This window comes from Monodon monoceros, unplaced genomic scaffold (assembly GCF_005190385.1).
Source record: "Monodon monoceros isolate NGI ecotype Baffin Bay Population unplaced genomic scaffold, NGI_Narwhal_1 Super_Scaffold_3, whole genome shotgun sequence".
NCBI lineage: Eukaryota > Metazoa > Chordata > Mammalia > Artiodactyla > Monodontidae > Monodon > Monodon monoceros.
In genome coordinates, this window is record NW_021703780.1 from 31,991,611 (window position 1) to 32,113,763 (window position 122,153).

A 122,153-nucleotide genomic window follows, 5' to 3' on the forward strand; every position below is an offset into this window, starting at 1 on the left:
AGGTTACTGTGCTTGTTTTTCTTCTTAAGTTTTTGAACTGAAAATTTAGATGAATAATTTTTAACTTTTCTTTTGTAATATAAGTATTTAGGACTACACATTTATCTTTATGAATCACTTTATCTGCATCCAATGAAGGTTTTTTTTGGGGGGGGGATTGTTTCTACACTTATTTTTTTATTGAAGTATAGTTGATGTACAATATTATATAAGTACAATATAGTGATTCACAATCTGATGAGGTTTTTATTTAATTCTGAAAATGTTCACAAAGTTGAAAGAATTGTAGTGATGCCCAAATGCCCAGCACCTAATTTCTACAGTTAAGATTTTACTATACTATATTTGCCTTATCATGGAACTTTCCATTTATCCATCCCTTCTTCTATCAATTTCAAGGATCTTATTTTTGATTCATTTCGAAGGAAGTTACAGACATTAGTACATTTGCTCTTAAACACTTCAGCACACATATCACTACCTGGAGTTCAATTTTTTTTAAATTTATTTTATTTATTTATTTTTGGCTGCATTTGGTCTTTGTTGCTGCGCACAGGTTTTCTCTAGTTGTGGCGAGCGGGGGCTGCTATTTGTTGTGGTGTGTGGGCTTCTCATTGTGGTGGTTTCTCTTGCTGCGGAGCACAGGCTCTAGGCACGTGGGCTTCAGTAGTTGTGGCTCAAGAGCTCTAGAGTGCAGGCTCAGTAGCTGTGGCTCATGGGATTAGTCGCTTGGCGGCATGTGGGATCTTCCGGGACCAGGGCTCGAACCCGTGTCCCCTGCATTGGCAGGCGGATTCTTAACCACTGTACCACCAGGGAAGCCCCTGGAGTTCAATATTTTTATTGATTGATTGATTGATTGAAATTTTAAGGTCAGTTTATTAAGTTTAATGATGAAAGCTGTCAGAAAATTGTTCTCCTGAAAATTATTTTTTCTTAAGACTAAAGAAAAGAAAATCAACACACACTCTCAGCATAGACACAGATGCTGTGGCAGTCAAGCCTCTCTAAGATGAGGATAGTTCACTAGCTGGTCAAGTCACTCTGTGGTCAGCAGGATTGTAGTCTGGATCATCCACCTCATCCTGTAGGTCCAAATCATTCATTTCCTGGACCAACGACTCATCTACCTGTACGCTGTATCCAGCATCCTCCAAGAACTGGATATTACATGTGTCGAGATTATGATCTGTTTCAAACAGCTGTTTCCCGCTTAATTTAGTTTTTCCTGCTTGTTCTTTTTAATTCATTTCTTTTTAACTTCCAAGAGTTCTGCATCAAACTTGGCCTTCCAACTTAAGAAATTCTTAATTGTAACAGGAGTGTCTTCAAATAATTCCTTTTCTGCTTCTGCTTCTTTTGTTTCTTTTCTCCTACTCTTCCAGTTTTTAGTTGATCTACCATTTCACTTAAATTTTCTTGCACAGCTGTAACTAAAGTAAAGATCGTCACCATACCAAGGTTTTCTCTGTTTGTAATACTAATAATTTTTAAATGTCTGAGACATCATTATCTTCTAGGTTTTCCTGGGAGAGAATTTCCTAGAAGGGAGCTTCATCTGGGTGCTTTTCCCTATATGTAAACTTGAGGATAGTCTGGAAAGTTTCATCATTTTCTCCAGCCTCAGATGTCACAGTAATGGTGAAGTTGGTTGGGTTTTCTGATAATACTTAGGTAAAACACTACTGAAGGAGAAAGTGGTATCAGGAGAGTTCATTTCTATTTTGGAAGACCAGTTGTTAGGAGGGTTGGATCAATGTATAATCAAGCTCGGAAGGAGTCAGGATAGATGGACTCCAGAGCCTCCAGTTGCTCTGTTCCTCTTGATAATCTGTCACTGTGGCCCTCACTGCTGCCCATGGATTGTGCAGACACCCAGGTTGCCAGGCAGGGACAGGTGCAAAGTCCCCTAGCTGGGAGGCCTGGGGCCCAAAGCCAGGCCAGGCCTGCTGAGCAATGTATGGTTGTTTTTTAAGGTAAAATTTATATACAATGAAATAAACAAATCTTAAATGTACGATTTGATGAATTTTGACAAATGTCATCCCATGAGTTTCAATATATAGTATACTCTCTGTCATTCAGTTCTTGTGCTTTCTAATTTTCACTATGATTTCTTCTTTGATCTATCAGTTTTTATTTTGTTAATGACTGATTTCTTTATACGGCCAATACAATAGTAGGCTTATACTGATGAAAAAACAGACGCAATCACTACGTGGGTCTTTGCATCTGAGTTTAGTTATTTGAAGGATACAGGAGGATGTCAGCACAAGCAGGAAGCATAGCATATAGATCAGTTCTAACAATTTCCTGGACAGAAGGAAGAGTGGGTTTCCAGACCCCCAAATCCTAATAGATAGGGTTGCCAGATTTAGTAAATAAAAATACAGTATTTTATCTGATAATCCTACAAACAAGAAACAACAATTCTAGATAATAACTCTTAAATGAGTGAACATCATATCATTCTTTCTGGATGGCTAACTGCCCCTCTCCTGGCCCAGCGTAATGTGTGCAAGGCTGGAGTCATTGCACACTGGAGCTAGTCTGGATATGCGCCAGCAATTCCGTCATCTATGCCAGTTGCCCTCGTTAATATCAGACTTAAAAAATATACAACAGGATTAAGCAGTTGAGTCAAGTATAGTATGTACACAGGCATGAACACAGATTAATATTAAAAATATAGTGGATATAATCAACCTCCACCTACATCTTCAGCTCCCTTTCTCACTTTTCTTCTTTTTCTCTGCCCTCCAGTCACACTGGCCTGCTGTGTGGTCCTTGAAATCACTATGGTTTCTCCTGCCACAGAACCTTTGCATATGGCAGAGCTTCCCAAACCTTATGTCAGGAATGGGTTACAGGTGTGTCAAGAAATGATTCCTCTCAGCCCTGGAGCGAGGATGGGTAGAGACTGAGTAGGTGGTTGGAGTGGACAGAGCCAAAGACAATGAAAAAGGTAAATGTAGGGAAACACTGGATGGGGGTTCCCTCTGCCTAGAAGGCTTTACTCTCCACTTCTACCTCCTACTTACCTTCAGATCTCAGTCAAACATCACTTCTCGGGGAAGCCCCCCTAACCCCTCTGACCATGTCAGATCTCCTTACTATATGTTCTCAGGCCATCCTGTGCCCTTTCTTCATTGTACTTATCACAGTTGTAATTTCATATGTATTTATGTCTTCTCAGCTTGACCTTAAGTTTTATGAGAGCAGGGACTGTGTTTTCATATAGTTGTTGCATCTAGCGATAGTCTGTTCTTTTTCATTGTTATAAGGTATTCCACTGTATGAATCTACTATAATGTATTCATCCTACAGCTGAAATTTTTACTTTTATAAATAATTCCATGAGAACATTTTTGTATATCTTTTTTATCGTGCTAAAACATAATAATATTTACCCTTTTAACCATTTTTAAGTGTACAATTCAGTGGCATTAAGTACATTCACAATGTTGTACAACTATCACCACTATCCATTTCCAGAACTTTTTCTGTACATATCTTTTTGATGCACATATGGGCATATTTCTGATGAGCATACATTTAGGAAATGCTGGATCATAGTGTATATATTCAACTTTAAAAAATATTGCCAAACAGTTTTCCAAAGTGGTAGTAATAATTTACATGAGCCCTGTATGACAGTTCCCATGGCTCTATGCCCTTGCTTACACCTGGTACTAGCGATCATTTAAATTTTAATTATTCTAGTAAACATGCAGCGTATATTTTTCCATTTCTCTGATAACTAAGACAGTTTAGCACCTTATCATATACTTAATGATCATTTAGACAATAAAAAGGGCTAAAGAAACAGAAAGAAGACAAACTAAAGAAGACAAAACTATAACTTATGAAATTTGAAGCTCAAGTAGTAGTATTTGTGTGCTAGCAAGCAATTTACATTTCTAAACATATGTCTCTCATTGATCAAATTCCACCCCACAGGGCAATATCTCTCTCACGCTTCCACATTGCACATATGAATTTATGTCTTAAAAAACAAACAAAACCCTTTACTGTCACTTTAGTGGGGTTTAGGGACTTAATAGTGACAAATGTATGGATTGAATCCACCATGTTTAACATAATATCATATTTTCTAATTGGTTATTACTGGTGTATAGGGTATCACACTATTGCCATTCCACTCACCGAGCAGGGAGTGCCTAGGCTCAATTCTCATCTAAAGACTGTCAACATTTTTGTCCCACCCTCTTGGCACACAGCTTTCCATAAGGCTATAACCCCAAGCAGAAGGTTGGCAATAGTTTTGTTCGAATGTATGTAGGAGCAGGGGTGTCCTTGGCTTCAAGCTGAAAACCTGGCCCTTGTCCCCCACCTCCTAGGAGGCACTTTTATCTCCATCTACAGGAGCCATATCTCTGACTGCTACCCTTGCTTCCAGACTTCTTTCAAAGCCCGGGGGCGGTCTGTGGCTTCAGCAAATTCACAGGGGTGTTCATGTTTTAAAGCTTAGATATCTTTACCCTTTTCAAGTTTTATCTGTCATTGCTCTATGTCTGCTACATGGTGTGTGTGTGTGTGTGTCTGTGAAAGCCTTAAGCCATTTCACCATTTTCATCAGTCTAGTAAGAGTTTCTTGAATTGATGACAGACAAGAGTTGTGACAGGATGTTTAATTAGATTCTCCCTGTTTTCTGAGGAGTTTCTGCAAAGGCCTCAAAAGCAGAAAGCAAACAATAGATGCCAGGTGACCTCTTCCCCCATCCACCTCAAAGGGAGATGGGAAGAGATTGTGAACCAGTCTGCCAGCATTACTAATTACCCACACTGAGTCAATACAAGAGAATGAGAAGTGTGTTGCAGAGTTACCTGTGAGCTCTATATTTCCTCTCTCGCCATTCTAGGGAGGGACAGGGGTCTTTCCCTTTGCCTAAAGCCAAGTGAGATAGAGGCCTCCACTAGCACCTCTCAGAATGTTTGGCTTATATCTCCTGGGGTTTGGAAGTCCATAGGGACTAATGTTCTAACTCCCACCTGAGGTAGTCCAGATGCAAGGTGCTGGCTGACCAGGTTCCCTGGGATGGTAAGGTGGGTGGCATGAAGAGCGAGCTGCACTGCCCTTGCCAGCAAGTCAAAGACGCATGAGTTGTTCTGTGGGCCAAGTGTACCTAGAAGGAAACCAACTTGGAGTCATTTAAATAGGGTCCTTCCCATGAGCGATACCCAGAGAGGAAAGGGACCTCAGGAGAATATGTTTTACATGGGATGAACCTCCAGAAGGCCAAGAAGTTGGGGGGAGAGGAGTCATAGGCAGTCAACCAGAGGAGCGGCATTGCCTAGGCCCCAGCAAGAGGGTCATAAAAAAGCCCACAAAGGTGACACACACAAGAGAGAAAGAGCCAACATTTGTGAGTCCTCCACGTCCATAGGGAACCAACTTCCAAAGATAATAGTATCCTGCACCAATTGGAAAAAACTGTGCCCCTTTCCCCTAATCCCTTCTTCTCCTCACCAAACCCTGGGGGACAGGGGTTCATAAGTAGCAGCTGGCCAGCAGGAGAGGAGGAGTAAACTCTGAGCAGTAAAGGCAGGGATATGGAGAAGCTCGGCACACCTTCCTTTATCACAGCAAGCGTCACACCTGAAGCAGGCAAGAGATGGGCGAAGGGAGATCCTTTAGCTTGAATGAAGTTTAGAGTTGTGTTATGTTTAGGGCAGGTGTGAAGGGGAAGCAAGACAGTTTTCCAATTATATACCATGGAGTCCAGCTCCTTTGATAAAAATAGTTATTGAATATTAGAGAAGGATTGAGGAGGAAAAGTTGATACAGAGTATAACTAACCCTGATTTAGAATGTATGTACTCCAAGTATCTACACATACCTATTCACATTTTCTTCATATTTACTTAGATCCCACCAAAAGCATGGGTAACCAAAACTCATATACAGGTTAATAAAGACAGGGTATACACCTCTGGCAGAGTTTTAATTGGTACTCTGCTCTACACAGTCACTCAGGACCCAGGCTGACAGGCTGCACCATCTGGAACACGTAGCTTCCTCTGTTGCCACAGCAAGAGAAGAGCATCTTATAACTCGTCTTTCCTGATTGCCTGGAAGTGATACAAGGTGCTTCCATTCACAGCTTGTAGTGATTAGAAATAGTCATAAGACTCCCCTTTCTGAAATGGGGAAGGAAGCGCTGTCCTTGTGCCCAGCATGAGAGGAGCCCCAGATATCGGTGAGCCCTGGTAATGTCTCCTAGATCTCCTAATCCCACCAACCCAGAGATGACTAAAATCAACTTCCATGACATTTTACATGGCAGCTTCACTTACAGAGGTTGTCACCTTTCTCTGACAGACCTTTTATGCTGCTGAGCTGGTGTATCCGAATCTCTGATTGCAGGTCCCTGCTGCACAGGACACATTATGAAATACATTTTTAGACTGTTTGGAAACCTTGTACATAACTCATATTTTCTGGCTAAGAGCTATCACTTTCTCAGATTGTTTACTTACTTTTACCATCAATCCTGGTAGTTTTCTTTTCACAAAGAAATCACATTAAAAATTTTTTTCTTTACTGTCAAATTACACAGTCAAAAGAAAACAATGGAATTGGATTGAGATGTGGATAATGGGCATTTAGCAGTGTTCATTCATTAGCTGATAACTCATTTCCTCACGATGACTTCCCAGTATACAGATAATCCCAATTCATGTTTCAAATAAAATTGGCTATCCATCTGTAAAAAATAATCTCAGATCTTAATTTAATGTATTATGTGAGGATTCATACAAAAAACTCCTTGTAAACTGAATATGGGTTAACAAAATATATGGAAGAATACATTAAGAAACTTGACACGATGGCCTTCTTAAGCAACAAAATCCAAAAGTCAGGAATTTGTAATTCAAATGCCTGGAGGGAGCAAGCAAGTAATGTTGAGTGAAGAAAGCTCAGTGTGAGACCAATCAAATTGTCAAAAAATTATTTTTACTGAGCTATGACATAAGCAAAAGCCATTATACAAACATGTGACGTTGGATACTTTTTAAATTTAATATGAAGAAATGTAAATTAGGAAATGGAAATCTTGGGGAATTCCCTGGAGGTCCAGTGGTTAGGACTCCGTGCTTTCACTGACAGGCCGGGGTTCAATCCCTGGTCTGGGAACTAAGATTCTGCAAGCTCAGGAGAGGCCAAAAAAAAAAAAAAAAGAAAAAGAAAATGGAAACTTTTTATAATTAATTTTTTCTTTGTCCTGCCTTTGCTTTGCAATCCCAAACCTGATTTTCATACCAATTTTGGGTTTTGTGTTTCTAGTTGATACATGAAAACTGTCAAGCCATTACTTTATTTTGAAGAGTTTCACTTGGTCAGGGTCGGCATTTTTTTTTCAGGTTTTGACCCCACTGCTTTTCTTCTTTTACGTGTTTTTTTGTTTTTGTTTTTTTTTTGACTTTTGTACTTAGCATGCAGGACCCTGAGACTGGGGACTACCACTACAGCCAGGCGTCCAGGAAAATTCTAGTCACAGACTGGGGGCTCCAAATCGCTCACAAAAACTATCCAGGCCTCCTATCTGTCACGATGTGGACCCCTAGCGGTGAGTGACCTTCCCCGTAAGTATTCTGGGTTAGACAGCGACAATTGTACTCGGATGCCTGCTTTGAGTTTGATTCTCTTTCCCGAATCCGCCCCCATTCCGCACTTCCCCATCCTCAATTTCAGCCTCTAAGAAAACAGGCAAACTGCAAAGTAAACTAACTGTTGGCCGTCGGTGCGGCTTCTATGGGATCCGGGACTTCTTTGGTCGCTCTTGCCGAGGTGCGTAACTTCCAACATAACCTAACGCTTTGCGGGTTATTTATATTCCCATCATTTATAACCATTTATTGTCCCCACGTACATTAATACCGTTGCGGGTAGGGAAAAGGCAAAGATGCTTCCGCCCCCTCGAAGCCCACAGCGTCCCAAGGCCTGGAGCATCCCCGGAAGACCCGGCTCCACTCCCGCTAATCCCTTCCCTTCCGCCAGGGCCAACCGGCGCGGAGCTCTCGGGGTCACGTGGTCGCCGGGGGAGGGGAAGTGGGCGGCTCGGCGGCCGCCATCTTGCCGGCTTGGAGGCGGAGCGTGAGGAGAGCAGGTCGCGCGCTTTCCCGCGCCTTCCCTCGCCCAGCCCCGCGCCGCCCTCCGTGCTCCTCCCCACTTCTGGCTCCTGTGGCCGCTCCCTGAGTGGAGGAGCGGGGAGCCCCGGAGGGCGGGGGGGGGTGTGTCGGGCGCGTGCTCGCGCCCTCCAACCGCCAGCCGCGGCCGCGGAGGCGCGCTTGGCCGGGCCCCAGGGGCGGCGCGGGGCGGAGGGGAGGGGGCTGCTCTGGGTGCGGGGGCGGTGCGCGGCGGCCGTGGCGGCCCGGGCTGCAGCTGCGGCGGCGCGCTGGGGGCCCGCGTCCAGGGCGCCCCCGGTCGGAGCTGCCGCCGTGGCCGCGGCTGCCGGAGCCATGTACCGCAGCGGCGCCCGCTCCTCCGTCTCTTCGCACCGGCCTAAAGAGAGCGGCGGGGGCGGCCCGCGCACCGGCCGCAGCTCCGGCTCCTCTTCAGGCCCGTCTCGCCGCACTTCGCCGCCGTCCTCCGGCTCCTCCTCGTCGCGGACGCCGGCTCGCCGACCCCGCTCGCCCTCAGGGCACCGCGGCCGCCGGGCCTCGCCGTCCCCTCCGCGGGGTCGCCGCGGCTCCCCGTCTCCGCCCCGCGGCCGCCGGGCCTCGCCGTCCCCGCCGCGGGGTCGTCGCCTCTCCCCGTCCCCGCCGCGGGCCCGTCGCGGCTCCCCGTCTCCGCCGCCGCCGCGGGGCCGACGACTCTTCCCGCCAGGCTCGGCCGGTTTCCGAGGGAGCAGCCGGGGGGAGTCTCGCGCCGATTTCGCCCGGGACGGCCGCGGAGACCATCCAGGCGACAGCGGCAGCCGGGTAATCCCACCCCCTCGACCCGGACTCCCTTCCTACTGCAGTCCTCTCGCCCGGGGTTCCCGCTTCCAGAAACGCCCTCAGCCCGGGCGACCCGAGGCCTCCAGGCCGGGGTCCCCACATCGAAGGCCATCCATCCCCTCCGGCCTCCTCTGCGACGCCCAAACCAGGAGGTTCCCGGTCAGCCCCTGGAGCTTCATTTGCACAATAACGGACTCGGGACGCGCCCGGGCGCCGGGTCGGGAGGCAGTGCTGCATTTCCTGGCAATAGGTTGATTCTCTCACTCTGGGTGAGGTGTGGAAAAGTTTGCCGGGGCAAGGGGAATCTCCTCCAAGCCGTGTGCCTGATACTTTTTCAATAGTTGGTGTCCTCAGAGTTCCGTGGTTTTGTATCCCCCTAGACCTGAGCTGCGCCCTGGATCTTGGAATGGCTGAAATGTCTTTGTGGCGAGTTAGGGTGGCTTACACAGTTCCAGGGTAGACACCGAGAGTGTAAACTGTTAGCTCTCTAAGTTAGAGCTGTGTCTCCGAAATCGAAGTGTGGGTACCCACAGTTATTGTAGTAGCTGCTGCCACTTACCTAGTTATGTGGCAGGAATGATGCTTAGCCCTTCACTTTACACGTTCTCTTTGAACATTAACGACCGTTTGAGGTGAGGGTTCCTCATCTAACAACTGAGGAACTCAGAGAGGTTTAAGTAACTTGATCAAGGCCACGCAGCTAAGAAGTGGTGGAGTGTGATTCAGTTCATCTCTGCCTGGTTCCCAACACCCTGATTTTAACTGTTATGTTTCCCTGCTAAAGGGACAGAGCATGAGATTAAGAAGTTTAGTTTAGACGTAATATTGACTTCTCACCATAACCACCTTGCTAGTAGAGCCTCCTGGCAGAATCTGGTGTTTTGGAATTTGTTTTTATTATCAGTTCACCAATCTTTAAAAAACAAACCAAAAAACCCACCCCGTGACAAAGTTTCTGTCTTACTGAGTGGCTTTCTAACAGTATCTGGGTACTCTGGTCATAGATGAGTTGACTTGTCACTGTGTTAAGATTTTCATAGCTGAGCATGTATAGTCTGAATGTTAGTCACTACAGAGAAAGTAAGGAAGACAGAAAACTACTAGTTTGTATAACCTCCCCTTTCTTCTCCAACACAAAACCTATTTGCTCCAGTCTTTTCTGTCTCAGTAAATGACATCACCCATTGCTCAGCCAGAAACAGTGATCATCTCCCTTCTCCCAATCTGTAAGAATAACTCCATCTATCTAACCTGTCAGCTGTACCTCCAAAATACATCCTCCAAACTGTCCTGCTGCCATCACTCTAGTCTAAACCCTATTACCTGTTGCCCAGGTTATTACATTAGGCTCCTTTACACTCTTGTTACCATCCAGTTTTTTCTGTACCCAGCAATCAGAATGATTTTTAAAGACCTTCATTTTATACATTTGAGAAGTATTTATTGAACATTTACCATGCTGTTCTGGGCACTGGGGATACAATACTGAACAAACCTGTCAAAAACCCGTGCCCTCATAGAACTTATATTGTAACAGCAGGAGTCAGATAATAAATGAGATAGAGAAGTAAAAAGTCTTGGCATGTTAAATGTGATTAAGTGCTAAGAGAGAAAGAAAACAAGGGAGTTATAATTTTTGATAGAGTAGCCAGAGAAGGCCTTCTGGGAAGGTGACTTTTTAATAAAGACCTGAAGAAGATGAGGGTTATGAACAATGTGAGCATCTGGAGGAAGTAATGTAGTTAGATCATATCACTCCCCTGCTTGAAACCCTTCTGTAGGCTGTTAAACTAGGAATAAAAATCCAAGTTCCCTAACTGTGACTTCTATCTTCTCCTATCACTTTGCTGCAGTCACACTGGCCACCTTTCTGTTGCCCAAAACATGCTAAGCTCATTACAGAGCATGTTCTTTTTGCCTGAAACATCTTCCATCTGTTCTTTGCAAGGCTGACATCTCATCATTCAGGCTTCAAATTAAGTAGTATCACCTGAGAAAGCCTCTTCTAACCAGCTTATCTGAAATAGCTCCTTTTCCCCAATCTCTTTCATGTTATTGTGTTTTAATGACTTTATAGTGCTATCAGAAGTACTTTATTATTTTTTTAAACCTGTTTTTGGCTTGCCTCCTTTACTGGAAATGTATAGGTTCTGGCAGCAGGCTTAATTCACTCCTCTAGCCCCATGCCTGGTACCAGGAAATTAAAGAATAAGAGGTCACTGATTAGGAGGGTTGGAAGCATGGACTTTCATCTAAGAAAAATGATAATTTTTTTAAAGTCCTTTATTTTTGGAGTAGAATCTTACCGTAGCCATTTCACACCTTGTAGGACCACAACTTTGTGACTAGGGAGGAGAACATTTTTGAATGTAGAGATATCTTGACCTTATTGACTATTTATTGTGTTATTTTTTACTTTTGTAGAGACGCTCTCCTGGTCTGCGTTCTGACTCTTCTTTGGAACAGAGCTTAAGGATCACTGTTGGCAATGACCACTTCTGTGTTGGCATACCAGAACGGCGGCGGCTTAGTGATCGACTGGGGTCACCAGCGGATAATCTGGAGGATGTGGACAGGTAGGCTTCATCGGAGACAGGGCACACCATAGTAGTGCTTGAAGTTAGAAATGTTGCTGTTTTCTGAATGATGTATTTGAAAGGGTGGCGACAGCACTGAAGTTATACTCTGCATCCAGTACAAAGTATAACATTAGAAAAGGCTTTCTCAATGGGGTAGACTCTGAAATAATTATGTAGGACTTCCCTGGTGGTGCAGTGGTTAAGAATCCGCCTACCAATGCAGGGGACACGGGTTCGAGCCCTGGTCCAGGAAGATTCCACATGCTGCATAGCAACTAAGCCCGTGCGCCACAATGACTGAGCCTGTGCTCTAGAGCCCGCAAGCCACAACTACTGAGCCCACGTGCTGCAACTGCTGAAGTCTGTGCGCCTAGAGCACAGACTCCGCAACAAGAGAAGCCACTGCAATGAGAAGCCTGCACACCGCAACAAAGAGTAGCCCCCGCTCGACGCAACCGGAGAAAACCCGCACGTAGCAACAAAGACCCAATGCAGCCAAAAATTAATTAATTAATGAAAAAGAAAAGGTTTAGCTAAATTCATGATATATATATGAAACATATACACATTAATAGAAAGTGAGAGATCTTTTAAAATGTGTGTTTTCTTTTTTATATTTTCTTGGCTGCGTCGTGTGGTATGTGGGATCTTAGTTTCCCTGACCAAGGATCAAACCCGTGCCCCTTGCATTGGAAACGCGGAGTCTTAACCACTGGACCTCCAGGGAAGTCCCTAAAATGTTTAATTTTAGTTATTACTTTACAACCACTGAGGGCTGAGAAAGGGCATTTAATACTCCATAGTATTAAATATAGATCTCAGGTACTAGGAACTTAGGTATATCTGGGAAGTAAATAATCACATTAGGTGTTTTTCACCTCATAAAAGAGTAAGGATGGGAGTACAGGGAAGGCACTCTTTCTGAGAGCTGAGAACCATGTCTGTTAATGGTCTCTGCCCAGTACACTAGGAGTTTTCACAAATGTTTAGCAGTAGCAATAAATCAATATAATGTTCTTTCAAACTGAGATTGTCCATGCAGTAGTGCACAGAGTATAGGCAGGCAGGTTGGGGACAGCTGGGCAGGAAATCTGAGGACCACTGCTGCCCTTTGGTAATATTTACTTCAAAGCTTCAGTGGCTATTCAATGTAGTGAAGCAAAGCGGGACAGCCACATAATGGTGAAACTTCTGAGTTTCAAGGTGTGTAACTATTAATTGAGGCAACAGCTCTTGCATTTCTGGCTGCTTCTATTTTGGGAGATGATTGAGTAGGTGGTGCATGGTGTGATTCTCTTCCTTCCTTGCTGAGGTTTTGAGGTAACTTTAGCATTTCCTCTTGTTAGTTCTGGAGTATCACCTCACTTTTCCATAAACTTTGTTATGCATGTGTGCTTCAGATAGCCAATTGTCTGTTTAAGTTATAAAAATTAAAAATTTCCTCTTAGGATGTTTGAGGTTGTAATCTTCTTTCACGAATACTGTTTGAGAGAGACAAATTTATTTTAGAGAAAGTGAGATTAAGACTCTAAAAGGAGGTCCCAGGCCATTCTTTAGACTTTTTGCCCCCAGCACTCTTGCTCAGTATAGTTTGTGTGGATAATAACTGTCGGCTAAAACCAGGCCATAGGAATGTTGGCACTCTCAAGATGTCTTCTTGACTGTGAGTCCACTGTTCAGTTAACGAAATGAGCCATTTCCATCCTTTGTATGTAGGTGTGTGTTTATTTTTTTCCTGAGACCCTCTATTCTTTATCTTCCCATATTGAATTTGTTAAATTTTAATACCTGGTTTGGGTTATAGCCAAATCAAGGGTTGTCAGTCTCCTCACCATGGCAGCTCTGTGTGTACGATTGTAACTTACTCTGAAAAGGGAACGTGAACATGTTGTATGAAGATTCTTAGCTTCTAAAAATTTGTGGATGTGAGGTTGATTTCCCTTGTTTATCAAAGTACTACGCACATTATACGTTCCATTCATGGAATTCTCATCTCCTAACTCCTCCTTGCCCTGACGTAGGTTGAGGGAGTAGAATTTTTTTCCCTCTGATTTGCCTTAGGGAACAGACAGAAGCAAACAACTTTCTTCAGGCATTTTGGGGATTCAGCAGAGGAAAATAATGGGAAGTTTGGGTTCTGGAGGACCTTTTTTTTTCCTTATATACATTTTAAGCAGCTTTATTTAGCCATAATTCACGTACCATACAATTCACTCATTTAGAGTGTACAGTTCAGTGACTTTTAGTATATTCATAGAGTTGTACATCTACCACTGTGATCAGTTTTATTTTTATTACCTTATCCTTAGCTATTAGTCTCACCGCCCGCCCCAAGCCTATTACTAATCCACTTTGTATCTGTATAGATTTACCTATTCTGGCCATTTCATAGAAATAGAATCATGCAACGTGTGGTCCTTTGGTGGCTGGCTTTTTTCGCTTAACATATGTTTTCAAGATTCATTCACGTTTTTTCATATAACAGCGCGTCATTCCTTTTTTATTGCTGATAATAATTTCATTGTGTGTGTTTTGTTTATTCATCAGTGATGGATGGATAACATTTTAGTTGTTTCTGCTTTTTAGCTATTATGAATAATGCTTCTATGAACATTGGTGTACAAACTTATGTGGATGTATATTATATGTTTTCTTAATTTCTTTAATGGAATTTGTAAACACAGAAAAAGTAGAATAGTACACTGAGCCTCCATGTACCCATCCCTACATTGAACAATCAATTTTTTAAGTAGATTTTATTTTAGAAAAGAGTTGGACTTAACCAAAGCTTTCAGAGAGAGTTTGTCAGTGGACTATTCTGAGCTGCAGGGGATCGGGGCCCTTTTTAGGACTTACTTTTATTGCAGCCAATTCTCTCTCTTATCCTTTGGGAGAACTGGGGAAGGAGGACGTGAGCTTCTAATCAACCTGATTTCTGCCTGTATTTACATGATAGCTCATTCTTTTCACTGTTTCTATTCCTTCTTTCATTGTTTTTTGCCTCCTTTTGCTGGAGATTGCAAGTTTAAAGTGAGTCTTTCTGAGAGCCATTTCATTATTTCTAGCTTCTTGATATTTAATGTTGGATTAGATCTTGGGCTAGTATGTTGCTTGGTGGAGACATGTAATAGTTCTGGTGAGGAGCAGAATGTGGGAGCATGGATGAACTTTCCACTACCCATGGAGCCTGTGATTTTCCTCTACACTAATGTGATCAGAGACTATGTATGGTAGATGGTGTTTTGGCAGTGCAGTGACTCAACTCATGGATGTTCCTCCCTGGAAATAGATGTCTTCGTGGCTGACAGACCTACAGAGTAAAATGTTTTACTCTAGTTACGTTCGATTTCGGAGATCATCCTTGGTCATTCTCATTCTTTCCTATTATTTCATAGTACATTGGGACCTCAGAATTCCCCAAATTCTTAGGGAGGAGGTGAATAACAGGAACCTCAATTCCCATATGTGGCATGCTTATAGAGGAGGTGATAAAGTTTATCCTTTATAGTCTTTCATAAAGTTATTTATAGCTGTTACCCAGGTCTAAAACTGAACAAAGGCTGGGCTGGCGAATGAGAAAAAGCAACTCTTTGATGTTCTACTTAGTCCCAGAAATAGGAAAACAGCTATAAAAAAAAGAAAAGTCATTTCTCAAAACTCACAAAAAAACAAGTAGCTACTAGCATGTAGAAGACAGCAATAATTACCATCCTCTGAACAGTAATTCACTCTGAAGTGTGAGTGACATGTAAGTTTTTCAAAGTGGTATGCTTAAAGTGCTAGGGGATCTTTATTTCTGTGATTTAAGTCAGAAGCTTTTCGGGGGCAATAGAAACTCTGACCATAGTGCCCAAAAAGATTAGGATATTGTGTGTGATATAGAGATCTGCACTAAAAGGACAGAAGTCCAATCCTGTATTTTTACCTTCATGCCATGAAAGTCTAAGACCTTTTTATTTCTATAAAATAAAAATATATAGTGAGATAAACCATCACATACTCTTTCTGGGCCAAAGATTAGCAGAGTGCTTGTGGATATCCAGGCAAGGCAGGAAAGAGGGTAACAAACAGGCTGTGAGGGAGTTTTTTGGTTTTTAATATATGAGCCAGCAAAACAAAGCATTGGAGAACCTTCTAAAACATGAGAAAATCGTGCCAATTGGATAGATCAATGGTTAAAAAAAATTTTTTCCCCACAGTGAAACTTTTTTCCCAAAGGAAATATTATATAGAACTTTATTATATAAACAGATAAAGTTGGGACCAGTATGATTTCAGTGAGGTGGAAGGCCCAGAGCCATGCAGGCTCTTAACCTCCTTCCTTTAGGCAGCTCCTGAGCACTCTTCAGAATCTCTGTGGAACACAGCTTGAAAATCACTGATCTGAACTGGTGTTTCTCAAATTTTAAAGTGCATACAGATCACCTGGAGGGCTTGTTAAAATGCAGATTCTGATTCAGTAGGCCTGAGTGGAACCTGAGAACCTGCATTTCTAAAAACTTCCTGGGTAATACTGATGTTGCTGATTCAGACCACAGTTTTAGTAGCAAAGAGCTAGAATTTAGCTAGTGTGAAGTTGGGTAACCCATGTCTCTTTGTAGTCTGGTAGTGGTGTTTTTGCATCTCCCAGACCCTAGCATGATACTATGCATCCCCAAAGTCTAATCAGAGAGATTAGCCTAAGAATTCTGTCTAGATACATTAGTAGTGTCTTTGGTTAGAGGCTCCAGCTGCTTGTGCCCTGGGGAAAGGGAGAAGAAGTATTCCATGTATATACATAGATTTGTTCTTGGACTTCATGATTATTGTCTTTTGTTCTAAGCATTCTACAGCCCCCTTGCCAGATGTCAGTCTCTTAGCCTTGTCTGGTCTTGCTCTTTCCAAGTCCATTATATTCAGTGATGCTTGTCTCTTTTCTCAGGGATGACCTGACTGATGATTCTGTCTTCACTCGAAGTTCCCAGTGCTCTCGAGGTCTTGAACGATATATTTCCCGGGAGGAGGCACCTCTCAGTCCCTTCTTGGGACAACTTGACGAGGACTACCGAGCAAGAGAAACTTTCCTGCATCGGTCTGATTATAGTCCCCATGTCAGTTGTCATGATGAGCTGTTGCGGGGAACAGAACGGAATAGAGACAAACTCAAAGGCTCCTACTCTATACGACCTGAGGAAAGGAGCCGGGAGGCCAAACGGCCCCGTTATGATGACACAGAGAAGATACACAGCATGGGAGGTGATCACACAAGTTTTACATCGGGGGCCCGCAACTATCGACAGCGTAGACGGAGCCCGAGTCCTAGGTTTTTAGACCCTGAGTTTCGAGAGCTGGACCTTGCCAGGCGAAAACGAGAGGAAGAGGAGGAACGAAGTAGGAGCTTGAGTCAGGAACTGGTGGGAGTTGATGGTGGTGGCACTGGCTGTCCCATCCCTGGATTGTCAGGTGTCCTAACAGCATCGGAGCCAGGATATTCTTTACATCGGCCAGAGGAAGTATCTGTGATGCCCAAGAAGTCAATTCTGAAAAAGCGGATTGAGGTGGACATGGAGCCTTCCATGCAGGTCTATGCTGCATTTCTTCTAGGGTCTCTTGCTAGTCCCTGTAATATTTTAAAGCCTAGTTACTTTCCTGGGGGCTGTGTCCCTAAGGTATCTTTGGAATATGTGTTGGACCAACATTGTTAAGCCTATGAGCCGTACCTTCCAGGACTCTCCAAAGGAAACTGTAGGCTTCATAATGCAACAATAGAGGGCTTCTACTGTCATGTATTAGGCTTTCTAAACAGACATTTTGGAGAGTATCTATTAAAGTTTTTTTTTTTCTGCCTCTAAATTGGATAGTCCTTTAGGATCTTTGAATATGGGTTTCTTGGAAATGAAGCTTGAAGAGCAAAGGGAGGAGCTGATCTGAATTTTCCTCATCTCTCTTTAAAGAGAAGAAAAAATGTATGAGTGGTAGGACAGTAGACCAGAAATCAGATGATTCTGATTCTGGACCCGTCTCTACCACCAACTTGCTGTGTGATTTTTAAATAAGTCACCTAACCATTCTGGACGTTGGTATTTTTTTCTCACTTATGAAAAGATGGTCAGGCATGAGCACTTGTTTTTACCTGTCCTTTTAGGAGCTAAATGTTTCTGAAGAAGTGCCTGAGGGCACTTAGGGAAGTAAGGGAAGGCGATCAGTTAGGATTAACAGAGTTTCCTGACCCTACTTCAACCAAAGTAGCTCTGCTTTTATGTTTTTTTCTTTCAGGGATCCATAAAAAAGAAAGCAAGTAAGCTAGGGCATCTCTAAAGTCCTTTTGAATTCAAATTCCTTGATAAAGACTACAACAAATGGGCAAAAATGAAGACTCAATCTGCCTTCTTTTCTGTTTCCCCCTGCTACAGCAGAACCATCTGGAGAAACGGGAACCCAAATCTTGAACCTGGCTAAGGACCTCCCTTTCATCCACATTTATCTTTTCCCTATTAATTCAAGAAGAGCAAAGTATTTATGTATTTATCTCAATTACTAGTTTTCTGAGATTCTACATAGAGGCTAATTCAGTTATGTTTGTCTTTGCAGCTTGAGAGTTTTTCCAGCAGTACCAGCTCCAGCCAGGATCACTCCCTTTACTCTGGACACTCATCTCTTCCACTAAGTGGTGCTATTGCTTCTTTTGCCTCAGAGGTTGAAAACAGCAAGGGAACTGTGGTAGAGACTACCCTGAAGGAATCTCAGGGCAACCTCTACCAATGGGGCCCCCTCTCTGGGATACCCAAAGACAGCAGTCCCCTCAGAGAGCAGTTTGGAAGTTTTCTGTGCCACAAGGAAAAATTGGATATGAAGGCTGAGGGACCAGAGCGACACACAGACTTCTTGCTTCCTCATGAGAGAGCTAGCCAGGATGGCAGTGGTTTCTCCTGCATTCTGAGCATGTTAGCAGATTCTACCAGTACACAGGAAAAGAGGCGACGTAGCTTCCCTGACATTGAGGATGAGGAGAAATTTCTCTATGGGGATGAAGAAGAGGATTTAAAGGCAGAATCTCCACCAAAGCCCCTTGGCTCTGAAAGTGAAGTTATGAGGCAGAAGGGAAGCTCCCTACCCTCTTCAGCTCCAGCTGTAAAGCTAGAATCAATAGAAGAGACCAGTCCAGAATATGCAAAGATTCATGACTTGCTCAAGACCATAGGGCTGGATATTGGAGTAGCAGAGATTAGCAAACTGGCTGCACGCACCCAGGAACGACTTCATGGCAAGAAGCCATCACGTTCCTCTGCTGACCGCCGTTCCTCTGTTGACCGGCACTTTTCAGCAGACCGCTGTTCCTCAGTTGACCGCCATTTCTCAGCTGATCGGCGCTCTGCAGATCCTCACAGACTGGAGAGTGGAGAGGCACACCATAGCAATACCCACTCCCCAGAGGTATCCCATCCACACCCAGTCTCCCCTGTGGATCCTTACCTGCTCACAAAAAACAGCCCCCCGTTCCTAAAGTCTGACCATCCAATGGGCCATATTGCAGGACCTGAGGTGGTTGGCAGTGGGTTTCAGTCATCTGTTGCAGTCAGGTGCATGTTGCCATCAGCCCCATCTGCTCCAATTAGACTTCCACACCCTGCTTCTTTATCTCAGTTTCATATGCCAAGGGCCTCTCAGTTTGCTGCAGCTCGGATACCTCCAAACTACCAGGGACCTGCCATTCCCCCTGCTTCCTTTGATGCCTATAGGCACTACATGGCATATGCAGCCTCAAGGTGGCCCATGTACTCTGCCTCCCAACCTTCAAACCACCCTCTACCTGAACCACACAGGATAATGCCAGTTACCAAACAAGCTACCCGTAGCCGTCCCAATCTCCGTGTGATCCCCACTGTGACTCCTGATGAGCCCAAGCAGGAGGAGTCAGTGCTGGGCTCAATTCCTCCTGCCCAAGTGCCTGTCCATGTGTCCATCCCATCACTCATAAGATATAATCCGGAGAAGATCTCTGATGAGAAGAACCGGGCTTCCCAGAAACAGAAGGTGAATATTAGCTTTGGGCATCCTGTGCCTGAATCTTCTATTTTAACATAAATTTTTATCTTTTAGAGGGAGCTGAAAATTTGCAAGGCCCAAGGCAGTCTTTAGAGACTGCTGTCTTACCATAGTTTTTTCTTTTATGTTTTCTCATTTGGACTAAAGTCTGGCCGTAGGTCCCACTGTGATTGCTAGACTTCTTTTTTAAGTTTATTTCTCTATCTGAATTATCAGCTTTAGGACCCTATGGGTAGGAGCTGGGAACCTTGAAGTCTTTAATACGACCTCATCAGGGAGAGAGGAACCAAAATTGGGCTGGGTGAAAGAGAAATCAGGAAATCTATGTTTCATCCCAGTGAGTTTTGGATCTTTTTCCTGTAGTGATTATGGGGTTTAAAAACTAATAACTAGTTGCTTGGTAATTAAACCAAGGAGTAAGCTTTGCTTATTCTGGTTTAACTTAAGAGTCCAGGAATAATAATATTTTTTGATACTTTTTTTTAAAGTAGTTTTTATAGTGTCAAAAGTAGTTTTTATACTTTTTTTTAAAAAAGTAGTTTTTATACTGTTCATCGGGTTCCCAGGCTATAGAAAGGGAGCAGTGGCTGGGGTAAAGATATAATAATTCTAGATGCTTTAGAGCAGTAGGTAAAAATTATGTAGGGATGAGGAATACAGAATAGAAGAATTTTGAATAGAAAAATTAATATGTACTGTTAATTTTACAGGTCCTTAATAACTGAAAACTCATTTTGTTAAACAAGGTGACCTAAGGATGATAAAATTGTAATATGTGTAAATTTGGTTTGCTAATAAAATAATTAAGACCTGAGGAGAAAAGTAGAAAAGGCAAAATTGTAGGCCTAATCTCATTTTTTTTTCCAGTTGAACAGAAATTTAGCTAATCCTTGAGAAGACAAAAAACACCTCTTAATTTTCCATGGTACTTGGGTGCCCTGAACTTCAGTCTTTTGGTTTTTTTTTTTAAGTCTTTTGGTAAATAGGAAGATACGTTCCATACAACAAAACCTAAGACTGCAGAGACACTGTCTGGAGACTAGTGCTTTCCCTTTACGTTTAAAAACCTAGTACTTAAGTCAGGGCTGACAATACACAGATTTTTCACATGAGCTCCTTATATAGACAAGCCATATTTGTTTTTCCATTAGGTGATAGTAATACAGTTGAAAGATAAGGGCTTTAGGGCATGCGTATCTGGATTTTAAATCGTCTTACTATATGATCTTTTGGTATGTTCCTTAGTCTTTTGCAACCTCAATTTTCTTACCGTGAAACAGATAATATCATGACTAAATAAGAAGATATATGTAATGCAGCTAACACAGTGCTTCATCCGGTAACACATATTAGTTCCCTTCTTGATGGCTCCTTTTGGGCTCAGAACTACTATCTAATAGTGTAGTGCTTCCTGTATGAAAAAAGTACTTTCCGGTCAGTACAGTTCTGGAAAGGATAATTCTATTCTGGCACTTGGATTGGAACGAAATATCACCTTCACTCTAAAGTCAGAGCCTCTGTGTGCAGGCATTTGGATTCTTGCATTCAGATATTATCTAGTGTGAAGGTTTATGGAAAAGAACAATAGAAAAGGGATGTTGGAGGCTAAAGGATCTCTTACCATTTTGTACTTTGCAGGTTATTGAAGAGAGGGAAAAGCTGAAGAGTGACCGGGAAGCTCGCCAGAAGAAGATGTACTATCTCAGGACCGAGTTGGAGCGGCTTCATAAACAACAAGGTATCAGACACTTCTTTGCATGACTGCCTTTTGTAACTTTTGTAGGAGACCCAAATGGAGAGCTTTGGGGATTCTCAGACAGGTTCATTGACACTGAAGCTTCACTTTCAAACAATTTTTGATATAATTAGACTTATAGAAAAGTTGCATTAATAGTGTAAAGAATTCTCAGTTTCCATGATTATTAGCATTTTACTGTATTTGCCCTATTTTTCTCTCTCAATTGTGTTTGTGCATATGTGTATATAATTTTTCCTGAACTGTTTAAGAGTAAGTTGTAGATATGTATTCCTTTACTCCTAAACACTTAAGTGTGTGTCTTCTAACAACAAAGAATTCCCTTGGATAACCACAGTATGCTTATCAAAATTAGAAAATTAACAGTAATATACTAGTCTACTGATCTTACTCATATTTCATCAGTTGTCCCAATGATGTCCTGAAGCAAAAGAAAATGAAAGACTACACATTGCATTCAGTTGTCATGTTCTTTTAGTCTCCTTTAATCTGTAGTAGTTCCCGAATCTCCAGAAGAGGTCACGTATTTTGTAGAATGTCCTTTAATTTTGGTTTGTCTGATGTGTCCTTATGATTAAATTCAGGTTATGCATTTTTGGCAGGAACATCACAGAAGTGATGCTAAGTTCATATCAGGTGTTGATTTGTCCCATACTGGTGGTGTCAACTTTGATCATTTGGTTAAGGTGGCGTCTGCCAAGTTTCTCCACTGTAAGGTTACTATTTTACCCTTTTCAGTTAATAAGTATCTTACAGGGAAGATACTTTGAGACTATGTAAATATTCAGTTACTCCTCAAATTTTGGCCCACTAGTTTTAGCATTCATTGATGATCCTTGCCCAAATCAGTTATTATTATTGATGGTTGTTAAATAGTAATTTTCTAATTTCATCATTCCATCTTCGTTAATTAGTTGGCTTTCTACTATGAGGAGGAGCTTTCCACCCACACCTCCTCCCCCATTTATCTGTCCATTTATAACAGTATGAACTCATGGATTCTTAATAGGTAATAATATTTTACTATTATTATTTATCTTCATGCTCAAATTGCCCCAGATTTGGTCAGTAAGACCCCCTTTAAGTTGACTCCTGTGTCCATCATTTTTTGAGTACTTCCTTTTTGGCACAAGAAGATGCTCCATGATGCATCTATTGATTCCACCTCTTCATCTATGCTTTTAGGAATTCACATACACACTAAGAACATAGCAAGGCTTCTATATTACAGCTTGGTGATAGCATGGAAGAGTAGAGAGTGGGAGAATATATAATTTCTTCTGTTTGGGTTTGGGCTGTTTAGGGATGAGAAACTTAGTTATTAATCCTTTGAGGATTAATTCATGAGGACCTGCAATTTGGAATAGGAGATAACATTAGGTGAGCTTGAGGCAAAACCTAAAACTCAATGGAGGTATTGGTGAAGGGTCCTTAAATCAGATAAAGTCAAATATGTGACTGAATGTTTTTTGCCCTCTGAGTAATTCTTTAGTTCTCTGAAGAGGACAGCCACAGGATTCATAGTCACACATGCACACAAACTTGTATATACCCTTTTAGGGATTCATGCAGTGCCTCCCTGAAACCTATCCATAGATCCTTAGTTAATAACCCTTACATAAGAAATAATGTAATCACTCAATCACTTTACCTCCATAGGAGCTTCAACTAAACCAGCCCATGTGGAAGGCAAGTCTCACCTGCTTTTAGAATGTTTTATGGAGAAAGATTTTGTGACCATAAAGTCTTGAGAATTAGTACTTATGACTGAAATATGACTTGTTAACTTTCCTTGTGCTTCTTTCTGTTGACATTTGACTACTCAGGGGAAATGCTGCGTAAGAAACGAAGGGAGAAGGATGGTCACAAAGACCCACTCCTGGTAGAGGTGAGTCGGCTTCAGGATAACATTATGAAGGACATTGCAGAACTTCGACAAGAAGCAGAAGAGGCAGAAAAAAAGCAGTCTGAACTGGACAAAGTGGCTCAGATCTTGGGAATTAACATTTTGGATAAATCTCAGAAGTCTTCAAATGACAGTAGGGAGTCTACAGAGAAGACTGGGAAAGCAGAAAAATCCAGGAGTCCAGAAAAAGTGTCATCATCCTCACACTCCTTTTCCAACAGCAAGGTAACAACGCAACTTTTCCATTTTATTGTATCTTTTATTTCCATGGACTCCTAAAGAAGCCTTCTAACTAACCATTTTCTTAGCATCCTTTTCCAGTCTGTTCTTAGTCTTGCTAGAGTTATCTTTGTAAAGCATAGTTCAGATCATGGTGTTCTCCTTCAGAATTTTCGCAGTTCCCCATTGCCCACAAAGTAGAATCCTGGGCCCTCCATGTTCTAGTTCTAGCATTTGCTCCTTAACTCACTCCAGTTTGGCTTCTAGTTTTCTCATAACTTGTAATGCCATTTTGTAGGTTCATGTTTAGCAACAAGGTCACCACTATGTTGTACAGCCTCAAATTCAGTTCTCAAATCAGTATTTGATATAGGGAACCACTGTCCCCTAAAAAAATGTTTCCTTCCCTTGGCTCCTATCACATTTCTTTTCCTCCTATATGCTGGTTGCTCCTGTTTAATCTCCTGATCTTTAAATACTTTCGTTCTTCAGGGCTCAGTTCTAGCCTAATTCTCTAGAATTCTGCTTTCTCCCTAGGTCATTTCATTCAGTCCTATGCTGAAATACCATACTGACAACTTTCAGTTTTATACTCTAGCTCAGGTGATTCTTCTAAGGTTCAAATCTGAGTGTCCAACAGACTACTCACTATTTCCGCTTCATTGTCTCATAAACACCTCAAAATCAATATATCCTAAAGTAAACTAAGATTGTGCTCAACCTCCCTCTAACCTTTTCTTCCTCTGTTGTTACCCATCTCAGTGAATGATACTACTATCCAACAGTTTTCATGCCAACAACCTGAAGAGCATGCTTAGTGCTTCCCCCCAAAAACTGCTCCACACACCAAGTCAATTACAGATTCTGCCAATTTTCCCTCCAAAGTAAATCTCAATTCCATTCATCTCATCATCTCTATTGCCATCCAAGTTCAAGCCACCTTCAGTTCTTGCTTGTGCTGCTACACTCTTAATTCTTTCTCCATATTCAGCTGGTGATTGAGATACTTCCTTGCCTACCTCTTCAGCCTCATTTCACGCCTCTTTTTTCCTTTGCTCTCTGTAATTTCGTTACTGGCATTTTCATTCCTTAAATGTTTCATCATTAATGTCTTTGTGTCTTCTCCTCCTTCTGGTTACCATGTGAAACCCACTCTTCTTATCCTGTCTTCTAACTAACTCATATTCATCTTCAGATCGCAGATTAAATTATTTCCCTGACTCCCTTCCTTCATTTTCCAGGTTGTTAAATTTGCCTGATATACACTATCATAATACCTGACATTTTCCTTCTTAGCATTTATGGCAGTTGTAATTATATAATTACATGTGTCCCCCAATTAGATTTTAAGGTTCAAGGGATCAAGGACCATATCTGTCTCATTCTCCTATATAGTCCCCAGTACATAGCTCAGTGCCTGGCACGTAGCAAATGGGTAGTGCTCAAGAAATATGACACTACACTTTATACTCCTGCCACCTTAGAATGCTTGTACTTTTCCAGATGTGCATTATGCTATTGTGCCTCTCTAATTTTGCATTAATAATCCTCTTAGCCTGTCTCCCAACCCTAGTCATCCACTAAGGTCCAACTTGAATACTACCACCTCCATGAAGAATTCCTGAATTCCATAGATTGAGTCAGCCCTTTTTTAGCACTCCCGTAGTATGTTACTTTGTTTCTTTATAAGATTTATTTCATTCTGTCTTATTGAAAACATGATTAAGATCATGCCTGGGGGCTTCCCTGGTGGCGCAGTGGTTGAGCGTCCGCCTGCAGATGCAGGGGACACGGGTTCGTGCCCCGGTCCGGGAAGATCCCACATGCCGCGGAGCGGCTGGGCCCATGAGCCATGGCCGCTGAGCCTGCACGTCCGGAGCCTGTGCTCCGCAACAGGAGAGGCCACAACAGTGAGAGGCCCGCGTAGCGCAAAAAAAAAAAAAAAAAGATCATGCCAGTTCTCTTGTCTGTGTCTTCCACTAAATGAGAGCTTCTTGAGAATAACAGAATATAACTTATTTATTTTTGTGTGTCCCATGGCATCTGGTATATCTAGTACATAGTAGATGGTCAGTTAATGTTGGGGGTTAGAGAAGAAGATATTCTGTGTTCTCTGTCAGCCAAGCTCTAATTTTTTCATGTCTTCCTGGGAGAGTTCTCTTTCTCAACCAGGTAAGACTGTATTCTTATATCAGAATCACTGAGTTCAGGGCCTTTGATGGGAGAAGAGCTTGAAAGTTCCGACCCTATGTAGCTGACTTACACGTTGTTTGGGGTTCCATTTATGCACCAACCCCATGATAATCTATCATCTTGACTTGAGTGAGCCTTCATGCTCTCTGAAGCTAACAAGGATATGTTGCAATTGGATTTTCATTTCAGCAGTAAGGAATATTCTCTCTACAAGCTCTGTTTCCTACCTGTCCTTGGTATTTCTTCTTTCTTTGCCTCTTTTTATTTTATTATTATTATTATTATTTTTTTTTTTTTTTTTGCGATACGCGGGCGTCTCACTGCTGTGGCCTCTCCCGCTGGGGAGCACAGGCTCCGGACGCGCAGGCTCAGCGGCCATGGCTCACGGGCCCAGCCACTCCGTGGCATGTGGGATCTTCCTGGACCGGGGCACGAACCTGTGTCCCCTGCATCGGCAGGCGGACTCCCAACCACTGGGCCACCAGGGAAGCCCTGCCTCTTTTTAAAATGCATAGTTGGTTTGAGATTTTCTTTCTCTTGAATAGGTCATTTCATAAAAATAAACACATACAGTTCCCACACCACAGTTCCGTTCACCTAGACACAATTGTTACTAATACCTTGGTGTTTATTATTCCAAATTCCCTTCTTCCGTTCGTTCATTTAACAAATATTTCTTGATCTCCAAAAAAGTGCCAGACACTGTCCTAGATATGGGAAGTATAGCAGGGAACTATATAGACAAGGTCCTTATTCTAATGAAATGGGAGAAGATAGTCAATAAGTAAACAAGTGCAGGTTAGGTAATGACAAGTGCCTAAAAAAAAGAAAACAGGATAAGGGATATAGAGTAGTTAGGGAAAGTCTTTTGGATAAGGTGACATTTGACATTCTGTGCCTATTTACATATCTGTATTGATTATTCAGATGTATTTTGTTACTTACTTTCCTAGTCTATCATGAACATCTTTCCATGTCAATAAATAGACTTTTATAATATCATTTTTAGCGACCCTATTTTTGTTCTTGTATGGATACCAAAATTTATTTAACCAACCAAATCACCTGTAGTTTGACATAATTTCCTAAGGATAAATGTCAAGGAGTAGAATTACTGGGTCAAGGGTATAAAGAATTTTGAGGTATGTAATATGTATTCCTAGGTTATCTTCTGGAAAGATGGTGCCCGTTAGTACTCACCAGCAGTGTATGCATGTGCCCATCCCTTACCTGCTGGGTGCGATCTCTTTAGTGACTCTTGAATAGGACTCTAATAGGGGAAGATTATCTTTGAAGTCTTAATTGTTTCCCTTTCTCCATATTGTCTTCCTCTCCCCACCCGCCAGTATTCAGGGTTCCCAGTTCCCTGATCTTGTCTACTGTGGAACCTCGTTCATACTTACCTTTTCTGTGTTCCAAAATTTACCTTTTGTCTGTGCCTCACTCCCCAGTGTTATTGGGGAAATTCTCATTTCCTGAATTATCTTATTCTCAGCTTGCTGACAAATGATTTCATATTAAAGTAGTTTTTAAATTTATTTATTTATTTTTTGGCTGCATTGGGTCTTTGTTGCTATGCGTGGGCCTTCTCTAGTTGAGGTGTGCGGGCTTCTCATTGCGGTGTCTTCTCTTGTTGCCGAGCACGGGCCCTAGACGTGTGGGCTTCAGTAGTTGCGGCACACAAGGCCCAGTAGTTGTGGCTCACAGGCTCTAGAGCGCAGGCTCAGCAGCTATGGCGCACGGGCCTAGCTGCTCCGCGGCATGTGGGATCCTCCCGGACCAGGGCTCGAACCCGTGTCCCCTGTACTGGCAGTCAGACTCTTAACCACTGTGCCACCAGGGAAGCCTTAAAGTATTTATTATTGATAACTTAATGTTGGGGAGTTGATATGTTTTAAAAGAGGATTCATGTTAACTCAAAGGTGTTAAATTCTAATGGTGATACTTTAGGCAGTTAGAAATATTTTACCCAGATCCTTTTAAGTCATCCCACATAGATGACTATCCCCTTTGTCTATGCCAGCCTTGCTCTCTAGTTATCTATATCAGGATGTGTCTGTGATAAGAGAGTTCACTATCATCTATTTTTTGCACTTGCTTAATCTGTCAGTTACCTTTTCCATTTTGGTTTTTCTTCCCTCCCTAGTTGTCATTACAGTTGATAAATTTAACGTATTTAATTGCATGGGTAGCACATTTAGCATCTACCAAAGGGTATACGGTAAAAGACTCCTATCCATTCCTGTTCTGTATTACCCCTTCCCAGAGGCAACCAGTGTTTCCATAATCTTGAGTATTCTTCTAGATATTTTAGGATATATAAGTAAATATATTGCCATTATGATTTATTCTCCACGATGACATGGCACTATGGAATCTAATTAGTTCTGTTTGAGCCTTGCAGGAAGATTTCTCATGGGGTTTTTCCTAGTTTGTGCAGCTTTAGGCACTGGAAATATGGTCATATGGTCCTATTTCTGTTATTGTGGTAGGCTATTTGCTTTTTCTGAAAGAAGACAGATGTAGACTACTTTGAATTCCTTCTTAGTGCAGGTTTTTCCCCCTCTAGGAATCAAAGGTAAACAATGAGAATTCCCACACTAAGAGCCCCAAGCCTGCCGAGAGCCCCCAGCCAGCTGCTAAGCAGTCTGATCAGCCCATTGCTACCTATGAGTATTATGATGCTGGCAATCACTGGTGCAAAGACTGCAACACCATCTGTGGGACCATGTTTGACTTCTTCACTCATATGCACAATAAGAAGCACACACAGGTAGGTATCCTGCCCTCTGTTATTTGCATTCTTGCCCTCCTTCCCCTCAAACTCCTATACCCCCATCTGCATTACAAAGCTGGAAAATGAAACATTCTCATATGGGCAGGAGCCCCAATCTGAAGAGCCAAGAGATACCAACAAAGGAGACACCATCCCCAGGGCTCAGTCCAGGGGACCTGCCTGTAACTAAACACCATGACAAGTGTAAGTGAGGCTTCTGCCTCTTTTGATTCCTTGAGTACCTGATTATTTGTTTCATTTTATCCATTGCTAGTACTTGCTCTAACATATGTTTACCTTTTCCACAGGTGATTTCCGTTTAAACAGTTGGCAGAGTGGGTGGGGGTGGGTAGCTGGGGGCTTCTTGTCCCCCTGGTGTGGGGGAGAAAAAGAGAGAGAAGTGGGTCATTGAGTTTTTAGTGCTGTGTGTGAGCACCTCTGCCTCTTGCAAATAGACACTGGATCCCTACAACAGACCTTGGGCTTCAAAGACCCAGAGTGAAGCCAAGCAAGATGCTGTAAAGCGCACTGACAAGATAACTGTTCCTGCAAAAGGTGTGTTTCCTCCCTGCCTTTTCTGTGGTTTCCTTACATTCAGTCAGGGAAGAGGTATCCCTGAACTAAGGTACAAGGAAGCAGCATAGAGTGAGACATAACCATTACTTCTAACAAAGCTGTAAGATTGCCTTCTATATGCAAAACTAGTTCCTAAAGAAATAAAGAGAGCTATAAGACAAGAATGATCTCTACCCATATGGCTAAAAATCTAACAGATGTTAAACATACACATTCCACTGAAAAACATAACTTTCTTTGTGCTTGCTTTGGCAGCATATAGACTAAAGTACGGCTTTCTTCGTCACTGGCTTATGCACCAAAATCTTATTTATTTGAAATCTAGGTAAAAAAGAACAGTCAGAGGTGCAATATGACTGCCTTTTCAACTAAGAACTATAAAATATTTTTGAATAGTTGTTATTAGGGGCTAAGTTGAGAAATAGAAAGTTTCTTTGTCTTTAAACTTCTTAATTTCTTACCTTTATAAGTAGTCAGTGCTGCTACATCCTTTACATCTGTAGAAGATAGATTCTTAAGTAATTAATACCAACATGAGAGATCCTCATACCAATAGTACTGGGCTATTTGGGAGTATAATTTTTAAATCTCCTAAGATGCTTAGTGCTAGTTGGAGTTTGAGGAGAATCAGCAACAGAATTGAGTCTGGCACAGAAAACTCCTGAATTAACCAGTTAGTGTTCCCAAAACGTAGAAGGGGTAGAGGTCCTGAGTTCAAGCTTTAAGTTGGGAAGACATACTACTGGGATTCATCTAAATGCTCCTTCTGACTTGAAAGTGAGTAAGGTCCTCTATACCATTAACCATTTTACTACAAAAGGGAAGTGGGATTTCCTTTGGTTGCTGTCATCTTAGGTAGAAATGACTTATTTTCTTGACTTTCTTCCACTTCTTCCAGGCTCTGAGTTTCTGATTCCCATCACTGGATATTACTGCCAGCTCTGTGAGGAATTTTTGGGGGATCCAATTTCTGGAGAGCAACATGTGAAGGGTTATCAACACAATGAGAAATATAAGGTTGGTCTTTGTAGTAGCCTATGGAGTTTCCTACTTTCTGCAGTAATCCTTTTGATGTTGTCAAACAAACTCAGAGCCAGAAAAAGTCATTAATATTTCAAATTCCATATAATCACTGGGACGTTCTCCTCAATCCTAGTAAGCAGTGCTGACCTGAGAGAACCATTTATCCTTGAGGAAGGTGACTGAGGATTTCCACTAAATGAATTCTAACAGTGGTAGGGCCAACTTTTCTCTCTTATAGTATTTTGACCAGTTATTGAGCCTTTATCTTTTCTCTTCCTAGAAATATGTGGTTGAAAACCCATTGTATGAGGAGCGGCGGAATCTGGACCGCCAAGCTGGCTTGGCTGTGGTCCTAGAGACAGAACGGCGACGGCAGAGTGAGCTAAAGCGCAAACTCAGTGAGAAACCAAAGGAAGAGAAGAAAGAAAAAAAGGCAAAGGTCATGAAGGAAGTAAAGGAGGATGACAGGGTGTCTGAGGAATTAGAGGACCAAGTTTCTGAAGGTGGGAACTCCCCTGAAAAGGCTGAAAATAAAAGGAAGGCTAGCATCAAACTCCAATTAAAAGAAGAAGTAAAGAAAGAACCACCAACATCTTCCTCTTTTGGGAAATTCAGCTGGAAGAAGCCAGAAAAAGAGGAGGAAAAAAGTTCAGTGGCCCCAAGTATTCCCAAAGAAGAGACTGTGGAAAATAGTAAGGACAAAGAGGATGGCAGAGCTGAAGCTGGGAAGGCAAAGCCCATCAAAATCAAACTCTCTGGGAAAACTGTTGTTGCACATACTAGCCCTTGGATGCCTGTAGTGACAACTTCAACCCAGACTAAGATCCGACCCAACCTGCCTATCCCATCCACAGTCCTCCGCAAGTCAAGTTCAGCCACAGTAAGCAAGCCAGCTCCTCTTAACACCTTTCTATCCATCAAGTCCTCTGGAACCACTGCTAAGCCTCTGCCAGTGGTTAAAGAGTCTTCAGCTGATCTCCTCTTGCCTCCCGACATCATTTCTAAAGCATTTGGAGGGGAAGAGGTGATTCTAAAAGGGTCTCCAGAGGAAAAAATGGTGCTGGCTGAAAAGAATGAGCCATCACATGTACCTGAACAAATGCTACCACCTCCACCACCGCCACCTCCACCGCCACCTCCACCACCCCCAGTTATACCTCATCCAGCTGCCCCATCTCCTGCTCAAGCAAATGCTATTTTGGCTCCAGTAAAATCAAACCCAACTATATCTCACACTGTCAGCCCTGGCTTCCTGGGTCCTAACATTTTGAACCCAGTATTACCGGTAGCCATCATGGCCTCAGCACAGCCAGCTGCCATTCCTTCTGATGAGACGGCTCCTGGGGTGAGTGAGAGTGACCGGGACCAGACCCTATTCTCTGTGTTAGTGCGTCCTCCACCTCCCCTCTCAAGTGTGTTCAGTGAACAAGCCAAAAAATTGGAAAAGCGAAATTCATGCTTAGCCACAGCCAATGCTAAGGATCTGTATGACATATTCTACAGTAGTGGTGGAAAAGGGGCCCCTGAGACTAAGCTGAGTGGTGGTCCATTGGCTAATGGGGAGAATAGAGCTGAAAGTTCAGACACCTCTTCCACTTCTACTTTGAACAGCAGTGCATCCCAAGAGGAGTTGCCTCCAGATAGAAATTTGGTCTCTGCTCCTTTAGTCAGCAGCCCTGAAAAGCCCATTTCAAAACCTCTGATGTCCCTAGGGAAATGGTCGGTTGTAGAAAATGTAGACTCAAAAAGCAGAGGCAGCAGCTATGGCTTCTTACAGCCTCTGACAAGGTTGTGCCAAAACAGGCCTTATGAAACTGTTACCCCAAAGACAGAGACTTTGGCCATGTGGACTTCTAGTTCCTTCCAGAGTGATGCTAATAGGGATGTATCTCCAGAGGGGAAAATTGAACTTGACCTGGGAGACCCTGGGCCACCAGGTGTCAAGCCAGCCCCTGAGCTGTCACATGTACACTGTCATACCATGGAATCTCAGAAGCTGTTAGAAACCCACCTTGTGGAATCTAGTAACCAGGATGAGGAAAGCCAAGAGCTCCACCAATCTAAGGATTGTGGAAAAAGTGAAGTAGAGACAAGCGCTGAACCAAAAGAAGGGGAAGTGAAGCTCTCTGAGAGGACAGTGGGAGAGGGAACAGATACCAATGTTGGGCCCAATAGTGTAGAGGATTCTAATTTGAACCATGGGAACAGATACATGTGGGAAGGAGAAGTAGAACAGCCCAACATGCAAATGACTGACAAAAAGGCTAAACAGTCCAAGAAATTGATAACAGGAAGTAAAACTCAAAGTAAAGTAGTGACTGAATTGAACGCACAGGCGCTCTCTTCCACAAAGGCAAAAATAGACTCATTTCCGTCAGAAGCTAGGTCTTTACTCCAGAACCCACAAGATACACCTGTGAAAATTTCTGCCCCAGAATTGCTCCTTCAGTCCCCAGCCAGATCAGATACGTGTTTGAAAGATAGTGAACAGGAGCAAGGAGTTTCAACTGCTAGTGAGGAGTGGCTAGAAAATTCAGCTCCAGGATCAGCTTCTAGAGCCTCTAGGTACAGAAGCCTTAAACTGAAGAGAGAACGATCAAAAGAGTTTCAGGGTAAAATGATCTATGAACTGACTGTTTGGGATGAGAACAAGAAGCCAGAGGCCTGGGAGAGCCCAGAGAAACCCAAAGCAGAAGCCCTGGATCTTCGAGATGTCCATCCAGAACTAACACTGACAATAGAAAGCAAGGCCTTAGAAAACTTTGAAGTTACAAACTTAAAAGTAGAAGAGCTTGCTGCTCTGGGGAACCTGGGGGATATAGGTGTTGATTTCTGCAATACTCGGGTAGACCCAGCACATAGATCCGCAACTGCCCTGTCTCAGAAAGTACGTGAAGAAAATTCTATGTCACCTATAGGAAGTAATCCCTCCACTCTCGCTGACTTTGAACCAATACCATCCTTTTCTGAGTTTCCATTAGATGCTCCCAAAACCCTGGTGCTTAACTTCGGAGCAGAGGGTGAACAAAACTCATCTAATCCCGGAACTGGGAGGATCACTCCTAACATTTTGAAAACTGGACTTTCTATAGGAAATGTTGGCCTTGGCTTGGGGAGCCTAGAGGGAACACACCAGGCCCTTGACCTGTTAGCAGGAGGAATGATGCCTGAGGAAATAGAAGAAACTTCTCAGTTAGAGAAACAAGATTCACTCAGATTGGAATCAGAAACAATTAATCCTTTAGGCCTTGGGCCATCTCCTTGCCTTCCGGACCTTGTTGACTTTGTCACACGGACATCTGGAGTTCAAAAAGAGAAGATATGTTCTGCTCTCTCTGAGCCAAGTGACCCTCCTGAGTGTAGTTCCCTGGAGATGGGACCACTACAGTTAGAAATACCGAATGCATCCGTCACGGAGGTAGCAATTCCTCAAGTAGATGAGTACAATGACAGCCCTTTGAATATGGTAAAATCTATGGCTTCAGGGTCCCATACAAGGGAGCAGGTAGTTGGAGGCAATACAGTCCCTCAGGAAATAGCTGCACAAGAAGCTGCAGTTGATGACACCCAGGACCACACAGAATCCAGTGTTCACAACTGAGAAGACAAATTCAGAGCTACTTGTGGATGAATCAAATTGGCTTCTAGAAATCAGGTGCCCAGATGATCCAGGACTAGTTGGCTATCTCATCTGGAACCTACATCAAGAGATGCAGTCAGCATCTTAGAGTAAATGTTCGTGGAAGCTAAAAAATTTACCTCCTTTCCTTTTTTCCGTTTTCCTTAAGATACCAGACAAATCAATCATAATTTCTATACATATCTGTAAAAAAGTATTTTCTGTTAATTATTATTATTATTATTTTTGCCAATTTATTTTCTTCTACTTTGTCATTAAAATCAAATGTCTATCTGGCTCACCATATAGTGTGCTTTGATTGTATTTTGGCTTTGACTCTGCCATTTCTGGAATGTGGGGGAGGAGGGAGACAGAGCTGACTTCTCCAATTGCTGTGTTGTATTCCCACCCAATTTCTTGGGCAGCTGATGGATCTCTGGGAGAAACACAAGAAAACCTGCTGAAATGGAAAACTACTGCTGAAGGAAGGATTGTTCATCTCTTAGGCTTCCATTTGGATGGGCCTGCCTTAACATTGTTTGAAATGCAGCGTGAGTAGCTCTTTTGTTTACTGTTTACTTCCTTGTGGCATGTCAACCCCCCACACTTCCCTCATTCTGTTGCCTTTGCTTGAGATGGTCCTGCTAATCCACAAACCTGTTTGGAAATGGCCTCAGTAAACGTGGAAGAAAATCTAGCAGGCTCACTTTTGGAAGACGACAAATCGGTAAGGCTTATTCATGCCTCAGTGCCAGGAGCAGATATGCTTTTTGGGTCAGTTTTATTTTCGAAATGGCCTTTGTTCACTGTATTGTGATCCACTGACACTTTGTGTGAAATTGTTTAGCAGCCATTTCTGTTCTAAAGAGGTAGAAGATCTGAAACTTGCTTTGGGATTGGACTCATTCTCTCTTCCCACACTCATATGTATTCCTTCCTCTGCCTCTCCCTTTCCCAAGTTATTTCCACCATAGTGTGATGTTTTGGGTTGTACATTTTGTTCAAAAGATTAAAGATTTATGAGTGGCTTGGACAAGTTTAACTTTATTTTTAATGTATTAATTACTTGGAATAAATGCATTAATCTCATGTTTCTTTCTGGATTTTTGTTTTGAAACCACACACATTTGAACTCCACAGGAAAACTAGAACAATGCTGCTGCCCTATTGCCTATCTCCCCTTCCCACCCTTCTTTCCCCAGTTGTTAGGGCTACTTTTGTTAGCTTATATAGCCTGTGCCCCAGTGCTTCCTGGTTGGGTAGTGAGTAGGCACCAGTGGTCTGGTTTTGGCATCTTTCTATCGTGAAGTTTTGTATATACCCTTATGTTGGCTCTCCCGATGCTCCTCTGGGAACTGAGCTCCCCAAGAATACTCATGTTCTTGCTGAGGGTGCTCTTGGGATCAGGGAGCTTGGTCCTTATATTTCTAATCTCTGCCCCAGTTTCCTCTTGATACCCCTGTTGTCAGCAATTCATAACCTGGCTCAACAGAGGCTTCAGAGTCTTATTCTCCCACTCCTCAAAAATAATGCAAAGTTGCTGATCTTTTTTCCTAAGAACTCTCGTTTTCCTGTTTCCTTGTGTGCAGAGCTGCAGAATCCCTAGGTTGAGTGCGAGGAGGCTATTTTTCTTGACTAATTTAGAAGTTTAGAAGTTGCACAGGCCTCCCTTCTTCATCTTGTGGAAAGGGCACAGATTTGGAATAGTTAGGTCCTTGGATGTTCCTCGGCCATTTGCCTTGCTGTGATTTTAGACAAGTTACTTTGCCTCACTGTGCCATGGGGTATTTTTTTTCTTTAATATGGAGGATCATTATCTCCATCTCACACCAAATGTGTACAGGGTCAGGCCATCCTGAGCAGTCTTCTTAGGTCTACTTTTTAGGCTGAAGCCTAAGTTCAATGCATCTTTCTGACCTGGAAACCATAGACAGACTCAGAAGATGCCCTTTAGCAGAACGTAAACCCAGGTGAGCTTCAGAGATATATTTGTTTCTCCAGAGAGCTACTCTCTCTCCATTCTAGGAGCCTATCTACAGGAATTTGGAGAACATAAAAGTTTTAAAATGCCAGTTATTACTCATTTTCAGGCCTGTTCACTTAGTAAGTTCTACCTCCCTTTGGGGAGAGACGGGTGGGTTTAGGGTAAGCATGGAGAGGGGTTAATCCTATCCAGATCTCAGTCCTAAACTCACTCTGTCTCAGAAGGAGTCAGAATCTTACTCTCTAGGTTAGGAGAGGGCCACTTGAGAAGGGTGGAGAAGGGAAAAGAGGCAAAATCTAGGAAGGGCAGAACTAATTCAAGTAACTCGGGCTGGAGTACTTAGAGCCGTTCCTCTTGTACTCTCTTGATAACTCAAAGGCACCTACCCATCTTAGGCTTTTTCTAGAATAATGCCCAGTTCTAAGAGTTGAAGCAACAGTGTTCTTCATATTTGCCTTGAACCAGCAGAGGGAGAGCTTTTAGGATTCTGTAGTTTGGGCGGGAAGTGTTGCTAGCTTCCTCTTTGATCAGTGGGATCAGGTTTTGGAGCCTATCTAGAGAAGCCATGTGAAAGGAAGGGCAGAACTCTAATCCAGTTGCCAGCGCCTAGAGGTAGGGCCTGTTTCTTTTTATTCAGTACTATCACAGTGCTGAATAAATTTTCGTCTTAGGAGACAAAGGCACATGCAAAGGGTGGGCCCTAATCTTCACATGTGGCCTTTGGTGTCATATAACTATGGTTTAAATTTCTGCAAACATCAGAAGCAGTTTTTATTTGACTCCCTCAATTGTGAGAACAGGTGATCAGCAGTTAGTTTTAAATTTGGGCAAACACCAAGTTTTACCTAAGTTATGTAGGTAACCCCCTAAAACTTCCCCTTGGCTTTGTGAATGGAGGCCTCTTGCTTTATAAACCTCTTTCTTCACAGCTAGCTTCAGGACACGTAATACTCTTAGTGACCTTTCTGCTAAGTATACCCATTTTACACTATGCCACTCCATCTCTCTAAAACAAGTCAAAAAGTTAGCTAATGTTTTGGTAGTAAAGCATGCCAGAGCATATGTCCATTTATCAGACTGCCAGGTTAAGGGACTGAAAAAGAATGGGGAAGTGGGAATGCGGGGTTTGGATGTATAGGATACAGGAATCCAGTAGGGACATTAAGTGTGTTATAAAAAAAAAAAAAGCTGGAGGTGGGATCATGGAGACAGCCTATAAATTATGGAACTAAGTGAGGTGGGGTTTTTAGAAAATACATATTCCAAAGCCCTGGTTCTCACTTTCACAGCGCTTACCTACCAAGCCCGGGGAGAACCTAAGCAAGCTCTTCATTCATTGACAATTCTGTGAGAATATGGACAAATGAAAATAGTTTGGGGTTGTGAGCACATTTCTTCTTTTAGAGTTTAATTTTACAATAATGTCTGTAATTTTTAACGAAAAAGCCCTTATACACTTTCAAAGGACCATGTGCATTTTCATTGTAGCACTTAATGTGGTTGTACTTTTACATTTATGTGTTTCTTTGATTAATATGTGCGTCCTTCCCACCCATCCCCCCCCCAACTAGATTATAAACTCTCGAAAGCAGGAAGCCTGTCTTTGCTTACTGTTTTTTCATCATTGTATTCACAGTGCACTGTTGCCTGGCACATTAAGAGTGCTCAATAAAAATTCATTAAAAGAATCAGTGTGGTAATAGTAGCTATTTTTTTAATTAACTGTGAATACTTAGCAATTTAGAAGTGAGTAAAAGCTGTAAATTGCTGGGTGCTTAATACTGCAGAAGCCAACTGTCCTCTTGCTTCTGTCCTAGATCTTTGTATACAAGGCACTGTCTATAGCAGTGAGTGCATATCAAGGCTGCCTGTGGCCCCTTCATTTCAACAGCATTTGGAATAGTGGTGCCAGGCCAGGAGGGGGACACATTGCCCCTGAAGCTCCTAGAAGAAAAACAGGATAGGAAGGGTAGGGGTACACTGACTTTAGAGTTAGCAGTAAAAGGCTTTGGGGACTCTGATTTTCAGATGGCTCCCTTTCTCCTTCCAGCCAGATTTCATAGGCATGTTGAAGTAAATTAAACCCCAAATCCCTCTGATGTAGCTGAAGGAGTAATTCAACTTTTCATGGCCCAGCATCCTCATCATGTCATCAAAACTAAATCAAGCCATCAGTTTTATTTCTGGAAGGAAACCAAAAAATTAACCAAAAAAAGTTGCCTTTGGAAGAGGAAGGAGTGATGCTTTCACTCTTTATTTTTTATCTTTTTTGTTTGAATATTCAGACCATGAAAATGCATTTTATATAAAATACAAATATTTTATACCCATAAAATATGTACACACACATATAGGAAATTTTTATGTCAGTAGGGGTTATCTGGTGATGTGGAATTACAGACCGGTTTTTTTTCTCTTCTGTATACTTTTATGTATTAAAAAATAGTGTTTTTTTTTAAAGTTGTATCTCTTTCCACTCAGTGCATCTCTGTCTCCACTCCTCACATCAGTTTTCCATTATTACAAATAGGTCTTGCTGCTTTTCCCTCAAGATTTCCTAAATTCCTCTACTCCCATCAAGGCTAGGTTACATACATTCAAGAATACCACTCATCTTCCTCTCCTCCTCTTCCCTTTCTCTAGCTCCTACCTCTGTGGAGCTGGTTATGCATTTCCATTCATGCTGTACAAGCACTTGGACATTATATAAATCAAGATACCTGTCTTCACAAAGCTTACTTTAATGCAAGTACACAAAAGATACCACAAAGTCTTTGTTGCATGCAGAAAGACAGAAGATAACTCGTATCTAGATGTATTGATTGAAAGCTTTACAGGCTTTTATTCCGTCCACTCATGGAGCATCAGGCAAGAAAAGTGTTTTGTAGAAAACAAGGGAAATGAGCATGTTTAAGAGAAGTGAAAGAGCAGAGTAAAAAAAGAGACAGAGGGACTTCCCTGGCGGTCCAGGGGTTAGGACTCCGCGCTTCCACTGCAGGGGGCAGGGGTTCTATCCCTGGTTGGGGAACTAGGATCCCGCATGCCGCACAGCGCGGCCAAAAAAATAGAGACAGAGTTACGTTACAGTAGAGGAAGATAGCAAAAAAATTAAATCAAGCATATTCTGGTACTGTTTTCTTTCATCTCTCCGATACTTTGCCCCTCCTAAAGTTCAATCCAGCCCTCCCATAGCCGGTATACCTACATAAGGATGATTATGATGACGTTTACCGACTCTAAACCACCTATCTTCCTTTCTTTTCAGGGGCAATTGCAGAAGTCTTCATATTTCTAGAAGGAAGGACTGCAGAAGACATTTTTACCCCAGGGAGACAGGGATAGAAGCCACAGAAATGATGAGTACCCTTGGGGCCAAAGGGCAGTCACCTCTAGGGTCTGACTTCCAGAAGGTGGGTATGGTTGCTGGGGCAGGAATGGGTTATGGAGAAGGCTCTGTTATTTTAGCTGCCAGGAAATGGTGAGTTGGGTGAGCGAATATGTTATTTATGTATGTCTATATCTTTGTACCGGTAGAGGAGGAACAAGATGAGGATATGCATAGAAGGTGTATATTTTAAACTTTCCACTCCTCATCTCAAATTGTCTCCTAACTTCCATCTCTCATTCTGTGCCACGATACTCACGTTAAAGCTGTGGAATTCAGATCTTCTCATCCCTCCTGGGCCCTGAGCCCAATGCTCCCAGCTAGTAAAACATCTCCTGTCTTGGCTTTAGCCTTCCTACCTGGTCCATACAAGAATCAGGGTAAAAATTGGGTATGTCCTTAGAGGAGTGGGGTATAAATAGACAAAGGAGTCTCAGGGAAGGGGGGACAATCACAAAGGATGTGTTTGAAAAATCCTGGGATTTCAGACTTCAAGACAGCTGTCTTGCAGCTTCCATTCAGTCTTACTACCTCTTCTACACACAGAACTTTTGGTACACAGAAACAGGCAAGCATTTCAAAATACCAAGGAAACACCTTACTCTCTGTTCATCTAAAAAGCCAGTAGGTGTTTCTTTTACGCCCTTTTGTGCTTTGGAACTGGGCTCAGGAACACAGTGAGGATGAGAACCTGACCTTTAAGTCCTTTAAACTCTGAGATTTATTTAAATCTGAGCTGCCCCAACTCCAAATTTACCCTTAAAACTGTTAACCTAGTTTTATTTCTGATTTGTAAATGCTGGCACTTTTAGAGTCCTGGAGGTCTGCTTTACTGCCCAAATAAATCTGTGGTTTGGGTAACTTTTGGGACTACTCATAACACTATAAATATAAAGAACTGCATAATATACAATCAAAGCCATCGATAGAATAAGAAGGAAGAAGTAAGGGGTAAAAAGTATCTCAGGGCCTCTTTTTGCTGAGCTTATATCAGTTAATGACTACTCATTCCTCAGGCATGACCCTGTGGATGAAGCAATGGAAAGCAGCCTGGTGCCAGGGCTGCCAACACTTTGTCACCACTACTTTCTCTCCCTTGCTCCAGTCCAAGATCTGTTTCTCATCATCTACCACATTCCTCTGCTCAGGGACAATCAAGGGTGTTGGTCACAGCTTTTATTCCTAAATGTGACTCACCTGCCTACCAGCCCCTGGTTTGCTGCTTACACCTCCCTTCTTCAGTAATGTCTGGAGTCCACCTTTGAGATGTGCTGATTTAGGGCATGGGCCGGGGGAAAGGAAACATTTTTTAGAATAATATTTTTCCCTTTGGACTTTTAAAATTTGATATGCTAGAGTTCACATACATTATGAATGATTAAATATTTAAAATCTTTTTTATTGAAATATAATTCATATAACATTAAATTTCACATAAGATTAATCATTTTAAAGTGTGTAAGAAGAGCGTGTTGAAGATTGTGCAACAATCACTGTTATCTAACTCCAGAATATTTCCATCACCCCACTTAAAAAACGCAATTAGCAGACATTCCCAATTACCCCAAAGCCACCAGCAATCATCAGTCTGCTTTATGTCTCTATGAACTTACCTATTCTGGACAATTCTGGGGTCATATAATATGTGGTCTTTCGTGTTTGGCTTCTTTCACTTAACATTTTCAAGATTCATCCATGTTGTACCATGTATCAGTACTTCATTGTTTATAGTTGAATAATATTCCACTGTATAAACACATTTTGTTTATCCATTGGTTGGTAAACATTTTGGATTATTTCCACTTTTTTGCTGTTGTGCTGCTGTGAACATTTGTGTACAAGTATTTGTGTGGACATACTTTTCAATTCTCTTGGGTATGTACTGGGTCATGACAACTCTAACTTTTTAAAAAATATAATTTTGTATTAAAGTATAAGGTACATATTACAAAACAAAAGCACACACAAGTGTTAAGCTCAATACTTTTCACACAGTGAACAGTTTGTGTAACACTTCGGGTAACCAACACCCAAATCAAAACATGGAATGTGACCAACAGCCCTGAAGCCCCTCTCCTGTTCTCTTGCAGTCACTACTTTCCTGAAATATAACTGCTATCTCAGGTGCTTTTTGTTTTTGTTTTATGGAGCTGAAATTCACATAACATAAAGTTAGCCACTTTAAAGTGAACAGTTCAGTGGCATTTAGTACATTCACAGTGTTGTGCCACCGAAACCTTTGTCTGGTTCTAAAACATTTTCACCACCACAAAATAAAACCCTGTGTCCCTTATGCAGTTAGTTCCCATTTCTACCTTCCCACAGACCCTGGCAATCACCAGTCTTCCTTCTGTCTCTGTGGATTTACATATTCTGGATATTTCATATAAATGGAGTCATACAATCAGTGACCTTTTCTATCTGCTTTCACTTAGAAGAATGTTTCTGAGGTTCATCCATGCTATAGCAAGTATAGGTATTCCATTACTTTTTATGGCTAAATAATATTCCATTGTCTGTGTATACCACAATTTATTTATCCATTAATTCATTGATAGACATTTGGGTTGTTTCCACCTTTTGGCTATTGTGCCTAATATGCTATGAACATTCATGCATAAGTATTTGTTTGAGTACTTGTTTTCAGTTCTTTTCAGTATATAGCTAGAAGTGGAATTTCTGGGTCATATGGTTATTCTATGTTTAACATTTTGAGGAACCACCAAACTGTTTTCCACAGCACCAGAATCATTTTACATCCCTTCCAGTAAAATGTATGATGGTTCCAGTTTCTCCATATTCATAATACTTAATTTCCTTTTTCATATATTATAACCATCCCAATATTTCATTGTGGTTTTGATTTACTAATGTGGTTCTGATGACTAATGATATTGAGCATCTCTTCATGTGCTTTTTGGCCATTTTATATCTTTTTTGGAAAAATGTCTAGTGAAGTCCTTTTCCATTTTTCAATTGGGTTGTTTGCCTTTTTGTTGTAGAATTATAAGAATTCTTTTTTTTTTTTTTTTTTTTTTTGGGTACGCGGGCCTCTCACCGTTGTGGCCTCTCCCGTTGCGGAGCACAGGCTCCGGACGCGCAGGCTCAGCAGCCATGGCTCATGGGCCCAGCCGCACCACGGCACGTGAGATCTTCCCGGACCGGGGCACGAACCCGTGTCCCCTGCGTCGGCAGGTGGACTCTCAACCACTGCGCCACCAGGGAAGCCCCAAGAATTCTTTACATATTCTAGATACTAGATCTTTACCAGATATTTTCAAATATTTTCTCCCATTCTGTAGGTTGTCTTTTCACTTGCTTTTGTTAGCTCCGTGTTTTTCTAGTTCCTCAAGGTGTAAAAGTTAGGTTGTTGATTTGAGATCTTCTTTTTAAAAATGTTTACAGCTATAGTTTCCCTCTGAGCACTGTTTTCACTGTACCCCATACATTTTGATATATTGTGTTTTTATTTTCACACATCTCAAAGTATTTTATAATTTCTCTCTTGAATCTTTCTTTGACCCATTGGTTCTTTAAGAGTGTGTTGTTTAATTTCCACATTTTGTGAATTTTCCAGTTTTCCTCCTGTTATTGATTTTTAGCTTTATTTCATTGTGGTTGGAGACGATCCTTTGTGTGATTTTAATCTTTTTAAATGTACAAGACTTGCTTTGTGGCCTAACATATGATCTATCCTGGAGAATGTTTTATGTGAGCTTAAGAAGATTGGGTATTCTGCTGTTTGGGGATAAAGTATTCTGTATGTCTGTTAGACCTAGTTAATTTAGTATTGTTCAAGTCGTCTGTTTCCTTAGTGAACTTCTGTCTAGATGTTCTATTCATTATTGGAGTATTGGAATCTCCAACTGTTATCGTAGAACTGTCTATTTCCCCTTCAATTATGTCAATATTTGATTTAAAATATTTGTCTAATAAGTCCAGTGTCTGGGCTTCCTTGGTGATGGTTTCTATAAACTTCTTTTTTCCTGTGAATGAACAATACTTTATTCTTTTTATACCTTGCGATTTTTTGTTTAAAACTGGACATTTTGAATATTATGATGTGTCAATCTGGGAGTCAGATCCCCCTCCCAAGTTTTGCTGTTGTTGATTATTGAAGTCTGTAGTCATCATTTGTTTACTGACTTTTCCAAACTATTTTTGCTAAGACTGTATGCTTGTGTTTGGTCCTTAAATCTCTGTTCCAGTATCTCAGCAGTCAGTCACCTGACAGAGATTTCCTTAAATGCCTGGAGTGAAAAAATGAACAAAAACAAACAGACAAAAAACCCACTTCTCTTGGTCTTTGCAGACACTGACCTGGGGCACCACTTCAATGCTAAGCCAGTCTCCCTAAAACTCTGCCTTGGCCTTCACCTCCTGGCTGCCTGGAACCCAAAGTTCAGCCAAAGGTGCAAGCCTAGGGTCCTCTCAGGTCTTTTCTGAACTCTCATCTGTCTCTGGGCATATACTTTACATGCTGGATTTCCCCATACACATGGTAGCCCTTCAGAGTTCTTATTTCCCCATGTATCTTCCTCCTCAGACTCCTCCTTTCCAGACTTTTAGATCCGTCTGATGCTTGTTCCATTCGCTGTTTCTTTCTCTGTGCAGCCACTGGTAGTATATGTCTTTAAATGCTTTCAATGGATGCTTTGAAAGCTGCTCCAGCTTGAGGGGGGCAAAACAAGGTCAGCCTCAGCACAGATTCCTCGGGAAACCGCTAGACAGGGCAAGATTCACAGCTACAATCTTTTGAGAACAAAGTGCATATTATCTTCCCCTGGCACCCGCAAGCCACACCAGGAATATGGGCTGCTGTCCCAATGGCCACCTCCAAGCTGCGGAATGGGGGATGTTAGATGGGTAAGCAAAAATGCTACAATGCTTTGTTACTGAAATTTTGCAGCTGCTTTTTTCATTAAGCACACCACTGGTTGGACTCCACTGTAAGTTTTTTATTAGATTCCAGAGTTCTGAAAAAGTTGATTCTGTCAGTTTTTGCCAGCTTAATGATAGCTTCAGTGGAGGAACTGATTCTTGGAGATCTCTGCGGTGCCATTTCTGTGACATTACAATATGTTACTTTTTGAGGAACTGTCAAACAAACTGTTTTCCACAGCAGCTGTACCACTTTATATTCCTACCAGGAATGTGAGGGTTTCATTTTTTCCACATCTTTCCAACACTTGTTATTTTCTGTTTTTCTTTTTTAATTATAGCCATCCTAGTGGGTATGAAGTGGTATCTCCTTATGGTTTTGATTTGCATTTCTTTAATGACTAATGATGTCAAGCATCTCTTCATGTGCTTATTGGCCATTTGTATATCTTCTTTGGAGAACTGTCCAAATCCTTTGCCCATTTTTAATTGGATTACTTGTCTAAGATCCATTTCTTACATATTATTTTCCAGTCTTTTCCTTACAACGTTATCCTGAAAATCATGCATTAAGAAACTGTGTGTATATTGGGCTTCCCTGGTGGCGCAGTGGTTGAGAGTCCGCCTGCCGATGCAGGGGACACGGGTTCGTGCCCCGGTCCGGGAAGATCCCACATGCCGCAGAGCGGCTGGGCCCGTGAGCCATGGCCGCTGAGCCTGCACGTCCGGAGCCTGTGCTCCGCAACGGGAGAGGCCACAACAGTGAGAGGCCTGCGTACCGAAAAAAAAAAAAGAAAATGTGTGTATAAAACTACCTACGGTTTCAGAACTTTACACAACATGATGTAATTCTTAAACACAAGAAGAAGCACTTCTGTCTGTATAAAGGTACATATTGTATTAATTAGGATTCTTTTGGTTGTAACAGAAACTAAACTCACACAAGCTTAAGAAAAAAAGTGAATAGGTGGTAATTTGTGGTTTGGTAATTGGGAAACCGAGTCAGAATTAGATCCAGGAGGTCAGAGATGTCATCAGGACTCTTTGTTCCCCATTTCCTCAGCTCTGCTTAACTTCTTATTTTCTCTCCACTCAGATGCAAGTTAGCACCTGCAGGCTCAAGCTGCCATGGTTCTTATAGGCCTCTGTCTAGAAAATGAGGTGTATCTTTCCTTATAGCACCAAAAAAATCTCAGGGAGGATGTTGATTAGTGTGACTTGGGCCACATTTCTCTCTCTGAACAATTACTGTGACCAGGTGGATGAAGTATCCAGACCAGGCCCTGGTCATAAGCTCACCCTGGGAAGACAGGGTCTACCCTAATGAGGAATCTAGACTAAGTTGAATTAATGTGCAGTGGGGGAAGATGAAGTTCTCCAAAGGAAATGCTTTCTAAGTAGAAAATAAAATGTCCCCTATAGAGCTGCGAAGATTCAGTGCCTTCTTTGTTTGTAGCCTTCCCTCTTTGTGGCTTTTTATCAAAAGACGGTGCTCAGGTTCTTATCCCCACTAAGATACTAGTAATTGCTGCCCTTTTCTTGGTGGTGAGGGTATGGGGTAGTAAGAGATTAGAAATAAAGATCTTACAGTTCTGCCTGTTCCAAAAGCTCAGGAGAAGAAGAGAGAAAGCCCAATCGTTTTGGAGTTGGGAAGAGGCTAGAACATGGCTTCTGATTCTGTGACCTTGAGCTTCATAGAGGAACTGAAAGACTCCTCTATAAAAAGGTAAGCATTTGCATTTGTCTGAATTCATAAGATTAAACTGTTTTAGTCTTATTACATAGTCTCGTGACATGGAAGGACTATTCTTGTATATTGTAAAAAAAAATTACCCCCCAGACTTTAGTAAGAAGATGAGGAAGTTGCTGGTAGTTTCCACCAAGGAGCACTGTCACCATCTATCAGATTTATAAGTAAGCTGACCACCAAGTTTCACTCTTATTCTTCTCTCAGTTTCCAGAATATGGATACATTTTTCATGCTGCAAATTATTTGGAGGTCATTTTCTAAAATATACTTTCAGATGAAATACACATTCCCAAGTGATACTTGAGAGGCCAAATCCATCTTTGCATGGAAAACCATCATTTAAAGCTGTTGTTGATATCGTCACAAGCATAGGTTGAAGGCACACATGGTGAAGGGGCAAAAAGTCCTTTCCAGCAGTCTTGATTCTGAATTAGTCCAGCTGATACCACTGAATCACAAAATGTAGCTCACTCAATAGCCCTAAGCAGCTAACCACAAGTAGCTAATACAGAGTGCTCTCAACAGGTTCATATGATGGCAAGTTGATGCTGGGAAACAAGGGAAATATCGGACAGACTCTTGCAAGAGCCATAAATAATGTGTGATTATACAGCAGCAATTATCTACAGGTGGGAGGATTAGTGTATTTTAAGAAAGCATTTCAGTCTGGTTTTGTTTTGTGTGTATGTTTCTATTTTTATTTTTTGTTCATAAACTATAGAAAGTAAAACTTACTAGTTGTAGGGGATATTCAAAACATGGAGTGAGAAAGCACAAGGGTTATGGGTAATAAAGGTTGAGAAACACAACAATAAAGAGGTAAGACTGATTTTTCATTAACATACAGAACTGAGTGAAACCTTTTAAGAGTCATCCATAGATACAAATTTTGATAATGCCTTAAAGTAACAAGCATATGGCCATGTACTTGAACAAATCTACAAAGGTATAAAATGAGTGGAATTTATAGTTATAATCAAAACTCACTGCAGTGCCAACCTGACACATGACAGCAGCCATATTTGTAAGGTGCTTTACAGTTTACACAACACTTTTCCCTCATTCTCTCTTTTGCCATATATTTAATGATAGGCATAATTGTGCTACATGCTAATTAGGCTTAATTAGTAAGTTCTTGTGAATGACTGTAAAGTGGGACTGATTTGCTGCCAAAGCAAATTTTCAGTTCTTTTTACTGTATTAGTCTCCTAGTATTTATAATCAGGATCAGTTTAAATCGTATTCCATTTTGCATCATACATGCTGATCCTCATGTATATTAAGAAACAAACTCCTGAGTCTACTCCTAGACAACTGAGCTCCCCTTGCTCCAGGGCTTTTGTTATAACAAAACTCTCAACCCCTACCAGTCCACTCGTAATCGCACATCTCTCCCACTGGTCCTCATCTACTCACACTTGAGGGAGACTTGTGTGCAAAATTTAACATTCATTCACCAACAAATTTTTATTGAGCACCATGTGCTAGAGATTGAGCAAGGCATTGGAAGCATATGCACTGGTTGGCAGAACAGTCCTGGTCCCTGCCCTCATAGGGCTCACAGAGTAATGAGGTACACAGAGCCTAGAATGTGGCGGGGGAGGTGGGTGGGAAGTTGGCAGACCTATTTTACCCTCCCACTAAGCTACAAACTCAGCTTTTATCATGGGGTCTCCATTTTGACTTTTTCCCTCATTTGGTTCAGCACTCAGGCAGGGAAAACACAGCTGTCATAGATTTTACCCCCTTTACCCCCAGCACAAGATGCTATAGGAGGGAGTGCCTGGGGCCAGTAGCCTGGTATTGAATAGGTGAGGGGAGGGAGCAGAATTAGTTAGGTGAAGATATTGGAGAAGCAAGCTCCCAGAAAAAAAGATAGCTTTTGCAAAGGCCCCGAGGCAGGAAAGAACTTGGCAGATTTAAGAAGCTCATTTACTGTAATTACAGAGGTTGAGGCAACAGGAGAAATGGCTTAGAAGACTGGAAAGGTGGAGGGTCCTAGAGCCAAGTTAAAAACTTTATCTTGAGGGTACCGAGAAGCCATGGAAAAGTTTTAATGACATTTCCCTGCCTCTTGTATCTCAACCCATTATTTACGTGGATAGGCCTTCTTATCAATTAGTACAGAGATGCTGTACAGACAAGAGTAGTATCCTTTCAGACTGAAACACATGGGTAGCTTAGCAGAAACCATGCTTAGGAGCATCAAGTAGAAAAAGTATGAGTTCAAGAGTCACAACGCATGAGGGTCTGTATGGTGTTGAACCATTTCTTAACCTCTCCAAGCCACTTTCCTTTTCTGTACAGTTGGTAATGTAATGTTTAAATCCTTCATCAGGTTTTGTAGGATCAGAAGTAGTAAGTATAACGCCTACGACTGGCATTCCATAGGTGGTAGCTGTCACTATTTTAGCAATGCTCTCTTGCTAACACAGATTTCAAACTCTCTTGGGGAATGGAATCACAAAATAATACATCGTCAAATTGTGAAGAAACCTTAAAGATCTGTCTGTATATGATGCTTGCATTCCTTCTGCAACAATGACAATTAGTTTGTTTGTTCTCCGGCATTACTTATAACATCCAGAGACAGGAAGCTCACTGCTTTCTGAAGCAGTCACTGCATATTTGGCTCTATTAGAAGGTTCTTTTTGTGGACTGAATCCAAATCTGCTTCCCTGTGACTTCTATCCAGGGGTCTTGGTGGTACCCCTAATGCCTCTTCCATGTGACAGTCCTCCAGGTATTTAAGGCCATTATCTCCCACTACCACTCACCTAGAGTTGAAAAGCTTGTTTCTTCAGCCTAAGAACAACAATAAAAGGGTCAATTCATCAAGAAAATACAACAATCTAAAACATATATGTACCTGACAATAAAAACATGAAGAGTGTTAGTGGAAGATTTTAATAATAGTAGTAGTAGTAGTAACTGTCATTTACTGAGCACCCCCACTATACTTGATACTACAGATACACAGATAAGTAAGTCTCAATCAATCCTGTTAACTGAAGAAAGAAAAGTAAATAAGTGTAACACAACATTACAGATACTGTGACAGAGGTCTGTGCAGGAAAAAAGTGGGGTGGGGCACCAAGGGAATAGCTATCTTTATGGAAGAGGGGTCTGCCTCTTTTAAGAGATAATATAAACTACACCCTCTCAACTGAGTAGGCAATACTTACACTCAACTGGACTTATCCATTTGTGGTATTTGTTAAAACATCATTTTAGAGGTTTTAGTCACACAAAGTATTCAAAACAGCCACTGTTAGTGACTGCAAACACATTCCTACAGAGATGTTAATTCTCCCTGTTAACATTCTTTACAAAGACTCTTGGGTTAGGGGCTTCCCGGGTGGCGCAGTGGTTGAGAGTCCGCCTGCCGATGCAGGGGACACGGGTTCGTGCCCCGGTCCGGGAAGATTCCACATGCCGCGGAGTGGCTGGGCCCGTGAGCCATGGCCGCTGAGCCTGCGCGTCCGGAGCCTGTGCTCCGCAACGGGAGAGAGGCCACAACAGTGAGAGGCCCGCGTACCGCAAAAAAAAAAAAAAAAGACTCTTGGGTTAGTCAGAATAATGGAAGCCAGGCAAGGAAGAAGAGTGGAATACTGTGATTTGTTGTACCTGTAAATGGATGGCAAATATTTGAAAAGGAGGAGCCTCAACTAGTCTTTCATAAGCACTGAAATAGAAAAGATGAGGCATACTGTGTTTGTTGTGGCCATGCAATATTGGAAGGCCACAGAAGATGGAGAGGAGTAAAGCACTTCAGTCTTTGTTTCTTTATATGGGGCCCTGTGCTGGATGCCAGGGTAAAGATGACCCAACTAAGAGGCTGAGGCATGGGCACAAGGCGATCGAATGCAGATAGAGGTGGGGAACCTTAGAAAAGGATTATTTGATGTGGCCTGGAAATTCTGAGGATAGATCCTTGGACAGATGAAGTTAGCCTTTCTAAAGGAGGCAGCATGTCCAAGAATAGATACAACAGTGAAGTCCTCCCAGCCTCCTAATGTGGACCTTCTTCGTGTGAGCCTTAGAAAGCAAAAGGCAGTGGAACTTGAGCTGCCGTCTTGAAGAAGAAACACATGAGAGGCAGAAACACGAGAGTAAAATATCAGTGGAGGCTAAAACTAGTACTTTTCAAGTTCATTAAAGAAGAATCCCTTCCAGAAACAGTTATAACACTAAGGATCTTGAAATGTTCCCCCAAACAAACAAATAATGAGAAGTGTAGAAAAGTTCATTTCACAATGTGCAAGCCTTCCACCTTCAGAAGTCATCAAGGAGGATAAAGCAAGTGTTGTTAGAAGCAAAAAGTACTCATGGAGACAAGTGAGGAAACAGGAGTGTTAAGCAGAAGTTCAGAGACCCAGTCCCATCCCCATTGCCCATCTGAGGGGATTGAAGTCCAGAGAGGGTCTCCAACTCCTAAGACACAAATAGGACTCCTTTCATCTAGCAGGGCACAGCGCTGCAACCTAGTGATGGGTTTAGTACACGCCTCATTCAGCCATTTCTGAACTGACTTGACAAAACACAGGAACTTATTCCCGGAAAACTCTTCATTTCACCATGATACTTCATCGAGGAATTGTCTCCTCTGCTGGGGCCCTGGCACAAAGTAATCAAGGCCTCTCTTCTGCCCCTCATTTGCTGAGCTACCTTTTTCTGTTGTCGTTTTTTTATTTTGGGGGGCGGGGGGGCACACCTCACAGCATGAGGAACTTCCCTGACCAGGGATCAAACTGATGGTGCCTGCATTGGAAGTGTGGAGTCTTAACCACTGGACCACCAGGGAAGTCCACTGAGCTACCTTTTTTTAAAAAAAGTAGTTCCCCTCAGGCATAATTATTAAGACATTATCCACATACCATAAATTTCACCCTTTTAAAGTGTACAAAGCTATGATTTTTAGTATATTCACAAGGTTGTGCAAATATCACCACTAATGCCAGATCATTTTCATTTCTCCTGTAAGGAGACTTGGTCCTCATTAGTAGATACTCCCAATTGTCCCTCCCCTAAACCCCTAGCAACCACTAATCTACTTTCTGTCATTATGGATTTCCCTTTTTTGGACATTTCATATAAATGGAATCATACAATATGTGGTGTTCTGTGTCTGGCTTCTTTAACTTAATGTAATGTTTTTATGGTCCATTCATGTTGTAGCATGCATCAGCACTTCATTCCTTTTTATGGCCAAATAATACGTTATCATAGATAGACCGCATTTTATTTATCCATTCATCAGTTGATGGGCTTTGGGTTTTTCCATCTTTTGGCTGTTGTGAATAGCAATACTATGAACATTCATTTCAAGTTTTTGTGTGGACATATGCTTTTTGTGTGTGTGTGTGGACAGTTGCACCTAGGAGTGCAACTGCTTGGTCATATGGTAACTAAGTTTTAACTTTTTGAGGAATTGCCAGACTATTTTTCGAAGGGCTACACATTTTACATTCCCATCAGCATTGTATGAGGGATCCAATTTTGCCACATCCTCACTAACACTCATCTTTTTTTATTATAGCCATTCTAGTAGGTGTATAATATTACCTCATTGTGTTACTGATTTTCATTTCCCTAATGACAAATGATGCCGAGCATCTTTTCATGTGTTTGTTGACCTTTGTATATCTTCTTTGGAAAAATCTCTATTCAAATTCTTTTCCCATTTTTTAATTGGGTTGTCTTTTTATTGTTGAATTGTAAAAATCCTTTCTATATTCTGATTACTAGACCCTTATCAGATATATGTTTGCAAATATTTTCTTTCATTCTGTGGGTTTATGTTTCTTGAAGTGTCCTTTGAAGCATTGCTGAGCTACTTTTAACAAATATTAAAACATCTTAAACCAAATTAGGAATATGTAATTGGTGTCTGAATTATACTTTTAACTTTAATAAATAAGCATTATAATTTTATGAGCAAACCATAGTATGCAGACCCCGTTTGGGGGCTTCCAGACTGAGTCTTGGGTTCACTGTGGGATCCATCATAATGATAGTTACTGCTTTTATAGCATTTAGGTGCCACGTGCTGTTTGGGCACTTTGCAAGTATTAACTTATCTAATTCTCACCACAGTCCTATGAGGGAGAAACTTATTACTTTACTCATTGTACAGATAAGAAAACGGAGGCAGAGGGAGGTTAAGTAATTTGCCTGAAGCCAAAGAATGAGTAAGTAACAGAGATGGGCTCCAGATTCCGTAGCTCTTAACCATCTGCCACGGAGAAGGCGGAATAAAACCATTTCAAAGAATGCCTAACTCCTCGATTTGGGGAAATAATGGTGTTTTCATGGCGTCTACACTCTGAACAGTTTTCCTCTCTGTACCAAGCCAGGAACTAGTGCCACCCTTCCAGGCGTCTTCATTACTCCCTCCCCTCCCAGTCTAGCTTCAGGATCTTCTCTCCTGTCCACCGGTCTGATACTTCAGTGTTTGGAAGTAACAGCAAATTTGCCTGCGTTCCCCAGGTGGAGTGGTTCTAAATTTCTGGCAGCCAGTGGGAACAGAGGAGCAGCGGATTCAGCCCAAAGAGGCTCAAGGCTGAGCCATGGGAGGGGCCAGCGAAGGGGGCGGGAACTGAACCCCGGAGGACTTGACCACAGTGTGCAGTGTGCGGCGCCGGCTGCTCAGAGCGGAGCCATGAGCTGGACCTGCCCACGTTGCCAGCAACCCGTTTTCTTTGGTGAGGCCTGGGCGGAGGAAGGGGAGAAGACGGGGCGAGTGAGAGCCTCTGGGCTCCATGAGGACGCAAGGAGCTGGCCACGGTGTGGTCCCAGCCCCCTTTTCCACCTATGGGGTGCACAGCACTCGGGCGGGATGGAACTGGCCTCCCGTCCTAGAGACGACACTCCCCATCGTCTCTAGGAATAACGGTGGGGGGGAACAGGGGGGAAAGGAGGGCGCCTTGTGCTTGGCCTGGCTCTGCCCGGTTGCACCTTGTCCCCCACAGCAGAGAAGGTGAGCTCCCTGGGCAAGAACTGGCACCCATTCTGTCTGAAATGTGAGCACTGCCACAGCGTCCTGTCCCCAGGAGGGCATGCAGAGGTGAGGCCGGGCTAGGGTGCACAGCCTTGTGTCTGTCACTGTCGCCGAGTCACCAGCCCCCGGTTTCAGCCCCATTGGCCCACCAAAGGCAACCTCAGCAGCCAACTCCCAAGATCACCTACCCAATAGGCACCACACCAGCCAGCATGTGGGGAGCCTGAATTGTGCTGGTGGATCCCATGCGTTTCATCAGGTGGGGGAGGGAAGCAGCACTGCTTCCTGACCTGCTCTTTCCCTGTCTCCCTGACCACAATGGCAGTTCTGGCATGCCAGCCCACCCCTCACTGCTCCCAGCCCCCGCAGCCCAGGCCAGTAGACAGACACACCTGGCAGCCTGTCCTGGGGAAAAGCCTGTGGGGCACAGGAGAGCCCCCTTGGGCCCTAAGCAGTCCTCTTCCCTCTGCTTGTGCCTAGCACAACGGAAGGCCGTATTGCCACAAGCCATGCTATGGGGCTCTCTTTGGACCCAGGGGTAAGTACCAGCCTGGAACGGGCCAGGGGACAGCAGAACCCTCCATGTGGCTGGGAGCTGGAGGCTCAAGCCTGACCTCCCCTCTTCTCTCTGCAGGGGTGAACATTGGTGGTGTGGGCTCCTACCTCTACAATTCCCCCACCCCCACCCCTGCCAGTGCTACTCCTCTTAGCCCCAGCAGCTTCAGCCCCCCCAGGCCCAGGACTGGCCTCCCACAGGGCAAGAAAAGTAAGTGAGATCAAGCCCCAGCTACTCCTCCTCCTGACCCTTCCCCAGGATGGAACAGGGGATGGGGACCAGGTGGCAGTATCCCACCTAGTCCTTTGCTTCACATTCCTACAACTTTGTTCATGGCAAAGACTTCTCTTCTCCGTGGCCCCTTTTTTGATGTTTCCTCCTGTCAGCTGCTGAGTAAGAGGTAAATCGGGCAGGTGGCATTATCACCCCCATTTTACGGGTGAGAAAACTGAGGTCTGTAGAGGGCAAACGACCTTGTGCAGTCACACAGCTAGTCAGAGGCAAAGCTGGCCTGGAACTCAGGCCCCTCCCAGGCCAGGGCCATGGAAGGAATGACCTAGAGTAAGGGGTCATTGAGATGGGCCAGCCCCTCACATTTCTTCCACTTCTCCCCTCTCCCTGTTCCTTCCTCCATCCCCTGGAGTGGGCAGTGACATTGTGCTCCCCAACACCTGACACCCCTGCCCTGGCCAGCTCCTATATCAGCTCAGGTTTCCTGAGGATTGAGTTGCTGACGGGGTTGGGCTGGTGGGCACCTGAGCCCCTGGGAGGATGAGAAGGAAGCAGGTGGTCCCTCCTGCAGGGAGGGATGGGGCAGGAAGTGGAGTCAGAGGGGACTCAGCTCTGCCTGAGGAAGGCAGGCTCATGTCCATGCGGGTGGGAGGCTCTGGGATGAGCATGGCTTTGGGAAGAGGACAGTGCCATATGCAGGGCAGGGCTGATGGGCCCTGTCTAGGCCTGGCCTCCACCTCAGCCCTAGCGGGGGCCTCTTCCCCTTAAAGGCCCTCCCCACACGAAGACGTTCACTGGGGAGACCTCGCTGTGCCCTGGCTGTAAGGAACCCGTCTATTTCGGTAAGTGACAACAGAAAGCTAGGAGAGAGGGGTGCAGGATGGGCATCAAAGGGCAGGGAGGTGGTACAAGGCAAGTGGGTCTCCCTGCCCTGCCCCTTGAACTACCATCTCTCCCCCACCAGCTGAGAAGGTGATGTCTTTGGGCAGAAATTGGCACCGACCCTGTCTGAGGTGCCAGCGGTGCCGGAAGACCCTGACTGCTGGGAGTCACGCTGAGGTGAGCAGGGCAGGGGTGGGTGATTATGCTGGGAGGAGGGAGGCTGGAGATGGGAAAAGAGCCAAGCTGAGATGTCTCTCTTTCTCTCTGTGTCCCAGCATGACGGCGTCCCCTACTGCCACATCCCCTGCTATGGCTACCTGTTTGGCCCCAAAGGTGGGCAGCCCCACCCCAGACAATGGGCCTAAAGTATGGCATGTGGGTCTGTGGGGATGTGTGGACAACTTCCCCTGTGGTCAAACACACCCCAGACCCCTCCCAATTCCCTCCAGCCTTCAGCCCAGCACCCTCCCCAGCCCCAAGGCCCTTGGTGATGGGGCTCTCTCCCTCAGGTGTGAACATTGGTGATGTGGGCTGCTACATCTATGACCCCGTGGAGATCAAATGAGATGCTCATAGCAGAGGTCACCCTAACTCAGGCCTCCCATCATCCTCTCCATGGTCCAATGGAAGCTACAGAATTCTCTAGTCCCATGAGGGTGGGAGAAGGTGTGATTCTGGCGGCCTGGGCCTAGGCTCCATGGTAGACCAGAGTCTACACTTTCTCTGCCAACTTCTTCCTTTCCCATTCCTATCTGGTCAGGGGACATAGGCCACCCCATTTGAAGGTTAGTGTCTTGGTCTTCCCAATCCCTTGACCCAGCAAATTCTGTAACTTCAAGGTACTCATAAAACTTGTGTTTATTTTGGCTTCTCCAATAAAATGTTGGCTCCCATGCCTTCAACTCTTCTTTGGGCATGAGGCCTAGACAGTGGGTTGGAGGGTGGGGAGTGTAGGGGTGTGGGGATGCATTACCCTGCAAAGTGACTGGGAGGTAGCAAAGCCAGCCATGGGAACAAAGAGTCTGTTCTCCTGGTCCCCTGGCTCTGGCACAGGGCAGCTCCCAGCACCACGCAGTGGACAGCATGCCCACCAGCCCTGTTGGTACCAGAAGTCGTCATAGGACAGTTCTTTCTTTAGCACCATCTCTAGAGGAAGCACCTTATTCAGCATCTCATTTGAGCATGAGAGCAGATAGATCCTGCACCGAGGTCTGCTAAGAAGCTTCATTATCCATTTGAGAGATGACCAGACAGACCCAGAGAGGGAAAGCCACATGCCCAAGGTCACCCAGAAATCAGTGACAAAGCTGGGACCAGAACCCAGGGCCAGACTCAGTGGCTTCCCATCCAGGGCTCATCCCACAGCTCCTCACTGTTGCCCTAACCCAAGGGGCACCTTTATTTACAGAATCCCCCCAGCCATGAGAGGGGTGCCAGAATTCTCAGCAGCCCACTGCATTCTGGGAAGTTGCTCTGTTGCTGGAGGCCAAATAGTCAAGGCCGGATGAGCACAGAGAGGGGGCAACTCCAGCCCTGGACAGGGGGCTCACTGCCCCCAGCCCTGGTCAGAGGGCCTGCCCTTCTATTTTCCCAGCCCCTGCTGCAGAACTTCCATGGAGGGCCTGCCCCTGATTGCATTCAGTCCTGGACCTGCTTCATGGGCATCTCTTCCTCCTGAGGGTTGGATGGGGCACTGAGGAGGAAGGAGTCATGAGCAATGGTGGGGTTTATCCTCCCAGCCTACCACCCCAGCCTGCCCCATAGGGCTGGCCTAGGCCTCCCCCCAGCTCTTGATATACAAACACATGTACTCCCACAAGTGACTCCCACACATGCTTGACACATCCCTGACATGTAGGCATACCTGAGTGTGTGTACACATCCTCTTCTTCCTGGACACACACACAGGTATGGACTCATGTATACTTCTATACACGCAGTTTACATACCTCAGGTCACATACCCATGCACACTTGCATACATGCACCAGACACACATGTGCAGACATGTCTTCCTCTCTGAATCTTACCTAAGGGGTCAGGTACCTGAGCACCCATACCCACATGCATGTGCTCACACAGACACAGTCCTGTGCACACACCTCTTCCTCTCCACGTCTTGGATGGTCTCTGGTAGTTGTGCCTGCTTTGTCTCTGGTAGCAGGAGGGCAGTGCAGGCAGCCAGCAGGGCGATCCCCCCATAAGCGAGCTTGGGCAGTGACAGCCATACTCCGTCCAGCAAGGCTGCCAGTGGGGCCAAAGAGCCCCCCAGTCGGCCCACCAGTGCAGTCAGCCCCATCCCTGTCTGTCTGCTCAGAGAGAGAGGATGGAGGAGGGGGTTGGTGCTCACACCTACTTGCGGTCATGCCTCACGGGGCTCCCTTTCTGGGCTGGCAGGGCCTGGTGCCCCCTTCTTCCCAGACAACTAAGAAAGCTGAGTCTTCTTTCAGGTGGTCTTCCCACCCACCCCTAGGCCAGGGGCCCCCAAGCCAGCACCCACCAGAGGATGGGCCCCCATTCTGATAGTACCAATTAGGTATTGCTGAAGGAAAAAAAAAAAGTCATCAGAAAGAGGATGGGGAAAGGGTAGCGTGAAAGGAAGGGGTCAGCAGCTGGAACAGACCCTGCCATGTTACAGGAGACACAAGGCTTTCTAAACATGCCCAGCTGCCTACCCATCTCCTCCCCACCTGTCAATAGCTACCTGAAAGGGCCAGGGCCTTATGTCCAGAGACAACCCCCAAGGGCAGTTCTGCTTAGGCTGTGTTGAGTAGGATGGGATGGACAGATGGGGCCTTTTTTTTTTCTTTTTTTTTTTTTTTTTGTGCGGTATGCGGGCCTCTCACTGTTGTGGCCTCTCCCGTTGTGGAGCACAGGCTCCAGACGCGCAGGCTCAGCGGCCATGGCTCACGGGCCCAGCCACTCCGCGGCATGTGGGATCTTCCCGGACCGGGGCATGAACCCATGTCCCCTGCATCGGCAGGCGGACTCTCAACCACTGCACCACCAGGGAAGCCCCAGATGGGGCCTTTTGAGACTGTTTTCTTTTAAAGGACGCCCAGAAAAGTTGTCTGACCTTGCTCAAGGTCACTTAGTAAAGAAGATTAAATGCCCCACCTCCTCCCAGACTTAGGCAAACACAAACAGCTCTGATTAGCTCTGTAAGGAATGGGCGACAGGGACTGGGGTGCAGTGTGTGTATGTAGGCGTGTTGATAAGAGTTGTGACTAACAAGCCCTCCCTCCAGGTGGCTTGCCTGGGACCCCTCACCTGAGCACGGTAGGGTACAACTCCGACGTGAAAAGGTAGGCAGTGGTGAAGGCAGCTTCAGAAAAACCTTTCCCCATCACCGCCAGGGCGGTGCTCCAGGACTTCACCTCTGGAGGAAAAGGGGTTCAGGCAGTGAGGAGGCCTTGCAGAACAGAGGTTCTCCCGGGATAGGAGGTGGAGCCTCCGGAGAGGGCCAGACTTAACTGGCCTTGAGTCGGGGCTTCCGGGAAAGAGCCGGGTGGCGCTGGGGGGCGGGGTTTTCTCGGCCAGAAGGCGGGGCCTACGGGAATGGGCGGGGGCTTGGGGCGGGGCTCACCGGAGGACACCAACAGCCTGAAGCCCAAGGCGAGGGCGGCGCCGAGCAGCGTTCCTGCCAGCGTGAGGCGGCGTCCGGCGTGGCGCACCGACAGGTAGACCAGAAGCTTGGAGGGCAGCTCCACGGCCCCGAAGAGCAGCTGCGTCTGGTACACGTTCAGCCCCAGTCCCGACACATCCAGGCTCACGCCGTAATAGGAAAAGTTCACTCCAAACCTGAGGGGGGTCGCGATGCCACTCAGGGGTCCTCCTTCGCGCCCCCTTGTCCTCTCTTCTCAGGAGCCTTGGCCTTTTAGAGGGACCGTCTCCCCCACCTTCGGAGCCCGCTGCCCACGGTCTTCCGTGTCCCCATAATCCCTTCTGAGTGTGCAGCACATGCCAGTAGCCCAAGCACCTTGACCTAATCTTCACAGCAACCCTGTGAGATAGGAACTAATAGCGTCCGGTTGTACAGAAGAGGCACTGAGGCTCAGAGTGTTTAAGTGACCTGTCAAAGGGCTCACAGTAAGGAGGTGGCAGAGCCTGAATTTAACCCCACGTGTCTCTGATGCCTGCTCCATCCTGACCTCCCGGAGCCCCCTTCCCCCCTAGAGGCGGATCCTCCTGCCATCCGCAGTTACAGTTTCACTTGTCCCTTGTCCTCTCACACTCAGCACCAGTGGAGTGTGCCCCTCCCCCACCCCACCAGGCCCCCTCCTCACCACACCACCATGCAGCACAACGAGATGTGTCGCAGCCTTGGAGTCCGGAACAGGTCCAGGTATGAGGGTGTTCGGACCACCCGCTCCGCAGCAGCCACTTTGCTCAGAGCCTGGTGGGGAAGGAGGAGAGTTTGTGACATCGGAGTTGGCTATGTGGCCTGAACAAGGCACCTTGTTCTCCCTGGGTCTCCATCCTTCTCGTCTGCAGTAGTGGGGGAGGGGATGCACGTGGGAGCTGAGTAGGGTGGGTCCTGAGTCAAGGGTGTGGCCCACCAGGGCCGGTAGGACATCCTGAAGAGTTTGGAACACTCCACTGGGGGCCAGGAGCTTTTCTTGCACACAGAGTGGATCCCAGGAAGGGGACCCTTGACACAGGGCACACACACACACACACACACACACACACACACACACACACACACGTACTTGCATGCACTCACACATACATTCACTCTCACCTCCTGGCTCAGGCCGTCCTCACCCAGAGGCCGCCCATTGAGCCTGGCACAGCGGAGCAGGTACCTGTGGGCCTCTTCCACACGGCCCTGGGTCAGAAGCCAGCGTGCAGACTCAGGCACCCACCTGGCGGGCAGGAGGAGGCCCTTCAGTCAGAGCGCCCTAAGCCCTAAGGTCTTCCTCCTGGGCACACCACAGGCTGTCAGCTTCCAGGCTCTTCCACACACAGTCCCCTCAGCCTGGAATGTGTTCTCTTCCCAAGCCCTCCTCACCTGATGAACTATTATTCATCCCTTAAGGCCCAATTTCAAAGCCACCTCTTCCCACTCTTCCTTGCCCAGGCCTAGGTCCTCCACAGCCTGGGAGTCCCTTCTCTACTCAACTGAATTGGTCTTGCTCCCAAAACCTCAGCCCCCAGGACCAGCTACCCACTTCACCCACAGGTGACAAGAGGGCATAGGATGAACGAGAGACAGACATACAGACATACCCACAGGGATCATCCAAAACCAGTTCATTTTGGGGAGGCAATGAAATGCCCACCTCACCCAGCCCCCCACCTCCTGCTTGGACTCCCTACCCCTGTGCTGGCTTGGCTGCCACCCCCACCCCTCCAGGGCACCAGCCTGTCTGTGCTTGGCTCTGTCTCTTCTGTCACTCATGTGTTCAGCTCTGTCTGTGCCTCTGAGTCTGCCTTTCGGTCCTGGTCTCTCACTGTCTCTCAGTGGTTCTGTCTCTGTCATTCCATCTCTATCTCTCTATATTTTGTTCCCTGTTTCTCTGCTTCACATGCCTGGTGCCATCTTCTTTGTATTGATCTCTGTCTCTCTTTCTCTGTTGGTCACTGACAGTTTCTCTTCATCTCTCAGTCTGTCTTCGAATCTCAGCCTCTGATTAATTGTCTCTGGCCCCCTGTATCTCCCACTCCCCAGCTACCCCCAGGTCTCACCAGATGCTGAGGATGCCTGGGGCACAAGGCAGGGTGACAGCCAGCAGAAGCCATCGCCAGTCCCGTATCAGGTAGCCGACCAGTGCCAACAGCATCACACCCCCTGTCCAGAAGGTGCTGCTCAGGACACCTGCCACAGTACGGTGTCCCACGTCCAGCCACTCCAGCTCTGGACCCAGGGCGCGGTTGGAGACAGGAAGACGGTTAGCAAGGGCCAGATGGGCTCAGTCTCACCCTTGACAACTGCCTCCCTGCAGTCTTCTAGGCCCTACCCGACCTTTGCCTGCCTCACCCAGTGGCATCACGATGATGGTGAAGCCAGCCAGAGCCGTGCCAGTGAGGGTGCGAGTGACGGCAAACATGGTATAGCTGACTGAGGCTGCAGATGCCAGGCCCAGCACCAGGGAACTCACATAGGCCACGAGCAGCAGACGGCGCCGCCCAAACCTGCACGGGGTCATGCAGGGTCAGCGCCCTGTAGTAGGGAAGTCCCAAGACAGAGGTATACTAGGCCCATACCCCAGCTAGTGGAAAGGGTTCCCCACCCCACACCCTTATTGGCCCGCCTACCTCACCCCACCTGTCAGACAGATATCCGAAGGCCACGGCCCCCACCAGCACACCGGCGAAGAAGAAGGTGGAAGTGGCTCTGTTCAGGCCTTTCTGCTCACACACCAGGTCCCACTGCAGGGACAGGCAGGGAGGGGCCTCCTATGGGCACAGGGCCCTCTCCAGCTGGTACCAATCCCTCTTCTCCTAGACCCCAGGTTCTTCTGAGGTCAACTGTGCCATCCTGGTACCTCCATGTCAGATAGCCCCCAACTATTCACCCCAGCTTGGGGAGGGGGGGGTGGAAAACTTTGCCCTTCCCCAATTCTGCAGCCTCAGTGTCTTCCCATAGAAGGCCTTGACTGTGACAACAGGAGTTCTGCTCCTTCCCAGAGAGACTCTGCCCCCACCTGCACTCCTCTAGATGGATTATACAAATCCTAGACCTGGGGCCCGGAAAAAAAGGAAGAGGGAGGAGTCCTCTATTGTTTCTCCACCTCTTAGTACAGAAACACCCTTCTCAAATCTCTGCCCCAGCTCCTCAGAGCCATCTTAGCCCTCACCTGCCCTAATCACCTCCCAGTTAATAATAGCAGCTCTCACACAGGGGCTTTACTACAAGCCAGGAACGAAGCTCAGTACTTTGAATTTATAGATCCCATCTACAGATTGGTAAACGGAGACTCTAAATGGTAAAGTAATGTGTCTAATGCCCACATGGTAATCACCCAAGGCAATGGCAGGCCCATCCACTCGCATGTCCCCCAACCTCCCAGCTCGGGTACCTCAGTTGCAATGGTGGAGGAGAATTCCGAGTGGTCGTACTCCCAGCCCTGAGGGCAGGGCACTGTGGAGGGCTCACCCTCCAGCTGCTCCCCAGGGCTCTGCCCCCCTCCCCACAGCGTGGTGTTGGGGAGGGCCTGGAGATGGGTGAAGAGGAGGCAGGAGCTGAGCCTGCCATCAGGCTCCCGGGGCAGGTGGGCCTCCAGCCACTCGTCCTGGTGACTGAAGTTGGCAGGGACTCCAGGCAGGGCACAGCGGTGGGCTGGCACAGCAGCCAGGAAGATGGGCAGGAGGAAGTGCATGGGCAGCAGCACACGGGGCAGGGCCAGCAGTGCCACGTTCCGCAGCTGGAAGGGCCCAAAGCCTCCCACCTTGTGTAGCAGCTCCTCGAATCCCATGCTGCCCACCTACCAACCTTCTCCAGCACGGACTCCCTCTGTAGTGCCCAGCACAGCTCAAACTGCCCACCACTTGGACCCTTGGACTCTGGAGGCGGGAGTAGACTGACTGATGAGCAGAGAGCCTGCAGCCAGAATCCAGCCCTCAGGGGCTGGCCCAGGATTGGGCCCTCCCAGGCCACCCAGGTCTCCAGGGATCCTTGCCTGTCTGGCCCAGTGCCTGGGGGGAGGGGCTGCCATCCATTCAGAGGTCACTGACTCCGTGGCTCTGGGACTTACATATTGGTGCTCAAGGACCAAGTGGGGCAACCTCGTGCTGCCATGATGGGGTAGCTGGGTATGTAGGAGGTGAGGCCCTAGCCCCTTGGTCAGCAGAGCTTCCAAGGGTCCCTAAAAGGGGAGGTCCCCTGGAGCATAGTGCCAGCTCTCCCTGGTTGCCCTTTGTCCTGTGAAGCCTTAGTTCAGCTTGGTCTATTTGCAGCCACAGCCTGACCAGCAGCTCAGGATGCAAGACTGACAGCCAGGCCCTAACCAGGTGAAGGGTTCTTCCTGCTGAGCCACAAGGCCTCCTTGTACCCCTACCTGGAGCTTATGCCCTGGCCTGAGACACACCTGGAACCACACTGGACAGCCTGGCTGATCTGGGGGTCTGAGACCTATCACCCTCCCACTTCTTCACTCAGGGGCTCTTCTCATATACACAGTCCCTTCTGCCTGCCCTCTGCCCCTATTTCAGGAGCTTCCTAGATTACCCCGTGGTGCCTGGGGGGGGGGTGGTGGTGGTAGGGAAGGAAAGGGTTTGCCAAGGTCCTGGCATAGTTGCCTGCAATGAATGCCTAAGACTCAGAATTTGTCTGACTCCCCACTCAGTTCTCATTCATGTCCCCCTGCCGCGAAAGCACAGGGAAAGCCAGCAATGTCAGATTTATTCTGATCTGATTCTCCAAACACCAGGTTGGCAAATAAGCTTCTAAAGAGCCTAAGCAACAAAAATATTTGAAAACCTCTTATTTAATCTAGCCCCCACTTTGAAGAGTTAAGAAAAAGTGTTTGGGAGGCTGGGAGCACGGCTTGCTGGGTTCACACAGTGACTCAGCAGCAGAGCTGGACGGAGGACCAGGACCCCTGACTCTTGCCCAGGCCTTTGACCCAAGCTGCTGAGCTGGAGATGTTCCAGTTTGCCCTAGGCTGGGCTCACTGAGAAAGCTCTGGGAAAAGAGCTAAATTGTTGACATGGTGTGTGTTAATGGTGATGCTAATAGGCTTGGGAGTGAGGGCAGTGATTTGGTGGTGGTGACAGAAGGTGATAATAGTAAAAGATATTGAGTCTCTTGTGCAACGTCAGCATTCTGTAAGGTACAAAGATGCCTCGGCCACAGTCCCTGCCCCCAGTGAGCATGCAGTCTGGCGAGAGGGTTAAAATAAGTGATACAACGCCCCCTGCCTCCAGTCTCACCCCTCTCAACACACCCACCACAATGAACATTTTAAAACACAAATCTGACAGGGTAATATCTCTGTTTAAAACCCTTCACCATGGTACTTCCCTGGCGGTCCAGTGATTAAGACTCCGCCTTGCAATGAAGGGGGTGCGGGTTCAATCCCTGGTCAGGGAGCTAGGATACCACGTGCCTCGTGGCCAAAAAACCAAAACATAAAACAGAAGCAATATTGTAACAAATTCAATAGACTTTTTAAATGGTCCACATCAAAAGCAAACAAACAAAAAACTCCTCACCAGCTCCCTCTGCTGGAGGGTGAAAGTCCAGCTCCCTAGCTTGGCCCATATGACCCTCCATATGACTCCTCTCCCGAAGCCTGTCTCTGACCCCCTCCCCACCATGCCCCATTCCCTCCAGTACCCTGGGTGCGGTCCTGAAGGCAGCCCTGGCCTCCCTCCTATTCACCTGGTGCGTGCCCCAGCCACTCTGGAGGCCAGCTCAAGAGTGAGAAACTCCTTCCCTCTTGCTCTCACCCATATGTGACCCCCACATTGTTGGTTCCTCCCTCATTTGATACTATGTAATCACTTCTATAAAAATATAAAATACCATAACTGTTTGCGGTTCCTGAGAGGTAAGTTTTGCAGCCATCTCATCACCATGGTCCCTCCAGCGACTCCACAGGGGAATACTCTGAGGTTTTTCCAGAGCCAGAGAGAACAGCCAGTGAGGTCAACCCTGGGCATTGGCTGTGGTGCCTTCGTTTTCACAGTGGAGGGTTCTCTCCTGCCTTAACATGAGACGTAGCTAATAGTCACCTCTCCCTCTTTGCATTGGCTTCTAGGCAACTCAGATATAAATCTGAAGCCCCTTTCTACAGAGAGTAATTTGACATTAACTGTACCCCCAGCTTCATCTTATTCCCTGCCTCCACCCCATATGGCAGCTCTCCTCTCTGATGTCATCAAGGAATGGTGGTGACAATGACCATGATGTTTGGAGGCTGGAAAAGCAAGGACAAGCAAGGTAGGAAATGCCAGGAGTCTAACCAGAGTACTGATCAGCTCTGAATCACCACTCAAGAGCTGGTTTTGATTAAATTTTTAACCATCCCCATGCCCCTCCAACCTGGGAATCCAAACTTGGGCTCAGAGGCCAAGATAGAAGGAGACTCTCATTTATACCAGACTAGATGAGAAGGAGCCTTGTGCATGGGAAAAACAACTCCTTACTTGAAATTACACTAGAACTGTTGGAGGGTTTGGGAAAGAATAAGTTCCTGGGGTAAACAATTCCCTATTTGGGACTGCCTGCAATAGAGACTTCTTACACTTTAGTGTTTCTTACTCTTTTTCCTCTCTCTCCACTGAGTGACCTCCCTATCTTACTTGGGGCTTCACTGACCATTAATCATTGCTACCATCCAGGTAATCATTTCCTACATTGATGATGGTGGTAATGACAGAATCCATTGTAGTGGGAAATATAGTGATGGGATGGATGGTATACCAGTGATGGAGGTGGGCATACTGATGGCAGAAATGATGGTGACTGGAATAGGGATGAAGGGTATGGGGCTAGGGATAGTGGTAATAGTGATGTGGTTATGAGGGCAGTGGTGGTGATGAGGATTATGTGGTAGATGATACTGATGGTGGTGGTGGTGGTGGTCATGTTGAAGATATATAAGCTCCTGGAGAACAAGAATTTTGTCTCTCTTGTTAATCGTGTCATCAGAGCCTAGTAGTGGTGATGGTGATGGTGGTGGTGACTGCAGCGGATGGAGAAGGGTATCTGTGATTTGGGTGATAAGGGTGCTGGTAGTGGTGGGTAATAGAGTTAGAAGTAGGTAATGGAGATAGAGGTGGTGATTGTGGTAAAATTGATGGTGGTGGCAATGGGTGATGTTACACTACTTTGGGCTTAATTGTACATGGGATGGAGAGGAATGCAGAAGATGCCACCTGGAACGGATGAAAATGTGCTTGTCTCATATTTCCCTCTGACTAATGGCCAAATTCCAATGACCATGCAGATTCTCCTCCCCCATCAGCACATCACCATGGGCAAGACTAGGCTCCTGCATCGGCTGAGGGCTTAGAAGTTCATCTTGACCACCCTTCAGTCTTGGCTTGGTCTCAGCTCTTATCCTGGCCTTGACTCCTGAGTAGACAATGGGAAAATCTCAGCAGGCCCCAGTGTATGACGATCAGAGACATGACACCCTCCACGTTCCCACTCTGGTCTCTTTTTTCCAGAGTGTCCCCCAAGGACCTCTCTTTACTAACAAAGGCCCCTCCAGTGTCCTGGGTCTTTTGGCCCCTATCAAGCCCCTGATTGAGGAACCTTGCTCAAGCCACTCATTTCTCTGTGCCGCTGTCCTCAGAGGTCTCTTGGCCCTAGAACAGAAAAGACAGTCTTTCTGAGGGAGTGGGGAGAAGGTCAGCGGGGGGCTGGGCAGGTCCTCACCTGTGGAGCCAAGCTGTGAGGGAAGTGAGTGTGCCTCGCAGGTCTCAGGCTCCTGGGGGAGGAGGGCGGGCAGGGGTTCTCTGTAACCCTCTAAAGCTGTCCTCCTTGGCATAGCCCACCCCTGTCACAGGCTTGGTCCTGCCCCCCCTCACTCCTCTCTCTACTCCCCGAATCACACCAGTGACCACCACACTGAACCACACATAGTCCTCACACCTCCACACCTTGCCCCCACTGCTCTCTATGTGCCCAACTCCTGTTTCTCCTTCAAAATTCAGTCTTAGAGTCATATTCATCGGAGGGCCTTCCTTCAAGTTTGCAGTCTGACCTGGGAGGCCCTACCTGAGCCTCATGTATCAGTGCACATAGAGCATCGTGTAAAGTGAAAGTTAATTTACAGCCACCTCCTAGAGGGTACACTCTGCCTTGTCTCAGTTCCTGGATGGTGTCCCATGTCTGGCATAGCCTCTGGTACATGTGGGGCTCAGAATTAGTTGAACGAATGAATGATTGAAGGAATTCTAAACAACAATGAATGAATAATCCTTGGCATTCTTTCATTCATTCATAATAATAAAAGAAATTAAAAAATAGAACAAGATATTTTTCATCTACTTGATTATTCTGGGGATTTCTCCTAGAATTAGACGTAAGCAAAGATTAGAGCCAGGATATTGATTTTGGCACTATTTGAAATAGTGAGAAGTTGGAAAGACTCTAATGAAAGCACAATGTGGAGCTGGTTGGATAGATGATAGAACATTCATGCCATGGACCATTACGTAGCCATTAAAAAGAACACGAGGATCCTCCTACATTGCTGGTGGGAAAGTAAAATGGTATAGCCCTTGTGGAAAAGTTTGGTAATTCCTCAACATATTAAACATAGAGTTACCATATGACCCAGCAATTCTACTTCTACATCCTACCTATATACTTAGAATATATACCCAAGAGAAATGAAAACATATGCTCACACAAACACTCGTAAATGAATGTTCATAGCAGCATTATCCATAATAGCCAAAAGGTAGAAGCAACCCAAAGTCCATCAGTTGATGAATGGATAAACAAAATGTTGTCTATCCATACAACAGAATATCATTCGGCCCTAAAAAGGAATGAAGTACTGATAAAAACTAAATATGATGAACCTTGGAAACATGCTGTGTAAAGAAGGCAGTCACAAAGAGCCACATGTGGTGTGATTCCAGTGATATGAAATGTCCAAAATAGGCAAATCTATATAGAGCCAGAAAGTAGATTGCCTAGGGCTAGAGGGGTTGTGGGGAAATGGGAGTGACTGCTATAGGTATGGAGTTTCTTTCTGAGGTGATGGAAATGTTCTAAAATTGATTGTGATGATTGGTTGTACAACTCTATGATATACTAAAAACAAGGAAGATCTGTATTTTAAGACATTGCTGGGTGTAAAAATCATGTTTCCGAATAGTAGGTGTAATATGCTCCTCTATTTATAAGAAATATATATGGAGAGAGTGCTATTATTATAAACATAAAAGAAGGTCTGAGATGGTATACACCAAGTGGTTCACAGGGGTTACCTGTAGATGGTCACATTTGTGGATGGGAGGCTTTCACGTTTTATTTTATATGCTTTTAGCACTTGCCTTTTTACTACAAATATGACCTGCTTTTGACATTTTTGAACAAGAAGGAAGGTAAAAGCACATGGGGGCCCCACTGAAAGCTAGTGAATCAGACCCTAGAGCCCCCTTGCATCACGTCAAAAGAAAGGGGGGCCCAGGAAGTCACGGAGGGAAACAGGAGATGGTTACACAGGTTCTGGAATGTCAGAGCTGTGGTGGAGTGGTCTTCTCGGAGGGAGAGCAGGACGTCAAAGCCCGGGCCCTTCTCTCTCTGATCTCAGACAGGGCTGGGAGCCTACCCTGGGACAGAAATTATTTACGTATTGCCTAGGTGAAAGATTCACACATAGTGAACCTAGGGTCCAAAATCCAAAAAGTACAGCGAGTATACTATACTGCAGCCTCCCTCCCCCCAGCTCGCCTCCCAAAGCAACCAGAGGCCTCTAACTCATCTACACAGTTGGACATTACACACACAGTTCTTTTACTGTATACAAAAAGCCACCTCCTTCATTGTAGAGCTTCACAGTACCCCACCATGTCACACGGGTGGCCATGTTCTACTAACAGGCCCCCATTAACGGACATTTAGATGACTTCTGAGCACTTGCTTTTACAGGTCTACAGTCTCTTACCCAAACCATCGAAAATCTTTTAGAATCCAGAATATATTTATATTTAGAAAGGCAATTCAGTGCATATTCCATATATTATGAAACGCCCTAGTAGGATCTAAGGCAGCGCCGTGCAATCAAACACATTAGTATTTCCACTGCAAACATGTATGATAAATGGAGTTAATAAAGACTATAAACAGTCTTGGCAGGTTTTGTTACCAAATGATTGGGAACAAAGTGAGGCACACTCACTTTGGTTTTGTTACCAAATGATTCCCATGCCAATCTAATGGGAAGACTCCCAAGTTTCAGAAACTTTTGGCTTTCGGAATTGCAGGTGAGGCTTTGCAGAGTTCAAAGAATGCTGCCATGAATAACTTGGGACACATATAATTTTGCAAGTTTACAAGTATATCCATAGGATACATTTCTAGGAGTGGAGGCTCTGTTCATTTGTGATTTACATAGGTTTTGTTAGAATAATGACCATTTATCTTCCTTGCCTGTAAGCTGCTGTACTTTATGGTTTTCCAAACACTTGTATATTTGTCTGTTAATTTGGGGGGCAATGAAAATTCTTCCTCCCTCCCTCTCTGCACAAAGCTAGACTTAGAGTCTCTGGGAGCCAGGGGAGCCAAGAGAGCCTGAGCTTTGCTGTCAGAGACAGCAGGACCATCCCCTTCCACCAGTGTAGGCCTGAGCAAATTTCCAGTATCCATCCTGAGCTTCCATATCCTTTTCTGTAGACAATCTGCCTCCATGACAGTCCCTCCCCACTTTCCCACCAACCTGCTCTCTTCTCTCCTGTCTACCTCCAGCCCCAGGGCCTGGGCTTTGCCCTCTCTCCCAAATGAAAAAGAGTCCAGGCCAACAGAAAGAAAGGTCCACAGGCTTTTTAATGGTGTGATGGCTACTTCCCTTCCGAGACCCGATCTAATCATGACAGGGGCTTCCAGGGGGTGGGGGTGGCGGGTGGACAGGTGCAAGGTGGGCAGAGGCCATGCAGTGACTAGGAGGGGTGGGGGAGGGTGTTACATTCTTTTTGGCATGTAAACATTCTTCAGTGGCTTCCCCAGGGGGAGGGCAAGGGCAACTCTCTGCCCCCTACCCCATGACCACCAGGGCTGGTCCCCGGAGCTGAGAAGACTGAGCAAGCCAGGCCCCTGCGAGGATCTGGGAAGGGGGCAGCCCACGTGTTTGGGGCCCGGCTCCTCGCCTGCACCTTCTTCGTGCACAGTGCAGCTGGGGAGGGGAGGCATGTTTTCGGGTGAGCAGACCTGCATCCGAGCCAGTGACACAGGCTGTGGTGATGAGGAAATGCTGGAGGGGTGCGGTGGTGGTGGTGTGACACTCTTTTATAGAGAAGGCGCTCAGGACTGGGAAGGCTTGGTGGCAGGGAATGGGTGCCCAAGGGGAAGAAGCTGCAGCTGGGGGTGGGGGCACTGGAAGGTGTGGTTTCCTCTGCCCTGGATCCTTCTGAGGGAGAAGAGCAGAGTCAATCCCCTAGCCCCCTCGCACACTCGCCCCTTCCTCTCCTCCCCCCACCTCAGTGACATTCAATGACGCAGAGGCCTGAGGTCAGTTGGGAGCCCTAGGGAGGTCCGGAATCCCAAAGGCAGACAGGGTTTTGTGTCTCTGCCCAGCTCCAGTGCTGGGTGAAGCGAGAGGGTGGGATGGGCCTGGGGCTCTCTCAGGCCGCCCCCTTTTCCCTCCCAACACCAAACCAGGGTGTTGTTGGTCCTGGGGCAGGGGTGAGGCTGGGGGCCCTACATTCACAGTTCGGTTGGTGGCAAGGAGCAGGCCCAGGACCTGGGCACCAGGGGTCATGCCCGGGTCCCCACCTGGCACGAGCTGATTGTCATTCGGAGAAGCTCTAGGTGGGAGGGAGTGGCCCTTCCTCCACCCCCTCTGCTGGATCCAGAGGGCAGCAGAGGCCTTGGGAGGGTCTCGGGTTGACAAAGAGGGCTCTGTCCGGAGAGGTTTCCTGAGTGTTCTGGGAGCTTCTGCGTCAGCATTGGGTGAATCTCGAAGGCCATCCACCCTGGAGTCCTCCCCTGGGCTGGTCTGCAGAGAAACCACCACCTTGGCCTAGAAGCAGCTGCCCAAGCTGCCGGCTCTCCATCAGGGGCTTCAGCTGGCACCGCCAGGCTTCTCTCGGGGCAAATTTCCTCATGGGCATCCTTCTAAGCGATGGTGGCTGGATGCTGCCAGATCACTGCGGCAGGCTGGGACCTTTCTTCCTCTTCCCTTGGTTGTCTTGCCTTGCTGTCTATGACCCAGGGAAGAACAGAGGGGCCAGGCCAGGGGGCAGAGGCTGTGTGTGCTGCGGATGGAGAAGACCCGCAGGGGACCTGTCCCGGGTAGGCAGGGTTGGCCACCCCTTCTGCAGCCCCTTGGCCCGGATGCAGGCAGCTGAGGCTGATGACGAGTTGGGATGAACTGTGCGGAGCCAGACCCCGGAGGAGGCCCCATATCCATTCATGGAGCAGCAGAGGCCTCACCGCTGCAGGGACTGCTCAGCCGCACGGGTTGGGATTAGGACAAGAGGGGACAGGCTGAAGGGTGAGCTGGAGGCGGAGGGGACTGGGGCTGGACCTATCACACAAGCATACAATCTGGAAGTTAAAAGGGCCTTTCTGCCTTGAGTCCAGGGGCCAGCTGTCTGTCTGTCTGCCTATTTCTGCTCTCTCTCCCACTGGGGGAGATGATGGTCTGATCCAGCCTACTCCCCGCAGGCAGGAGGACAGGGATGGTGACCCAGCTAGAACTGAGTCCCTGAACCTCCAAAGGGCCAGTGCAGAGAAGATGATAACTAGCCATTCTCCACCTCCACTGAATTCAGGAGAGAGAGAAGTTGGCTGAAACTGCAGTAGGCAAGATTGAGGTTAGATGGCAAGAAGGAATTCCTGATGGTGAGGGATCCTGAGCACTAGATCCGGGGACAAAGGGAAGGGGTGAAACCTTTTTTAAAGCCCCCCTCTAACTTCCCATTGGGAAACACTTGCCCAGGAAGGCAGCCCACACACACTTGATGGTTCCCACTGAGGTCCCACACAAACTAAGGGGGAGGGGGTCTTTGCACCCTAGAGGCGCAAGGGAGCACCCTTCCCCCATCACCTGTCCACTGCCTCCTACAGGGGTGTCCAGGATGGTACTGACTTTGGGGCAGGTCAGACCTGCCTCCTCACACCACAGTAGACCAATGGCTCCTAGGTCTCACCTCCCCAACCCCCATCTGGCAGCTGAGAAGAGCCCTTTCCAACCACCACAGCTCCCAGGAGATGTGAGATTAACCCCTAGTGGGAGGCTGGAGCCTCCACTTCTGGAATTTGAGGCTGCCTTTCCGAAAGGGTTGGGGCGTTTAGCTTTGGCTGGATGAGGGTCAGGAGGAGGGAAAGGCGCCGCAGGATGTGTAAGCAGAGTTCCCTGGGGGGGCTTGGAGAGCAGCAGAGGCCTGGTGGTTAGCAGGGCGTCCCCATTCGTGGAGTCCTTGGTGAAGAGTCGCTGAGCCTTCCCCGGGGCGTAGGGTGAGCCTGCCCCACCTGAAGGGCAGCAGGGGGAGGGGCGGAGACAGGGAAGGATGGGGAGGCGGACACTCCCCCCGCGGCGCCGCGTCCCCTTCCGCAGGGCCGGCGGGTGGGCGCGGCGTGTGCTGGCGCGCGTCCTCGCGGGTGCAGGCAGGAAGCTGGGGCCGCGGGTGGCGCGCGTCAGGCGCGTAAGGCTGTGCTGGGAGCTGTTCCAGTGTGGCCGGCTGCAGGTGGGGGGCCGGGGTGAGGGTGAGGGGCCACGGAGCGCCGCGCGCGTCATTATCTGGCCCCAGCCCGACCCTCCGCAACCCCCGCCCGGCCTTTGGTTGCGCGCTGAGTCTGGAGTTTCACTCTGGGTCCTTTCTTGGGGGCCCCCGGGGAGGGGGTGCCTTCAGGCTGGGCCCGGGCCTGCGGGGCGCCCCGGGGTGGGGGGGCCCCCGGCCGGGCCTGGTGCGAGGGGGAGGGGCTCTCTTTGCGGGACAGGGACCGGCTCCGGGGGGAGGCGCTGGGATGGTGCGCGGAGGAGGCGGGGAGGCCGGGACTGCGCGGGGCCGGGGGCCTGGTGCCGGCTTGGGCTCGCCCTGGGCCCGGGCCACGGCCGGGGGGCTGTTTGGGACGGAGGTCAGCAGCAATGGCCGTCCCTGGGGGCTTCTGCAGCTGGAGCCTGCGGGAGGTGCGGAGGGCAGAAGGCAAGAGACAAGAGGCGGGCAAAGAAACAAAAAGACATTTTCAGAATCTCCCTGGGCACTGAGCTCCAGAGTCCTGCATCCTCAGAGCTGGATGAAACTGAGGAGACCTTGGCACAGATGGATAAACTGAGGCATGGTGCCCCATCCTCCAGAACGGGACCTCTAAGGGCCACACACTCCCAGGCTGCTACCAAAAGAGCTTGTTCCAGGCTTTGTTTGATGTCTCTGTTTTATCTTTAAAATTCGCATGGATTTTACATTCTACTCTATTATATACCCATGTTTATATTAATATGAATAATGTTTTCTCCCAACTGTTCTGGCCTTTATCCTTTGGCCTCAAATGCCCCATGGCACGCCAGAGGCTGTGTGTGGACCCCACTGGCCCCCATCAACCTCTTCCCAAGCCTGGCCTCCTTGGAACCCCTCCAGACACACTCACTGCAGCCACTCCCTTGAGCCCAGTGAGAGGGCTGGGACCTGAGTCAGAAGAGAGACTTAGTTGGGGAGGTGGTGGACAGGGGGTGTGGCTGAGGGTCCTTCCTGAATTATCAATAGCCCTTGGCTCAGGGAAGCGTCTGCTGGTGGGGGCCTTCTGTAGTCACCCTCTGCCTGCCCTGGGACTAGCAGCAGTTTCTCACCTGCTGGTGATGGCTGTGTCAGATGCTGGGACCGCGCCTTGGGGTCTGTCAGGGGGCTGCTGGGCTGCGGCAGGCGTGGGCATGCGGATGCTGATGGGACGGGGGATCCGGCTCCGGGTGGCAGCTGCCCGCCCGGCTTTCCTGGGCACCGCGGGCTCAGAGGCAGGCGTGTCCTCCTCGGAGCCTGTGCCTGAGAGCGTCTCAGAGGCACGGCGCTGCTCCTCACTGGAAGAGGATGAGGCCCCAGAGGCCAGGCGCAGCAGCAGGCGGCCCTGCCTCTTCTCCATCACCAGCCGCGCCAGGTCCTGCTGTGGTCGCGCCCTCTTGCCCCACCGCTCTTTGGCCGACAGTGAGCCTGAGGGCTCCGAGCCTGTGTCCTCCTCAGACAGCAGGACAGGGATTCGGCTCCTGGGGCGAGGGCCTGGCCTGGCATGGCGACTGGGGGAGACGGTGGCCAGTTTCTCGGGACCCGGCTCCAGCAGGGACGCCGGGGCTGGCCCATCGGCAAGGGCTGGGCCATTGGGCAGTGAGTCTGTGGTCACCTCCAAGGGGCTGCTCTCGGGGGGGGCGGACAGGACACAGCTCACCAGCCCTGATAGGGCAATGCCGTTCTCCAGGTACACAGAGGCCCCCTCCTCCGCAGCCCTTCCATCAGAGGGCACCTCCAGGCCCAGCTCCCCCCCAGCGCTGAGCTCCTCAGACCGGGAGGCTTGTCCACCAGAAGACATGACATTGAGGTGGGTTTTCTCTGCAATGTGCACAAAGGTCCTCTCGACTTTGGTGAAGGGCGAGGAGGTGACTGCCACTCCCCCTGCCCCTATGGTCACTGCCCCAGCCCCCGGCCCTGTCCCGGTCCCAGGGGGCTTGGGCTCAGACTTGAGGACAGAGGACAGGGTGCCTGGCTCAGACACGTCCAGCTGGCTGCCAGTGGGCTGGGGCCGTTCGTGCTGAGGAGTGAGGGCAGCCAGAGTGCCCAGGTCAGGGTCAGGGGCCAGGTCGGCAGTGACAGGCGACTTCTTCATGTCGCCAGGGGAGACGAGCACCAGCGTTTTGGAGCCCTCCTCAGGCTCCAGGTCCCCGTCAGCCATGGAGGCTCGGCCCCTGGACTCTTTCTGATCATCGGCCAGCAGCGTGGACGGGGCGCCCTCCTGGCTCCGGTCCGTGCTCCTCTCGCTGCCCTCACTGCTGGAGCCACTGTGTGGCCCCAGCACCTCCCCCAGGGCCACTGCCTCCTCCTCCTCCTCTTCTTCCTCCTCTTCTTCCTCCTCTTCCTCCTCCTCCTCCTCTTCTTCTTCCTCTTCTTCCTCCTCCTCCTCCTCCTCCTCTTCCTCCTCCTCCTCCTCCTCTTCCTCCTTCCCATTTGTTTGAGGCTGAACAGGAGTCAGCGGGACCTGCGGGGTGGCAAGTAGCATGTGCGAGAAGTCCACCCTCCGGACCCTGTTGAGCAGCCGAGCCCGTTCACGGTAATCGGAGAGATCCTTCTTGTAGTCCTGGTAGGGCAGGCTCAGGGGCACAGCTCGCGGGAGACCATTCACCTCAAACGGGGGCGCCACGGAGAATACCTGCAAGGGGCACACACAGGGACCCACTGAGGTCACCCCCCCCCATCCGGGGCCGGAAAAGGCCTGACTGCACTCCCAGGCTAGGAGGCCCGTGAGACTGTGAGTTCCACTAGAGCACATGCTGGGGCTGTTTTGCTCATCGCTCTGTCCCCAGGGCTTAGAATGGTCCCTGGCACCTAGTAAGTGCTCAATAAATCTCTGATGAATAACTGTGTTCATGCTCCAGTTCCCCTGAGGTCCCAGGCCTTGATCCTGGTGGCTTTTCTGTCTACCAGTCTTCCCTTTACCCCGACTCTTCTGTATCCTATGTGTATCCTGAAACCCAGAGGCAACTGCAAGCCATCATAGCCACCATGTAGGAAACCAGGTCCAGAGAGAGGCAGCAAGTGTCTGGGTCAGCCCTTACTGCCTCCTCACAGGGCACAGTTCCTCTGCAGCCAGGGAGCTGGCCACCAGGGCCACCAGAACCTGTCAGACAAGGGCAAAGTTCAGGCTGTCCTCCACCCCTTGAAGTGCAGGCTGGGCCCCTGGAGCTCCAGCCCCCTTCCCACCTGCCTGTCAGCCAGGAATTTTCCAGTCCTCTGTAGGTATGTTTTGAGTCCACACTTCCTCCAAAAACTCACAGCCAGCCTATGAAAGGCAGTTTCTTTTCACTTGATTAAGTTTTACCCTTTGAAGCTTTGTGCAGAGTTCTTGGCAATGTGATGGCATGTCCTTGGTTTTCTAGATTCTTGCCACATCTGCCCTTAGCCCCCTTCCTTCCAGACTCAAAAGGCCTGACCATCTCACCAGGACCTCAGCTGCTGTGTCTTCTCTGGCTCTGCCCTTGACAATCACACACATCCCCAGGCACCCACAATGCACCAGGCCCCATTAGGGCTGACATGGCTTTGTTCCTGGTGGGATGGTACTGATGGTATCCAGCACTTTGTTAGCCTTTTGAACACACAGGGCCTCTGTTTTCCTAAACACAACCCATGCAGATCAGAAGCCCTGGAGGGGCTCCAACACCTTCAGGTGCCATCCAGACTCTCAGGGAGTCCTGCCAGGCATTCCTCTTGAACATCTGTGTCTGCTGCCCTATGCCCCTGGGCACAGCCCTGTCCTGCCTCGTGGTTCCCCAGCCATCAGCCTTTTCCCATTCTGCATTGCCCATCCGTTCTTCTTACGGCTGCCCAAGTGATCTTCCTGAAACTTAAATCTGATCCCATTTCTGTCTGCTTCAAACCTGCAGAAACCTATGGTGGGTCCCACAGTCCTCAGGAGACAGTTTCAGTCTTTGGCTTGGCACATGAGCATCCCCACCCCCCCACTTGTCCCCACCCCACCGCATGATCTGACTCCTACCTTGTGCTCCAACCTCACTTTGAGCAGCACCCTCTGGTCCCCCACTTACGTTCCAGCAGTTCTCTAAATGCCTCATGCATCTCACATTTCTGGGTCTTTCCCTAGGCAGTTTCCTTTGCCCAGGGGGTCCTCTCACTCTCTCTATTGACATGACAAATTCCTATTCTTCCTCCAGGACCCAGCTAAAACAGCTCATTTCCCCAAAAGCTTCTTGTCCACCCACCAAGCCGACTTCATCACTCTACTTGTTTTCCCACATCCTTCCATTACAGAACCTTCCACCCTCTATTTCACAAGCACGTGTTTACATGGCTCTCTTTCTTGATAAACACTGAGCCTCTTAAGGGTTTTTCATTCATTCATTCAAGAAGTCCTTGAATGTCTATTGCCTTGGCTGCTATGTTAGAAGCTGTGAATTTGTGGATCAGCAAGACAGATCTGGTCCTTGTTTTCATGGAGTGTGAAATCTTTAGATTAGGAAATTAAATGGGGATAATGCATCCTCCACAAAGGCTGTGACCATAAATGAGGTCATGTTAGCCATGAGGCTGACTTATAGCGGTTGACTGATAAATGTTAGCTCCCTCCCCACCCTGCCCCCCACCTCCTACCCCCACCCTGCTCACTCTGGTTTGAAGATCATTGATTCCTTCCTCAACCCCAGAAACTCCTGGATGCCACACCTGTGGGCGGGGGGTGGGGAAAGAAGGGGCTCTCCCAGCTGAGGTCTCTGTGCAGTCAGCCCAAAGGCTGGTGGAGGGGAAGGAATCCCCAAGGCCAAGATTTGCTCAAGGCTGTGATTTCTCCCATCCTTAACTGCCATAATCTTCCTCACAGTCAGACCATCAGTGAGGCCTTGATGGAGTGGGGAGGAGCGATGCAAGACAAAATAGCATCAGACACTGGACAGGACCCCAGCACACTCGGGGGTGTGTTCTGATTATGTTTTTATCCTGTCTGGCTCAGAGCTCACCCACCCAGCACTAGATACATCCTACCCAGCAGGGATGTCCTTCAGCCCCACCAAGCCGTTCTTTCTCAGCAGAACTTCTGCCTATGTTCCCTGTCCCATCTCTGACACTTCGGACATCCCTGTTAGAACCACCTTTTCCCTTGCCATCCGGCCAGTTTTTGGATCTCTCAGGAAAAGCCCGATCCATAGGATAGATCCTCTGCTCACAGTGCCCACATTAGATGATCATAGCTGGAACCCTCTCTCCTTTCATCTCAAAGCCCTCCCCTTCCATTACATGAGGGATGAGAGCTGGAAATCAGGCATCGCTGACAATATCAGACTGGGAAACTGAGGCTTGGAGAGAAGCATCAACATGCCCAAGTCACAAAGCACACCACCCAGGGTAGCCCAGAGCTCAGAATTCTTTCCACTGCCTCACCGGCCTCCCATCCTCCCTCGTGGAGAAACTCAGGACCCTCTGCCCTTTAGCAGAGCTGTGAACCTCAGAGTAGGGACAGGTTTGCCCTAAGGATCACTGCCAAGCCCACCCTGGCCTGGGCATGCTGGGTTTTCTATTTCAAAGCCCCTCCCCATCTGGCTCCATGTTGGGGAGGGCCAGGGCTGGGCTCAAGTTCCTCCTTCCTCAGAGAGCAGGAAGTCCTCCCACACCCTTTCTGGCCTCTCCTGGATGCCTGTGCCCAATGCCCATGTGATCCTGTGCTCATTCAGTCAGCCAACGGTCACTGGATAGCCTCTGTGTGATTGGCCCTATAGGCCTGAGGACACCATGGGAGGGGGACAGCAGTGACACTCTCCCAGTCTATCTCAGAGGGAAGAAACAGTGCTGGGTGTCACCAAGCGGAAGTCGGGGTCTGGGGAAGCTCACACCTTCCTGCTCCCTTCCCAGGGCAGTGGCCCTTTATGATTCCAGTCTGCTTATCGTGGTACTCCAGCATGCTTGGCACAACGTGACTTGGGGGTGCTTTTTAAAAAAACAGAGCCCTGAGTCCTACTCCCTAGATTCTGTAGGTCAGAGTTGAGGCCCGGAAACCTGTTTCAAAGCTCCCTGGTGAACCGATGGAGTTTGGCCAAAGGCAGATGTGGTGAGGGTGAATAGTGTGGGAGGAGGAGAGGCAGGCCTTTGGAGCTGAGACAGAGAGAATGAAAGCCTCAGCCCTGCCCCTGCCTCCGCTGAGCCCAGAGCAGCAGCATGTGGCCTCACCAGCTTCAGAACTCAGCCCAAGCCCGTGTTTACTCCAGTCAGCCGGAGAAGTGAACAGAGGTAGACGGACCAGACTCCCAACTGCCCCTGCCACCAACAAAACTGGGCTCTCCTCAGCCTTGACTTCTCTGCTACTGACGCTGGAGACAGGTTACTCCACATACCCCCATCCCCACACAGTGTGCATTGAGCAACTCTCCTGCCTGGACCCTAGCCAGTCCCAGACATTGTGCACTGCACATCAGCCCACAGTCCCAAGGTCAAAGAAGGGGGGCTGCCGATGGACAAGAGGAGTGTGAACTCTGACACCCCGCCCCTCCCTCACTGCAGGGCGGGGAGGGCTTTGTGCCTCTCACAGCAGTGCCCCATCTCCTCCCTCAGCAGCTGCCCAGCGCATACCTCCCATCTCCCCTCCTCCCCAGGGGACCCCCCCCCCCACCGCCAATTGCCATAATTTCCCAGACTGAAAACTGGAGATGAGAAGTCAACAGGGTAGCTTCCTCTGCCCACCTCTGCCTTTCCCAGATTCTTCATCTGTCTGTCCGGGTCTCTATTCTCAAACCACATCTGCCAAGCCAAGAGCCCTCCCTCTGCTCCTCCACGCCACACCCAGGGCTGCCACCCACCCCGGGCACACTGGCCTGTGGCAGTCATCTGGGTGGAAGGGGTAAGATGACCTGGGAAGGCAGCTGCCTACCCTAGGTCTCTACAGATCCTCACATACTTGACCCCCAGATCTCAGTGTCCCCAACCCCTCCCTGGCTGCCCCAGGGCAAGGATCTGACAGCCTGGGGACATTCTAAATGCTCTGCGGGTCAAGAAATGCAGCTGTAGCTTGCCCTTCTTCTATCCACACACTTGCTTTAGGCCCCGAGAAAAGCATCTTCCTCTTTTGGTGCTGTGGCTGCAGGCTTGCAGGGGTGGGGTGGGGGACAGAGAGAGGGTGAGCCCCTCTCCACTTTCACCCTCTCTCTGCAGTCTCCAAAGTCTCTGCAATCCTCTCCTTCTTTGTGTCCCACCCCTCTCCTTGTCCTAGTTCTCCCTCAACCCACATTCTATCCCTGCATTCCCTTGGCTCTGCACAATCCACTCTCTCACTGATCCCCCTCAACAGACCATTCTCCCCCAAGCCAGGGCTACTTCAGACCCCCCATTAAAGCAGGGGATGGGGGAAGGCTCCCGTGCCCTTCCCTCCCACAGGGCTCTCTGGCATTCTGGCTTCCCACCCCCAGCACACACTTGGCCTCAATTGTCTGATCCATAGAAAACTGATCACTACACCCACCTTCCTACTCCGCACCCCGCCTCCAGCAAGTTGGCGATTTGGAGTCGGCCCCAAAGCCCAGAGTCCACCCCCAAAGCCCTCCTGCGGATGAAAGGAGACAGCCAGCCACCTCCTGAGGGTTGCTCAAGTCCAACTAGGCTGAAACCTCCGGTCCCTTTCCGATCTAGCCCGTCTTAGCGGAGGTAAGAGGAGTGGGACTGGATCCATTGATCTGGAGTTTGCCCCCCACCCCATCCCTGAGTCAGCAGAAGACCAGACCCTGCCCTCTGCCCAGCCCGGCGACCCCAGAATTGGTTCTGCATCGAATGGTGGGTTAGGAAGGAGGAGGGTGAAAGAAAGCAGGCGCAGTGCAGGTTCCTGGAAGGCGTCTTTAATCAGGATTTGGTAGTACACAAGCTCTCCGGATTGTCTGCATTAACATACAGGGACTTTAAAAGGCACAAGATCCCTCGCACAGCGACGCCTGACGGCGGGGCGCCCCCCACCCCCGCCCGTGCGTGGCCGTGTGCGCGGGGGTGCGTGGCCGTGTCCCACCCCCCTCCCCGGCGGCGCCGCGCGTGTGCGTGTCAGTTTCAAGTGTTGGATTTGTACAGTACTCGCAGTCTAGGGGCAGGGTCTCAGTGCATGCTCTTCTACCCGGGCCCGGGACCCACCCCCGCCCCCCGACGCCGCTTTGTACACTGAGGACGCACCCCGGAGAGAGAGAGAGAGAAAGAAAAAAAAAAAGCGTCCCATCTTCCTGTGTGTGTGTGTGGTTTCGAGTTTTTCGCGCATGCTTATGCTGGCCGGGGTCGGGAAATAGTGCAAGCTTATAATACAGTATTATTGCAGTACAAAATGCGGGGGAGGTGTGTGTGTGTGATGGGATGGGGAAGCCCAGGAATAAACAGGCTGGGATTTGGGACCTCCGGGAGGGAGGTCCTCTCACCAATCCCCTTCCTATCCCTCGCTCCCCTCCCCATCTCGATCAGGAAGTGTCTCCCAATAATGCGAGGGGGCTCCTTGGGTCCCTGGAGGGAAAGGGCTCAGGTGGGCCCCAGGGCTGAGCTTCCCCCATTCCACCAGTCTCACCTCTTAGGGGGCAGGGGCCAGCCCTCTCCTCGCTCAGTACTGTCAGCCACATGGGCCCCGAACCCCGCCTCTTCACCCTCGGAAGCCCCTCCAAGTGTGGGGCAGGGGTCGACGGAGCAAGTGCAAAGGAAGCAGATGTTGGTCCCTGAGTTTTATTTTCGGGGGTGGGAAGAGAGAAGAGCTGGAAGTGGGGGCATGTTTGGGGAACCCCAGGGCCCTCAGTGGTGTAAGTGGGGTGGGGCAGGAGACACGGACGCAGGGCCTTGGGCCAAAAGGGGGTGTTGGGTGGCTCTGAGAGACCTAGGCTCAAAGCTTGGGTCCCCCTCAACTCTGGGCTCTTTGGCATCCAATTGCAAGGCCAGTTATTTAGCGGGGGGAGGGGGCAGCTCTGTAGGCGGTGAGGTAACTGGAATCAGGGGTGGGCGACAGGGGCTCTTCGAGCCCGGAGAATTGGCCAGCTTCCCCTCCCAGCCCTCGTCAGCATCCTGCCCTGAAGCCCTGAGGGGCGAGCTACCACTCCAGCCCCGCCCCGCCCCGGGCCAGGGACCCTGCGACCGAGAGCCTGCGGAGGGGAAGCTAACACAAGCACAGCGCGGCGCGGGGGCGGCGGGCGGCTGGGGGCGATAACCCGGGGGAGGACTTTAGCAGCAGGCAGCTCGGCGGGAGCGGGGCGCAGAGGCTGACACCCCCTCGGGCGCACACGTCGGGGCGCCCGGGAGGGCAGCTCTGGCGGCGTGAGGGGCGGGTCTCGAGCCCGGGGCTCGGAGGCCTGGCGGTACCCTGATCACGCCGCTTAGCAGCTAGTTAAAAAGACTGAACGTACATTCGTGGTGCGACGGCCGCGGGGGCGGGTCCAGGGGTCGCGGACAAAGGGGAATGTGGTAGATGGGGGTCCCGATACAGTGATAAACCTGTGAGAGGGGCCCGGAAACACGATCCTCGTGCTCTCCTGGGCGGGGGGCCTCTAGTTTGCTGTCCGGAGAGTGCATGAAGTGTGCCTGCAGCTATGGGTGTGTGTGTGTGTGTGTGTGTGTGTGTGTGTGTGTGTGAGGGGGGGAGGGGTGGGCTGTTAGTCGTGGCAAGGTGAACCCCAAGCCCCCCCCACCCTCAGAGCCTGTGCAGGTAGAAGGGAGGGTATGTGGTGGGACGCACGGCGGAACCAAGTGGAAGCGGAGGTCTAGGAAGGTTCCCATAGTCCTTTGGGCTTCATTGCCCCTCTTCCCCCACTGCTTCTTAACTACTCACTTGGGGGGCTGGGGCCATTCAAGCCCAGGGGCTCCCTAAGCTGGGAAGCCCACTGGGTGGTGTGAGAAACCATTTGGGATATTTGAGGGATGTGGTCCTCAGACTGGGAGCCTCTCCCTTAGGGAGAAGGATGCTTTAAAATTTTCAGAGGCTGACCCCACCAGTCCCAGGGGGCACCTCTGTCCCTAATGGGAATAATGCAAACTTTGGGGACGTGCCCCCCAACTTAAGAAGAGTGATTTGCCACACTCCTTGTTACCAAGGACTGCCCATGGGGGTGGGCTGATTCCTGCCCTATGGGCTGGAATCTCAGTGGAGTTTGGGGTGGTGTGGGGTGGTGTTCGGGCCCTCCTTAGAGGTCTATTCTTCCATCCTCAGGTACCAAATCAACCGAAGGACAGCAGGAGATACAGCATTATGCTCCCACAGCCAGGGGCCTCCATATCCTCCCTAAGCATGGTCCCCTCCCCTGGCCACCCAATATAGACACATTGCCACAGCTCTTTCTGCACACCCCAGTAGCCCAGGCCCCCGCAACCACTGCCTGGGCAGACAGCACCACCCCTCCCTAGAAAAGGAGATCTAAGCAGGGCAGAGGAGAGAAATAGCAAAGGAGGGTCCTGGGCCCCTCCACAGAGAGGAACCCTGGCTTTTCCTGGGATTGGAGGGGCCTGCCCCTCTTGGCTGGGGGAGCAAGGGTTAAGGTACCAGCATGGCTCAGAGTTTCCACTATTCCCCCATGTACTGGGCAGGGCTATTCCCCTTTTCCCCACAACTGGAAACGCAAAGGAGATTGCTGGGTTCGGGATGCTAGCGGCAGGGGTGAGTGTTGAATGGTTATTGCTGTGACCCAAGCTGCCTTAAGTGGGTGGGGGGGTGTCTATTCATTACTGAGAATTTACTAGAGCATTTTTCACTGACTCAGGTTCCTGCCCCACAGAGAAAATACTGGTCCTCTGAGGAGGACCCCACTTGCCATGAACAAACCCACCGGCCCACACACACACTTAGGCACACACACCATGAGCTCACTGACATGGACACACAGCACCCAGCACACAGCCCCACTGGCCACGAACTGCCTTCTCTTAAGAAGCCCACCCAGTTTGAGTTCCTGGGGCAGAACACTGCCCCCATTTGAGTGCTACAGCCTTGGATAGATTTGGGGGGGTGAGTGAGTCCTCAGGCTCAGAGAGGTTCAAACTGAGTTCAGGGTCTCTGCCTGTAAACCGGCTTTGTTTAGCTCACACAGTGATTTTTCTTTAAAAAGTTGTTGCTTTTAAAAAATTAGATGCCACTAATTAAAAATTGTGAGATTTCACTTAAAAATTGGAAGATACTGGCAACAATTGGCTGAGCTGAGGACTGGTGGTGGTCCTTCTGTTTACCACAATCCCCACAAGTGCCCTCTCCCTGACACTGCTTGGCTCCTGTTGACATGTGAGTTGGTGACATATCACATCTCCATGGTCAGTGGTCACCAATGCCAGTACCTGCCCTGCCTGTGAGCCTGACGCCAAGGATTCCACCAATACCACTGAGGACAGGGTTTTGAGCACCTGCTTTCTCACCGAAACTCTTACTCCACCCATCTAATCCCCAGAGCTGCTATGGGATACTTGGGGCCATGTGGGATTGAGAGGTTGGGGTCTCTGGAGAGACAGGGTCCAGCCATTTCAACCAACCCCAGTACTCTGGAGTGACCCCCACCTGGACTCTGGGATGGAGAAGGAAAGAGAGTCTGACTCATAGACAACTTCCTTCTTCCTAGATAGAGCGAGGAGGGGCCAACCAGAAAGGACAGTAAATAGTAAATAGACCAATACACAGACTAAAATGCTTTAAAACTCCCGTCAAACAAGACCTCAGTTATTCGGCATTGGTGGGGTTTTTAATATGCTTTTGTAAATTAGATATTCTGATTAATCCATTTAATGCAGATAATCCTGGGATCTACTTCCGAGGCTATTGTGAGGATCAAACAAGTTATTTTTGTAAAGTGCTTAGATCACTGCCTGGCACATAATAAGCTCTGTGTGCCAGTGACTGTTAAATAAAATAAATTAATTAATAATTGGAAGCCACCACTACATGCAGGGTGTGACTTTAAAGTATGAAAATATCGTTTTCCAATACAACAAAGAGTACTGCTTCTTTTCAAAGCCGACCTTGGGGAGGCTATGTGCTTTCCCCAAGCAGGGTATCATTTCTTGAAACACACTGACCTCTTCTTTGGGAAACCCAAAGGAGCCTGACAACACTGCAGGTCCCTACCCAGCCTGGGACCTAGAGACAGGCACCCCAACTCCAAACCACGCAGGGCTCGGCTGAGCTTCACATGAACTTGCTCCAACACACGTGGCTTCAAATGGCCTTAGATGTTCCAAAAGTCAGAACTACCCTCAAAAGGTAGAACAGTCTGGCTCAGGGCACTGCCCACCCACTACGGCATCCCTAGGCTGGGGCAGGGGCCCTGAGATAATCTCAATATCATCAAGATCACTTCCTGTTAGTTCAGAGCTTTATGGCTTATAAGACTGTATCTCCTCCACTACGGAGGACACGTAAAAGGATGTCCCCCAAAGGACAAAATGTTTTGAATCAAGATCTTACTTTAAAGGACACACCCTCTCCCACAGTTATCAGTTCTGGTGTGTGTGTGCGTGTGTGCGTGTGCGTGTGCGTGTGTGTGTGTGTTTGAAAATTCAGCCACTTTGGGGTTGCTAAACAGGATTCCCCACCTCCAAAAGCTTTGGAAACAGAAATATGTGTCTAATGCTAAAACGAGGCTGAAGCTAGTGCCATCATCTCTGATATATCACAAGGCACTTTGGGATCTTAGAGTACCTCAGGGTGCTGGTCACTGAGTGGGAGCTGTGCTCAGGGTCGGGTAGTGGAACCCTCTGGAAGGAAATGCCGGATAACAGAGTGCTTGGTTTCATCTAGTCCCAGATAACAGGGGCCCTGACCCCACTGCTGCTGACTTTTAGAGTGGCTGGTGGACAGACTCCTCTTCATTTCAGCCCCTGTCACTAGCTGGAGAGGATGGAAAGAGGGCCAGAGGGTAGCAGGGAGAGAGGGGGCCAGTGCCAGAAGACGGGGAGTAGGCCTACTGTCCATCCCACCCCCTCAGCTTTGTGCTTTGTGTTTTCCCTCTTTTCTTGAGGGTCAACCCTGACCCTCCTCTACCTTCTGCCACCGCAGGATGCAGAGCCACACAACACATCCCGGGGGGCAACAGAGGCTTGGACTTGGGGAGGTTCAAAAATGAGCAGTCAGGATGGGGGTGGGCCCGAGTCTGGCTTTCATTCCTAGATGGAGAGGGTGCTCTTGGCCCAGATATCCTCAAAACGAAACCGATTTTGGAGAAAGGAGGGTGGTGGGTGCAGGCTTAGCTCTCGTGGATGAGCCTTCCACGAGGACAGCCTGGCTCAGGGCACTGCCCACCCACTACGGCATCCCTAGGCTGGGGCAGGGGCCCTGAGGCCTCTACCGCAACCAGAGACAGGAGTTGAAGGGAGATGAGCTGGGAGGGAAGCAGACATCAAGAGAGGAAGGAGGGAGAAAGAGGAGCCAGGATGATAGTAGGTACATAGGAAACTACAAAGGACTGCACAGACATGTTTCTGACTCCCTAACACACGCACACACGCACACTCATACACACCCACACACACAGGACTGCAGCACCGTGCAACTTCAGTGGACGCCATTCACATTAGGGTCTATGTAAATGGCAGCGCACAGCCTGAGCATCTATCCGTGACACCCCTGCCACATGCACAAATGCTCATACATAAGCACACTCGTACTCATAAGCGTACCTGCATGCGCACAGCACACACACAGACGCAACCTTACTGCAGTCAACATTTTGCAAACCTTCAGGTCTCCTCCCCTCCTTCCCTCCCTATACAGGCACTGCCCTTCTTGGAGCCATCTTCACCACTGCCGCATTCCCCAGGGGAACAGAGGCGCTGGCTGACATGGGCAGGAACGAAGAAAGAGAACCTTGGGGGTCCCTGCAGTGACAGGTTGGGTGCTGAGAAACAGGCAGAAAGAGCATAAGCAATCTGGCATCCTGATGCCCCACCCATCTCCAGATCCCCATCTGATCAGCCTACCAGGTGCTCTGTTGCTCTGTCTTCACCACCGCCCCTGGGGGGCAAAAAGATTGGCTGAGCACCCACAGGAATGAGTCACCCTCTGAGAGGGGCAGTGGTGGGACTGCTGTGTCTGGAATTTGTCCTGAGCTCACAGGTCCTACCTCATCCTTTACAACCACCCTCTCTGCCACTGCTACTAGACGGGGTCCTTTCACCCCGAGGCTCCAGCTCGCTTTGAGAGGCAGATCCCAGGCCCCTGTTCATACTTGCTCAGCTCCTAAGGAGCTGGGCCAGGCAACCAATCCCACAAGTGGATGATGGCACATATGCCTTGGGGGAGGGACAGCCTACAGTGGATTGAGCTCCAGGCCTCCTGGGTTGAGATGTGGGAGGGCGAGGACTCTGTCCTCTGTGACAATGGCATGGGAAGGGCTCACTGGGTTACAGGGCTGCTTCCTCCCATACCACTGAGTGTAGAGGCACTTTCCCACCAAGCCCCAAATATGGCTGGCCAGGTCCCCGTCTCACACACAGGGCCACACACCTTGCCCCATGAGGATAGACAGACACACAGCACACCAGGAGGGACCCAGTCTCCTGGCACTCCCCTCAAGGGTGGACCAGGCCCAACTATGCCAAGAGATCACAGATTAAAAAGAATAAGCCCCATTCCAGACTGACTCTGACCCAGCATGCCTCTCCCTGACACCTTGGTTTCCACTGGACTCTGGACTCACTGGTGGCTCCAGCCCAGGGCCCCTGTCCTGTCCCAGAAGCTGCACCAACAGCCCCATCCCTCCCTGCACCATTTGGCTGGCGCCAAGCAAAGGGAGACGATGGGGGGTGAGGGGCGGGGCGTTACAGTACCTTGGGCCATCGTTATAGGGGGCCGTATTGCATGATGGGGAGGGACAGGGTGTATGAGTATGTGATTATTGCGTCCTGGGAAGGAACCACGGTCTCTGCCTGCTCCCCACCCCCCCCCACCTGCCCCCTCCAGGAGGGGGGGGGCCCAGCCTAGGTCTTGTGCGTGAAGCGGGCCCACACCTGCTGCAGCTGCGACCGCGAGATGCGGAGCACCGAGGGCACGAGTCTGTGGTTGCCGGCGGCCAGGGGCGCGTGGCGCCGGTGGGGCGCCCGCACGGGGCTGCTCTCCGCCGAGCGGCTGCGCTGAATGAGGGAACCGGAGGAGCCGCCGCCGCCAGGGTGAGGGTAATGCTCGGTCTCCAGCGTGGAGGAGGAGAAAACGGAGGACGCCAGTCGTCGCAGGGGGCTGTACCGCGGGAGGGAGTGCCCCGAGAGTCTGTCCTCCTCCAACTGAAAGAGACCAAGAGAGTGGAGGGAAAAGAGGCGTCAGGCACAGACTCGACAGCTCCGTCTCGGGGGGCCACCCCACCGCTGACAGCCCCTGCGGCACCGGCGTCCCGGGCAGGTCGGCAGGGTCCGGCAGGGTGCAGAGGGGTGCAGACTGTAGTACTTTCCTGCCTCACAATCTAGGCTCCGGCCTCCAATGCCCTTTCCCGGTCTCCTCCTCGCACCATGGTCTCCTTGCAGAGACCTTGGTCACTCACTTTCTCCGGGATGCCTTCCTGGCTTAGCTCTACATAGCTCGGGGTTCCCTCTGGGCTGGGGAAATCCTGCCCCCCAGGAAGGCCGCTCTAAAATGTATTAGCATCTGTGCACCGTCTGTCTCCCCGGCTGGACTCCATGCCCTTCATGAGGTCTAGAGAACACCAGCTACATGCCCACTGAGGTGGCACTCCTGCCCCCATGACAGGGGCAGTCAGGGTCTCAGTGACAACGTAGCAGAGGGTAGGACTCTGAGGTTCGACTACTTATGTTTGAATCCCAACTACACCACTTACTACCTGGGTGACCTCAAGCAAGTTACTTTGCTTCTTCATGCCTCAGCTTCCTCATCTGTAAAATGGGGGTGACTATGGTTCCCACATCATAGGACCTTTATAAGGATCAGATGTTATAATATGCAAAGCCCTTAGAACAGTCCTGGCCATGGTGTAAATGCTGTGTCATGTGAACTGTTTTATTACCCTTTAAATCACTCTTGAGAATGAAGAAAGGGATAGAGGACTGGAGGGTGGAGGAGTCGATTGAAATCATTTCTCCAAGGTGGCTTTTTCCCTGTCCTCTGCAAGGTCGAGCCACATGGCAGGGTGTGGCCGCCTCACTTGGCCACCGTTGGGAAGAATCACGCCTGTGCCCTGCTGCCCTCGTGCCCTCAAAGGGAAAAGGGAAAGTGGGGCTCAGTGTCCCAGGCTTATGGGGATGGAAATGGTGACTTGGCTGTCATCAGATGTTTCCCATCCTGACCCCTAGCTCTTCCTGGGACTGAGGCCAGTTTACATATCTTTAGGCGGGGCCAGTGAGGACTGGCTGGGCCAGCTGCTAGAGGGCTGAGGAGGAGGGGGCCCCTGAGGCCATTGAATGGGGGTCCAGGGACCCGGCATGGAACCTCCAGCAGAAAGGTGAGGAGCCAGAATATTCTGTAGGATTGTCTTTGCCCTCACTCTGCTGTCCCTTCCAGCTTCTTTGTGGCCAAGTCTAGGATCCTTCTGAACCGGTCCTGTCTGCACTGAGGGTTAGGGGTCCCAGGCCCACCTGGGGATACTGAGGGCCAGAGGTACCCACAGTTGCCCACAGTCCCTCTAGCAGCACATGCGGGTGGCTCAAGTTCAGCATCTCAGCCAGAGTTTGGTCAGCTGCCAGAGGGATTTAATTCCAGCGTGCTCCTGCCCTTTCAGGCCAGGTACTTCTTGTGGCCACCTCCCTGTCCTCAGTGCCCCACTGAAGTGTCATGTCTCTGAGGCCACCCCAGCTTCCCAGGCAGGCTGGCTCCCTGTTCCTAGCAGAGGAAAGTTCTCTGTTATCTCCCTATGTCCCTTGACTGTAAACATCGTGTCTCCACCTTTGCATCCCCACCCCACCCCCTTGACTGTGAGCTCCGATTCATCTTTGTCCCCCAGCCCCTCGCACACGTGGCAGGGAAATGCTCTAGGGGCTGCCAAACAAATGTCCATGTACTCAGGGAATGTTGACCCCCTGGGTTATCAGCCAGAGACAACCGCGCAGGAGGGTAAACATCCCTCCCCCAAATCACACACTCTGTCTGCTGCTCTCTCCTCTGCCCTGGCTTTCCCGGTCACTTCTAATTTGCACCGTAAATTCCGGAGAGAAGAAAACGAGGTGTGTGTAAGAAAAAGATTAAAGTACCATGCTATGCACACCAAAGAACAATAGATGCTCTAAAACTGCCTGGTTCCACGTTATCCTCGTCCCTGCTCCCCACAGGGGTAGGTGACAGAGTTGCAGGTGCTCCCATCTTAGGAGCTGTTAGGAGGAAGTTCACACGTCAGACACCAAGCCGACGACGGAGCTGGGACTAGGAGGGGCTTCCTTGCAGAAAGGCGGCAGGGTGGGGTCCCTATAGAGACTTCCTGCCTGCCCTGAGCCACTTAATCTAGTTACATTACAGGATGGGGGGAGTTCCACAAACTGTGATTCCAGGGTGCAGCCAGCTTTGGATCCCCCACCCAGGCTGGGCTCAGGACCCTTTCCAGATCAAAAGAAGGAAAAAATGTGCCAGTCCATTCCTCCCTCTTCCCCTGCCCTTGGCGAAGGAAGGAGTCAGCTTCACCCTGCTGTACTGAAATACTCCAAGACGTGTCCTGCCCCATGTGCTCACACCCAGACACACACAGAGACTGCACCACACACAATGACACGCCCACAGGCACACCTGCCTCCACAGTCCAGCCAGCAGGCGCACACACATGTGTGCATGCAACACACACACACACATACACCCCCCGCACACACAAAGGCTCTTTCTGATCCCGCACAAGTCATCTGTTCTCTCTGGCCTGTGTTTGCTCCTCTCTTAAACACACAGGCCTCAGACTGTGTGGCTCCGGGCACAGCCCTGGAGCCAGCTGCCTGGATTCAAATCCTGCTTCTACCACTTAGCAGCTGGTGACCCTGGGCTAAAGACTTAGCTACTCTGAGCCTCAGTTTCCTTACCTTGTAAGTGGGGATGTGGCCTCTGCACAGTATGTGAGGACACGCATGTAGAATATGGAATTTCGGGAGCAGTGCCAGCTACTACATCCTCATTAGAACTATCACTGTGATGATTACCCTGCCAGCTGTGACGTTCTAGCCTTCCCTGGATCTCCACACACTCGCAGACCCACTACGCGCTCTACACAGACACTCTGACATGTGCACCCACATGCGTGTGTACACACACGGACACGCCCACACACCGCTGCACGCTCTTGGGTAAGCTGACACCGACATTCTATGGCACACACGCAGCCATAGAATGCTGTACACTGTGGGGAAACCAAGGCCCGCACGCACCTAACATCCCCTCCAGGCTCACACGACTCATCGCTCACTGAGACAGGCAATGCCCACCCTTGTCATGAGGAGGACCTGAGCCCAAGACTGACTGTACGACAGGCCTGAGTCTGCTCCCCCAAATCTCTCCTCACCCCCTTGGCTGGAGTTCCCCAGTGGGAGGCTGACTCCTAGGACAAGCGGGGTGCACCTGAAGGTGAGAAAAACCTCCCAGATAGCTCAGCACCCCAACTCTGAGACCCAGTTGGCCTACAGTCACCAGGAAGGGACTGGATGAGCCCAGGTCCAGAACTCGGCCTCCTGATTTTAATTCTGGGCTTTCTCTCCACCCCACACCACCACCCCCTGTCTCCTTTCCTCCACTCTGCACGTCCCAAGAGCACAACCTATGTGTGTCTGATCTCTGATGCCTCCGGTCCCCAGCACAGTAAGTAGGGAATGACTAGGTGATGAATGAATGCATGAGTGAATGAGAGGGGAGCAAGGGAGCCCAGACAGGTCTTGCTCCCTCTCCTGCTTCCCAGTGCTGGTTCTGGTGGGCACAGTGTCCAGGTCAGCAACACAGCCATGCTGCCCACATCCTGCCACAGCTGAGCCTCCAACTCAGGCTGGCTAGGACCTCCCTGGGTGGAAGCTCATGGTCCCCACTTTTTGAGCCCCCAATTTTCCAGTGTCCAGGGCAAGGTCAGGATGAACACTCCTCAGGATCTTGGGTCAGAGGTTGTCTCTTCTACACACCGGGATAGGGCGTAAAGACAGCCCTACTTGGAGCTGCCTTCTCCAGAGCACCTGCGATCTCCCGGCCAGACCTCCCGATTCTGAGCACACAGCAGAACTGGCCCCAGCCCTGCACCTGGCATCTCCCAGAGCCTTCTGCGTGCATGCCCCCGACGTGGGACAGTCCAGTGGAACGCGGCACAGCCCCTGAGCCCTCTAGCATCACCTCCTTGCTCTCCCCAGTCCTCTGAGGGAGCACAGACCCCATTCCACACCCAGGGTGAGTGCTGGAGCCATATTCCTGGATCAGAGGTCAGCCTCTACCCCACACAGAGAAGCCAGGCCAGGCCAGTGGCCTGCTGCCTATTCTGACACCCCATGTTTGCCAGGAGAAAATACCATGAGACGTGCTGCGGACCCTCCCCCGGCATTTATGATTCAACCACAATCTGGCCCCTCCCTGCCAGTCCTGCCTTGTCCCCCAGTCCTCCCACACGAGAAGGTGCCATGGCAGTCTGACCGGGTCCACCCAGGGCCCCCAGCATGCCCGCCCCTGTGCCCAGTTTAGGGTCCCTGCTGCCCGGGCTCCTTTTCTCCCCATCACTGTCTGAGCGTCCTGGTCCTCAGGGCTCACCCCCCGCATGGAGCCTGCCCTGACCACAGGACATCCCCTGCCGCCCTCACCCTCTTTCAGCAGCTCCTTCGCTGACTTCCAGGAGCCCTCTCCCCAGGTGTTCCACGCTCTGACCCCTTCAGCTCACTCGTTTGCAAGGGCCCCCTTTCTTTTCGCCTCCCCCCTCCCAGCTCTGCCTTCACCCTTGGCTCTCCCCACCCTCTCGGGTGTCCTCTTGGGTGACATCATCCACTCCTGTGGACTACAAGACCCCCCAATCCATATCTCCTGCCGAGATCTCTCTCCTGAGCACTGATGCCTTCACAGTGGACATCCCACAGGTACCACGAGGTCATTGCATCCAAAGCTGAGGTGATACTCCTTTTAAAGCCACTCAGTGACGGCACCGCCACCCACCCAGAACACCGGGCGTCAGCGGAGAACCCCTCTGCTCCGTCACAGCTCCCTCAGTCCTCACCCAACACCTCTCGGCTGCATCCAACTTGCCCCGAATCCAAAGTCCCCACCCTGGTCCAAGCCACCAGGGCACTCTCCCACTGGCGCCTGCCATGTGGCCTTCCTGCTGAGAGTTTTGTGCCCCTTCAATCCATTTTCCACACAGCAGCCAGAGGGATCCTTCAAAAGTACCAATGTCATCATGCCGCACCCCTGTTTAAAAGCCTGCGGTGGCTCACCAAGCCTTCAGAATCCAGCCCCAACCCCAAGGCCCTCCCAGACAGGGCACCAGGACCCACCTCGCAGCCTCATGTGCTGCGAAGTGCAAGTAGAGCAGTGCTTTCTGATGGCCGCCTCTGGGCCTTGGCACACCCTGTCCCCTTGGCCTGGGAGGTCCTTCTCCTGCTATGTCACCTGGCTGACACCACCCAGAATGCAAGACTCAACTCAGACCCGGGAGGTACTTCCTCTGGGAAGCCTTGCTGCCCCCATAAGCTTGGTTTCAGACCCTTAAGCCTGTCTCCCTTCATCAGAGCTGCAACAGTTTGGTGCTAGTCGGCAGCCCCCAGGGAGCACACAGGAGCACTTCCGGCTACGTGCCAGGACTGCGGGCGTCGGGCGTGGGGAGTGGGGTGCAAGCCCAACCTTACCTGTCTCTGAGGGCCCGTGGGATCCGACTCTCTCCGTCGAGGGCGGGGTCCGGAGTGCAGGGGCGAGTGGGAAGGGCTGCCGGGAGTGGGGGGCTGTGATGTCTCTGACCGGCCATCGGCCTGGTTCAGCTGGGGTGGCAGGGGCTGAGCCGGCGTCAGCCGCAGGTCCTCCTCGGCCAGTGTGTGCATGCCGCGTCCCCGGGGCCGGACGGCGGGCTCCGGCCCTGGCCGCCGACGCTCCTCGCCCTCCTCGGGCAGCGGCCGCAGCTCCTCGGGCTCCTCGTCCGTGGTGCCCGACGTACTAGGCTCAGCCCCCGGGGGGAAGTCCTTCAGCTCTGTCTCCTTGTCAATGATGACCCACTCCTTGCTGTCGAAGTCCTCCTCCTCGGCCAGCGGCACCGAGCGGAAGGCATTGCTCAGGGCCTCCTGTTCCACGGAGGCTGACACGTCCATGCGGCCGCTAGCCTGCCGGTCGGCGTGGCCCGTGTCCACTGACAGCATCTGGGCCGGCTGCGAGGAACAGGCCTGGCGCGAGGGTGAGCCGGGCAGATCCATTCGTGACCTGCAAAGCCACCCAACGTGGGGCTCAGTGCCCAGCCTCTCTGGACCCCCAAGGACCCCAAGGAGGTGGCAAGGTGGAAGCTGATGCCTGAGACCCCCTGACCACTGCACTTCTCCCACCCTGGGCCAGGCTCAGCCACGTCCTGGGTTGCCACCCTCCAACCTCAGTCCCTGCAAAGATCTCATTCATTCATTTAGTCATTCATTCAACACACTTTTTTTTTTTTTTTTTTTTTTTTTTTGTTCGCGGGGCTCTCACTGTCGTGGCCTCTCCCGTTGTGAAGCACAGTCTCCGGATGCGCAGGCTCAGCGGCCACGGCTCACGGGCCCAGCTGCTCCGCGGCATGTGGGATATTCCCGGACCGGGCACGAACCCGCGTCCCATGCATCGGCAGGCGGACTCTCAACCACTGCACCACCAGGGAAGCCCCAACACACATTTTTGAATGCCTACTGTGTTCCAGGAATCTAAACAGGCAAAAAGTAAAATCTGGTTCCTGTGCCCAAGGAACACTGTCCTCCAAACCATGCCCAGGAAACTGGATCTTCTGATTTTCCTAAAGGCAATTTGATGTTTGCCCAGCTAGGGCTCCCACCCAACGCGGGCTCTCTCCCGCTACATCCAGGGCAAACACACCCACCTGGCCCTCGAGTTTGCTGATGGTTTTCTAGCCTCTTTTACCACCACCCTTCAAGCCTACCTGGCTGGTTTCACCACCTCCAGCAAACTCCAGTGACTCCCAGCCCAGGACAAAGTCCGCATGCCTTAGTTTGGCATTCAAGGCCCCTGACGGCCAGCCAAAGGCCCCATTTCCCCCTTCCCCTAGCCAGACCCATCTCAAATTCATTTGCTTTTCCACAAATTGCTCACACCTCTGTGCCCTTACGAATGCCACTCCCCACACACAGCCTGTCCTCCCACGCTTTGCTGTCCACCCCAGCTCGATGTCACCTCCTGCAGGGAGCTGTTCCCTCTGGCATTGATGGGGGTTAATTTGCCTTTCCAGCGCTGCCTGTGTCCCCTCTCGTCACAGAGAGGAGCATGTGTATGTTTACGAATCTGCCACCCCAGGAGACTGCGAGTTCTGCCAGGCAGGGGCTGGGTCCCTTCTGACCTTTGCTTCTGGGACCTGGATCTGGGACATCTCTTCCATCGTTATCTTAACCTGTGCTGTGAATCTCACGTTACTTGCAGAGGTTCTCAACTGGGGAGTACCAGCCCCAAGGTGAGGGTATTCCTGGTTGTAGGATGCTATACAAGGAAGAATTGTCCTCTCCCAGATGCCAGGGTGCCCCCCTGAGAACCACGGAGGCCTCACTCACACTCAGGCTGTGGACAGGGGGCGGACTGCCATCCTCCCCCCTGCATCGAGCCTGTGAGGGGAAGGGTGAAAGATCAAAGCCTCCTGTGGGGCTTTCTCAACATCCTCGTACCCCAGCCTGTGTGGGACCTGCCAACTCCAATCTGCACACCATTTTCATCAACTTGTTCATATGGCTTAAAATAAAACCCCCGGAGGGAGGCCACCCAGGTCTTACATTCATACTCCCATGTAAGTGGCTAATGTCACTTCCTTTCCCAAGAGCATGGTTTGTTTAAATAGATGTGAAGGAGAAAGGAAGCCAGAGGAAGAGAGGGGCCGAAGATTGTGGGGGGAGCAGGAATTGACGAAAGCAGGGAGGTGGGACACCCTGATCTCACCAGCTTCATAGGTTCTCCTGCTCCCAAGTGCCCCAGAGCACCCCAAACGCTTTTGCCCTGCCTGAGATCCTGAACCTTCCAGAAAATCTCTCCTCAGCCCTCTCCTCTCCCCAGCATCCCTGAAACAAGGGTTCAGTCTGAACCAAACCAATGTGCTCTTCAGGACTGTCTTTGCTCAGGGCATTTCCCACCTCCCTTCTCCACTCGTATCCCTTCCAAACTGCCCCTCCTGACTCCTCCCTGTTTCCTGAACCCTCTGGGCGACCATGGATGAAAATGTGGTCTTCTGGCCCGGGTAGTTCAACCTGTGAGAGTGTGAGTGTGGTGAGGGTGTGTGTGTATGAGTGTGTGAGTGTGGTGGGCATGTGAAAGTGAGTGTGTGTGCGTGTGAGTGTGTGAATGTGTGTGTGAGTGTGAGTGCGGTGGACGTGTGAAGGTGAGTGTGTGTGAGGGTGTGGACGTAAGTGTGAGAGTGTGCGTGTGAGTGTATGTGTGTGTGAGTGTGTGTGTATGAGCATGGGAGTGTGTGTGGATGTGAGTGTGTGTGTGAGGGCTGTCGGCTCCCTCCGGACAGGGCCTGCGTCTCTTTGTCCTGGGGGCGCCACAGGGATTGGCACAGGGCTGCCCTGACTCGGGTGTCTCCACACCCCAGAGGGGCACTGTGCCCATCCCAGAGGGGGCGTGCAGTTCGGGGCAGAGTCCAGAGGGGGGTTTCTGGCTGAAGTGGCGCATGAGGAGGCAGGGACCTCCTACCCCAGGGCTGGGCCCCAGGAAGAGACCTCTTTCCTGGTGCAGAGAAGGCCTCAGCCTTGCTGTGAGGTAAAGCCCCACCCAGAGCCAAGGGAGGTGGGGTCATGCCTCCCACCCGAGGTTGTCCCACCCATCAGATCTAAGGTGAGGATGGGACCCTGGTCCCTAGCGGCCATCAGTCACCCAAGGTCGACCAGCCGCCCTCTCATCCCCTATCCTAAAGGCTCACCTTAACTCTAAACTCTCCAACACTGCCACCCACCAACCAGGTCCCTCCTTGACATTCAGATCCCTGAGGCCTGACCCCCAAAACTTGGTCTGTCTTCTCCTCAGGCACTCCCCGAACCCTTCTCCAGGCCCCTCCCCCAGAGCTGAAGGGGGAGGGGCCTGGAGAAGGCCCCAACTGCTCTGAGGCATCTGTGATTAGTCCCCAGGGAAAGAGGTTCTGGAAGCACGCCCACCTACATCTCAGCTCTCACCTCCTCCTACACCTTCCTCCAGCCCCACGCCCCGCCCCTCCGAGGTCTGAGCCGGGCCCTCGGCATGCCCCACCCCCTCTCCAGGCTGGTCACTGACTCTAACTGAGTCTGACCCCAGACCCAAGTAGAACCCTCTTAACGCTTCCAAGGTCCCCCCACCTCTGCCTGGAATCTGAACTTTCCTCCAGACCAGCCGTGTGAAGGTGGAGGGGACCAGGGGCCCCTGATCATCCCCCTGGCTCCGGACCCACCTCCTCTCATGCAGTTCCACCCGCCCATCCGCCGTGGACAGCCTCTCCGACTCAGGGCTGTTGACCCTCCGGTAGTGCAGAGAACGGACTGGGGTTGTCGGTGAGTCTGGGGGGGCACGCACCGGGGATCCGGGGAGCCCCGCAACTCGGCTCTGCTCCTCCTCCACCACACAGGGGGTCTGCAGGGCAGGGGAGCTCCATGAGTGGGGCTGACAGGGCAGCTGTGGGCAGGTGGTTTTCTGGGGTGAAGGAGAGAGAGGGAGGTCCGAGCACTGGGATGCCGGTGACCCTGGGATGGGACCGGGCCAGGGAGGCAGGGCGAGCAGGCAGGCGGCTGGGGAGAGGGGCCCACGGGTGGGGAGCAGGGTGGGAGGGGGAAGGCCACCCGCGTCCCCCTCCGCAGCTGCAGTTACTTTGCCAATGTTGATCCGGAGTTTGTTCCGGTTGACATCTGTCTCCTCCCAGACTTCAGCCTCAGGACCCCCGGGGTGGGGGGCGAGGTGGGGGCTGGAGCCCGGCCCCTCGGGGGGCCGCCCCGGCAGGATCGGAGGTGCGTTCTCCTGGTCACTCAGGTGTTCGCCCTGCAGCACATCCTCAGTGTTTTCCCGGAGCAGGTCGCCGGGCACCGGCGTCACGTTGACCACCCTGTGGAGGCCAGGAGGAGGCCGTGGGCAAGGCTGGCAGGGGTGCCATCTCCTCTAGCACAGGCCCTGGAGACCACCCACCACCCATGAGAGTGGGCACAGGCAAGGTCTGGCAGGGTCGGGGCATCCGTAGGCCCATCTCCATCCCTGGCTTGCAAACCCTCTGGGACCAGACCACCGTCAGGTGGCTCAGGTGGTCAGAGGGCTGGAGGGCAATTACAGCACCACCTGGCTCCGTTTATTTAGGAGATCTCGATGCTCTCTGGCCCTGCCAGCTCCCCACTACATTTCGCTGGCTGGCTTCCTTGAGACTAGGAAATGGGTCTAAAGAGAGAATCACTTTGGAGTTCCTGGACCAATATCTTTACAGACCCGGCACCTCACGTGCTGGCAAGTCCTGTGGAGTCTCCGCAGTGTGTCCCCTGGCTCACCCCTAGGGCTGGGTGGGGAGCCCTTCTCACTCTGGCCCCTCCCTGGGCCACTCTATCTTTGTGCTTTTCAGTTAGATCTGAAATCGCTGACCCATCGATTACAAACAGCCCAGACTCAACTAAGAGTGCTTGGAGGGCAGGGGCTGCACATCTCTTCTCTGAGCCCCCACAGGGCCTGGTGCCAGGGCTCAAGACCTGTTCCCTGAATGGATGCGTGTGACCACCAAGAAACAGACAGACTGTGGCGCTGGGAGAATCTCACTCAGGGCTCCCTGCTCCCCAGTAAGGTCAAGAACTCCATATAAGGATGCCCCCTCCATCTCCAGATTGAAGGGAGAGATGTGGCAGAGCTTCCTGGGATTCAAGAACCCTGCTTCTGAGCACCAAGAACAGGAGAGACAGCCAGGTGTGTCCAGGTAGGAAGAGGAGGAGAGGACTGGCTTCTCAGGGTGACACCTCGGGGCAGGGGTCATCTGCCCCCCGTCGCCCCTCCCAAGACTCACCCAAACATGGCTGCCGTCTGCCGGGTGTTCTGCTGGGGCGGGGTGGAGGTGCTCGTGGACAGGAGGGCGTCATTGCCCGCCTTCTCCCAGTCAAAGGCCTCGTTCTCCGCGATGCCCCGCTCCTTCATGCTGTTCTCAAACACTGACATGATCAACTGCAGGGATGGGGGTGGCGGGAGGACAGAGAGGTGACCCAGGGGCTAGCCAGGAGGAGGGGGCAGTTGCTGGGATTGCAGGGGGAAGAGAGGGGCCTTCCAGGACAGGGATGGGCCACAAGGGGGCATTGAAAGAAGGGCACATTGATTTTAAATGAAAACATGCACAAAGTATGCAAATCAGCATGCAAATTATCATCTTGACTTAAGCTCCACTGGCTGGACACAAGCCCTTGGAGATCTGTCCCCTGATTTCCAGCCCCAGCCTCCTCTGCCATCTCCACCATCTCAGCAGAAGCAGCAGCAGTAGTTTCCCAAACCCACCACCTGGGGTCATGCCTCTGCACAGGCTGCTTCCTCAGCCTGCAGTGCCTTTCCCACTGTCTTCTCCACTCTGAAGCCTTCCCTGAATACCCCGCCCACACGACTGGGCACAGAGCAGCGGTTTGAATTGTTCACAGGCCTATCTGCCACCTCTACATTTCTAGCAGCCAGCCCAGGGCCCAGCAGCGGGTGTGCTCGAAGCTGTGTGGTCTGCGGGAACCCATGAGGCTGAGCTAGGCCTGGGGGGCTTGGCCTCCCACTGCCCGAGTAAGGGACCTCTGCCAACAACTGGGTCCCTGGGTTCAGGAGGTGGCGGCCCCACAGACCTTTCCACTTCTGACTTAGCTCTCTCCAGAGGGTTCTCTCCGCTAGCAGGACCCCCTTCACTGCGAGCCCACTGTGTGCCTGACGCTATCTGTGCTCCCTGCTGTGTGTAGCCGTGCCTCGCACATAGTGGATCCTGGGCAGAACGTTCTCTGATCAGTGGGTCCCATAGGGGTGTAGTGATGGCGCCTTGGAAAGAGCACTGGACTTGGAGTCAGATGTGCCTGAGCCCTGCCCTGCTCCTAACCAGGCTGTCAGGCCTCAGTTTCCTCATCTGTGAGATGGGGATAATCATCCCACTTGGCCTCCTGCAGAGTTTCAGTGTAAAGTCCTTGAAAGCACTTGGCTTCATTAATTGTTAAGTGCTGGAATAATAACATAAAGAACACGCAATATCACCAAAGGCTTGTTTTAAAGCTTAAATGAGTTAATGCAGGAAAAGTACTGAGAACAGGGTGAGCTCTTGATAAATCTTAGCTGTGACTACCGTTTACAAGAGCACACAACAGTTTCTTTCGTGTGGTTGGAAGACCGGGGGAGGTGCTCAGGGCCAAGCCGGCAGGGGCGCAGGGCCTCAGCAGGATGGGTGGCGCTGGAGACAGTCACCCATAGAGAGGCGTCGGGGGTGCAGGAGCAGGCAGGCAGGCTCCCACCTGGTAATCGGGCTTGGTGAAATAGTCGAGGCTGGCGATGTGGTCCAGGAAAAGGTGGAACTCGGAGGGCATGTGCTTCAGTAGCATCCGGTGCTCGTACTTCTCCTTGATCATCCCCACCTGCTCCTGGAGACAAGAGGGCACTGGGAGATGCAGCCCCAGCTGCCCCACACGCCCTCCCTGCCCTCAGACCCAGCTGTACCGCCCTCACCTTGTCCTTGATCTTCCTCCAAGGCAGCTGACCCACTGCAAACTCCACAAGCATGTAGAAGAGGGACCACAGGTCATCGTGGCGGCCCATCTCCTGGGGGTGGGAGCAGGGAGGGGGTCACCCATGGCTCTCAGGTCCTTCCCTGGGAGTGGAGGCTGACCCTTCACTGAGGGACACCAGTCAGGGTGCCTATGGGCAGAGCTGGGGTCTCCCTGAAGCCACGGCTCCATTCCTGACCCGCCAACACACAGAATCCCACAGTCCAAAGCTCCGTGTGTGCTTTCTCATCCACAGAGATTTGTGGTGGGGACAGAGAGGAGGGGATCCCCAATACAAGGAAGAAGGTGACGTCAAGGGGAGACGCCCGCCGAGCCCTCTTCCAATCAGGGTCTCTGGAGGGGCATCTTCCAGCCCCTGCCCTGCACTCCTCTCCCCACCTCCCATCACAGCTGCCTGCCCTGCTCTCTTCCTCAGCAGCATATTCTGCCCCTGACCTCTGCCCTTACTGTCCCCACATCCCTCAGTCCCGCCCTGCCACTCACCCGGTTCTTGTGAGCATTGACCGAGGCATAGCGAACAGTCCCGCGAAACCCGGCCACATTCCGAGGCTGCAGAGGGGAGGACACCACCAGGAACGTCACCCACTGCCCCTGACCTCGGCCACATCTCAACCCTGCTTACCAAGCCTAATTCTGCCTACTTTAGCCCTGACTGCCTCCTTCCCCATCACCCACCCCCCCACCGCACTCCCGAGTCGGCCTGGTCAGGAGCAACCTGACACACCAAGCCCAGTCCTAAACCCGTCTCCCGACCCTGCTCACTGCCCCTGCGTCTGCCCTTGACCAGGCAGACCACAGGGTGTGGAAGTGGCATCCACCCAGGCCAAGGGGGAGAGGGGGACAGGCCGAGTGTGGACCCAGCACTGGGTGACACTGAACACAAGGCCAGGCCTGTCTAGGCAGCTGCAGGGAAAACTGGTGAAGGGTCCCCAGATCAGGGGGTGGGGCGAGGATGCCAGGATTCCCGTGAGCGGCGGTACTCACGGGCCGAACGTCCCCCGTGGTGTTGGTGTACTGCCGGGCCAGCCCAAAATCCAACATGTAGCACTTTCTGTAGGTGGAGGGCAGCCTGCCCATGGCAAAGTTTGACTGGGGGAAGACAGTAGCTGTGAATTTTGGGGCTCCAGGCCCACCTCAGGGGACACCAAGAAACAGCTCTGGTGAGGGGCCTTCCACCCCACATACACTCACGTGAGAGTAAAACATCAGTATGTACAGCAGGTCACAGACCTTATCTGAGGGGCAGGTGTGATTATGCTCATTTTAGATAGGAGGAAACTGAGGGCAAACTGCAGGCTTCTCCAAGATCACACAGCAAGAGGTGACCCAGCCAAGGTCACCTGGCTCCGAATCCTTGGAACTCCCAGCAGGGCTGTGTGGCTTAGTGTAACTGTCCTGCTCTGAGGCATCAGGAGACCAGCATTGTTCTTGCTGTGTGACCTTGGGCCATTCAACCAACCTTTCTGGGCCTCAGTTTTCACCACTTTAAATTGGGTCCAAGCACCAAGATCCAAGATGTTACAAAATCAGCTACTTGGAATCTCTTACCAAGCCCCAGCCCCTCGTCACCCTTCCTTCTTCAATCCTTCCATCCTTCCCCAACCCCTTCACCTTTCCAGGTTCAAGGACTATTCAGGTCAGGGGTGAGAAAAAGGAAGAGAAGAGAAAAGAGAGGAGGACATCGGCACGCCCAAGGGGCAGGCAGGGGTGCTCCTCAGAGGCAGGGGAGAGGAAGAGTTGGAACTTGGGATGGAGAGCAGGAGGAGGGGACAGGTAGAAGAGGCTGTCCCCACCCAACCACTGCTCTGGAGAAGAAACCAGGGGACCCAGGGAAGGAGAGGAGGTGGGGTATGTGCTTCAGAGGAGGGGGCAGCCCTCACCGGCTTGATGTCGCGGTGCAGGAAGCCCACGGAGTGGATGGCCTCGATGGACTCCAGGATCTGCTTGCCCAGCCGCAGAGTGGTGCTCAGCGTGAAGGTGCCTCGAGGCTGGCTGCGTCGCAGGTCAGCCAGGTTCCGGCCCTGGGGTGGGGGTGGGGGTGGGGACAGGCCCAGCTCAGCTGCCATCCGACCACCACCGCCATGACACTCTTCCCAGCCTCGCCCCAAAGGCTTGCGCCCACTCCCCATTCCTCCCAGGGCCACAGTCTCCGTCCCGCCCCAGGAGTCGCTCCCGGGGTGGGGTGAAGGGAGGACGGGCCGCGGGGACTCACCTGGAGCTGCATTACTACGTAGTTAAACTTCTCGTTGCGGCCACAGCCGATGAACCTGCACACGTGGTCTTTCCCTGAGGGGTACAGACAGGGGTCTCTCAACTCCTACTCCTTCTTCCTCACTCCCAGCCCTAAGGCGGGCTTCCCGTGCACTCTTGATTCCTGGTTCCCCCAGCCCTGGCCCCGTGGCCACTTCTCCCACCTCCCCCTGCCCTTAGGCCCGTCATCACTCTTGGACTCTGTTCCCACATCCCCTCGCCCATCACCTCTCAGCCCCTGGCTCCATCACCTCTTCCCTCCCATCTTGCCCTGGACCCGCACCTTGCAGCTTTTTGAGCACAGCCACCTCCATCTTGAGGACCTGCTTGGGCTGCTGGGCCGACTCCACCTTCAGGGCCACGTTCTCCCTGGTCAGCAGGTCCATGGCCTCGTAGATCTCACCAAAGCCCCCGCCCCCGATCTTTTTGAGCTACAGAGATGGGTGAAAGGGGAATAGGGGACACAGGGATCAGGCTGAACAGCTCCTCACCCCACTCATTACTGGGTCACATCCTTCACTGATGGGGACAGGGGCTGTCCTTGAAGGGGAGGACCCCGTGGCTCCCTTCTTCACCCCACCCACCCGTGCTCCCACCTCCTCTCCTAGTGCTGGAGACAGAGAGCTCAGTCCATGGGTGTACAACTATTCACAGACACACACACACACACACACACACACACACACACACACACACACACACGCATGGGGCTAGATGTCAGAGTGGGCAGTGGGAAGGTTATGAGACCTGAGACTCCACAGAGACAAGGAGACAAGCCGATGCAGGATTCTGAAGAGATAATGGGCCTTCGTGAGCCTTTTAAGGACAATAAATATCACGCTCCCCCCATCCCCCCACCTAGACTGAGCAGCCTCCATCCAGAAGCGAAACTAATTTCCAGAACCTTGCAGCTTCAGGTGGGTCCCTCCCCCAGGGAGGCCAGCCCTTCCCGGGGTTGGCAGTCTCCTGAAAGATGACACCAGGGGCAGAGAGCATTTAGAGGGAAGTGTTCGGGGGAGGGGACTCAGCAAAGGGTGTCCTCTGCCCAGGCCCCCTGCTGAAGCTCACATCACTCCCGAGGCCCAGGTTAGATGCCCAAAACCAGGGTGAGCCTCCTGTCCAGGGGAACATGGTGGGGATGGAGGTTTGAAGAGGCTCTGTGTGTTCCCAGGGAGCATTGCAGTGGAGCTCTGATGTTCTGGGCAGGCAGTGAGAAAAGGCAGAGGGGAGAACTGTGACAGAGGACGAATTGGCCAGGGGAGATGAGCAAAGCTGAGTTATGGGGTGGGATTAAGTCAGGGGCCCAGGGGTCTTGGAGAGTGAGGGTGCTGCTGGCAATGATGGGGGGACAGGGGAGAAGGTGCTGAGTTCTAAGTTGGGACTCATTTGGCTTAAGAAAGATGTACACCTCTTTCCGCCATCTTTCCGTGTCGTCATAATGGTGCGCACAAAGGTCCCGGCTGATGCTCTCAACAGCATCAACAAAAGTGAGGCAAATGCCAGGTTCTTATTAGGCTGTGCTCCAAAGTCACCGTCCAGTTTCTAACTGGGATGCTGAAGCATGGTTACACTGGCGAGTTTGAAATCACTGATGCTCACAGAGCTGGGAAAATTATTGTGAACCTCACAGGCAGGCTAAACAAGTGTAGAGTGATCAGCCCCGGATTTGATGTGCGGCTCAAAGAGCTAGAAAAATGGCAGAATAATCTGCTTCCGTCCCGTCAGTGTGGTTTCATTGTACTGATAACCTCAGCTGGCATCATGAACCGTGAGGAAGCAAGATGAAAAAACACAGGAGGGAAAATCCCGGGATTCTTTTTCTAGGGATGTAACACGTCTGTGCAAAGAAAATGCCTCAATAGAAAAAAAAAAAAAAGCTAAACAGTTCAATTCTCCCCTCCCCAGGGAGCCCCCCACCCATGGGTGGCCTGACCTCTTCCAGAGTCCTCACTTGTGTCCTGTTGGCTTGTAACGTACCAGCCGCAGCTGGGCTTGCTCATGATTGGATGGAGGCTGCTCTGAGCATCTGTAAACTCCTGACTCTAAGCCTCCTGCATCTGAGCCCGCCCCCTGGCATTTATTCAGCACGCGGATGCCCAATAAATGTTTAATGGTGGTTGAAACATGGGAATGGTGAGAGATAGGGGGCAGGGCAGAGCTGAGGACTGCGAGTTCCCAGCAGGTTACAGTTGTAAACACTCTAGAAAAAGAGAGAAGGATGAAGGGAAGATTTGGAAGACAAGTGGAAGGCTGGTTGGGTTCTTGTGCCCAGGAAAGAGGAGGGAGGAAGAACAGTGAGAAACCGGGGTCCCTCTCTACTTGAGATGAAAGTTAAGGTCAGACTTCCAGCAGAATTTCAGAACAGGAGGAGACAGATGCAGACTCAAGGGAAGCAATGGCATGTCTTGCTCTGGGAACGTGAAACTCAGGGGAGATTCTAGTATCTTCTAGATTCCTTTACTGTTTTCTTTGTGGGAACGTGGAGGAAACACCTCGTTTTCTGTGCTCCAGACTCACAGACATCATCTCAGCTCATCCCCAGAGGCTCCCAGCAACACAGGTATGGAAGGTCACAGGAGTTGTCATTTTGCACAAAAGGAAAACTTAGGCACAGCGAGTTAAGTACCTTGCCCCAGTTCACACTGCTAGTAAGTTGCAAAGCCGGGTTTCACTTAAACCCAGGGAATCTGATGCAGAACCCACAGTCTTAACTGAAATAATAGGAACCATTGACTATACTGTTATTAACAGTGTGAGTGCTGAGATTCAAGGCCAGATCTGCCAGGCTCCAAAATCCTTGCTGGAGATGGTAAGGAGGGCTCGGGGCACCCAAGACATTTCTGACACCTACTGTCCAATTTCCCAGGATGCCAAAGGGTATTTCTCTACCACCTCCACTTCCAAACAGAGTCTATTTCTCTTTCCTTAGTTCCTTCCTCACCCCCCACCCACCCTTTACAGAACCTCTGGGGGCAGGGGAGTACTGCAGGCACCCTAATAATACTTTTAGGAGGCCATGAAAATGTTTTCATTTCTTTTACAATCAGAAGGGGGAAATGAACTTTTAGGTCAAAATAATTTTATTATATAGTATTAATTTATTCCTCATTATAGCAATGCAGTCATACAATTGCAATCTTTAGTACTTTATTATGTTGGAAGGGGCCGGTAAGGGCAAAAGTGCCCAAGGCCCACGAAAGTCACAAAACAGCTTTGCCCACAGCCCAGTGACAGGAATGTTCTCTCAACCTCCCTGCACCAGACCCTATTCCTCCCCTCCTAAATTTTTTCCGGACCCTCTCCCCTGCCGAAGGACCTCAAGAAACATGACACAATAGGACTAGCATTCACTTAGGAAAAAGGAAACCAGGTTTCTTGGCCCAGCTCTGGGTGAACTGGGGTGAGTTTCTGCTTTTCCCCTTCTGTAAAATGAGAGTTGGACTAGAATATATGTCACAACTCTCCCTCCGTTCTCTGATCCTGATTCTCAGATGGGCTAATTCTTAGGAAGCAACATAGTTCAGTGACTGTTGCCCCAGCAGTCAGACAAACCTGGTTCCACCGACTAGTCACGGGAACTTGGCAAGTTAGCTAATCCCTGTGCCTCAGTTTCCACAACTGTGAAACGGGGATAATAACAGTATCTACTCCATAGGTTGTTGAGATAATGCATGTAAGGCATTTTGCATAGCGCCCGGCCACAGTAAGTACTCAAAATAAATGCTAAGTTTTTACTGTTATTATACTTTGACGTTCTGATTCTAAGGGGCACCCCTCAAGAAGAAAAAAATGCTATTATTTTTAAATACTCCACCAAATGCCATGGACCCTCATTTTCTCTTGGCACAGCCCATTTGGGCAGTTTTCTTGGTTCCTGAGCTATGCCTCACTCTCTGTCTGTCCCTCGTGGAGACTGGCTGAGGGGAGGCATCTGGCACCCCACCCTCTCTATTTCTCCAGGGTCCAGGGAGGGAGGGGAAAGCGAGGTCACCTGGCAAAGACTGAGGGCTTGCCCCTTTCCCCTCCACCCCTGCCACTTCTCTCCCCACTCATCTCCCACCCCCTCCCTCAAAAAGCACAGGAAATTTCTAACCCAATTTCACTATGTGCGTGAATACCCTCTTTTTCTCACCTCTTCAATGCAAAAGTCCTCCTGCCTCCAATCTGCCAGAAACTATGCCCTGAGCAGGACCCGGAGGGGGTGAGGGTGGCGTCTTGGAGGAACACGCCTCACTTTGCCAGACCCTCATGCCTTTGATTACTGCCCTGGCTCCTCCTCTCCCAGTTTCTGTCCCATTCCTCTCCCCCTCAGGAAGTCCCCCTCTGGGACATAGACAGCCCTTTCCCTCAGCTCTCGGGCTCCTCCAGCTCCATCCCTCACCTCCTCCAGTCCCAGAGACATCTCTGACAACGTTGCCACCTTTGCCCCTCTCCCTGGCCACTAGGAGACCTGCCCACTGGGTAGTTGTTGCCATGGAGACCTGCCCGCAGCCAGGCCCCACTCTCCTCTCAACCCCGCGCCTCTGGTGAGCCGAGCACCCACCCTATGCAGACCCACAAGCTCACATAGTCACCCCAAATTCTGCCCCACATCATCCTGCCCCCATAAAAACAGGACATCAGAGTGCCCTCAAGCATCGGAAAGAAAAGGGGGGCGGTGGGACAGGGATTGATTTTTCATAGGTTCCGCTCAACATACACTACACTGCCTTTGCCTCGACCCTCACGTGTCGCCCTCCCATCCGAGAGGCAAAGCCCTGAAGAGGCTCGGACTACAACTCCCAGCAGACCGAGCAGCCCGAAGTCCTGGGCTGGAGGAGCAAGGCACGATGGGAGATGGAGTCTCGGCATGTTGCACCTGCCGCAGGAAGCAGTGAAGGGAGGAGGGTGGATAGAGAAGATGGAGTGCGGATGCGGTGGGAGCCGCCTTCAGGTCCTCTCTCCCCGAACCCAAGCTTTTCTGTCCTCTGCGGAAGAGGAGGGCTCACTCATTGCCCTTCTCCAAGGTCCAGCAGAGAAACGGCCCCCTCCCCCACCCCCGCCCTCCTCCCCTCAATGAGCTCTGCAGCTCCTGCTCTGACATCCAACCAGGAGTTGTTGCAGGCTGGGCCCGACCAACTTGACCTAGCGGGGAAAGGGGTGAGAGACGGCGGGGTTGGAGAGAGGGCACTGGGAGAAAGCGATTGTCCACAAGTGTAGGCAAAATAATGACCTGCAAGCCATATGCAAATGAGCTTAGAGGCACCTCCCTCTTAGGGTAGGGGCGCCAAGGGCACCTGTTTTAACAGGTCTCCAGATCCTCTCCTCCCATCCTCCCCCACCCGTCCCTCTGCCCTGCTGGGTCACTCACTCACCACCTTCCAGCGATCCTTGACCACGTAGTTGGCCGGCAGGATGTCGGCCTGCTCCCCTCCCCCACTCATGTTGGTTTCGTCCTTAAGAGGGGCCGCTAGGCACTGCATCCGCCAGCCGGAGGGAGGGGTGTCCGCAGGGCCTGCCCTGAGGGGGCCATCTACCTGGGGGAGTGGGGAGGGACTGTGAGGGGGGCAGGCTAGGACCCGGGACCCACTTGCAGATATGGAGGAGGGGAGTTCCATTCTCCTGGCAGGCATCTTTCCCTGGCCCACTGGGTGGATGCTCCAGGGGTCAATGGGGGAAACACTGTGTAAAAATCAAGTGGAGGTCAGAGGAGAAGACACAAATGCCATTCACAGGAAGGGAGATACAAACTACAAACTGGAGATGTGAAAACCAGCAACGGGCACACACATGTAATGGAAAAAGGAGAGGAAAATGATTTGTGAACAGGCTGTGGGGAAAGGGTTTCCCAAAGAGACATGCTAACTAATGTGGGGAAGACTTGCTGACCGAGGGGCGCACCAGACTGGAATCAGTGCCTAGGCCGGGGAGACCTGAGCCAAGAAGGACCAGTCTGGGGATTCGATCTGTGGCCCCCACACCCGCACATTTCCCGTGCCACACCGTTCCCAAGGAACTGTGTATCTGAGGCTTATTGAAAGGGGAGACCTGCTGAACCAAAGGGTGACCCAGGGAAGACACACACCAGAGTGACAGAGACCTCCAATCAACCATGGGAGATGTGATTATCTGAGAAGGAGGAGCTACCCAACAGCCCCTTGAGGACGGTGCTGAGTTAGGAGGCTGCCACCATGCTCAGAGCTGAGCCCAAACCACTGACACGGCCATGGGGGTGAGAAGCAAGGACGTGAGTGATGGGGTGAACATAAGGCGATGGATTCAAGACATGGATTTTAGAGGTATGGCAGCCCTGTGGCCACTCAGAGGGAGAGAGGCAGGCTGAACTGGGGGGAGGTGAGGACAGCGGGGAAGTGGAAGCGACCTAAGAGAAGGCAGATGTGCCAGGGGGCAGTGGGTCTGGATGGCCAGTGGATGAGAGAGCCTCTGCCCACACTTTTCTGTGTCTGCTAAGGAAGAAACACAGCTCTTGTCGCATTCGGATAGGTAGAAGTTGGATATCAGGGGGAGTGTCCCAAGTGTGAGGGCTGGGAAAGCCAGCCAGGGTTACCCAGGGGAATGTCAGTGTGCGCATGTGTGTGTCTGTGTGTGTACCCTCTGTGTGCGTGTGTATATGTCTTTGTGTGTCTTTTTGTGTGTGTCTATCTATGTGTCTGTGTCTTTGTGTCTGTACATCTGTGTCCACGTGTGCTTATGTGTGGTTTTGTGTCTGTTGGTGTGTGATGTACCCGTGTGTGGGCAGGGTTGAGATCTCTTTGAGATCTCTGCCACCCCGGTACAGGAATGGATCTTTTCCTCTCTCCCTTCCCCCTACACTTTTTATAAGTACACGGCTCTGGCCTCCCAGTGACCCAGGACAGTCACAGATAGAAGGAAGCTCCTCAGGCTGGATATGGTGGGGGAGGTGGAGAGGAGGAAAGTGCCTAAGATACCAGTGGATGGGGCGGGAACTCCATGAGCCTGTCTTTACTTGGGATGGACTCATTCCCCAGGGCTCCTGTGTCTGACCATCCAGGTACAGGGGCAGCGTGGGATAGCGAAGGCGTGGAAACAGCCTTCCACAGGTCATGGTGTGCTGTGAGGGATCTTCAGGGAGAGGGACACTGTCACTCTTGTTCTGCCAAATGACTCAGCTGACTGTTTCCTCCAATCCACACAACTTCAGAGTATCAGGACTCTGAGGATATTAAATAGGCCTCTGCCTTCCTTCTGCCAAGTGGCAAATGGGGCATCAGGAATTCAGAGGGCAGTGAGAGCAATGGCAGGATGAAGGGAGAGGGAGGGATGGGGGATTCTGAAATAAAGGTGGAGAGACAAGTTGAGGACAAGATTGAAGAAGCAATTGAACCAGTAGGGAGGGAGCCTTAAGGAGTTAAACAGGGTGACCTCTGGTGGGCCTTCCAGTCCTGTGATGGTGGATTCTATAGATTGATGAGGAAGATGTGAGTCCTGCCCCCATTCTATAGATGGGCAAGCATAGAGGAACAGGTGAGGTGGGAAAAGGGGGAGTGGAGGCAAGAGGATAAATGAGGGTTCCCTGCCCACCATCCTTCCCACTCTCTGCCTCAGAGGACTGCACTCAGCCCAGGCTAGGGTTGGATGACACAGACACAAGGAACCTGACTGCCCCATGACCGCCCCCTCAGGTCCCTTTAGTGTGTGGAGGGATGGGTGTGTGGAGAGAGAGGGCTTGTGGAGGAGGTTTTATATCTGTCAGCAAGTGTGTATGTATGAGAGTGTGGGACCAATGATGTGTGTGTGTGCGTGCAGGTGTGTATGTTGGGGGTGTATATCTAATCTAGGTGGTTGCGAGCTCATCATGGCATGTGCATATAAGTGTTGGTGCGCACCTATGCAAGGTGTAAGCCAGGTGTGTGTGTGAATCTGGGAGCCCAGGTAAGGAGAGGTGAGGGGTAATGGGAACAGGTGAAGAGAGGTGTGGAAGGGGGCACAGGGAATGCAAGGGACAAGGGTGACAGGATCAGAGGAGGGGGTTGCATAAGACAGAGACAGGTGAGGGATAATCATGACAGGTGAAGAGGGGACAAGACCATGAAAGGGGCTTCTGGGCACAGTTGAAGGGATGAGGAAGTAGGCAAGGAGGCTGGTGGGAGGACAAGGGAGAGAGGTTATGGAGAGAGCAGGGAACGACTGTCAGGGATGCCAGGAGAGTGAAGCCATAGGGACGGGGACAGAGGTGAGAAGCGAGGAGCAAAACCCCTGGAGGACAGGCTGGAGAGGGTGGGTGTGCTGGGGGCAGGGCGCCGATCCAGGCCTCGGGATGCGGCCCAGGCTGTGTAGGCCAGCGTCCCACCTCGGGCGGAGACGGAGACGGCACAGGGAGGGGGAACTGGAGAAGGCTGCGCTGGGAGGTGAGCCAGGCCAGAGTCCCGATGGGTTCACAGAAGGAGACCCCTCCCCGACCCCCGCCCGGCCGGCCGGCCCCGCCCCGCCTCGCCTCGGCTCGCCTCGCCTCACCTGCTCTGAGCCCGCTGCGGCTGCGGCTGCGGCTGCGGCGGCGGAGGCAGCGGCTCCAGGCGGCGCATCCCCCGGGGACGGGGAGGAGAGGGGGCGGGGGCGGGGGCGACTCAGTGCGGTGCTGGGAGGCCCGCTCCCTCCGGCGGCGGTGGCGGCGGCCTCCCGACCGGGACCATCCCGGCCCGGCCCGGCCCGGATCCTTCTCGGGCGACGGCGACGGCGGCGGCAGCGGCAGAGCGGGGAGCTGCCCACAATGCACTGCGCCGCCAGCATCAGCACCAGCCCTGACATCACCTCCTCACCGCCCCGGCTCTTACATCACCGCCCTTGCTCTGACATCACAGTCTACTCTGCTCCTTTCTCCACTCCTGCGGCCCTAGGACTCTCTCTCGTATGGACCTGTTTCTGATCATAGATTCTCTTCACTGGCCTCTGCCATTCGCTTGACCCCCATCCCCCAGCAGGGCCCTGTCACTCTTTACCTGTCCCCACAGTCCTCACCTGTCTCCATCCTGCTTTATCTTCTCCACTCCCAGCGTGTCTCTATCACGCCTCACCTGTTCCCATCAGCCTCAACTGATTTTCCCACATAATCTTCCATACGTTCGTGTTACTTTCCTCTAAACTCATTTCCCCTCACCTGTACCCATCCTCTCATAAGCCCCCCCCCATTTCTTCTAACACCATCCCTCACCTGTAACTCTCACCTCGCCGTATATATATATATACACCTTACCTCCTGGCTCAGCCTGGCCCTTTCTTTCTTTGGTCCTTTCTCCCATCTGTTGACAAACTCTCGTTTCTCTTAGCAAATTAGATGCACACTCTTTACTGTGACATGAAACATTCTTCCCAATATGGGCCCAGAGAGGCTATTATTACCCTTCTGACAGATTGGATTACTCAACATTCCTGAGCATACTTTTGCAATTTGTCTCTCTCAGGTCCCTTCCTTCCATCCTTCTTGTCTTCAACAAATGCACACTGAGTAACTTCAACAACAACCACAACGACAACAACAATAATAATAGCAGTAACGATTTACTCCTGCCAGACACTGTTCTGACCTTTCACATATTAACTCATTTAACCCTCATAACAGCCCTTTGAGGTAGCGTATTAGTGTTATACCCATTGTATAGATGAGGAAACTAAGATGCAGAGAGGTTGAATAATTTGCCTTAAGTTACGTACACAGCTAACAAGTGGCAGAGCTGGGATTCAAACCCTGGCCCCAGGGTGCATACTTCTAACCTCTATGCTGGCAAGAAGGATCATTGAATCTGCAAAAGTAGCCAGAAGAGACTTCTTGGAGGAGGTGCACTCGACTGTAATTTGAAGGATTAGTAGGAGTTTTTCAACAGATGAGTGGGGCCAGGGCAGAGGGTGGGACAGACTTCCAGGCTGAGAAGATAGTGTGTGGTGAGCTGGGGGTGACCTTGTGCAAGATCATGAATGATGGGCCTTGTGTGCTGTGCTAAGGAGATTAGATTCTCTCCATTTAGTTTTTGGAAGCATAGTGGACAATGTGGTGAGCCATCAGATCCTCCTTCAGAATCCAGGGACTCATTTCCCTGGCTGCCTGGGGTGCTGCAGACTGGCTCTCTCAGCTCACTGTCTGTCTGGAATTGCCCTTGACCAAGGGAGCTGCCGTGCCCAAGATCATGTGCCTTTCCTGGGGCATCCCATAGCCAATCGATGATAGACCCGTGAGTACAAAGGCCTGGCACCATCACCCCAACTCAAGGCCACTCTGAAGGAATATCCCATTTGCGAACCCCCGATAGGATGAGCCAAGGTTTCTGTTGAGGCTGCGTCAAAACTCAGCATCTACTCTGCCCAGTGCTGCTTCCTTCAGTCCTCCCCAGATGTTGATCCTCAGAGCACATCCCAATAAGCCTACTGCATGAGCATCTCTGTCACAGAGTCAATGTACAGAGGACTCAGACTTTTAGACAGGAAATCACTGAAGAACTTTGTGCAGAGATAAGACAGTCTGATCTGAGTAGACTTCCAGGTTAGACTTCTAGGTTGACTTTTTTCTTTTTCAGTATTTTAGAAATGTTGCTGTACTGTCTTCTAGCTTGCATTGCTTCTGATGAAAAATCTGCAGTTATCCTTATCTTTGCTTTCTCTGTATGTAATGTTTTCTACTCCTCTGGCTACTTTTACGATTTTCTCTTTATCACTGTTTTCAAGCTACTTGATCGTGATGTGCCTTGGTGTAGCTGTATGCATGTTTCTTCTTTTTTTAAGTTTTTAAAAAATATTTATTTGGCTGTGTCTGGTCTTAGTTGTGGCACATGGGATCTTTCGTTGCAGCACTTGGGCTTTGTTTCCGCGCATGAGCTTCTCTCTAGTTGTGGCATGCGGGCTTAGTTGCCTCTAGTTGTGGCATGGCATGCGGGATCTTCCTTCCCCAACCAGGGATCGAACCCGAGTCCCCTGCCTTGGAAGGCGGATTCTTAACCACTGGGCCACCAGGGAAGTCCCTGTATGCATGTTTCTTGTGCTTGGGGTTTGTTGAGCATCTTGTATCTGTGGATTTATAGTTTTCATCAAGTTCAGAAAACTTCTGGCCACAATTTACTCAGATACTTTCTCTGCTCTTCTCTTTCCTTCAGGGACTCCAGACGCTCTGTCTACTAGGCTGCTCGAAGTTGTCCTGCAGCTCGCTGAGCTTTGTTCATTTTTTTCCCAGTCTTTTCTCTCACCGTGTTTCATTTTGGATAGTTTCTACTGCTATTTATTCAAGTTTATTCATCTTTGCTTTTGCAGCATGTAATCTGGTATGAATCCCATTCAATGTATTTCTTTTATTATAGTTTACATTTCTAGAAGTTTGACCTGGGTCTTTTAAAAATCTTCCATATTTAATTTTCCTTCTAACTTCTTAAACACATGGAATAGTAATAACTATTTTAATGAACTGTCTACTAATTTTATTATCGGAATCATTTCTGAAACCATTTCAGTCGGTTTATCTTTGCACTGTAGGTCATACATTTCTGCTCCTTTCCATAGTGTAATTTTTTTAATTGGATGCCAAATATTGTTAATTTTACCTTGTGGTGTCCTGGATATTTTTGTGCTTCAGTAAATACTCTTGAGCTGGGCTTCCCTGGTGGCGCAGTGGTTGGGAGTCTGCCTGCCAATGCGGGGGACACGGGTTCGTGCCCCGGTCCGGGAAGATCCCACATGCCGCGGAGCGGCTGGGCCCGTGAGCCATGGCTGCTGAGCCTGCGCGTCCGGAACCTGTGCTCCACAACGGGAGAGGCCACAACAGTGAGAGGCCCGCGTACCACAAAAAAAACAAAAACAAAAAAATACTCTTGAGCTTTGTTCTGGGATGCAATTAATTTACTTAGAAACAGTTTGATCCTTTCAAAGCTTACTTTTTAAGTCTTCGTTATGAGGGAACTGAGAAGCATCTAGTCTGGGCCTAATTTTCCCCACCATTGAGGCAATCGCTTTGATATCATCTACCCAATGCCCCAAGAATTATGAGGTTTTACCCTTTCATCTGGAGGGAAAGGCATGATTTCCACCTTGTGTGGGCTCCACAGATTGTTCTCTCTGTTCATTTCAGATGGTTCTTTTCCCACCTCAGGTACTTTCCTCACACATATGTGCTGATCAGTCCTCAGCTGACTGTCCCAGGGAACCCTCTGAAGATTGCAGAGCTCTGTCTCCTATCCTGTGCTCTGTCCCGCAAGCTAGATGCCTTGGCCTCCCCTTCCAACTCCTCCGCTCAAGGAGACAGCCAGGCTCAGCCTGGATCCCTCCTGCCTGCAGCCTAGAAACCCTGCAGACAATACTCTCACCTGGCTTGTTTCGTCTTTCAGGAGTCACTGTCTTAGGCCGCCTGATGGCCAATGTTCAAACGTCATTGTTTCATGTATCCTCCCAGTTTTTTGGTTGTTAAACATGGGAAGGTATACAGCAAAGGAAACCATCAACAAGATGAAAAGGCAGCCTACGAAGTGGGAGAAAATATTACAAATCATATATCTGATGAGCAGCTAATATCTAAAAAATATAAAGAATTCATACAACTCGAAAACATCTGATTTAAAAATGGGTAGAGGATCTGAATAGACACTTTTCCAGAGAAGATGAACAAATGACCAACAGATACGTGAGAAGGTGCCTAACATCATTAATCATCAGGAAAATGTAAATCAAAACCACAATGAGGACTCCCCTGGTGGTGCAGTGGTTAAGAATCCACCTGTCAATGCAGGGGATACGGGTTCGAGCCCTGGTCCGGGAAGATCCCACGTGCCGAGGGGCAACTAAGCCCGCGCACCGCAACTACTGAGCCTGCGCTCTAGAGCCCAAGACCCACAACTACTGAGCCCGCGCGCCACAACTACTGAAGCCAGCGCACCTAGAGCCTGTGCTCCGCCACAAGAGAAGCCACCGCAACGAGAGGCCCACGCACTGAAACGAAGAGTAGCCCCCACTCGCCGCAACTAGAGAAAGCCCGTGCACAGCAATGAAGACCCAACGCAGCCAAAAATTAATTAATTAATTTTAAAAAAACACGATGAGATACCACCTCACGTTTGTCAGGATGGGTATTGTCAAAAAGACAAGAGGGAGTGCCCTGGTGGCCCAGTGGTTAGGACTCTGCACTTTCACTGCCATGGACCCAGGTTCAATCCCTGGACAGGGAACTAAGATCCATCAGGCCACACAGTGTGGCCAAAAAATAAATAAATAAATAAATAAATGACAAATAACAAGTGTTGGTGAGAATGTGGAGAAAAGGGAACACTTGTGCCCTGTCAGTGGAGATGTGTGTATATATATATGCAATGGAGTATTATTCAGCTGTAAAGAAAGGAAATGCAGCCAGTCACAACAACATGGATGGACCCTGAGGGCATTAAGCTAAGTGAAATCAGTCAGACAGAAAAACACAGGTACTATATCATATCACTTATATGTGAAATCTGAAAAACAATGACCTCACAGATACAGAGAACAGACTGAGAGTTGCCAGAAGTGGAGTGTGGGGGTAGGTGAAATAGGTTGATGTGGTCAAAAAGTACAGACTTCCAGTAATAAGATAATAAAGTCCAGGGTATGGTGACGGTAGTTAACAATACTGTATTGTATATTTGAAAGTTGCTAAGAGAGTAAATCTTAAAGTTCTCAACACAAGAAAACAATCTGTGACTATGTGTGGTGATGGATGTTAACTAAACTTATTGTGGTGATCATTTCAAAATACATACATGTATCATATTATTATATTGTATACCTGAAACTAATATGATGCTATATGTCAATTATATCTCAAACTTTAAAAAATCCACATAGGAGAAAGCATGACAAACAAACAAAAAGAAGTGAGGAAAAAGCATAGTAAATATAAAGGATGAAACAGGATAATAGGAAAAACTTCCAAACATATAAGTAATCACAATAAATATAAATGGATGAAGTTCACTGATTAATAGAACATCGGCTTTTTTAAAATGCAGATATAAGCTGCTTACTAAAGACACACTTGGAATACAGAAAGGTTGAAACAAAAGGTGTAAAAATATATGAGTCCAAAAGAATTTATTAGGAAAAAAGTGAGTCACTTCATAAGGACAAAATGCATACCACCAAGAACATATAACAATTCTGAACTTGTACTCACCTACTAGTCTCAGAATACAAAGTAAAAATAGTTAAAATTACAAGAAAAAAAATCTTTTAATCCACTGTCAAAGGGAGATTTTAACAAAATTACCTCAGTAATTGATAAATAAGCAAAAAAAAAATTGTAAGGATATAGAAGATTTGAAAATAAAACTGTAACTAACGGGTTTCCCTGGTGGCGCAGTGGTTGAGAGTCCGCCTGCCGATGCAGGAGGCACGGGTTCGTGCCCCAGTCCGGGAAGATCCCACATGCTGCGGAGCGGCTGGGCCCGTGAGCCATGGCCGCTGGGCCTGCGCGTCCGGAGCCTGTGCTCCGCAACGGGAGAGGCCACGACAGTGAGAGGCCCGCGTACGGCAAAAAAAAAAACAAACTATAACTAACAAGCATGATCTAAGGTATATGTGTGTATAGTCTATCATATATATAAATAATATATTATCTACTATATTATATATTTAGGTATTAGGTTATTTTTATACATAGATATCAATACTATATATATACATACATATCTATTATATACACAATAGATAGTGTATTTATAGTATTTATAATATATTATAATATAATATATATGGATCTGAAATAGATATAACAAAATTTTAAGATTTGATGAAACTGGATAGTGGATACAAGGATATTTGATATACTATTTGATATACTATTCTTCATTCTTTTCTCATACTTGCTAAATTTTCTAATAAATTTTAAAATTCATAATTATTCACAAGAAAATACAAAACTGAGCACCAAGGTTGAGTCTCCTGTTTTGGCCTTTATAGATTCCCGACCCAGGAAAGACAAGGACTAGGACCCCAGATGTTCCCCACTTTCACAAAATTGTCCTCATAAATGATGTCACCAGCAAGAAAACAGCCTAGACGCTGGGATGGGGAGGAAATCAAACTAAGAATGTACCTGAGTAGGTGGGTATAGTATATATTAGGTATGGTATATATTGGGGCAGAAAATCTCAGCGCTGCTCTCTCTACAACATTCTGAGAAAGGAAAGTCACATTTGAAAAACAAAAAAACAAAATATAAGGGAGGGTAAATCTGCTCCCTGCCACTCCTTCTTGGCTGGAAGTGATATTTGATCTGGGAGTTAATGGCCGGAGTGCAAGGATAAACCGGAAGGGATACCCCCCATGCTTGATTTCTACTTTCTTTGAATCTCTCCACTCATCGCACATCCCTGCATGACATTGATTTGATTTCTACTCTTGAGCTAACTCTGGCCCTTCTCCAAGCCAAACAGAGTCTCAAGTCTCAGACTCCTCTTCACTCCTTTTTTTTTTTTAGTTCTTTGAGTGCCCACTGAGTGTCTCACACAAAACACATGCTTTAAAAAATGTATCCCCAAAGCTATAGCTTAAAAGAGATTTAAAAGGCCTATAAAACAATGAAGAAGGTTAAAGTATATGACGAGGGATGCACATTGGGTGATAAAACCATAAAGAAACATAAGGAAGTTTATTTTTGTCCTTACCGTAAAAGTATGGGCAGTGGTTACTTTTGGAGGGAATGAGGAGGCTGAGATTGGGCTTGGGCACATGGAAACTTCTGAGTGGGAGAAGCTCTATTTCTTGACATGCATGAGTGGTGGTTATAAGAGTATTTTATTATACTTCATTTGCCTTAAGGTGGCTTTCTGCTGGTGAGTTTTATTTTAATATTAAGACATTTTTATTGGTGTGTCCAATGAATGAATGAATGAATGGGTCTGGGCATTGACCATCCATGGTTGCTAACATCAAACAAGAGAGACATCCAGACATTCTGTGCCCCGTGATGGGCGCACACACCACCACCTGTGACGTAGTCTAGCCCCAGATTGAACCTGAATCTGGTCACGCCTCTAGATCCAACTCCAATTTATAGCACAAAGGAACACTTTAAATGGCACTACGGGTATACCATCAGTCAACTCCAGACTGTAAGAACCTCTGCAGGACAGATGAGGGGAGGAGGGAAGATATGCAAGGGGAACGTGTTGATTAAAATAGACTTAAAAGGCATGTCAGCCAATCACAACGTGTGGACTTGATGTGGCTCCTGATTTTATTTTTATTATTTATTTATTTATTTTTAATATTTGTTGTGTTTCTGTGAGTCCGGAATCAAGGTGTGTCTCTCATAGGTTGTAATCAAGTTATTTATTTATTTATTTGGCTGTGTTGGGTCTTCATTGCTGCGCGTGGGCTTTCTCTAGCTGCGGAGAGCGGGGGTTTCTTTTTGTTGTGGTGCGTGAGCTTCTAGGTGTGGTGGCTTTTCTTGTTGCAGAGCACAGGGTCTAGAAGCGTGGGCTTCAGTAGTTGTGGCTCGCAGGCTCTAGAGCGCAGGCTCAGTATGTGTGGCGCACGGGCTTAGTTGCTCTGCGACATGTGGGATCTTCCCGGACCAGGGTTCAAACCCGTGTCCCCTGCACTGGCAGGCGGATTCTTAACCACTGCGCCACCAGGGAGGTCCCGTGGCTCCTGATTTTAAACAGATAAATTGTAAACAAACATTCATAACATTTATAACATAATTGGATATACCAATAAAAACAGACAATTCAAATTTGAACACTGATAAAATATTTGATGACAAGTAAGAAAATCTTACTGAATTTTTCAGCTCTGATAATAGTATTATCGTTATATTTTTTTAAAGAAAAAAGAGCATCTTTTAGAGACACACTAAAATATTTGCAGGGCTTCCCTGGTGGCGCAGTGGTTAAGAATCCACCTGCCAGTGCAGGGGACACGGGTTCAAGCCCTGGCCCGGGAAGATCCCACATGCTGCGGAGCAACTAAGCCCGTGCGCCACTCATACTGAGCCTGCGCTCTAGAGCCCACGAGCTACAACTACTGAGCCCATGTGCCACAACTACTGAAGCCTGCGTGCCTAGAGCCCGTGCTCCAAAACAAGAGAAGCCACCGTGGTGAGAAGCCTGCACACTGCAAGGAAGAGTAGCTCCTGCTCGCTGCAACTAGAGAAAAAAGCCCGCACGCAGCAACGAAGACCCAACGCAGCAAAAAAAGAAAAAAGAAAAAGTTTACAAATGAATTAATATGATCTTCAATTTGCTTTTTCTCACATAACTTCTTTTTAATTCATCTGTATTTGTTACAACTTTTAAAGGAGGATGTGACTTGAGCACTACATTTCCATTCACAAAACTTACTCTCAGTTACTTTTCAAACAGCTTTACAACATGCCTAGGTAGGCTTATGATCTTGCTACTCTAAACAATACTTTTCTTTGGAAAACAAGCCCTATGTATGGATAGTGACTCCCATCAAGTTGGTTCAGTTTAACATACTAATTTCTAGAGGCCTGGCACATGCAGTTGATAACTACAGGGGATAGAAGTTTTAAAAAGTGGATCCCAGAAGATGAAAAGTTGCTTTAACTAATATTTTTCTTTTAAACATCAAGGTATATGCTTCAGAACATTTCAGTGACAAAAGATTTGGTCTACTAAAGAATCCGCTTGATAGCTAGACACTTCAGACCACGAAGTTAACATAGGTTACATACACCTTACAACAAACGCTACTTCCGTCTGTTAAAATAAAATTCCATCTGTTAAAACGCCAATATGAAACTAGAAAAGAAGAACTAGCTGTGCTTTAATGCCTAAAGTATCACAGTATCACACTTAGTAGAAAGAAATCTTATCTTCCCCTTAAGTAGTTGTCAAGCCATACAGATTTTTAAATGTAACAAAAAAATACTTGAAAACATATTATCAGAGGGAATGAAGACAGTGTTGAACACGTAGCCAATTTGCATCACAATAGGACAGCGAGGAAGTTGAAGATGCATGTAGGTGAAACAAGATCATAAATTGGTCATAAATTGATAATTGTTGAATCTCATTATATTGATACTACTTACTATTTTCAGTACTTTATTTTTGCCTTTTTAAAAACAGCGTTAGGGCTTCCCTGGTGGTGCAGTAGTTGGGAATCCGCCTGCCAATGCAGGGGACACAGGTTCGAGCCCTGATCTGGGAAGATCCCACATGCCGCGGAGCAACTAAGCCCGTGTGCCACAACTACTGAGCCTGCGCTTTAGAGCCCGTGAGCCACTACTGAGCCCATGTGCCACAACTACGGAAGCCCGCACGCCTAGAGCCCGTGCTCCGCAACAAGAGAAGCCACTGCAATGAGAAGCCCAGGCACCGCAATGAAGAGTAGCCCCCACTCGCCACAACCAGAGAAAAGCCCACGTGCAGCAATGAAGACACAACGCAGCCAAAAATAAAATAAATAAAATAAATTTATAGAAATAATTAATTAAAACAGCTTTATGAGGAATAACTTACATGTCAATAAAATCTGCCGTTTGTAAGTGTACAATTTAATATTTTGTAAATTTATAGAGTTGTGCAATCTTCACTACAGTCCAGTTTTCGAATATCTCCATTACCCCAAAAGATTTCCTTGGGCCCTACCCTGCAGTCAGTTCCCACTCCCACCCCAGCCCTCCACTGCTCTGCTTTCTGTATCTCCAAATATGCCCTTTCTGGACATTTCACTTAAATACAATCATGAAATAGATAGTCTTCTGCTGCTCCCTTTACTGTTATACAAGTTGGATACACTGACCTGCCCACCACCGTTGCTCCCCCAACCCATCACTTAGTGCCCTGTCCCTCCGACTCAGGCCTCTCTGCATTGAGGCAAGGATCTGAGCTGCCAGCCATGGCTGGCTCTGCATCCTCACCCAACTCAACTGTGGACACAGAACCAATCGCAGGGCTTTATATCGCATTTAGAGAAACAGACAAAATCTCTCTCTCCTCTTTCTCCTTCAGCCTGAGGTGGGGATGCTAGGCACATCAGAAGTGTGGGAGCTAAGGAGACGAAGGCCGGCTTATTTTCTTGAAGACACCGAGGCAGAAACAAGGTGCTCTGTGTCTATATGTGCACGTGTGTTCCTCACCTGTGGCGAGAACCAGAGGACGGCATGACCGAGGGTAGGGAGAGTGAAGGAAGTTGCCCCTCAAGGCCTCTGGCACCTGAGGCCAGCCTCCTAAGTATGCACCTGTGGCTGTGTGTGCGAAGGTGCTGAGGGCACTAGTGCACAGCTGTGCACACACGTTTGCCCCATGGTTCATGTACCTTCGGAGCTGGGCCCATCAGAGGACAGAGATAGCCTAAGATGTCTTTGCCTTCTCTTCGTGTCTTTGCATTTAAAAAAAATGGTTATTGTGTCTGCTGTGTCACCCCACGCTTTGGTATTTCATAGTTAATCAGGAAGAATTCAGAAGAAACCTCCGATGATGCGCTCCTCTGGGGAATGGGATTGGGGTCTCAGGTCTCCCTTTCCACTGTGTACTCTCTCATTCCACTTGAAGTTTTTGTCCTATATTTGTGTAATTTTCAAAATAAAATGAGGGAGAAATCATGGTTATTACCAGTGAGCCATGGTGTGTTTGCCTGGCTCCCTGCAGACTCTGCTTCTATTAGCTTAGTCTAGGGCTAAGCAGATTACAAAGTGCTATCAAATGCAGCTGCTCATTTAATCCACTCATTCATTCAACAAATATTTGGTAAGTGTTTCCTATGTGCCAGGCACAGTTTTAGAAGCTAGGGATAAAAAAACAGAGAAAAATGCCTGCCCTTCCGGGGACTTAAATTCTACTGAGTGTAGAAAGACATACAACAAAATTAATCAGTTCTATGGTAAGGAAGGTGATAGGGATGGGAGGCTGCCATATTGAAGAGGGTGGTCAGGGAAGGTGACCTGAACAGACTTGGAGGAGGTAAGGGAGTGACCAGGGAGCTCTCTGGGAGAAAAGGGCTCCAGAGAACAGCAAATGCAAAGGATCGGAGGCAAGATTGCATGTCCAGCTTGCTTGAGGAAGAGCCAGAAAGGCAACGTGGCTGCAAAACACCCAGTGAGAGTAATGGAGCTGGGATGAGAGAGGTAAGTGGTCACCAGATCCCGTGGGGCTGGTGGGCCACTGCAGGGGTTTGGGGTTTTACCCCAAGTGAGGTGGGAGCCATTGGAGGGTTTGGCTGAGGAGGACATGACCTAACAAATATGTTCACAGGGTTCCCCTGCTGGAGACCAGACTGTGTAGCAGGGAAGTGAGGTGACCCTGAGAGGTGGTGGAGGTGTAACCACGCAGGACCTTATGGGGTCTTCCCGGGACAGACCCCTCTCCCATATCCTCTGCTCTCGCTGCTCTCTGAAGTACCTATAGGTAACGGTATCTGCACATTTCCTGAGTTGTTTGGCAGATGCTCGAACCACCACCAAATGGAAGAAATTAACTACCTGATGACCATGGGCTCGTAGCCCCCAGACCTAAGGGAACCTGAGGATTGATAATGTCCACCCCCGTGACACGGCCCGTTACCTCACCATCAACCAATCAGAGAATTGTGCTCGAGT

The 122,153-nt window shown here is 49.0% G+C and overlaps 4 protein-coding genes and 1 pseudogene across 17 annotated transcripts; 2 read left to right on the plus strand and 3 right to left on the minus strand.

The window, feature by feature from the left end:
- Positions 1–1,034: 1,034 nt before the first annotated feature.
- LOC114907549 lies at positions 1,035–8,486 on the minus strand (annotated as a pseudogene).
- On the plus strand, positions 8,448–44,501 carry ZNF318 (zinc finger protein 318). Of its 6 annotated transcripts, XR_003796553.1 has the most exons (12): positions 8,448–8,946; positions 11,389–11,540; positions 16,465–17,104; positions 18,114–19,556; positions 21,207–21,306; positions 23,151–23,455; positions 28,212–28,415; positions 28,874–28,973; positions 29,893–30,011; positions 30,298–34,187; positions 38,886–39,030; positions 44,421–44,501. XR_003796553.1 is itself a non-coding variant. In XM_029241819.1 (10 exons), exons 1-10 carry the CDS (start codon positions 8,485–8,487, stop codon positions 33,616–33,618), a joined length of 6,846 nt encoding a protein of 2,281 aa, XP_029097652.1. In that variant the 5' UTR covers positions 8,448–8,484; the 3' UTR covers positions 33,619–36,823. The 6 variants fall into 6 exon arrangements, 3 of the variants coding, with proteins under 3 accessions (XP_029097652.1, XP_029097653.1, XP_029097654.1); XR_003796555.1 differs by lacking the exons at positions 38,886–39,030; positions 44,421–44,501 and adding an exon at positions 28,525–28,622 and having other exon boundaries at positions 30,298–30,322; XR_003796554.1 differs by lacking the exons at positions 38,886–39,030; positions 44,421–44,501 and having other exon boundaries at positions 28,525–28,973; positions 30,298–30,339.
- CRIP3 (cysteine rich protein 3) lies at positions 42,240–55,198 on the plus strand. Of its 5 annotated transcripts, none has more exons than XM_029241827.1 (10): positions 42,240–43,871; positions 45,495–45,612; positions 52,126–52,340; positions 52,608–52,702; positions 53,117–53,174; positions 53,271–53,402; positions 54,194–54,265; positions 54,388–54,482; positions 54,581–54,638; positions 54,815–55,198. In XM_029241827.1, exons 2-10 carry the CDS (start codon positions 45,551–45,553, stop codon positions 54,868–54,870), a joined length of 843 nt encoding a protein of 280 aa, XP_029097660.1. In that variant the 5' UTR covers positions 42,240–43,871; positions 45,495–45,550; the 3' UTR covers positions 54,871–55,198. The 5 variants fall into 5 exon arrangements, with proteins under 5 accessions (XP_029097660.1, XP_029097659.1, XP_029097658.1 ...); XM_029241826.1 differs by lacking the exon at positions 42,240–43,871 and adding an exon at positions 44,578–44,774; XM_029241829.1 differs by lacking the exon at positions 42,240–43,871 and adding an exon at positions 46,162–46,265.
- On the minus strand, positions 45,625–61,835 carry SLC22A7 (solute carrier family 22 member 7). 5 transcript variants are annotated; one of them, XM_029241822.1, is made up of 10 exons: positions 61,330–61,835; positions 60,576–60,679; positions 60,288–60,442; positions 59,996–60,164; positions 59,049–59,172; positions 58,591–58,700; positions 57,891–58,105; positions 57,575–57,683; positions 56,407–56,613; positions 55,146–55,998 (listed from the first exon to the last, which is right to left on the minus strand). In XM_029241822.1, exons 1-10 carry the CDS (start codon positions 61,723–61,725, stop codon positions 55,944–55,946), a joined length of 1,644 nt encoding a protein of 547 aa, XP_029097655.1. In that variant the 5' UTR covers positions 61,726–61,835; the 3' UTR covers positions 55,146–55,943. The 5 variants fall into 5 exon arrangements, 3 of the variants coding, with proteins under 3 accessions (XP_029097657.1, XP_029097655.1, XP_029097656.1); XR_003796557.1 differs by lacking the exons at positions 55,146–55,998; positions 56,407–56,613 and adding an exon at positions 45,625–48,441 and having other exon boundaries at positions 57,891–58,307; positions 61,330–61,782; XM_029241824.1 differs by lacking the exons at positions 55,146–55,998; positions 56,407–56,613 and adding an exon at positions 45,625–48,441 and having other exon boundaries at positions 61,330–61,782.
- A 9,834-nt stretch (positions 61,836–71,669) lies between these two features.
- On the minus strand, positions 71,670–107,088 carry TTBK1 (tau tubulin kinase 1). Its single transcript, XM_029243777.1, has 14 exons — positions 106,981–107,088; positions 101,910–102,057; positions 101,589–101,662; positions 101,257–101,397; positions 100,361–100,465; positions 99,860–99,925; positions 99,318–99,410; positions 99,107–99,232; positions 97,651–97,805; positions 96,486–96,717; positions 96,073–96,251; positions 92,330–92,891; positions 72,721–74,282; positions 71,670–72,054 (listed from the first exon to the last, which is right to left on the minus strand). The coding sequence occupies exons 1-14, from the start codon at positions 107,086–107,088 to the stop codon at positions 71,670–71,672; spliced, it is 3,936 nt and encodes a 1,311-aa protein (XP_029099610.1).
- Positions 107,089–122,153: the final 15,065 nt, after the last annotated feature.

Excerpts from the sequence above, each read along its gene's own strand:
- ZNF318 (XM_029241819.1), top strand. The coding sequence starts at position 8,485 with ATGTACCGCAGCGGCGCCCGCTCCTCCGTCTCTTCGCACCGGCCTAAA. Across the intron at positions 17,105-18,113 it reads ACATGGAGCCTTCCATGCAG|CTTGAGAGTTTTTCCAGCAG; the intron begins GTCTATGCTGCA and ends TTGTCTTTGCAG. Across the intron at positions 19,557-21,206 it reads GGGCTTCCCAGAAACAGAAG|GTTATTGAAGAGAGGGAAAA; the intron begins GTGAATATTAGC and ends TGTACTTTGCAG.
- CRIP3 (XM_029241827.1), top strand. The coding sequence starts at position 45,551 with ATGGCTTCTGATTCTGTGACCTTGAGCTTCATAGAGGAACTGAAAGAC. Across the intron at positions 52,341-52,607 it reads CCAGCAACCCGTTTTCTTTG|CAGAGAAGGTGAGCTCCCTG; the intron begins GTGAGGCCTGGG and ends TGTCCCCCACAG. Across the intron at positions 53,175-53,270 it reads GGCTCTCTTTGGACCCAGGG|GGGTGAACATTGGTGGTGTG; the intron begins GTAAGTACCAGC and ends TTCTCTCTGCAG.
- SLC22A7 (XM_029241822.1), bottom strand. The coding sequence starts at position 61,725 with ATGGGATTCGAGGAGCTGCTACACAAGGTGGGAGGCTTTGGGCCCTTC. Across the intron at positions 57,684-57,890 it reads CAGGCTGTTGGTGTCCTCCG|AGGTGAAGTCCTGGAGCACC; the intron begins GTGAGCCCCGCC and ends CTTTTCCTCCAG. Across the intron at positions 55,999-56,406 it reads CAAGACGTGGAGAGGAAGAG|TGCCCCATCCAACCCTCAGG; the intron begins GTGTGTGCACAG and ends CTTCCTCCTCAG.
- TTBK1 (XM_029243777.1), bottom strand. The coding sequence starts at position 107,088 with ATGCAGTGCCTAGCGGCCCCTCTTAAGGACGAAACCAACATGAGTGGG. Across the intron at positions 99,411-99,859 it reads TCAATGCTCACAAGAACCGG|GAGATGGGCCGCCACGATGA; the intron begins GTGAGTGGCAGG and ends TCCCACCCCCAG. Across the intron at positions 72,055-72,720 it reads GACACAGCCATCACCAGCAG|GCTCCAGCTGCAGAAGCCCC; the intron begins GTGAGAAACTGC and ends CACCTCCCGCAG.